Source organism: Engraulis encrasicolus, chromosome 22 (genome assembly GCF_034702125.1).
Source record: "Engraulis encrasicolus isolate BLACKSEA-1 chromosome 22, IST_EnEncr_1.0, whole genome shotgun sequence".
Taxonomy (NCBI): Eukaryota; Metazoa; Chordata; class Actinopteri; order Clupeiformes; family Engraulidae; genus Engraulis; species Engraulis encrasicolus.
In genome coordinates, this window is record NC_085878.1 from 18,892,013 (window position 1) to 19,036,191 (window position 144,179).

The 144,179-nt window shown below is 44.0% G+C and overlaps 4 protein-coding genes, 2 long non-coding RNA genes and 1 pseudogene across 13 annotated transcripts; 3 read left to right on the forward strand and 4 right to left on the reverse strand.

Moving 5' to 3' along the window:
* Positions 1-1,504: 1,504 nt before the first annotated feature.
* On the forward strand, positions 1,505-8,531 carry LOC134438768 (uncharacterized). 2 transcript variants are annotated; one of them, XM_063188416.1, is made up of 13 exons: positions 1,505-1,640; positions 2,710-2,915; positions 3,510-3,647; positions 3,781-3,892; positions 4,189-4,657; positions 4,740-4,881; positions 4,998-5,141; positions 5,338-5,399; positions 5,727-5,911; positions 5,997-6,397; positions 6,477-6,573; positions 6,668-6,872; positions 7,383-8,531. In XM_063188416.1, the coding sequence occupies exons 1-13, from the start codon at positions 1,518-1,520 to the stop codon at positions 7,523-7,525; spliced, it is 2,427 nt and encodes an 808-aa protein (XP_063044486.1). In that variant the 5' UTR covers positions 1,505-1,517; the 3' UTR covers positions 7,526-8,531. The 2 variants fall into 2 exon arrangements, with proteins under 2 accessions (XP_063044486.1, XP_063044487.1); XM_063188417.1 differs by lacking the exons at positions 6,477-6,573; positions 7,383-8,531 and having other exon boundaries at positions 6,668-6,831.
* Positions 8,532-18,356: 9,825 nt separating this feature from the next.
* On the forward strand, positions 18,357-82,655 carry ppfia1 (PTPRF interacting protein alpha 1). 4 transcript variants are annotated; one of them, XM_063189228.1, is made up of 30 exons: positions 18,363-18,453; positions 22,061-22,324; positions 41,400-41,501; positions 43,701-43,865; positions 44,524-44,598; positions 47,120-47,224; positions 50,332-50,547; positions 51,298-51,444; positions 54,051-54,185; positions 58,484-58,567; positions 58,941-59,072; positions 59,513-59,575; positions 59,692-59,771; positions 60,322-60,472; positions 62,065-62,288; positions 62,895-63,132; positions 67,337-67,461; positions 67,718-67,887; positions 68,317-68,407; positions 70,320-70,331; positions 71,586-71,667; positions 72,234-72,434; positions 74,219-74,245; positions 76,620-76,795; positions 77,267-77,364; positions 77,914-78,086; positions 78,394-78,462; positions 78,836-79,004; positions 79,363-79,458; positions 80,927-82,655. In XM_063189228.1, the coding sequence occupies exons 2-29, from the start codon at positions 22,061-22,063 to the stop codon at positions 79,407-79,409; spliced, it is 3,621 nt and encodes a 1,206-aa protein (XP_063045298.1). In that variant the 5' UTR covers positions 18,363-18,453; the 3' UTR covers positions 79,410-79,458; positions 80,927-82,655. The 4 variants fall into 4 exon arrangements, with proteins under 4 accessions (XP_063045300.1, XP_063045299.1, XP_063045302.1 ...); XM_063189230.1 differs by lacking the exon at positions 74,219-74,245 and having other exon boundaries at positions 18,357-19,295; XM_063189229.1 differs by lacking the exon at positions 70,320-70,331 and having other exon boundaries at positions 18,357-19,295.
* A 2,718-nt stretch (positions 82,656-85,373) lies between these two features.
* LOC134439325 (uncharacterized) lies at positions 85,374-87,366 on the reverse strand. The gene is made up of 4 exons (XR_010032734.1): positions 87,232-87,366; positions 86,276-86,394; positions 86,040-86,084; positions 85,374-85,733 (listed from the first exon to the last, which is right to left on the reverse strand). It is a non-coding gene; the product is annotated as an uncharacterized LOC134439325 (long non-coding RNA).
* Positions 87,367-91,766: 4,400 nt separating this feature from the next.
* Positions 91,767-93,947, reverse strand: LOC134439099 (Golgi-associated plant pathogenesis-related protein 1-like). Of its 2 annotated transcripts, XM_063188942.1 has the most exons (6): positions 93,845-93,947; positions 93,384-93,403; positions 92,990-93,217; positions 92,711-92,788; positions 92,341-92,490; positions 91,767-92,176 (listed from the first exon to the last, which is right to left on the reverse strand). In XM_063188942.1, the coding sequence occupies exons 2-6, from the start codon at positions 93,388-93,390 to the stop codon at positions 92,172-92,174; spliced, it is 468 nt and encodes a 155-aa protein (XP_063045012.1). In that variant the 5' UTR covers positions 93,391-93,403; positions 93,845-93,947; the 3' UTR covers positions 91,767-92,171. The 2 variants fall into 2 exon arrangements, with proteins under 2 accessions (XP_063045012.1, XP_063045013.1); XM_063188943.1 differs by lacking the exon at positions 93,845-93,947 and having other exon boundaries at positions 93,384-93,420.
* Positions 93,948-98,011: 4,064 nt separating this feature from the next.
* Positions 98,012-99,007, reverse strand: LOC134439331 (uncharacterized; annotated as a pseudogene).
* A 25,255-nt stretch (positions 99,008-124,262) lies between these two features.
* Positions 124,263-127,290, forward strand: LOC134439100 (uncharacterized). 3 transcript variants are annotated; one of them, XR_010032709.1, is made up of 5 exons: positions 124,263-124,414; positions 125,155-125,251; positions 125,768-126,295; positions 126,566-126,656; positions 126,889-127,290. It is a non-coding gene; the product is annotated as an uncharacterized LOC134439100 (long non-coding RNA). The 3 variants fall into 3 exon arrangements; XR_010032710.1 differs by having other exon boundaries at positions 125,771-126,295; XR_010032711.1 differs by lacking the exons at positions 124,263-124,414; positions 125,155-125,251 and having other exon boundaries at positions 125,834-125,866; positions 126,183-126,295.
* Positions 127,291-138,525: 11,235 nt separating this feature from the next.
* LOC134439332 (Golgi-associated plant pathogenesis-related protein 1-like) lies at positions 138,526-142,527 on the reverse strand. The gene is made up of 6 exons (XM_063189239.1): positions 142,331-142,527; positions 141,028-141,047; positions 139,635-139,892; positions 139,261-139,338; positions 138,812-138,961; positions 138,526-138,624 (listed from the first exon to the last, which is right to left on the reverse strand). The coding sequence occupies exons 1-6, from the start codon at positions 142,525-142,527 to the stop codon at positions 138,620-138,622; spliced, it is 708 nt and encodes a 235-aa protein (XP_063045309.1). The 3' UTR covers positions 138,526-138,619.
* Positions 142,528-144,179: the final 1,652 nt, after the last annotated feature.

Genomic DNA, 144,179 nt, shown 5'->3' on the forward strand with positions numbered 1-144,179 from the left:
AAGTGACATGTATTTTATTTTTTCACACATTGAATTCTATTCAATTGCATTCATGGCTCATTGTAACTCAATCACAGAAACATTCGGGTGAAACTCACTCTGGCCGTATTGCTCATCATTTGTCTGTTAACAGTGACCTCCAATGGTCTGAACATGAATCTCTCTCTCTCTCTCTCTCTCTCTCTCTCTCTCTCTCTCTCTCTCTCTCTCTCTCTCTCTCTCTCTCTCTCTCTCTCAAATGCATGTAGTAAAAACACTGAAAATGAATGAAGGCCATGAGTATGATTTTGTTTAGTTATCAAGCAATACAATTTTGGATAATTGTTGCCCAATGGTTTCTTATGTCATAACTGATAGTTCAACATAATATCATAATTCTCATAAATGATTTTAAGATGCGGTGGAATTGACGTGATTACTATTAATTGAAAGGAAATTATCTGATAAAATAAAATAAATATAATATGATATGATAGACTGACAAATTGTGATATGATAAACTAATGAATTAAATTAATTGTGTTAGTGTTAACATATTAAAATGTGAACATTTCTTTCTCAACCTTCACGGCACACGACACCACACACACATTATCTTTCAGTCGTGAAGTGAAAGAGAAACCTACATTTATTTTACACAACACAAGCAGACACACGTCTGAAAACAAAATGTGGAATTTTATAACATTATCAATGCCTTCTTTTCTTTGAACTCTCTTGGAGTTGAATTAACACTGCAGAGTTCATTGTGAAGGTAGAGAATTAAGTGTTTACATTTTAGAAATACACCACACTGTAGGGTATAGTCTAAAATTTGGGGAGGCACTGAAAACTTATCTTTCATTTGTGAAGTGAAAGTGAAACCTGTTCATTACACACAACATGCAGAGACATATTTTTGCACTTACTGTGGTTGTAAGTCTTTTCTTTGAACATGCCAAAGAGCCAGTATATCCAGTATACCTTTGAGGTATTGAGAGATGTTTTCACACGTCACAGGTCCACCCCGTTACATGCTATGAAATGTTTCCTCCAACCTGGCTGTTTAATATAAGTTTGGTTATACGTTTGAAACCACACAGTAACTACACAGTACATAATTCGGTGCTAATGTAAGGATGGGTACAGTGAAACCACTGCCCCTCGTGTTGTCAAGAATGGCTTCACTTAGGCCGACCTGATTGGTGTTTTATGGCATTAGAACATGGCCCATTGTCTATTCTTTATTTATTCCTGTGAACCAGTGATTTATTGGAAGCCCACAAGAGTCCATACGGTAAGTGTGCTAAACTATTGCTGAATGGATATCAGGTTTCAAAGAACCCATTCAATCTGAAACAAGTTCATCAGGTCTAAAGCGTCTCCAGCCTAATGAAGCTGTGGAATCTTATAGTACAAGTAAGTCTGCCTTAATAAGACTCAGTATTTAGCAATGCTACCACGCCTCCTCTGCTATGGAAAGACGTAAGCTACTGTAGAGAGATGCAGCAGGTTGAGAGTCTGCAACATCAGTCATCATGTCGTTGTGCAGAGCGCTGCTGCCTCTGGTCCTGCTGGTGTCGGCCGCCTCAGCCAGCCACTTCTGGGGAGGCACCATGTCCTTCCTCCCTAAAGGACGCAACCCAGACGGACCCTACAGGGTAAAATGTCCACAGTTTCTGTGATTGTAGTGTAGTGTTGGTTCTTTGTAAATGTCTGTCATATCATATAAAACCGTACAATTATGAGTAGCCCTAAATGATTTACAGTATTCTGGTTGGTCAATAAAATCAATGTGATATCCGTAAAATCTTACACTTGACTTGTACTTGACTGGTAATTATGTCGTTCATAATATAGTTTGAACAAAGATCCCTTACGAAAATCGAACCCGGGTCGGCCGAGTGGTAAACGTGTGCCCTACCATATCAGCCACGGTAGGGCCGATTTCATGTTTTTTTGAGCATGGTTCGGCACGGTTTTTGGTTTGACTAGGTTTAGCTATAAAATTATCATAAAAGTAAGAGTATGCACATCCCACCTCTCTGAGGCCAGGTGCAGGACAAAGGTGTGTCTAATAGTGGAAAGTACCTGAATAAATGTTCAAAGCGGAGCCACAGTGTGCGGACTTCTAGGCCTACTCTTTTCCACTTTTTAACTATAAAATTAACCATGGTTTTACCACGGTTTATAATTATTCATGAAATTACACTTAGCTGCCACTCTTTTTTATCCAAGGCACATATTGGTGACAGTCCTTAGAGCAATATGGGGTTAAGTGCCTTGCTCAAGGGCACTTCAGTCATGGATGGAGCTGTAGGGAGAGGTAAAGGGATTTGAACCTGCCAAATCATCAAGATCATCAGTTCAACTCCCTAACCATTACACCACAGCTGCGAACAAGTTTTCATGTTTTTTTGGGGTGACCATGAAACCCACAATTAATCATGGTTTTAACCATGCTAAAAAATATATGAAAACCTTGAATAACCATGATCCATGGTTAGTCAGGAACCACGGTTTTCATGGTTACCCAAAAAAACATGAATAAGCCATAGTAATACTATGGTTGGTTCAGAGTGCTTAGAGAAACCATGGTTACTAGGCCTACCTACATTTAACTTTACTCTAAATCCACATTTCCAGAAAGATTTCCAGAAAATAGGTCCAACATGAATGTTTGTCTTTCATAGCTGTAGCTTAGAAGTCATACAACTTTTTATATTTTAGGTGGACCTCCGCTACAAGGACACTTTCGATTCCTGCATACCAAGGCTGAATTGGGCTTGCGCTACCGGTAATTGCGGACGTCAGACTAACTTGGAAGCTGGCCAGATATATGACACCAATGGAAAGAACCAGAACAATTACAACTGGTGCCAAGAAGAAGGAGTCATAACTAGGCACCTTACAAGTGACAAGCCTTTTCGACTAAGGTAAGCTCAACCCTGTAAAGGATCAGGCAATTCCTGTGTAAAATAAACTGGACATAAATGATGCACAAGTTAGAAACATGTTTGCAAAAGCATTGTGAACCAGTGGTCAGAAAGGAAGCTTTAAGGTACTTCTGTTGTACAGCCATCAGCATTCAAAGTAGCTCCACATTTCCTTGGTGGGCTATAAAAAGAACATTACAAGAAGTGGTTTGACAGGTAGCCTACCTTACTGTTGTTTTTTGGAGCAACCATGATGAAAGCAAATATTTTCAAGACAAAAGGACTGGCATTCTTACATTGCACTCAAATGTCAAATCCAAAATGTTCTTAATAATAAGCATTCATTCACTATCATTACATAGATGCAAGCAGAGGTCAGAGGTCAAGTGTGCAGACGCTAAATTTGTTTCAAAGATTTCAGAAGCCATCGGATTGCTGCAAAATTGTTTTTGTTAGAAGTGGGTATAGATCATGCCATTCAATGGAATAAAACATCTCTCCAATGATACCCTCTGATTGCCCGCATCAATGCAGACACCCTATTACAACTGAGTAGATGTAATTTTACTACTACTCATACTCCTCCTTTTATAGTGCATCTGATTGCTGCTGGGTAGCCTTGGATTCTGGGGGCTCTTGGTGGAACCTTGAAGTCCTGGTGGATCTTGGACGTCGATCTGACACAAATGAACCAAATCATTCTCCACACACTACCATCATATCATTTGTCCGGTAAAGCATTATATTGCAACCTATTATTAATTAAATGCACTATTCTGTAACATTCATGATGTGAGACATACAGGTTGTGATGTTTCTATGGTATTCACTCCCATTAAAATGATCAAAAATACTGCTTGTACAGTGTTCCACAGAACTGTCCTCGTGCATACAACTTCATTGGTGGTGATTCAGATGGCGATGAGATACGATGTAAAGGCAGCATGGATCTACCCACAGGCTTCCAGCTTGACAAAGTATGATTAATACAGACGGACCTCACTGACATACTGCACATTACGGTGTATACACATTTTGTTCTTCTTTGTACATGGACACACAGTTCAGTTCAGATTATTTTGTACCTGCACAAGCACCCACACACACATGCACGCACACACACGCATGCACGCACACACACACACGCATGCACGCACACACACACACACACACACACACACACACACACACACACACACACACACACACACACACACACACACACACACACACACACACACAAACAATATCACTTAATATATTTCTGTTTTAGGATTCTTGTGCGGTACACTACAGTCCAAGTGGCATGCTTGGATCACATAGCATCCGGCTTATTGTTGAGGACTACCCCAAGACTAACATCACTCTCTCGTATGACGATGGAACCACATCTTACAAGGGCCCAATCCTGGCCGCCCATCAACAACGCTCTGTTGGGGGGTGGCTAGGGATTTCAACACCCACTCCATCCAGTCCTCCTACTCTTACTTCAACTGCTGCTGTTACTACAACACCTCCTACTACAACAAGGCCTACTACTACCACAAGTAGTAATAACCCTGCGGTTGTCGGGTCTACCATGGCTGCAGGAGTCAATACTCCAGCTTCCACCACAAGACCAACAATGGCCTCTACTTCAACCAGGTCAACAACACCAACTCCCTCTTGGCCGTATGCCAGTGCTTCACAAAGCATTTCAGCAGATTCATTAAGTGATCTTTCTCTACAGTTTGTCATTGTTGGTAAGAGTTTGAAATTAAATCCTTCTTTTTCTTTTTCCAAAATTCACAAACGTATCTACCATTAATAATCTGTTGGATTTAGTTGATTCCCCAGTGCCATCTTGCAGCGCGGGAGTGTACCTGCCCCAGTTCCTCCATCCAACCCCAGCTGACAGAGAACGGCTGCACGCTGCCATCAACCAGGAGTTGGAAATCAGAATTCGAGCTGCAGCTACTCAGTCCGTGTAAGTGCATTTACATTTAACACCAGAATACACAGTCTGCATGTCTGACATTGGGGAAACTCGATGAACTCTCACCAAATCCTTAATAATGACTCAACATTTGCCCTCTCTGAAAGGGTTCATGATGTTATCATGAGTGGACCTCTTAACATTGCAAAGGACAAGACCTCTGCTGGAGAGTATGTCCTTCGATGGACACCGAAGAGTGATGACCTTGGAGAACATTTTCCCATCTGTTTCATCGCGGAGAGCAAAGCCGGGTGAGCAGAGAATAATACTGTACTGATGTTTGATGTACTCCTGTCCATGTCCAACATGCCATGACATGAAAAGACAGTGAAACAACATTGTTAAACAACAGTTTTTTTTGTGTAGCTACTATGAAATGAATGACCAAAAATATAACACCTGTCCATTTGAAAATGTACCACTTATACTGTTATAATTTCATTTTAGGAGTATCTTTTACCAATCTGACATGAGATGTGTCATTGTGGAAGTTGTGGAACGTGAACAGGGTTTGTATTTGCATTATTTCAATCAACAGAAAATTTGTGTTTTGTTCAAAACGAAAGTTCGGGAGAAGTGCAATGAAATTTGACATTTGGCAGTGTTTCAGCACCACGGCCAGCGGTCTTTCCCAATAAACAGCGTAATCAAACTAATCTCAGTGAAGCACTTTCGGTGCACCGCATAGACAGCAGTTCTCCTGCAAGAACGAAGATGTATGCATAAATGCTTAATCCAAATTTCAGATAGTGAGCTCATGAAACATGTAATGTATAAGGTTACAATACATGCTCGTGTGACCTGACAGTATGGTGCTATTTGTCGTATTCTCACAGCTTTCGTAGGCAATGTCATTTGTTCTGAAAACTTCATGGTCATTGAAGTGAACAAAACACAATCGGATAAAATCAGAATACATGAAGACCACCTAAGACTCAACGACCCTTCCTGCACCCTCTACTCTAATGGCACACATGTCTTCGCCAACATGTCCCTGAACACCTGTGGGACAGTCATGGAGGTGAATCATCACTATCATCCCAAAAAATTGGATATAAAGAATATAAAGTGTCTCCCAAATATTCATATTTATTTTCATATTGTAGGAGGATGACGCCAATATCATTTTCAAGAATGAGATTGTGTCCGTTGACAACCCGAATGACATCATAACCAGGCACAAACAGGTGCAGCTACAGTTTTTCTGCAAGTATCCCAAAAAAGGCAGTGTGACCCTCGAGTTTGACGTCCACAGAAGCCCATTTGTATTCGTTCAAAAAGGATTCGGCACTTTCAGCTTCCAGTTTGAGTTCTTCAAGTCCAGCCAGTTTCAAAATCTACAGGACCCTAGCACCTATCCCCTCGAGTACGACCTTGGGGAAATGATGTACATGCAAATTGAAGCATCATCCCCTGTCAGCAACACTGAGCTCTTAGTGGAGTCTTGCCAGGCCAGTCCCAGTGATGACCCCAATTCCCACATCTCCTACTCGATCATCAGTAATGGGTAAGCTTGACACATGCTGTGGGTATCTGGCATACCGCTGTCATATTTGGTTAGCTAATGAGTTATGATCTCTACATAGATGCAAAGAAGATGAAACAGTGCAGTTTTACTCAAGTCGTGGCAATGTAGTCAAGTTTGGAATGAAGGCTTTCAAATTCATTGGATTGCATGATCAGGTAATATCTGATTGCAAAGCAACTCCCGTAATGACTAGTTCTCATTTACATCCAGCGTTTTCTGAATTGTTTAAATCATTGTTTTTTTTCAAAGGTGTTCATCACGTGTTCGGTCATCCTGTGTGAGGCTGACAATTCCAACACCAGGTGTTCCCAGGGCTGCATGAACACCACAGCTGCACCTGCAGCACACCACCACCACAGGAGAGAGGCTCCCATCCAGACCATCAGCCACTTCATCTCCCAGGGACCCGTGAGGCTCAGCAGGAGCGTCAACCTCAAGGATGCTGCAAGCACAGGTCAGCTTTCTGATCATCTTCCATCCTATACCTATACTGTTAAAGGCTTTTTATAATAAAATGTTATACGGTTGGCTGGGCCAACCAATACACCCTTTGAAGCCACATTTTGAGACCAAATCAGTTTGGCCAAGGTACCCATCTCCTCCATTTCAAATCCCAGCCAGATTGGTACAATGAAAATCGAGCATTTCTAGCTCTAGTTCTGTCATTGGCCCTGCTGGTAGCTCAATCAGAGTTCAGAGGAGAAAGAGAGGTCTGATTGATTGACCATTTGATAGACACAAGTTTAACCCACCATCTGAAAACTGAAATTACTGAAGCTTGGCCAAACCAAGGTTGCAGCTCAGCATAGCAGGCTAATAAGTATAATAATAAGTAGGTAAGTAGTAGCAGTATAACTTTAAAATGTGATAACAGATCTTTTGAGATTTCAAATGAAAATGTCCTTGGTCTACACACCATCTACAAAGTACATTCCAGTGACTTTTCCCCACCTTTTTCTTACAGTGACCTCCAATGGTTTGGACATGAATCTCGTGTTCATTGCTGGATGCTTGTTCTTGGCAGTGGGTATATTGTGTGGTTTTCTGATCCACACGAAACGACCCAAGGCATCGTATCAGCCCCTGCCGACTAATGACTATCAATGAAGTTGGCTTGTACCTTAGGTTTCTTATTCATGCTAAGTAGGTTAGAAATAAACATGCTATGCATACAAAAATAATTTATTCATGCAGGACCATGCATCATCCTCTATTGTACTTAGCATACAGCACACAACACTTTCAACAAAACTCTTCAACAACTACAGTACTCATGTTGAATATTCTCAAAAGTTAAGGCTTTTGCTCACACATCAAGGGTAATTCAATACATTTTCTTTCTTTACTTTTTTGTTGTGAGTCCACTGCATCATATTAAGTCCCTTAAGTGCGTTGTTATATGTAGGCCTATATTCTGTATATTGTGATATAATTGGTATATTTAGGCTATACATATTTTTTTGCTGTCCCGACAAATGATTGTTTTTCTGTTAAGTTTTATTGTGATTTCCGGCTTATTGAGTTCTTTCACAACATACATTCACAGTCTTCACTTGACATAAAGTGGTGCAAAGGACAAAATAAAATGGATAACATATATATAGCCTATGCCAAAGTGCCATGTACACATGAATTGTTGTAGGCTAGTATGCATGCATTTGTTTGTCTCATGTAATACACAGAAAATGTGATGTGTGTATTTACCTCTTGTTAATTGACTGTTAAAACTCACATTACATAGCCTAACTAGAATGGGCACTCGATAGAGCGCAAACCTTCGCCTACGCCACTTATTTTTTTCTGGCCATCTTCAGAGTGTGGGGCGTAACATTCTCCAAATTTTGGTGTTAGTTTCATTTAAATCGGACCAGAATATCGTAATATTACATATTTGGCCCAGTCTTGACCTCTTATTCAATTCCGCATGCACACGTTGTTCTGGCATATAGTGCTTGGCAAAGAAAAACGTTTTTGACCTTTTCGTGACCTTGACCTTGACCTTTGACCCAATCACTCCCAAAAAGTAATCGATTGTTCCTTGGGTCATGACCAATCATCCCAGTAAATTTCATAAAAATCGGCTGAATTTACGTTTTTGACCTTTTCGTGACCTTTGACCCAATCACTCCCAAAAAGTAATCGATTGTTCCTTGGGTCATGACCAATCATCCCAGTAAATTTCATAAAAATCGGCTCAATTTACGTTTTTGACCTTGACCTTGACCTTGACCTTTGACCTTTGACCCAATCACTCCCAAAAACTAATCGATTGTGCCTTGGGTCATGACCAATCATCCCACTAAATTTCATAAAAATCGGCTCAGTTCTGTCTGAGTTATACGAAGTACAAACAAACAAACAAACAAACATATTCACAAATAAATAAATAAATAAATAAACTAGAATGGGCACTCGGTAGAGCGCAAACCTTCGCCTACGCCACTTATTTTTTTCTGGCCATCTTCAGAGTGTGGGGCATAACATTCTCCAAATGTTGGTGTTAGTTTCATTTAAATCGGACCGGAATATCGTAATATTACATTTTTGGCCCAGTCTTGACCTCTTATTCAATTCAGCATGCACACGTTGTTCTGGCATATAGTGCTTGGCAAAGAAAAACGTTTTTGACCTTTTCGTGACCTTGACCTTTGACCCAATCACTCCCAAAAAGTAATCGATTGTTCCTTGGGTCATGACCAATCATCCCAGTAAATTTCATAAAAATCGGCTCAATTTACGTTTTTGACCTTTTCGTGACCTTGACCTTTGACCTTTGACCCAATCACTCCCAAAAAGTAATCGATTGTTCCTTGGGTCATGACCAATCATCCCACTAAATTTCATAAAAATCGGCTAAATTTACGTTTTTGACCTTTTCGTGACCTTGACCTTTGACCTTTGACCCAATCACTCCCAAAAAACAAATCGATTGTTCCTTGGGTCATGACCAATCATCCCACTAAATTTCATAAAAATCAGCTCAGTTCTGTCTGAGTTATACGAAGTACAAACAAACATTTTCACCTTGACCTTTGACCTTTGACCCAATCACTCCCAAAAACTAATCGATTGTTCCTTGGGTCATGACCAATCATCCCACTAAATTTCATAAAAATCGGCTCAGTTCTGACTGAGTTATACGAAGTACAAACAAACAAACAGACATATTGACAAATAAATACACGGTGGGCAAAACATAACCTTCTGGCGAAGGTAATAAATAAATAAATAAATACACAGCGGTCAAAACATAACCTTCGCCGACTTTGTCTTTGGCGAAGGTAATAATGGGCTGTCAGCTGGGCTGGCAGTTTGCTATGGGCCGATTCTGATCAGTCTGCTGTAATAATCAACGTAAAAAATCATTAAAAATCATTAGCCTTTCATGAGCCAAGTTGATAAACTTCCTCAGGTATTCAAAATGTGCACCCATGCCTGTCTGTGTCTGTTGTGAGAACACAGCATGTTTCTTGTGAGCATGTCTTAACAGAATCAACGCTGCATGTGGTTTGTCCTCTCACGCACCCTGTTTCTACTTACACAAAACACATATATAGACAGAATATAAATGTATTTATTGTTTGTTTAGCTGTGTGTATCAAGGTAAGCATAAACAAGACAGAGGCATTCTGAGGAAGGCAGAGCTTCTAATTTGCATTTTAAAGTACTGACCAAATGTGAGGCTTGATCATGTAGCCTGATTCATTGAGCCTTGTAAGAACATTTCCCTTTGTCTTTTCTGATTTTCGAAATGACCATGCATATAAAATAGGGTTTACGCAGCTATGAAACACTGTGAGAGTATTTGCAATGCCATGACCTGAATCTCAAAAGCTTTGAATTCGGTTTGATAGTAACGGGTTGCTTGCTTTAAGAGCGAGTCCAAGAATCCTCACTATGTTCAGCACGTGAGAAGGGATCCCCAGTATCAAAAAAGTGACGAGGATTGCCATCACTAATTTGGCCAGTCTAGGGTTGCTGAAGAATGGAGTCTCCTTGACCTTCTTGTGGAGGCAGAAGTAAAACATTGCCATAATGGAAAAAGGAAGGACAAATCCTAGCAGGGTCTCGCACAGAAGAATGCCCAAGGTATCTTCATCAGTGATTCGCTTACAGATGACATTTTGCTCCATTGTAAGTACTGCTTTCACTGCCTCTGGGCTGGAGAGAATCAGAGCGACCATCCAGAGAGAGATGAGAAGAAGCTTTTCTCCTTTGCTGCCCAGCTTGGACCACTGGCTCCGGTGCAGAACCACCACATATCTCTGAACACTCATCACAGTCACAATCAGCACACTGCAGTAGGTACAGGTGAAAACAAGGAGGAAGAGTAGCTTGCAGAAGACACGGCCTATTGTCCAGCCAAAGTTCAAATTGTACACCCACAGCGGTACAGAGACCAAACGCAAAATGTCTGATGCCGCAAGATTCAGCATGAGCTGACGGGTGAAGTTGTACTTCTTGAGGTGGCGAAGGAGGAAGACCATGACAGCAATGTTAGCAGGGACACCCAGTAGGAAACAAATGCCTAGCACCCCAGTACCGACCTGTTGCTTTAGAGAGGACCTGGTGATGTTTGAGTTGGACTGATTCAGATGATCCATATTCACACCGTGGAAGAGTTGAGCTTGAGCAGAGTACGGCATGCACAAACAGTGAAGCATCAAGCATCAAATGATTTATAACACAGTGGGTGAGACACACATCACTGCATTACCACATCCTGTTGCTAATATTGGGTCAAACAAGAGGCCAAACCCATGCGTTTTTAGTCTAAGTGGTGAGAGCACAGGTTGTTTCTTGTGAGCATCTCTTCACAGAATCAATGCCGATGTGGTTGGTCTTTGCAGGGTGTGAGCAAAAACCACATGTGTGTTGAAGACAGAAACTGGAGCACACTGCAGCTTAGGTGCAAACACGTATGCTTGCAAACACCTGTGTTACTAAAAAGCACAGTGTGTATGTGTGTGCGCGTGTGCGTGTGTGTGTGTGTGTGTGTGTGTGTGTGTGTGTGTGTGTGTGTGTGTCTTGCTAATGTCGTACCTTGCCACTACAAGTAACTTAGCCTGGATCTCACGCAGGCCCTTCCTGCATTTTCGCTCAACTTCGTGAGGATGAGAAACATCCATCTGTGTGAGAACCAGGCTACAAGTAACTAGCAAAGGATGGCAATAGCAGGGCTTGTAACAAGTTATTTTAGAACTGCAAGCAAATATGCCTACAGTACAATAGCACTGTATTGTCAATACAAATAAGTTCAATTGTTGTGTTTTTTTAATGTAAGTCTATTTTGTTTAAAGGATGTCAGCCTATAACATAACTTAAGCATTACGCATTAAGCATGTACAACATGATGATGGAGATGAGTTGAGTTCCATTGTTTTTCATACTGTTGCAACATACCCCGATAGGTATGCCTGTGTCATAAGCGGAACTATAATAGCCCATCTCACAACGCACATACAGAGATAATGTGGTAACACTTCACAATAACCTTCCGCATACATGGTTAACGGTTAGCTAATGGTTTGTTGTGCATCTACAGTATAATACAGTATAATACTACTAATAATACTACTATTAGCATTGATATATCATAATTAAATCAATTGTATAACACTAAGTAAACATTTGCTGATGACAATAATATATTAGGGCTGCACGATTATGGAAAAAAATATTATCACGACTATTTAGATCAAAAGCTTGATGTTTTTTTACACACTTAACAATTCTACATACTTCAAATTATGAAGATGTGCAGCAGAGTATTTGAAGAATCACTTTTGTATTTGAACAATCAGAAAATATTATAGATCAGGTCTGTTACATTCAGGGAAGCTGGCATGGGGGACAAAGGGGTCAGTTGTCCTGGGCTCAGGGAGAGGGGGGGGGGGCAAAATTGGGTTCTCATTACATAGCATGTGATGTGTGGGGTCCCTTTCAGATGATTTTGTCCTGGGACTGGCCAAAGCTATCAGCAGCCCTGGTTACGTTGCACGGAAACAGATCTGCCTTGCACAGTAAATGGTTCGGCTTTAGCTTCTGCTAGACACGCTCCAGCACTGGCACCTGTTTGCTTCCAGGACCCTCCAGCCTATATGCCTTCCCCCAACGACTGCAACATTGGCCTGTAGAGGGTCATGTCTCTTGTTTCATGTCTCACACTCCATTTACTGGAAATAAATTTCCTCAGTGGTATCGTGCCATGCCTCCCATGCCCAAATTGGAGCATTGACTAGGAGGTGGTGCGTTCGAGCCCAGAGTGGCAGAATACACAGGAACCCTTCAGTTACAATAACATAAACGTTTGCATATAATCATTGAAGACAAAGGCACTGTTCGATATTTGACACTTATTTCAGCATATTTTAGACTGAAAACGTTTCTCTGATATTAGAAATTAAAGAAAATTTTATACAGTAACACAGTGCTTCGTAATTCAGCGTAGGAAGCTCTGTGTGCTGCTCTAGCAGTAAGTAATATGGTAAATTTAAATAGTTTCTTAATTTTTTTATTAAATTGTATTACATTTTATTCCACAGGTTTTATCTATCTTTTATCCACACACACACACACACACACACACACACACACACACACACACACACACACACACACACACACACACACACACACACACACACAGACACACACACACACATTCTTTATTGTGTTGTGTGTTGGTCTTGTGTGTCCTTGTGCGTCCTTATGCCACCACCAAAGCAAATGTTCCATTTTATGTAAGTTTAATGGACAATAAAGAAGTCTAAGTCTAAGTCTAAGTCTAAGTCAACATTTTCTGAAGTCAATACCAATGATTAATGAAACAGTTGTAACATTGCATGGTCAAATGCTTGCACAACATGATGCTAAATGGTTATACTTGATATAAGCCATGGTTGTGTTCTCTGCTTTTGTTTGATGAAAATGGTGTGCCCTAACAGAGGTCATAAACTCAGGTCATGAATTACATGATGCACCACCTTTGTCTCAGGTTGCACCACAAGAGATTTGACGTCTTAGCATTATAGTGACTTGTAGGACCTGTTCAATAATTAAGCTGTTTTCAGCCACACCTATAGTTTAAATTTCCAGAAAAATTCCTCATGCATGATCATGTTTTCTTTGTATTGTTGTTGAGACACTTTGGCAGGTAGAAGGAAATGTCACATGTCATAACAGAGGTGCTGACATAAAGAGTAGTGAGTACTTTTTTTGCAAATATACGTGGCAAGCAGTTTTACATGAAGTATAATTTTTACACATCAGTATTCCAGCTGCAGACACCAATATCACTTTGGAGTTTTCAACAAAGTAGATGCATTGGTGTCAACAACAATCGATCCGGCAATGCATTGCAATGCGGGGCAGGACAATTCAATAATCGATAGGGCAAATGCCACAATCAATGCGGCATATTCTTTCAAGTTTCTTCCATGTGCTTTTCCGGAGCAATTTAGTTAAATAAAAGCACTTCAAAGCATAGAAAACAGCAGGACTGATTCACACAACAGCCAATAAAATGTTCAGTATTTGACTACTTGTAATGCCTCATGACTGGATAAAAATTTGCCTTGCTTTCAGTATAGACATATGATGCATTACAAATCATAGAATCATACTGAATCGATTCAAATCGAATCGTTACCTCCTGAATAGGGCAGTGCCAATGCACACCGCTGTGCACATTCCATCTTATAAGGCAGGTGCAGGACAAAAAAGCATAAATGATATTAAAAAGTAAATGTTTGCACACTGAAACTCCACCAGGGTCTTCTTCAGGCATGACTTTGAAGAAAGAAAAACAGATCAGTGATTCTCAAGCTATGGCCGAGGCCCGATAGGGCCATGAAGGTTCCAAATGGGCCTTGAAATAGTTTTGTAAAAATCAAAATAATATAAAATGCATGCATTGCTGTTGACTTTTTATTTCAGAGGTGGGCCCTGAATATTTGTGAAAAATTCAGGTGGGCTCAAAGTTGGAAAAAGTTGGGAACCCCTGTAATAGATGTCATGTATAGGCTCTGTTCCACTACGCTGAGCTGAGGTGAGTTAGTTGAATCAAACCGTCTCTGGATGAATTATCAGCTACGCCTGTGAACAACATAGACTTGTCTGCTCACATAACGACAGATCCATTCACACACAATATTAAGTATTATTGGGGTAGTAGATATTAGCTACTAGTGACTAGGGCTGGGTACCGCAGCCATGTTCCTGTATCGATTCGATTTCGATTCTTAGGGCTTTGAATCGATTAATCACGATTCAATTCAATTCGATTTGATTCCAAATCGATTCAATCCATTCCCTTCTTGGTGCCAGGATTTCCCCCAAAAGATGCTGTTGCCTATTTTTATATAAAAATGTCAAAGGGCTGTGGTTTGACAGTGTTAACAGATTGCTAATTTGTAATAAGTAGGCCTAGGTCTAATTCACTCATTCCTACTGGGTATTTTCCAAACAAAAAGAACAAAAAGAAAAAGAACCAACAAAAATCGATTAAATTTTAGATTATGTTCATCGATTATCGATTGAATCGATTATTTTACCCAGCTCTACTGACAAAGGGGCATACCCTGTATTACTTTGAAAACACCACATGTACTGTACCATAAACACCCATGAAAACATAAAAAAAAACAAATAATACAACAGAGGAAAAATATACCATGTAAATATTTGCGTGGAATTAGTTAAGCAGACACTGATACTTCTTTCACAATCAGACCAATTTTGACAGAAATGTAAGAAATTTCAAAGGTAGGCCTATACAAACTTTTTCCTTTGCCTGTATTTCAAGGCCTTCCAATCTACCAAGCTTCTCCTTGTCTACTAACATCATAAAACATTTGACAATGCTGTGATTTACCCCATGAATGAAGTCTGTTTGCAAGGCCTTCCCATCGAATCAACAAATGAAGTAGCATGTTCTTCTCACTTTGTTACAGTTGCAAGTTCACAAATTACGCCTGTACAAATAGGCCTACTGATTTGAAATACTATAACATCATGTGCAGAGGCTCTTAAACTATAATGATTTTTGTAATAAGAGAACTGTGAGATGTCAAAAGCAAACCCATCAAACAGCATCAAATTACACAGACATCACTTCCAAAACAGTAAGCGCATACGACTTCATTGCGAGCGTCGACGTTGCGCAAGGCACGTCAGCGAGAACTTGTTGTCACGATGTGGGTGGTATTAAATACAGCGCATTTGCAGTCGGCCACAAATATGAACGAGACGATGAGCTCGCACCGGTTTGCTCTACTAACACACCACGTGTGAGGAGTGGGGGGACAGGCAGTGAGGAGGAGCTGAAGTGGGGACCTGCGCAAACTTGTGTAGAGGTGTGAGACAAGACCCATATACACACGTGAGTGAGTTCTTGACCAACCAGTTCATGGGCGCGTGACCTCGGAGGCAGTCCGCCGACGAGCGTTGAAGGGGATAAGCAACTGCAGAGGTTGCAAGATCTGACTGCAGCCGCATGCATCCCGCGATAGTTTGACACCATGTGGCATGTCACCTCGTCAACGCAACGTCGACGAAATTTCGAAGTTTGACAGGAAATCTAACCGTCATGTAGCATTTTCCATCCAGGGTGCATTGCTGTCTAAATGCGCATGCATGCGTTAACACATCTCGATCGCACCTACTGGTGCAAAATGAAATTATAAGTACTCACCAGCAGATGGCGCTAAGCTCTTCTGCATAAGCAGCAATGTGATTTTGTTACAATGCCAAAAATTTACTTATTCTGTTTTAATTACATGGTCATGGATTTTTTGATTGGATATGAACTGTCACGCAGCTTTTTTCTTGCTATTTTTTTAGTTGATACACATTTGTGTTGTCAAATAAGCCTCCATATACAGTAGGTAATCCTTTCTAAAACCTTTTTGACTTCATGGCTCTGGAATAGATTTAGCCTATGTGCTGCATCTCAGCTCATTGACTAAGCAGACATTGTTTTAATTCTACATCTGTTTTCGGTACAGGCTCGTGAAGGCATTAGGTAGGCCTACGTTTTTCACAGTGGGGCCGTCTGACCTCTTGGACCTTGTGAAATTCCAGAGATTCCCAGCATTCCCTCTGTGTGGCCTACATACTCTCTACTGTGATTAAATGACCAGTTTAGAAACTGTAAATCTTTTATCCTTTAGTGGTGCACTGTAACTCCAATTCACGCTGTAATGTCTTTCAAGTATGAACAAAAACAAGTGGTAGGAACAACAACGGATATAGGAGGAAAGAAAGGGATCAGAGGAAAAAATGGAAATAGGAGCAGTTGTAGGCCTACAAAAACCCTCACCAGAGAGTATACAAGAAGAGGAAATCTATTGAGTCTTACTGTCTCTGCCCTTACCTATTTGTGTCTGTATTAACACTTTGGATTGGCAATTGCTTCATGTGTAATATTCATCTTCTTTACTGTGATGTAGGCTAAGTAGAATTATTCTGAACAATAGGCCTACTGGAAAGCTACTGTAAGTAATGACAAACGAGCTTAAAATAGTCTAGCAATAGCAAGTTGTAGCCTAGTCAACATATTAATCATCACTACTAAAACGCTTCCTGTACAACAAGACCATTCACACACGGGTCATTTCACATGAATAGAAATGAGAATGAAAGCACAGAAATCCCAAAGATTGAGTATTTCACTGTTTATGGCTCACTGACTTTCAAGTCCCATGTGACTTATGACTCACTTATGTATAGCGTCAACTTTTATCAGACTTCTCTTTCTTTGACTCTGATGTCACTCTCCCATCTCATGAAACAGCACACACAGACATGAGGTCGAACACATACATTGACAGGCCTGTGTGATGTCAATTTTGTTGATTGGGAGCAATAGGTCTACACTTGATTCAATTATTGAAAATGTTTCAAAACATGATGAGCAGTTGTTGATTTTGCTTTAGCCCTAAGCTATTTATAAGAAAAAATGGCAGACATTGTAAAATCCATTTGCCATTTCCCAGTCACTGGCCGCAGTAAGAGTGGTCTAATTTTAATTTCTGAAATGGGAACAAAAGTGAATGGGCAGGGGGGTTTAGGGTCAGAGGCCAGATGAGGTGACAGAGGAGACCAGACAGTGAGGCAGACGAAACCAGAGAGCATGAGAGAAGAGCAAGTGGGTCTGCCACTGTGTCAGACACCTCTAATTTTGTTGTATTTCAAGCTGGTGCAAATGTGCATGGAGGGAGAGAAATTGGTGAAATGGAACAGACAAATTGTGCGACAAAACAACAAGAAGAAACTCATTGCGTTCATTTCATTGTTTTGTTTTCATTGCATTCTTTCTCCACGCTGTAAAACGTGTGCTGAGGGATTTTGGACAGGATCTGTCTTTGCACGCGCGCTGTTGTGAAAAGCAGAGTAGAACGCACCGTCCGATCTGTCTGTGTCATCCCGTTGACTGTCAAAATTTGGCCATTAGAAAATTTCCCGGATTTTGGCTTAAACTATGTGAATTTTCCCGGATTTTGGGAGCTCAAAGTTGACAGGTATGGTGATTGGCAAATGTGGAAATAAAGGCTATAATTATTAGACCTAGAAGAAATAGTTACAACAATATCGCCCATTTGTAAATCCCAATTACACATGCAGAATTATTAGCCTATAGGCCTAAGGAAAAAATAAAATAGTAGGCATAGCCTCAAACTAATTAAGTAAGACATTCTATATAGCCTAGCATGTATTGGCCAATACCTAATAGGTTTGAAATTACCCCACACTGATAGAGGCTTTGTTTACATGGTCAGGTCAAATTTAGGTATTACGTGCATAATCATTCGTTCGATGCATGTAGAGCTAGTTCTGAACGGTGCGTGCGCTCCCCCTAGCCGAGCCACGTACCAACGTCACCCGCACGCATCAACTTTTCAGGATAGCAGGAAACGGCAGATAACACCACTGTCACTTCTCCACCGACCGGGAGAGGGACGGCTTCCAACAACCAGGGTTTCGGGAAAACCGAGATTCTGAGGCTGTCCTATGCTGGATTTTATCGTCGTAAAGTACGTGAAACCAACCTAATTGTGGATATCTACGGTTTTCTCGGCGGATCTGGGATTTAAGGAACAAATAACAAGTTTCTTGGTATCCGCGAGCTCCAAGGTTTCCCCTGGATCTAGCTGCATTTTTCTTTTGCTCCGCTGTAGTTGGTGACGCGGCTCAACAGCAAAATAAGTGATCTGGAAGAAATACCATTGGATGTTTCTTTTTCACAACGTTGCCTTAAGTATACATTAACTCTTTTTCTTGTGCACTGGACGCACTTTAAGGGCCTTACATATTTCAGCGCCGGGATTTTAAAGCGTTTTCTCTGGCCATCAAATGAGTTGGCTAATGTTAGCTTGCTAGCCTTGTTTAGCTTGGTTGCTAGCTGGCTTTTGCAAGTGAGCCTGTTTGATGGCCTGTAAGTTTTGATACATGGTTTCAGAGCTTTAATTATCATCACATTTCTTGAAATTGGTGCGTCATGATGATTTCAGTGATGGCTATTGATAGAAGTTAATAAATGTTGCTGCAAACAATTGCCAGCACAGCAAAACCATGCAACAGATCCAAGTACCCAGATAGCAAGCTAGCAGACTCCGATAATTGTCCAATGTTGGTCTGGTTTGTGAGGCCTCTGGATTTTTTCCTTCGTGTGGCGAACATTTCACAGACCCGTTTCTTTTTTCTGAGTTGGTGGATTTTATAATTTTTAATGGCTTTGAGGATTAGTGTAACTTTACCGTTATAACTGAGGCCAAAACAACAAAAGGATAACTGGTCTCAGATTACATTTCAGATAAAGAACTGTTCCTGAAAACAAAAGAAAAGTGGACTTGAACAACATCTAAGCAGTGCGAAGGTAAATCTACGTGTTGATATAAACTTATACAAGTCCCATGATCTATGCCTTTTCGACAGAATACGTTTCACACTTTTATTTTAACCATACAGTTAGCTTTTGAACTCAGCGGTCTGAATCATCTTCCCATAATTAGGCTTAATGACTTTTTTTTTTACTCAGATGTCATCCATAACCTCTGACTTTCTTCCTATGTGTATTAATGATGAAACGATGAGCGCAATGTACACCCGGGAGCCAATCCAGTTGGCTAGCGCTGGAATGAAATATTGCCCTATATGCACACCGGCTGTGTTCAAAGAGTATGTTTGTTTTATATCTACGTGAATAGGTATACTCCAGAGTTGTTGGTTGGACAAATAATATCACCCGGCAATGGTAGTTTGGTGTGCATTAGATGTCGTCTGAATTTACTTAAACACATTAACTTAGTTTACGTTTGAAATATTATCACCGCATAGTTTCTGTCAGGAAGAACGATTTTACCTGATCCTGTAAGGGACAAGGGTATTCTGATGCTCTCAACTAGAACTATTTTCCCCAGTCTTATCAGGTAAGTTTGTATGTCATCAAGATATGACATGATAAATGTGATGGCTGTTTTCCGGGTTTAAAAGAAATGAACATGCATACTGTATTTTTAACTTAACCATACAAGGGAGAAAAAGATTAAATCACTGTTGTTGATCCGATGTTAAGATGTCTAGGCTAACCGTGGTAGAGGCAGCCAGGTAGCGGAAGGGTATGACAGCAGCGGTCGGATTGCAGGCAAGGGAATAGAGAAGCATCCTCCTACTGCCATCTGTCAATCTGTCTCGTGCTGCTGAAAGTAAGCCCCTCCCCCCTCGGTTATCTTCATTGTGGTGCTTTCGTAGGTTGACCTCTTTATGAGCGCAGCAGCAGCAGAAGCCGAGTCCATTTGCCTAGTGAAATTAGGGTAACCCTTTCCCCCCCTCTAGGCTTGTGATATCCTAACTGCTTGTCTCGCAGGATTTGACAGGTTGCAATGGGGGTTGTGTTGATTCAGAGGTGTGTGTGTGTGTGTGTGTTTGGGGTGGGGGGTGGGGGGATGCATTGCTGCGGCCAGTGTAGTCACTCCAGGACACGCTGAATGGCTGATACTACAGCTGGGTTGCAAATGGCACCAAAGTGAAAACAATGGGCTTAGATCACTAGTGCCTTTGGGATTTACCCATTTTCCCCCTTTTACTCTTTAGAGCACTCATTCAGCTGTGGAAAAAGCGCTCATGCTGATTCGTTAAAAGTCTGTCAAGGTTTAGCCTCACAAGTCTTCTCACATGATTTCTGAATGTCTTGGTTAAGAGCCAGATGGACCAGACATCGGCGCCCCCCCTGATCTGTTTATGGGTCAGTGGGATATTTTCTAGACTCACCTTACATTTTCCCCACAAAGCCAATTCAGAGGTAGCCTCGCACACCATCCTACGTACTCCCGCCAAGAGACTTGGCTCCGCACTACGAATAAGAATACGAATGAATACGAAATGAAATGGTAGTATTATGGGATGGTCAGGACCAGGCTAATTCAGAGGTGTTGTTTGCATTCACTCGGGTTGCTGCTGGCAGAGGCCGGTCTTTGACGTGTGTGGAGACAGCAGGCAAGAGCTTTGGAATGTACTGTTTAGCTTTAGAACATGGCCAGCCTGTCCAAGCTTTGGCTATTGATTGCAGCCAGTTTTTCCCCCCAAGCTGGCCGACTAAGCTTGTGTGTGTGGTTCCGTTCATTATTTTAGAATTGATTGAAAACGTTTTTTGTTGCTACTACCGTATACTGAGTTCATGAGTTTGGGTAATTCGCCAGCTAGATGTAAGTTAGTTTGAATAAGCAGTGAGTAAGTGGTACATAATCATTTTTCCAACAATAATGAGGTTGTCTTATGTATTGGATCTGTTGGGTGTTAACTTGGACTTGTACTTCCACCCCAGACTGTGATGAATGATGCCTTGCTCTAATCCAGAAAACTAATTCCTATTAGTTTGATTATCGCTTCACTGTATGAGGCCACAGTACATTTAGCAGACACTTCACATCCAAAGCGCCATACAAAAGAGGAAGAGAACATCACCGTATGGGGAAATAGAGTATGCAGTAGCAAGGTTAGTGCCGGTCAGGACGGTTTTAAATGAGTAGGTTTACTTTTTGTTATGAGGGGAAGCTCTCTCAGAAGGGCTTGTCTGTAAGAGCTGTTTCTTCCCTGTTCAGTGATTGCACCATGTGTTTGTGTTGTCAACACTTGGGGGGTAGATGTACTTTCAGTGTGTAGAGAAAGGGAGAAGAGAAAGCAGTTGAAGCCAGTGTTGTTGCAGTTAACCCTAGCTTCAGGTTGACCTCAAGTGAAATTAAAATCCTGACTGAGCTTTATTTAAAAAAAAAGATCATGGAGTGCAATTATCCCACTTTAAAGTGTTTGTAATTGTACAGCCCTAATTGAATTCATGTTAATTCACAACCACATTTACCAGCTAATGGCATGATATCCTATTCACCAGGCCCTATAATAATTCTTACTTTGTGCAAAATACAGCATTTTGTAATATTATACCAACACGTGACCGTAGTGAATTTATATACCTTATTATTGAATGACCAACAACTACGTGTAATGGTACTCTCAATGGTACCATCACATCAGGGTGACAAGAATACTGAGAGTTCAATAGAATTTTGAGCTCTTTCCAATTTTCTAGAATGCTCAAAAACCCAGCCTTTATAACAGTGGTGTTGGGCCGTGTGCTCCCCCCAGATGATGTGCGAGGTGATGCCCACTATCAGCGAGGCTGAGGTGGGGCCGGGGAACGGCAACGGCAGGGGCTCGGGCTCCCCGCTGCAGTCGGACTCCGAGGGCCACTTCGAGTCGCTGATGGTGTCCATGCTGGAGGAGCGCGACCGGCTCCTGGAGACGCTGCGGGAGACGCAGGAGAACCTGGGCCTGACCCAGAGCAAGCTGCACGAGGTCAGCCACGAGAGGGACTCGCTGCAGAGGCAGCTCAACTCTGCTCTGCCACAGGTAAGCTCGTTACTTCTGTCTACTCGGAGCATCTGTCCATGACTACATGTTGGTGTCAGTACCTTACTGGAGCTTTCAGCAAAGGTCACTCCAGTCCTGAGTTGGTCCTGGTGATGTCAGGGTGGTGGTGCTCTGTTATGATTGAAGATGGAAGAAATTCTGTGTGTGCGTGTGCGTGCGCGCTTGTTGTGTCTGAAAGCAGCGGTCAATGGTTGAACATTTATTGGTGTCAGTAGCTTACTGTCTGGCCTAGATGTGTTTTTGTTTTTTGTTTTAAAAAACTGCCAGGTATATTCTCTGAAGAAAGAGCTTCCAGAACTGTGCATTTGTACTGCAAGTTTGTAAACAACTCCGAGTTGATTCTGGTGACTACTACAAGAATGATGACGCTTTGTTTTGGATGGGAGAGCTTCTTATATCGTAATGGGCTTGTAGAGCGAAAGTCTTAACTATAGTCATCATCAGCTCTTCTTGCTTTTTTGTGTATCATTGCTTTTGTCAGGTAAGCACAGCACAAGCTCTCTAGTTGGCCAGATCAAGCCCCCGAAAATCCTGGAAATCCATGATTCGGGAAACTGTCCCACATTAAAGGGCAGTTTGCTTATGTCACAAGTGTTTACGGGACATTGCATGCACCCTCAACTGTTGTTCCCCGCGGGTATGTTCGACGAAAAGATAAAGCCTGCTGCTCCAATATTTACTGTGGTCAGAGTTCAGAGCGGTGGGGGAAGAGGGAAAAGGGTGACGATGAGAGAGGGCGTGCGTCAGTGGTTGGATCAAAGGCAGTATTGAGGCCACCCTCCCTTGCAGATGGCCAAACTGATTTGAGACACAAGACCGAGAACCTTGTAAGTGGAGGGGATGCTTGGGTTTCAGTCGGTGGTTTTGGTGGTACAGGTCCCTTGGGGTCTAAAGTGAAGGCTTCTAAGGGTAGGAAGAGAAATGGGTTGCCCAGACGCAATAAAAGGGCAGATTTTGAGTCGTTTCTTTTACGTTTGCGCACAATAATGTTTTGGACAAGCTAGATCTCTTATCACCTCTCAATAATGTCTGAAATAAACTAATGGCACAAAGGATGTTTTATTACTGGTAGTTATTTACTTATTAACGACTGACAGAACAAGGACAATGACTTCAAAATCCACAAAATTGGATGGAATTGATACAATTCTTTGCTCAGCTGGTAGTCACGACAAAGGCAAAACATGACCGTTTTGCCCGTTTTATTTGTTTTACCTTGGCTAAAATTCGGCATTATTTTGGTTTCCACAACCACTTGTACTTTGCTATTTGAAGAGCACACCCACCGCACAGCCCTCCCACTCTCCATCACTGTTGTTTCAGCTTGCCTACTAGCAGTTAAACCTTCAAGAATAGCACAGAAAAAGTAAAACGATATCTAAGGCCAATCCAAGGATCTCCCTTGCACCCAAACAACAGAGGTTCAAGATGTCTCCCTGATCTCAGATGTTTTACTTTCATTGCAATGATGGCAAGTTACCTCAACATCTTGACACTTGACATAATTGTTATACTATCACTAGCTGAAAATTAATATTGCTTACTGCTAACATTATTTGCTGTACTCTCTGCATTCTGAACTCTATGTATATTAACATAGGCACTAGACAGACAGCCAAGTAGGCCTGGCTCCTCTTTACCACTCAACCCATGCAGTATACCAAAGTCAATACTTCTGTTGCCATTGTCACACTAGTTGCTTTTGGTGTGCTTGTTGCTTCTGAGCTCATGGAGACACTCAATCAAAATTCAGAATTGCCATTCACCATAAGCTAAGCCAAGGAACCACTGACATGATTTTGGAAACATTTAATTTAACAGTTGATACTTAAAACTACTTTGTTTTGCTTGAACTTACTCAAATGGGGACCTTTCTCTGCCTTGACTGACAAACACAATTGACCATACACGCATATTAAATTGAGAATGGAATCATTTTCATATTTCACTAGCTTTTGGTTGGTGGTTTGTTGTGCAAATTTTCATCTAATCACCTCACCAGTATCTGCTGTTCAAGCTTCACAAGTCTCTCAGTATCACCATAGACGTGGTGCTATCATTGTCTGAGTTTATTTTAAGAGCCAGTTACAGCATTAGTTTGGAGTGAGTGAGTGAGTGTAACCGTTTGGGTTTACTACAGGAAAAAGCCTCTAAAAGAAACCTGATGAGAATAGCACATGAACGCTAGCCCAACTCTTTGCGTGCACTCCTCTACGGGTATAACAGCGTCTGTTTATGTTTCCTGTGCGTGTGTGTTTCCTCTCCGACGTGTATATTTAGCCATTATGTCCAATCTGGATGCATTGAAACAGGGTTTCCTGTCCAGCCCATTTTGGACCTTTTTTTGTGTGAGCATGCATGCATGGCTTCTTTATGGGAGAGAGCGTAGTTGCTACTGTGATCCTCTCTTCAACAGTAAAGGTGAAATGATGGTCCGCAGCACAAGGAAGGAATGTGCCATGAAATGCTTTCATACTCCATTATGGCTTTACTTTGATCTGAGTGCCTAGGCGTGTGTATGTGTGCGTGTGTGCGTGCGCGTGTGCGCTTGAGAGAGGGAGCAAGCTGGAGAGGTAGACAGTTTTGTGGTCTCGAAGCCTTTGGTGTCTTTTAGCATGGAAAGTACTGCCTTTCATGCATGCTCGTCTGCACACCTGTTTGGAAGTGGTCTTGTTGTCACTGTAGCAAGCCCATGCTTGCTCTGTGTGTTTTCTTCCTGATAGCAAGGGGAAACTGACGGACTGCCATGAGGAACCTTCCTCTGCACTGTACCGCTCACTACAGGAGTCATCATGCATCCATCATAGTGTATTTATTTCTTGCAGAAGTGAAAGTTTGTCTATTCACTTTAGACATGACACATTGTAAATCGTTTTCCGGAACGATCCCTATTTTTGCACGTTGGGTTTTGAAGGATAGACTTTATGCTATTTTAAGGATTCACAAAAGTGTAGTGGCGCATGAAATGAGATTACACAGAGGTGAGGTAAAATGTTATGAATGGAAACGGAGATGGTACATTGGATACATTCTAAGAATAGGAGCGGATCAGTTGTGTGGTTGTTGACGATAAATTGCTCAGGGGAGGAAAGCTGCCTCTTTCTTGCTTCTTCGCCAGTTATTGAATTAGTGATGAATGTGTGCATACTTCTCTACAATTGCAGCAATGAAGTGCACAAACATCGAAAAGTTTTTTGTTATTTCGAAGCGTGTTTTCTCTGGACAAATCCCAAGGCAGAAGCAGTCTCCTGCTCCCCTTGTGCGTGTGTCTCTGGCTCTCTGGCTCTCTGGCTCTCTGGCTCTCTGGCTCTCTCGCTCTCTTTCTCCCCGTGCAAGGATGTTTTGGCCTTCACACAGACTAATAAATGACACCATGGTGAGAGAGGAGGGAGCAGGAATGCATGTGTGCTGAAGGCTGGTGTGGGTAGTGGACATGCTGGCATTCTGAGAGTGAGCTACCAGACTGGGGTAATAACTCTAGTGGGCCCCCATCTAACCACTCACATAGGTCCTATTGGAGATGATGAGACTGCTTTGTGAAAAATGCTTACTCTGCCACTGATTTTCAAAGCAAGGCTTTTCAGAGTGAGGTTGCTTAGAATGGAATCTTGTCAGTCAAGACATGGACTTTCTCAGACCCAAGGCTACTGTAGGCTAGTCAAGCAAGCTCTGGGAATCATGACTGCAGTAAATCAAATTAGCTGAGAAGAACTCTTAACTTTGTTGTTTTAGATTGAGGCTTTATAAAAATGTTGTTGTTGAACTTGTGAACATTTGACCTTTTTTAACAAATGCCCCCTTAACCTCATCATAAGCCTCCAAATACCCCCTTGACCTAATCATAAGCCTCCAAATGCCCACTTGACCTCATCATGAGCTTCCCAACGTCCCCTTGACCTCATCAGAAGCATCCCCCCCCTTAGTATAAAAAGAGAAAATTGGCTTATGCCCCCCATTTGCAGCTGAGTGCTCCCCTCTTGTCTGTCTCAATGTCAACGCTCCCCAAGGGCTCGCTAACACACCTTGCGGTGCTGTAGAGCCACCGTTGAGAAACACAGTCGAGTTTCCAGCTGAGAAACATCTCCGGACTGCGCCCTGCTCTGACCCAACATTCAACGGAAATACGGGTGAACAGTTTAGTAACATCTTGCCTTGACTAACAGGTATCCCAAGTAAGTTCACTCACTGATTTCAACTCGTCCTAAAATTCTGCAGCAGAAATCATCACCAGCACAAAGTCCTCCAAGTATGTTACCGGTACACCTTCACTGCGCCAATTACACTGGCTTCCAGTTACTCAAAGGAGTGACTTTATAATGCTTCTTTTGACTTTAAAAGCTCTCCACAACCTTGCCCCCTGCATGCATTGACCTATTGGAGTTCCTCACCATCACGCACGCAAATGCAGGATTAAGCTTACTTTCTCAACGAAAGACCACAATGGGAGCCAGGTCTTTTTCATATGTTGCTCCTAAATTATGACTTGCCACCTGAGGTATAATCACAAGATTCTGTTTCAAGATTCGAAAGAGTGCTGAAGATCCACCTGTTCAAAGCAGCATCTGGAATTAAATTCGTTTTTTCTTTGGGTGTTGTAAGAAATAAAAAAAAATATTGCTATTACTTAAGTTTGAAGTTAGATATTTTATTAGAGTTTGGCATTGTCTTTTTTAAGGCCCATATGTCCATAAGGAAAGACAGTGACTGTAGCAATAGCAAGCCTGACACCAACCCCTGTTGTGAAAACAGAGTGATGGGATGTAATGGTAGCCTACTGTACTGCAGTGCTACTAGCTCGAGGCAGCTACTTGGCCGCTCAGGTTTAGTGTGTGCGGTTGTGCTGTCACCTCACTTTTGAAACGGCAAGCCTTTTATGTGGTATTCTAGTAAAGTAGCCGGACGTGGTGAGCCCTAACCCCAAGGAGCGTGTGTGTGTGTGTGTGTGTGTGTGTGTTTCTCTATGTAGTAGAGGAGGGTGGTGAGAATGTGCCGTGCGTAAACTCCTCACATCCTACCTGTCCGGTCATGAGGGCCTTTTAAATGGGGCGCTCCTCTGCCTCTCTCCCTCTCTGTCTACCAGCCTTCCTGGTTCTCTCTTGGTCTGTCTCTGTCTCTGTGTCTCGCCATCTCTGTCTCCTGAACTTGGACTGTGGAGAGACAGCCTGTCGACCAGACAACCAGCTTTCAAATATATAAGCTACCTCAACACTCAATATACACACACACACACACACACACACACACACACACACACACACACACACACACACACACACACACACACACACACACACACACACACACACACACACACACACACACAGAGCCAGCAGGTCTCTGCCCCTCTCCTGGTCCCCTCCCTGTGCTCCGGAGAGTGTGGCCGGTCGCCTTGTGGAATGCAGCAGCGGGCATTCCGAGGCAGCGGGGTCATGTGCACAGTGTGAGAGTTGGAGGGTGCGACACCTCCAATCGCTACTTGGGGCCACTTTCAGAGAGTGTGCGCGTGCGTGCGTGCGTGCGTGAGGTCTGCGCTTGTCTGCACATTGAGAAGGAGGCAGTATGGTTGTCTAGACTAGGAGAGCTGTGGTGTGACAACTGACAAGGTCACCCGTATCTCCAGAGTTTGGTTGAAATGGGTTGCTTCGTTGAGCTACCGGTGGTATGGCATCTGTTGAACTAACATGAGCAATTTCCTATTCACTAAAGCCCAAATACAGTGCCACAAAGTCGCAATGTTTTCTATACAACATTGAAACTACCAACTTAACTTTGTACCGCTAATATTGTTACTAGGGATGCACCGATACCACTTTTTTGAAAACCGATACAAGTACGAGTACATTAATGTGTGTACTTGCCGATACCGAGTGCCGATACCGATACCTTTTAACACCAAAATACAATGAAAATAAATGCATGGCCTTGTTTTTTTCCACGTGTGATATTTTTATTGTCCATTTCCATGTAGATTTAAATGTTAATGTATGTAAATGTATGAGATGGCACTTTTTTCCCATGCTGCTTTCAAGTCCACAGAACGTGACAAGATTTTGCATTGTTTTGTGTAATAGCAGTATCGTTCCTGGTATCGGCAAGTGCTTGACGAGTACGAGTATAATGAGCAGTATCGGGTGCCAATACCGATACCAGTACATCCCTAATTGTTACCTGTTTAATTGCTAAAAATGGACAATAAAGTTTCAAGTTCCAGCAGCGCTCTCTGTAGCTCATCTTGATTGGTACCATTCACACACCCAAAACATCTGACCTGGGAGCAGGACAACCAAATGTCAAAATAAAGTTGAAAAAAAGTCTCCTCCGACCAGGATTTTTCCGTTCCCACTTAAAAATGTGTGATGTCTGAACTGAAGAAGGGTTTTCACTTAAAACGTTACGCAAACAAATAAAAGGTGGGAGCAGAAAAATCCTATTAGGCCATTTGGAAAGGACACGAGGAGCACTTGCTGTGAGAGCAGGTGGGAGCTCTGCTCTTCTCTCTGCTGGTGAGGAGCCGAGCTGAGCGGAGCTCCACAGAGGCCAGCGGGCGGCAGGTGGAGTCCCATGGGCCTGGAGTGCAGCTGAGGGAGGCGGGCGGCCCTCAATTGAAGTGCAGCTCTCTGTCTTTGATCAGGGCTAATTGTGCCGCCTTGCCAGCACGGGCTGTGGTGTGTGTGTGTTTGTGTGTGTGTGTGTGTGTGTGTGTGTGTGTGTGTGTGTGTGTGTGTGTGTGTGTGTGTGTGTGTGTGTGTTTGTGTGTGTGTGTGTGTGTGTGTGTGTGTGTGTGTGTGTTGGTTGTTGGTTGAAGTGGGGTCATAGGCAAACCCTTTGCCTTCCTCGTCTTTTTGAACTCATTTTCTCTCTCTCTCTCTCTCTCTCTCTCTCTCTCTCTCTCTCTCTCTCTCTCTCTCTCTCTCTGCTTGTCTATTTCTCTCTCTCTGCTTGTCTATTTCTGTTGTGCACTCTTGGTAGTCTGTGTCTAAGAGCACAGCGCTCTTTAAACTGATGGCACAGTGGTAGCTTTGTGCTGCTGGGAAAGCACAGCCCACATCTCTCTCTCTGTCTTCCCCTCCTCCTCCTCTCCCTTCTTTCTCTTTCTTTGGCCCTTTCTTTTCTCTCTCTCCCTCTCCCATCTTTTTTTGAAGTAATTGGGGATAGCCAGAATAAAGTGGAAGAGGATTTTAGGGTGTGTGTGAGAGAGTCTTAGAACTGACTGGGCTGCTCCTCACAGATCTTGTGATCCTGGTCCAGAGAAGGGGGAGGAAGGCTGAATCCGAGAGAGGAGTGGAAGTTAGGAGTGTGGGCGGGAGTGTCAAAAACAAAAGGAATAGAATGCTACACTGTCTCTTCTCTTTTTTTTTTCTTCCCTCTCCTCTCCTCCCCACACACTACATAGTTCCACCGTTTGCTCTGGCAGAGGCGTCTCCTCAACCTCTGAAGTCTAGCTTTCCAACATGCTTTAGCTTGGAGTGTGCTTTGTGCCCATTTAGAGAGGGGGGGGGGGGGGGGGGGCTTATTGATTTTCCTGCAGAAATCTAGTCGGCCGTGTTCTATGTATCCATGGAAAGTCTGACAGTGAAATTCCATTCACGATCGTGTGTGTGGCTGGCTGCGCTTGTGTGCGCGTGTGTGAGTGTGTTGAAGAGAGGGGGAAAGAGAATGAAGGAGAGAGGGAGCGAGTGAATGTTTTTTTTTTCTTCCATGCAGTGAAAATATGAGAGAGCAGTGCCAACCGTGGCTGCTTGGTCTGGCTGGGAAACCAAACTAGGACCGAGGCCTACACAGACTCAGCAAGACAGACTTCACTACTGCTAAGAGTCTTTGCCAGTCACTTAATGCTGCAGGGTATAGAACCAAGGCTTAAATCAGCAGGACATGATCTGTTTCTGTTAATATCCTCTCCATTCGTTTCCAGATTTGTGTTGCCCCATCATCTCTTTTTGTGTGTGCCACACTTATTGAGGAAAAGATTGAGCTTGTAAACGTAGGTAATTTGTTTGGCCTGGCCGGTTTAGCCTGGCTATTGTGTTGCGACTACAAAGGTCCTAACTTACTTTTAGATTTGGCAGAGGGTGGGCTTAAGCTTCAGATTCCCCTGTGTGCTACTGTTTAAAGATGAGATCATTAGCCCACCACTCTTTCCTCTGACTCAGTAAAAAACAGAAGGGCCAATGTCAGAATTAGTGCATCTTTGCCTGAACCCTTACCCTACCCCTTTGAGCCATTGGAAGTACTCAATTTACTCTGGCTACAAATTGGAGGGCGATTTGACTTTGAAGAGAGAGCCAGCTTTTCCACAAGAACTTGGTTGTGGAAATTTTGTGCAGCTTCACAGGAAATAGGGATGAGCCCAAGATGTTATAACAGGTTCCTCTGGGTGGATTCCAATATGCGGACTCCCGGCTTCCTCCCTTGCTCACTTGCCTGCTTGTGACCTCGTGATGACGTCACTGATGACAATGAGTCCTGATGATAATTCGATATCTTGCAAAAGCATAATTCTAATGTCATTTTCTCATTTGCAATCGGGATGGTGAATGGAGAACAGTCCCCCAAAAGCTGTTGTGGCTTGGCTGACAGCAGGAGAACTTAATTGTTTTCTCCACAGAGGCAGGGCGTCAGCAAAACGCGAGGCCACTTAAGCATAAGTGGAGTCTGCATATTGGAATGGACCCAATGTGTCACTGTGCCACACCTATTGAAGATGAGTAGTTGGGCAATGTTTTGAATGGGTTGATTGTCATGATGAAGTCATGACTGATGGGCACCCTGAGGTAGGTAGTGTCACACCTCTTGCTCATCGGACGAGCCTGCTTTGTCAGTTTGCTCAATACCCCACCAGTTCAACTTTGTTAGGCCTTTGTGTGTGAGTAAGACCTGGAATTTTTCTTGCTAATCCTGACAGCATTCAGCCATCAACTGTTTACAAGGTGCTGCTGTCAACCACCGCTGCACTGTCGAGAATGGCTGATGACTGTTGTGTCAACATGTATTTCTCTTTTTTTGGCTGTGTGTGTGCTTGGGAGATAAAGGCGTCAGTGTCTTACCGGTATCTTAATCCTAAATCTCTCGGAGAAGCAGTTCAGCGTAAGAGTGATGGAGGTGGTGGGGGGCCTACCAGGAGAGATAATCCCAGTGTTTTTTGGGATGGCTAGCTGGGCAAACAGGAGTTGGGTGTTTATTTTGTGCTGTGTTGTTGCACAGGAGTCTGATGTCAGACTGATTTTTTTTTGTGACCACACTCATACATCAGCCACATGATATAAAACATGGCCCTAATATCAGAAAGACCCAATAAAAAAGACAAGCCATTTTGGATCTATTATCCTAAAGAATAGTGACCCAGATTCAGTATTGTATTTTGGCTATTCTTAGCTCTTGGTTATATCGGCTATGCACTGCAATCAAATGCCTGGTTGATTGACTGGCTAAAGCTTTATATAAGGCGACATCAAATGTCTTTTGTGGCTGTTGGCTATTTTTTATTGTGTGTGTGTGTGTGTGTGAGCACGCGTTTCCCTCATTTTTTTCCACACGTGTGTATTAGGATGAGGGAAAAGGAAAAGCTACTTACAGCTGAGGCGGGTCTTTCTAAGGCCTGACTGACTGAATGGAGAAGAGAGAGCAGCAGAGTTGTTGCATATGCATACGGCACACAACACACGCACGCACGCACACACACACACAGACTCACACACTTGGAGCATCCAGCGCATTCCACAGCTTTGAGGCGTGTATTAAAAAAAAAATCCTCTCCATATATCTGCGGCCGTCCAGAAGAAGTAATTATGGCGGAATGCACAACGTTGTGTGACAAAGTGTGGCTTCAGAACCAAACATAGCTGGAGTGGGGGGAACGAGAAGCGATTTGCCAAGTGTGCTCCATTTATGTCCATGAATTGTTCAGCAGCGTTATTTTGTATAATTTCTATGATGTGAATGGAGGAGCTCACTGCAGTGTTGTGATGACATTAACAAGAGGGGGGGGGGGGAGAGAGACTGACACAGTGAGTGAGTGAGTGAAAAAAGAATAGAAAGAAAGAGGAGGGAGAAAAGAAAACAGAACAGGAGACCCAGACGGTAAGAGAAGGAGTGAGTGAATGGGTGAATGAGTGAGAGAGAGAGAGGCAGACAAAGGCTGAGTTGTTCCAAGCGCCGGTTACTTCACTTTGCCAAGGCGGCCTCGATGCCAGATGTGAGTTTAAATAGCTGGCTTAAAGAGACCCCGCGTAGGGCAGCGCGCCGCACGCATGCTGGAGCTACATAGGGCAGCAGCGGCACAACCAACCAAACCAGCCCAGGAGCAGAGCAGGAGAGGAGATGGCCACAGGCCCAGCTTAACTCAGCCCAGACACACATGCGTGAGCGTACACACACACACACACACACACACACACTCACACTCACACTCACACTCACTCACACTCACACTCACACTCACACTCACACACACACTCACACTCACACTCACACTCACACTCACACACACTCTCGCTCGCTCGCTCGCTCGCTCGCTCGCTCGCTGGTACTGTGTCTCTCGCTCTCTCTCCCACACAAACTGTCCTTTCCTCTCTTACACACACACACCACACCCCAACCAGCCCCCTCTCTGGGCCTCTTCAGAGTACAGTACACACACACACACACACACACACACACACACACACACACACACACACACACACACACACACACACACACACACACACACACACACACACACACACACACACACTCACAGCCTGAGGCCTCTTCCAGCCTCAACAAAGTCAAAGGGCCGCCTGCTCCAAAGGAAAGTCAGGGGCGTCAGGGAGTTATACAAGAAGAAAGGTAGAGCCCAGTCCACACTGGAGCAGAAGGGAAAGCTTGCAGCCCTGCACCCTCCCTGGCTCCAACCCACCCATCACCCACCTCCGGACACGGGCAGGGAGGGAGGGAGTGCATGCTAGCTGCTTGGGCACCCCTTTGGTTGTAAACGGAGTGATTTAAGATCTGGGAGGGAAGCTGGATGTCAAAAGGGGTGGAGCAAAGCCCTCTCTCTGCTCTGCTAGAGAAGGGGGAATGAGTTTCTTTGCTGACGAGAGCTGATGTCTGTTCTTTTTTTTTTTTTAAACGGCAAAACAAAACAGCTTGTGTGTTTTAAGGAAAATAATAAACAAACCTGCGAAACAGCAGCCCTTGATTCCCAGGGAGAGCATTTTGACGGCCACATGATGGGCTACTTACAAAGGATGACATTTCAAAACTATAGTGAACCGCAGGCACCACTTCACCACCACACAGCTTTTGGCTCTTTTTTGCTCTCCCCTGTGAGTTCATATTTGGATGTGGGTTCTCTCTCTCTCTGTCTCTCTCTCTGTCTCTCTCTCTCTCTCTGTCTCTCTCTCTCTCTCTGTCTCTCTCTGTCTCTCTCTCTCTCTGTCTCTCTCTGTCTCTCTCTGTCTCTCTGTCTCTCTCTCTCTCTGTCTCTCTTTCTCTGTCTCTCTTTCTCTCTCTCTCTCTCTCTCTTTCTCTGTCCCTGTCTGCCGTGTGTGTTGTGTGCATGCGTGCGTGCAGCGTGAACCCTGGGCAGAAAGGGTCGGCGTGATAGACAAGCTGCTGTTCTGTAACCTCATCCCTCCCCCATGTTGGACATTTACCTGCTGCATAACATCTGCCTAGCGGGGAACCAGCGAGAGCCCCGAGCACCAAGCGCCTCTCATCAGCGCCAGCTCAGCACCTCACCGTACATATTTCATGAGTAGTTAAGGATAAGTGTTTGTGTTTGTGTGTGTGTGTATTTACGTGTGTGCCTGTCTGCGTGTGTGTACAGTTTGCATACATGTGCATGTGTGCTTGCCTGCATGTGTGTACATAATGTCTGAAATGCCTCCTTAGCAACTACAAGCACATGAGGTGTCATCTTTAAAGCCTTTGTTTGCATCCACTACCATACCATCACCATTTTGTTTGCTTCTTGTTGTCCTTCACTTTGGGTCCTAAAGATAAATCCCTCCCCCTATAGCCTGATGTGCTGTAGGAAGACCCTGCAAAAGACTCTCATGCCGTTTGGGTGGGTTTGCGGCAGCCAGTTGTAAGCTCGGGCCTGTTACATTCCCATCTGCCAGCATGGTCAAATATCCCGCGGCGCAGCCACCTACCCCCACCCCCTCAACAGTCTGGTCTGTCGCAGTAGTCTCCTCCTCTCTTCCTCACACCCCCTCGGGCCTTGAAAATGATCCGAGTTGGCCACAGGGGAAATGGGAGAAGCACCCCCAGTATCGGCTGCCAGCAGCCGCCATGACGCCCAGCCTAGCCTCCCCTACCCTGGCTCTGCCCAGCCCGAGTGGCCCTTCCTAGCCTCCCCTACCCTGGCTCTGCCCAGCCTGAGTGGCCCTTCCTAGCCTCCCCTACCCTGGCTCTGCCCAGCCTGAGTGGCCCTTCCTAGCCTCCCTTACCCTGGCTCTGCCCAGCCCAGCATTGGCCCTTCCTAGCCTCCCCTACCCTGGCTCTGCCCAGCCTGAGTGGCCCTTCCTAGCCTCCCTTACCCTGGCTCTGCCCAGCCCAGCATTGGCCCTTCCTCCCTTCTTCCAGCCCTCCTTTCCTTCCTTTCATTACAGCCCTGCAAAAACAACAGAGAGAGATGGCAAGGACACTTTGAGCACAGTTTGAGAAACCGAAACCGAGATCGAGAGTGGGGGAAAGGGGGAACAAAAGGGACTGAGGGAGAGAAAGAGGGGGGGGGGGCAGTGGAGTTATGCTTGTATTCAAAACCAGTCAGCACTGGAAAGGAATGTCCCGTCAGGGTTGAGCTGAGCTGTTTGAATATCAAGTCATGTGCGCCCCAAAAATACTTCCTGCGAGGAAGACGGAAGGCTGCGCTGCATGACCCGTGCTGTTTGAACTCAGTCACATCTGGTGCCGGTGAGCGGAGAAATGGGCCACAAAATCGCAGACAGATGAGCGTGTCCCTGACGGTGCACATTGCCATGCACTCATTCCGGTGAGTTGGTGTACAATAGGTTAGTAAATGAAATAAGCACATTTTAACTCGGGTAGATGACGTTGCACTTCCAAATGTAATTACCGTAACCAGTTTAAGATCTTAATTCATTGAGCAACTACAATGTTACACCTGAAGTCCTATCCATTGAGCGCAAGATTATATTTAGTCCTATATAATGGCACAAAGTTACTCCAATAACAGTCCCAAAAGCTAATCAGTTTTAAGTTGCTCTGATTTTTTGTGTTTAATGGAAGGGAAAAAAAATGCATGCTGACAGAAAACCTAACCTCCATGGTGGAGGTAAGTGTTAATGGCATGCGTTTTGACAGGCATGCCAGAGCCAACCATGTACTTTCCTCTACATAGTTCTGCTTCCTGCACTGTTCATGCTTGGCCTCTTAGCTTTGCTGCCATGTATGCACGTACTTCATAAACTGTTGTAGCGAATGAATGTGTAAGTACCACGTAAATTGTTGTAGAGAATGAGCAGATTTGTATACGTCAATGTAGAAAGCTTGTCTGGGGACTACCCATAACTGAAGAATCTGAGAAACTGTGGTTGTTTCGAGTGGTCTAGAGCCTAGCATGAAAAGCTAGCTTTTCAACAATTTCCCCCTTCTAATATTGCCTCATACTAGGGGCGGGTATGAGTTAAAAACAACGAAACAAGCCACGAGGCTTGTGTTTTGGGAATAACAAATACCGTAGCAAAGATGGAAAAAAAATATTGAAGCTTCAATTGCATTCCCATTAAAATTGGTCAAAGGGTGAGGGGTGTCTACAAAACCGAAGCTTCAATTACTTTAACACACAGAATTGGTAAATTTTTACGCCAGCCCCAGTAATTGGTCCACTGTTGTCAGCATGAGCAAAAGGGCAGAACGATTCTGAAAAACCTGAAAGGGAAATGAAACACTGAGGAGTTTCCTCCCTCTAGGCTTTTGTCATTCCCCTCTTTGCTATTGGAGCAGGTCATTGATTTCTTCTTTCAGCACTGACTATAACCTTGTGCGTCACAAACGTCACATTCCTGTTCATTCCGATCCGATTGTTCACTGAGCTTAATTACCAGCAGCACGACCTGAAACTTCGTGTGTGTGTGTGTGTGTGTGTGTGTGTGTGTGTGTGTGTGTGTGTGTGTGTGTGTGTGTGTGTGTGTGTGTGTGTGTGTGTGTGTGTGTGTGTGTGTGTGTGTGTGTGTGTGTGTGTGTGTATGTGTATGTGTATGTGTGTTTGTGTGTGTGCGAACACCTTTGTGTGTGTGTGTGCATGCTGTGGTAAGATAAGCCTTTGTGGGTAAATAGTTATTTTAATGAACGGGCTCCCAGCTTGCGCTCTGTCTTTGTTGCGTCAAAAAGCCACCCAGGAAGGAGGATGAGTCACACATGATGATGGTGTAACACTAAGTGGTCCTCTCTCCGTTTACCGTGCCGCGTTTGAACAAACAGACGCCACGCCACCTGTTTTTCCATGACTGATATTTGTCTGCTGCTGTTCTGATTGCATGTCCTCTTCTCTGTTGGTCGGTGTTATTCCCTCTTTCCATTTGGCTGTCGTTCTTTCCCTCTCTTTTTCATGCCCCCCCCCTTTCCACCCCAGCTCACTCGTTGGCTGTTAAATGGACACGGGTGTGTGAACTTTATTGCATTCTTGGAGTTCTTTGTTTTGTTTTGTTTTGTTTTGCTGACCCCTGTTGAAGTTTTACCCGTTTGGAAAATGACAGCGCCCTGTTTGTGTGGAACCTCCAGCGGGGTTCCACTTCCTCTCCTGTCGCTGCTGCTGCTGTCGTCCCGCACCCCCCGCCTGCCTCATCCCATTTCAGGAGCACCGTCTGCCCATGCAGTGAAGAGCACACAGAGACAGAGACAGACACAGAGAGACAGACACAGAGAGACAGACACAGAGAGACAGACACAGAGAGACAGACACAGAGAGACAGACAGAGAGAGACAGACACACACAGACACACAGACAGACAGACAGACAGACAGACAGACAGACAGACAGACAGACAGACAGACAGACAGAGACACACACACACACACAGACAGACAGACAGACAGACAGACAGAGAGACACACACACACACACACAGACAGACAGACAGAGACACACACACACACACACACAGACAGAAAGAGACACACACACACACACAGACAGACAGACAGAGAGAGACACACACACACAGACACACACACACAGACACACAGACACACACACAGACAGACACACAGACACACAGACACACACACACAGAGAGACAGACAGACACACACACACAGACAGAGAGACAGACACACACACAGAGACAGACGGAGAGACAGAGACAGACGGAGAGACAGAGACAGAGACAGAGACACACACACACACACACAGACACACACACACACACAGACAGAGACACACACACAGACAGAGACACACACACAGACAGAGACACACACACAGACAGAGACACAGACAGAGACCCACACACACAGAGACAGAGACACTCACACTCACTCACACACACACACAGAGACAGAGACACTCACACTCACTCACACACACACACACAGACAGAGACACTCACACTCACACACAGACACAGACAGAGACGCACACACTCACACACACACATACAGACACACACACACACACACACAGACAGAGACACACACACACACACAGACAGAGACACACACACACACACACACACAGACAGAGACACACACACACACACACACACACAGACAGAGACACACACACACACACACACACACACACACACACACAGACAGACACACACACACACAGACAGACACACACACACACAGACAGACACACACACACACACAGACAGACACACACACACACAGACAGACACACACACACACAGACAGACACACACACACACAGACAGACAGACACACACACAGACAGACACACACACAGACAGACACACACACAGACAGACACACACACACACAGACAGACACACACACAGACAGACACACACACAGACAGAGACACACACACACAGAGACAGAGACAGACACACACAGAGACAGAGACAGACACACACACACACACACACACACACACAGACAGACACACACAAACACACACACACTCACACAGACGGACAGACACACTCAAACACACACAGACACACGATCTCTCTCGCTTGCTCTAACCCACTATCTCTCTCTTGCTCTCTCTCTCACACACACACACTCGGACGTACACACACCCACTCCAAACACTGCTGACGTGAATGGGAGCCATTGTCTTGGCCGCAATTAATTTCTCCGGGGCCACTCGCAGCTGGCCAGGCTCCTGGGGGCAGGGAGATACCTGTTGCGCCAGGCAAAAACCGGTGTCTGATTTCAGTAGTGTGGTTTCGCTTTGGCAGGAAACTGCACACGCCTTCCCCTGACCCTATAAACGCAGAGGGTAGCCATGTCTGCTGGAGTGGAGCTGGGAGGTGGACTATAGGAAGGAAGGAAAGTGGTAGGGATGCCAGTCATGTGGTGTGGTGTGGTGTGGTGCTGCTGCTGCTGGTTTTGTCCCTTTAAGGATTTGGCACAAATACATTTTGTGCCTTTAATGTTTGGATTGAAGATTAACTCCCTATCAGAGCCCACTTCAAAATCCCAGTGTGGGATAGTGGGATGGTGTGGGATGTGTGCGCATATGTGCACTTTCTGCGATCCAACTTCTTCACCATCTGTAATTGTTCAGATTTACAGCGGAGCAAAATGAAATATCCAGTCACCAGGCTGGCAGACTGTTTTGAAACGGACAGACGACCTCACCTTACTGGTCGTCTGTATAAACTCAAGTCTGCAGACGCCGCCGTGTTGCATTTCATGAGCATGCAAACATACCATCTGTAGCCACCCCACTGGTATCAAGTGTTGTTGTGCACAGATGACGTGGAGTCGCTAGGCTATATGACCTCATTCTGACACGGCAAAGTCTTCGCTAGACTGCAGCGGCGGTTTTATAGGTCATAGCGCGGCATCTTGGAGCGACCACCCCCCTCTCCCAACCCCCCCTCCCCCTTGCCTCGCCCCTATCCAATTTCATGTCATCTCCTTGCCGGAAGCAGCCCCCGATACCCACAGGAGGAAGTGCATTCTCGTCAGCGGGTCGCTCCTTGCTGCCGCGATGAAACGGTAGGGACACATAGGAGGCGAAGCAAGGCGAAGCGAAGAGAGGCGAAATCCAACCGTCATCAGGTCGTCGCGGCGAATCAAATGGAATGGAACAGTTATGTTGTTGATTTGATTGGGCCGTGGCAGGCGAATTCGCTCCTCATTTGCATAACATTAAACTTTCTTTAATAATTTCGCTTCGCTTCGCTCCTGTTCGCTTGCTGTCGCTTGCCATCGCTTGCCTTCGCCTCTCTCATAGGAATGAATGGCAAGTTCGCAAATTCGCGTGTATGTGTCCCTACCGAAAGGCTTGTTTGCCCCAGTGCTTGATGGTCACTGTTTACGCTTGTCTGAGCGCACAGGGCCCGCCTCAGCAAGACGACAGGGCTGCTTATTTATTTGGGCCATGCAAGGCAAAGATTGTTCAGCCACACGTGTTGTGTGTGGGATGGAAGATGCTGATGTGCTGTATTACACACGGCCTGTGTCCATGCCTTTGCTTTTTTTTTTTCCTTTTCTATGCCGATAAGTTTGTTTGACGACCTCAACAAGCTGCGCAAAGTTGGCCATCTTCCTTTCGTTTAATTGAAAAGACGTGAAGTTAGTTATTTTTTTTCTTCTGTTGGAATTTAAAGACCTGTATCACCTTTAATGACCTTTTTCTTTACATTCTGTAAACATCTAAGACTTTTATAGAATGTAGATCTCAGAAATGCATAGGTTAGGCATCCTTGGTTCAACTCCCCCATGTGACCCGTCTTCTCGTTTGTTTGGAGGTTTGTCCTTGGGGCTAAAACGTGAGTCACACACATTCTTCCTGAGCAGCCATGTATGAAATCTGCTCAAGCATATGCAGCAAGGCAACTGTATTACACTCACGAGGAAGCACCTTGTGTGCACAATAACACTGATTTGTGGTTGGCACAATCCTACAGTTTATACTGTATGTCAAATGAAGGGATTGTAGGCAGTAAAATGAATGCCCATTTTGAATTTGCAAATCTGTGCACCATACAGCTTGTGTTTGGACAAATCCTAATAGTTTGATGTAGTGATTTACAGCACATCACTGAATTTCTTGTGTAAAATGTACCAGTAATTCCATACACACCTTTTAGCATCCATGACGAAGGGTTTTGTGTGTGCCTGCCTGCATGCATGCATGTTTTCAGACCTTTCACAGGTAATAAACAATATTGCATTTATCGTCACATTTTTGAATTAACAGCTCAAATGCGGTTTTGATTTTTGAAAGTACAGACACCGCAACATGCCCATCAAAGTGTTGATGTTTTGAGCTTTCTCAACTCAAGCTCAAAACATCTCACTTTAAATAAACTGTTAAAACTATACCAGCTATGCCAAAAGGGTTAGGAAATCAAGTGCCCACCAGGTGAAACCAGGTTATTTAATAGGGAAAAAGCAGAAGGCAGACCAATGGAAGCCAGTAAAAGACTTGGTAGAGACCCGGCCTGACGGACACCTTCTGTGTTTGAAATGAGCATTTTATGGGGCCAATGCTGAGGCCTAGCGGAGTGTTACTGTTGCCTTATGTTTGCAGGAGATGTTGTGGTAGGACTGCTGAGACGCTAAGGTGTGGTGCTGTGTTGTTGATGTGTGCAGGAGATGTGGTGATAGGACTGCTGAGATATTTAGGCGGGGTATTGTGTTTTTTATGTGTAAAAATGGTGTGTGCAGGACATGAGTTGTTTGTTTTGGACTGCTGAGATCTTAAAGTGTGGTGCCAGGTTATATACAGGATATGTGGTGGAAGGACTTCTGAGGCGTAATGGTTGAGTGTGGTGTTGTGTGCAGAAGATGTTATTCAAGGACTGCAGAGACGCTAAGGTGTGGTGCTGTGGCGTTTTGATGGGTAGTGGTTGGACTGCTGAGATCTGATGGTGTGCTACTGTGTTCCCTCTGTGTGCAGGAGTTTGCAGCGCTGACCAAGGAAGTGAACATGTGCCGCGAGCAGCTTCTGGAGCGAGAGGAGGAGATCGCAGAGCTCAAGGCAGAGCGCAACAACACACGGGTAAGGACACTCACAATCACTCTCTCCCACACTCTTGTACATTCAGGCATGTACACAGGCTGTACGATATGTGAAAAATGCAGCACACATTGCCAACGATGGCTTAACTGAAAATGCAGAAACACATTTAGACATAATTGGACTAATCACTGACAGGGTAAACGTTAGCATGAAGCTGAAAGAAATTGCCATTGTGCATCAGTGAATGTATTTATCAGCCCTGATGTTGTGACTTTCAACGTCATTGCATATAATATGCAGTCAAGCCGCCTTTCTGAACGCACAGACACACATATGCACACGCCCTCACACATTGAGCACATATCACTCTTATTTGATTTTGAAACCCCCTCTTATGATCTAAGAGGGGTTGGTTTTCCAGTCTGTACTGTTATATTTTATACAGATATTCTGGCCTTGTTGAAGTGCTAAATGTTAAATGGCTGCACTATTGTATCAGTAATATGGTCCAGTTGAAATCTCCATTTATGTGACAACTCGCCTTGTCGCACCAAAGTTTTCTTTATATCAGTGTGATCGGAAATCCAAATAAAGTGCCTCTCTTCTGTCAGTGGCAATGGTTTTATACCACTATAACACTGGAAATCTGGCTAAGCGCCTGTTCAAAATCTGCCTTGCCTTTTGTTGATTCCGAGGCGTTGGTTGATGGTGCTTTTTGTTAAGTGAGTGTGAGCATGGCTGTTGCCCCCCTCTGGTATTTGTTATGTGGACAAGGGGTGATGGAGCATACCACAGCCGGGTCACGAACATGGACCACCCATCCCCTCAACGCATCGTCCAACCAGCACACAAGAGGTGGATCAGTCGGTCTCTCACACCTGATAGCCCATTAGCCAAGTTCCCCTGCCACTCAAACTATAAGGACCAGGAGGGCGTGCTATTGGCTAACAGCCCTGTCACTCACAAGGGGAAGGCCCATGTGTGCAAGTGGAGGGGGGGGGCTTAATCCAAGGGTGGCTTGCTGCTGCCTGACACACTTGGCATGGGACCAGCTCAGCAGTGTAGTGAGAGAGAAAGAGAGAGAGAGATGGAGAGAGAGAGAAAGGGAGGGAGGTAGAGAGGGACCGGAGAGATAGATGGAGGGATTAGAGAGAGCCACAGAGGGGATGAGTTCAGGCTTTGTCATCCTAACGTCCCTGATGGGACCCCGCTGTGTGCTGCACAGCACGACAGAGTGACATGATTTCGTGTGTGTGAGCGAGTGAGTTATTACTCGCCGCATTCCAGAGTTGTGGACCGGAGCCAGAATATTGTATTTGTATGCTTTAATTGGTTTTCAGGCACGCACGCACGCACGCACGCACGCGCACACACATCCAACTGTCACAGTCATACTCACACACTGACATACAGCCATTTACTGTATGCATTCCAGTGGCGAAGGGCATCCAATGGTGTGGGTGCAGTAAATGAGCTGGTGAATGGCCTGGCCTGTTTATTTGTTTGCAGTGCTGCAAACACCATTATCTATGCCAGCAAGGCCTTGCATTCATCAAGAGATATACAGTCATGCAGTACATGCAAACTTACTGACTTGTGCAAACTCTCTCACGCTCACTCTTTCAGAGGATGAGTTCAACTCATTCTCACTTTTTCTCTCTCTCCCTGCTGTCACTCCCTCCATTTTCAAAAAAATATACCGGTAATTAACAAGATGTCATGTAAATTTTATGGAGAAGCAAATGAAAAACAAACACAATGCGTCCTGCTGAGGACCTCTCTTCAAACCATTTACCACTTGCCACAACTATTGACCGCGATTGCTTAAATGCCTAAAGTCACACAGCCAGCGTAATGAAGAATTTCTCTCTCAATCTGTAGTTGCTGCCGGAAAAGCAAATAAGACAAACACAATTATAACATACCAACGACTTGTCCTCCTCCCTCTCCTATGTGTAGTTGCTGCTGAAATGGTGATGAAAGTTTTTTTTTTTTTACCAGAGCTGCTCCATAGGTGTCCCGCTATAGGGAAATAAAACACACCTTGTCAGCCAATCAGAACATTTTATTTCTGTTCACCGAACTATGATAAGGACTATGTTTCTCCCTCTCCTATGTGTAGTTGCTCCATAGGTGTCCCACTACAGAGGAATAGAAGACACCCTGTCAGCCCATCGGAACATTTTATTTCTGCTCACCTGATGATAATGACTTTTTTCCTCCCTCTCCTATGTGCAGTTGCTGCTGGAGCACCTGGAGTGCCTGGTGTCTCGGCACGAGCGGTCCCTGAGGATGACGGTGGTGAAGCGGCAGGCCCAGTCTCCAGCCGGCGTGTCCAGCGAGGTGGAGGTGCTCAAGGCCCTCAAGTCCCTCTTCGAGCACCACAAAGCCCTGGACGAGAAGGTTGGGCAGCAACACTTCATTTGACTTTATTTTACTTAATGTTTTAGTATCTGTAGTTTATTATATTTAGTGCATTTATTACATGCTGTCTAGTGTATGTAATAACATGTGACATGTGCATGACAACATGTAATAATTGTATCACACCATACTCTACATATGGTACACAGTGGCGGAACAATTGCACATAGAGGCCCTGGGCAAAACACTGATAGGGCCCCCCATACAGCCTGCCAAGGTCATAATAGGGCCCCCACTATCTATACAGGTGGGCCCTGGGCCCAGGTGCAAATGCCCTACTTGCCCCCCCCATATATCCGCCCCTGATGGTACGTGCGACTACATACTTCGTTTAACTGTAACATGACTGATGTAACATGGACCTTTAAAATAATGTGAAGGCAATGAGGCAAGCAGGCCAAAACACACAACACACCCTCGTAAAATATTTTTACTTGTTTGTGACGGAGATATATTCTATGGGTGTTTATAGACCCCTTTTGAAGTCATGCACTTTAACCGAAGTCCCATTGAAGAACTTCCATAGAAGACAAGAACCAGATTGACGAGACTGTCGCGGAACAAAATTGCCAAACAATGTGTAATTAACATGGTTTCAGCTGTGATGACAGGCTGTGTGTTTTTGTGTGTCTTCCAGGTGAGGGAGAGGCTCCGGGTAGCACTCGAGCGGTGTAGTGCCTTGGAGGAACAGCTGACAAACACTAACAAGGAGGTATGAGAAACGCCACACACACACACACACGCACACACACACACACACACACACACACACACACACACACACACACACACACACACACACACACACACACACACACACACACACACACACACACACACACAGAGTCTCCAAACAGTGTTGAATATTTCCCTGCCCCGGGGGTTTGCAGCGTTTACTGTTTAAGCCAGTCTTTTGGCACACAGCCTCCACCAGTGGAATGTGGAGTGCGGGTGTGTAAATCTGGGCTGCGTGCACCTGCACTGCACTGCACTGCACTGCCTCCACCAAGGAGTTGAATCCCTCAAGGAAGCAGCTCAAATTTGAAACGCTGAAATTGTTGAATGTACTCTGAAGTTAAAAGTCTTAAATTCTTTTGTACGGGACATCAAGCCAGCACTTTTCTTCCTCCTTCAGGGTTAAAATGTTAGTCTTGGCATTTTTATGAAATTCAGTGAATTCACGTTTTTTTTAGAGCTGAGAAGCTCCGGCGAATCTCCTTTCCTTAAGCTTGCCTTAGTCCTCTCCCATTGATGCATTAAGATAGTGAACCACAGACCCGCGGAGGAAATGTTTTTTGTTTCTTACGTATTCAATTCCTCACTCAGTCACAGAACAGGCAGGTAGACCCATCTCTGGACTGACTGGTTCAGAAGTGAAAAATCATCGGCGATGACTCACTGTCTCGCTCACAAAGCTGCTTTGGACGGCTCTGTGTTATCTCTCGCCAACACGGCTCTCTCATCATCAATGGTGAGCTTATGAATTACTCAGAAATCGCAGGCAGGAACGTCTGTCTGTCTGCCACAACTTTCAAGGTTTCTCAGGAAGTGTCAACACTCGGCGTCACTTTTCTAAAGACTCTTTTCCCTGCAGTGTTTTCAGTTTGAATTCAGCTGACTGAATGAAATGTTATGCAGGTTAAAATGCATTCTGGGTATGCATAGTAAATATTGAACATATTGTGCACTGACTGTTTTTGAGACCAAAATCAGTTTCCAATCATTCACCATTAGCTTCTGTTTTTGCACATTGCTTCAAAGTGCATTAGAGTGTGTTAGTTTTTCAATCCAAAAAGCAGGTTCTACTGCCTCTCATAGCTTCTGTTTTGCACATGGTACAGTAAACAGAGTAGATACTGAAAATATGTGTGTTGGGTTTTTGTTTTTCCAGACCAAAGAGGTGGTTCCTTCCACACGCTTCTCCATTAGCTTGATCTGTTTTGCACATTGCTCAGTTTTACACCTCTTTCCCCTCTCTCTGTGCCCCTGGCTCACGGTCACTCTCCCTTGCCTGCCTGCGTGAGCTCGTGATGAGATTAAGATTGACAAAAGGGAGCAGGGAGCATGATGGGAGGGCTGGCCTAGATATTTTTTTTCTTGGTTGTGGGTGTGTGTGGGTGTGTGGGTGTGGGTGTGTGGGTGTGTGGAATGGTTGTGTGGAAAGGTTGTGTGTGGCTGGGTGGGATGGTTGTGTGCGTATGCCCGTGCCAGTGCAACCACCCACCCCCCACACCCGCCCATGCTTTTGTGTATGCGCATGCATTTCTATTGAAAATATGGCAGAGGTGAATTACTCAACCAGAAATGACACTGACCCACTCTGGAGGACTTGACTGTTGGCACGCACACATGCACAAGGAGACACATGCGCAATGCTTGCGTGCGCACACACACACACACACACACACACACACACACACACACACACACACACACACACACACACACACACACACACACACACACACACACACACACACACACACACACACGTGCGCATGTGCACTGCAGCCGGTCACATGTGCTATTGTGCATGCCTGTAGAGCGGTCACAAAAAGTCACTGGTGCATGCAAAACTGAACCGTGCATAATTGTGTGCATGGTTGTTCACACCCATACCATCCCATTCACACACGTGTTTGCACACAGTGACTTGCAATCACTCAAACACACCTACGTTGTATGTGGACACAGCCACAATGTCTTGTACTTGAAAGTGTGTATAACATAGGACAACATGTACAGAAGTACACATACACCAATGAAAGCAGCTGATTTGAAAATATTCCTTGAACTGCTCATGTAGTTTGTCCTCAGCAGGACGTGTTTGAAGCCTGGACACGAATGCACGCACGCACGCACGCACGCACGCATACACACACACACACACACACACACACACACTAGTGTAGAGCTGCAGGTGGTCCGCTGTTGATCTCAACATATTTCTGCACTTGGCAAAAATAAATAAAAAAAATCTCCAAGCACATGCATGCCATCTGCTCCACGCTCATGGACTCCATAGTGCTCCTTTCTGTGAATGTATGAATTGAGTCTCTCTCTCTCTCTCTCTCTCTCTCTCTCTCTCTCTCTCTCTCTCTCTCTCTCCCTCTCTCTCTCTCTCTCTCTCTCTCTCTCTCTCTCTCTCTCTCTCTCTCTCTCTCTCTCTCTCTCTCTCTCTCTCTCTCTCTCTCTCTCTCTCTCTCTCTCTCTCTCCCCCTCCCTCTCTCTAGATCAACTATCTCCGCGACCAGAACAATCAGAAGAAGGTGCTCATTGACGGCGGCACGCCAGAAATCAACCACAACTCGGAAAGCCTGCCCAGCACCAACGGCAAGGTACGCTCGCCACCACCCTCCCTCCACTGCCCACCCCGTCCAAATGCCCCTTGGCCCACAGACTTGTATCTGCGTCAGTGGTGAGCGGGGCACGGCAGATGGTGAAACCCTGCTGTCCCCCCGACTCCACCATTCTGTCCACCCGCTCTGCCATTGCCTGTGCATGTGGAGAGGATAGCGAGCCACACAGCCCGGGCCTATGGTGACGCCTGAGTCTCTCTCCCTCCCTCTCATTCTCGTGCGCTCTCTCTCTCTCTCTCTCTCTCTCTCGCTCTCTCTCTCTCGTGCTCTCTCTGTCCCTCTCTCTCATGCGGTCTCTCGTGCTCTCTCTCGTGTTCTCTCTTGTGCTCTCTCTCTCTCTGTCTCTCTTCTATTCTCTCTTACTTCTGTTCTCTTACACTCAGTTTCTCAGTCTCTCAGTCTCTCAGTCTCTTAGTCTCTCTCTCTCTCTCTCTCTCTCTCTCTCTCTCTCTCTCTCTCTCTCTCTCTCTCTCGTGCTCTCTCTCTCTCTCTCTCCCCCCCTCTCCCGCCCTTCCTCCATCCTTCTCACGACATCATCAGTGCCTGCCCGTGATTAGGAACTCCATTTGCTCTGTGTGCCATTGTGCCTGTCCAAAGCTGGCTATTTAAATGAATAAATGATGTCTAGCCAGATCAGATGGTGATGGTAATGGCAGTCATATGAGTGGGGCTTGAGCAGGCGCTGGGGCTTATTTGATTAGATGAAGCAGAGGGGTTAATTGCTGCCTGCTCTGCCCTGCTCTGTTCTTCTTTGCTCTGCTCTGCGCTACGCTACGCTGGGCCCAGTTGGGTGTTGCAGCAAAGCCTCTGCTCAGTGGGAGGATGCTGCCGACTTTAAAAAATTACATTAGAGGAACTCCTCCTAACATTTAAGGCCAGCGAAGCATAAGTTGTCCCTGCAGGACCCCTCTCTGTTGACAAACTTAAGTGGTGGCCCGGCACTCATGTGCATAGGCGGTGGCTTTTTTATTCCTTTGGTAACATCTTATGAAACAGTCAAGAAGAGTTTTTTTTTTTAACTAACTTAAAGTGATAGTTCGGAGTAGATTCACCCTAATGCCATTTGAACCGTGACATCTATCTAGTAGTCCGCCCGTAGTGTTTTCTGGCTTGGGCGAACATCAGCAGAGCTGCCGAGTTATTTATGGTTATTTCGAATAATTTGCTGGTGCATTGGCAGCATCTCCAAACTTTACCCCACAAAAATGACATGTCATGACACCAAACTTCTACAGTAGTACAAATATGGTCTCTACTCACAAAACAAAGCATTTAGAAGTTTTTGAAATAGTCTAGGAGTTTGTTATTATCCACTCAAGCCGAATGTATTCTGTCTTTCTAAAGCAGCAGCGTCGTTACTTCTGTAAGCCCGTAAAAGTCCTCAACAAAGTTTCAGACGAGAATACCGTATTAAAAAACGGTTTCATTGAATTGTGATTAGGGCTTGTTATTAGGGCTCAAGGCAACACTTACAAGATATTGCAAATGTTAACCAAGTGGCCATAAGATGCCATCTTGAGAAAGATAATAACTTTCCCATTGTCATTGTATTCTTCATAACACAAAATGGGAATGTGGTACAAACCTAACCCTACTATGAATCAGGGCTGCACGATATTAGAAATAAACGATATTACTCGCGATATTTAATATATACATGCATTTTCCACTCTCTACTTGCCATTCTACACTTTATCATGTGTGAAACAACTGAGAGCAATGTTTTATTTCCAACATTATTTTTATTCGGGAAAAAGCATGGCTAATATACAGCATCAACTTAAAATGTCAGCCTTATAAATACCTTTTTAACCTTTTCACCAAATTGGCTGTTATTAAAAATTAAAAAGTAGGTATCACGATATAACCAACCTTTGCAGTGTGTATTGCAGGCCATGATATCGCGATATCGATACATTTTCGATATATCGTGCAGCCCTATTATGAACCACTTGTGCGTACTCTGCTCCCATAGTCCCGTGATGCATACTCCCATGATATATGAGGTGTATGTGTATACTATAAGGCCTTGCTGCCATAATGCTGATGTGTGACCGTGAGTGTGTGTGCTGTGCAGCCCTTGCCGTGACATCAGCGTCATTCTCTGTGTTTGTGGAATATACCATGTTTCTGTGTATGTAATATGCCGCCCTGTTCCTAATGAAGAGTGTGTGTTGTGTGTGCAATGGTTGTATATCAGCTCTGAAGATGACGTGGGGAGATGCGTGTGTGTACAGTGGTGCTCATATGTTTACATACCCCAGCAGAATATACGCTTTCTTGGCAATTTCTCACAAAATATGAATGATTACACCAAACCTTTTTTTTCACTCATTGTAGTGACTGGCTTAAGATATTTATTAGCAATATTCTGTGTTTACTCTTTCAAAAGCATGATCACAACCCAAACTACCCAAATGACCCTGTTCAAAAGTTTACATACCCTAGTTTCTGATGCTGAATATGGCCCTGTTTAACATCAAGGACCGCTCTAAATTGTTTGTGGTAGTTGTGGATAAGGCTCTTAATTTTCTCAGATGACAAAACGGCACATTCTTCCTGGCAGAATGGTTGTTTCCTATAATATCTTTGGGTGTCTTGCTGGAACCTCACATTTGAGGTTTACCCTGAGTGTTTTAAAAGAGTAAATACAGAATACTGCTACATACATATCTTAAGCCAGTCACTAGCAATGAGTGAAAAAAAAGGTTTTGTGTAATCCTTCATATTTTGTGAGAAATTGCCAAGAAAGCGTATATTCTGCTGGGGTATGTAAACATATGAGCACCACTGTATTTGTGTGTGCGCGTCGCTGGACAGCTCTGAGTGTGTGTGTAGTTGTCTGTGCAGTGGTCGTCTGACAGCTCTGAGGAGGGTGCGTGCGTGCGTGTGTGTGTGTGTGTGCGTGCGTGCGTAACCCTGCTCCTGACTGTGTGTGTTTGTGTGTGTGTGATGTGCAGCGGTCGTCTGACGGCTCAGAGGAAGACGCGGGGCGGTGCGTGTATAACCCTGCTACTGTTTGTGTGTATTTGTTGTGTGTATAACTCTGCTCTTAACTGTGTGTTTGTGTGTGTTGTGATGTGCAGCGGTCGTCGGACGGCTCGGAGGAGGATGCGGGGCGGTGCGTGTCGGACCTGCAGGAGCTGCTGGAGCGCCAGAGCAAGGAGGTGGTGCAGATGAAGGAGCGGCTGGTCTGCCTGACGGGCCGCGTGGCCGAGCTGGAGGAGGACCTGGACACCGCACGCAAGGACCTCATCAAGTCCGAGGACATGAACACGCGCCTGCAGAGGGACATCCGCGAGGTGAGGGGGATGCATGCTGACATGGGTGGGGGGGGACAAAGGGGTCAGTTGTCCCGGACGGAGATGGCCCAGAATTGGGTTCTCGTTACATTTCAGATGATGTTGTCCTGGGCCCGGCCAAAGCTGTCAGCGGCCCTGCTGTGGGGGATGGAAGGGCGCGGGGGCTCAGGGAGGCTGTCTGGGTGGGAAGCGGCGCTGCAGCATTTCTGTCAACATGGATCATTTCAATAAATGAACGTGGATAAAGTCACGAAGGTCGAGAATTATTCCACATGGCCAACTGTTCTGCCAATGATGAATACATTGAGTGGGGATTAAATGTCGCTCAACATACAGTTTCAGTACTCATTTTTGGTTTATCTTTAGTTGGGGTCATAGATGCAAATACAGCGCATGCCAATCTCTGACATTCAGGTTTTGTAATTTCTGAATGTCTTGATCTGTAGCTCTCCATATCCATGTGCGTCTATGTTTGAACTTAAAGTGGGTGGTCTTTATGTATGCCGGTAAATGATTGCAATAAAATATGAATACTAATATTACACACACACCGCTCTTCCTTTTTCGTCTGTGTGTCTCTGAAGTAGTCAGACAATATAAGGAATAGAGCGCACTCAGTTTCTTCTTTTTTTTCTCCCTTTATTCACTCACTGTCGGGTTAGACAATCGTTTTGTCTACAAGAGCCTTCATCAGTGTAATAAAGTATGAATAATAAAAAAGTACCTCTTGCTGTGTTGTCTCCGTGGCAGTCGATGGCCCAGAAGGAGGACATGGAGGAGCGCATCACCACACTGGAGAAGCGCTACCTGGCCGCTCAGAGGGAGGCCACCTCGGTACACGACCTCAACGACAAGCTGGAGACCGAGATCGCCAACAAGGAGTCCCTCTTCCGACAGGTCAGGGGAACCGCTTCTTTTTTTTTTTTTTGGGGGGGGCGGCAATGATGGGACAGGGTTTGTGATGGGACGGTAGAGCGAAGGCAGTAAATGGTTGGGAGAGAGAGATTCAAATCTGGATCCCCATGTGCATTGTATCCATACATAGTTCAGGGTATTATCGATTTAAGCTATTTTTATGAATGTAAACATTCTCTTGGTTTCCGTTTTTGGATTGTTGGGATGATGGTTGGTTGTTGAGGCTTGAGTATGCGGCGCGTGCCATGTTTCTCATCCATACTGAGATGTGTATTTTATGTGGTCCTGCTGCTCAGTTGGCCTCTTCCTCCTCTGCTACCTCGTGCTGGTGTCCTTGAGAGACATATGGAGGGTATACTGTGAAAGCCAAAAAGAGCCAAGTGTATGTGAACAGACAAGCTGACGTAGAACCAGTGCCCTTGTGCAGTTTTTTCCATTAGTTGCAAAATGGCAGTTTTCGGTCCATATGGAGTATAACGTTTGAAGCCTTTGACAAAAATGCCAGCATGCATGGCCTTGTCCGCCCCTGGATGCCAGAGGGACTGGGTGCGTGCGCGCGTGCGTGCGTGCGTGTGTGCGTGCGTGCATGCGGGCGTGCGTGCGGGTGTGCGGGCGTGCGTGATGTGTGCATGCGTGAGTGTTTGTGTATTTGTGGGTGCGTGCGTATGCGTTGGTGCGTTTGTGTGTGGGTTCTTTCCTATATGCCGACTCCTGTCCTCGGCCTGTGCTTGTGGCGTTTCGCTGACGCCCCGCCTCTGTGGAGAAAATGATAGTTTCCCAGCGGCCAGCCGAGCCACAACAACTATTCTTCATTTGCTATCCCGATGGCAAATGAGAAAATGCTTTTGCAAGATATTGAAACACACTTCTGTCGCCACAAGGCCACAAGGAGGCAAGCAGCGAGTGTCAGGATATTCGAAGAGCCCCTTGTGTACCATGTGGCTGCTGTTTCAGCGGTGATGCTGTATGTCTCAGCTGGCCCTGCCATCATGGTGGTCCGGCAGCAGCACGCACGTCACATTCAGCCGGCTACAGTATTTGTAGGTAGCAAAGGCAACACTTCCTATACCCCATCCCTGCCTCCCCCCCTCTCTCTCTCTCTTCACTTATCTGCCTTTCTCTTCTCCTCCCTTCCTGTCCCCCAGCCACTGCCTTTGTCCCTCTGTTCCTCTCTGTAGGCCAGTGGAGGCAGAGAGAGGGAAGGGAGAGAAGGAGAGTGAGAGAGAGAAGGAGAGTGAGCGAGAGAGAGGGAGAGATGTTTGCATGCTCTTTACGCATGTGTGTGGTTGTGATGGCCACTCTTTTGGACGGCAGGAAGGGCCTGCGGTGCTGGCAGCATGAGGACCCCCCCCCTCTCGTCTCTCGCTGCATTCACAGGCCACTCACTGAAAAGGACGCCCACCAGTCATGTTAGTTTACGCAGATGCTCTCCAAAGAGCCAGGGACAGTGCTGCAACGCCAGGGGGATGCAAGCATACATGTACACACACACACAGACACACACAGACACAGACGCGCGCACTTGCATACTCTGCTTTTTTCACTCTGTTTTTGCTTGCTCTTCTCTCTGAGAGAGTGCAGAGAGAGGGTGAATTACACTCTGTCTGTATTTCTTTTTCTCTCCATCACTTGGTCTCTTGGTCCTTCTCTCTCTCTCTCTCTCTCTCTCTCTCTCTCCCCCTATGCTCCCTTTATTGCACATTCCCTCTATCCGTTTTGCTGGCATTATGTGCCCTGCTTGTTCTTTTCCTCTTTCACTTCCCCTGTCTCCTTTTTTAGTCGGAGCTGACACACTTAAAAAAAACAACAACATTGGCTGTAGCGGCGCTCCATTGCTAACGGAGAAAGAGGCTGTAGATGTAGCAGCTCTGCACCCCCGCAGGGCCAGGGGAAGGAAAACATGAAGAGGCCCCTTGTCCTCCGATACAGGGCTGATAAGCGGCCCCTTTGCTCAGGCTGCTGTTTGTATGCGTTGCCAGTGGCCGCTGTTGGACAAGTCCAGAGCCGGCCAGTTCAGGAGAGGGAAAAAAAAAATCTTCTGAATGTCTTTGGCAGCTGATGCTTCTCAGTATCTGTCCCCACTGGCAAACAATTCAGTCTATTTTCATGAACAAGCAGTGCTAACCTAAAGACATACATGGAGAGCTGAAAAATGCACATCACCCCTTCATTTTTGAATAACCCATTCCTTAGATGCAGGTTCAATCCCCAACTCCTTCCTTTCTGCATGGCTGAAGTGCCCTTGAGCATGGCACCTGACTTATCCCCGCACACTGCTCCAGGGACTGTAACCAATACCCCTAATAGCACTTAGTGTCTTTGGATAGAAGCGTCAGCTTAGCTTAATGCAGTTTAATGTAATGAAATGTTTGTTTTGTGCGGCCTGAATCAGCAGCTGTAGGAGCGTCTGAAATACCTCCATGATACTGTGCGTGCGAGTGGGTGGGCGGGCGCACATGTTTTGTGTGGCCCGGTAGGGGGAGGATAAGAACCACCAGCTGCCGGAGTCTCTGAATATACAATACCTCCATGACATAACCATGATCTTATGTGTGTGCGTGTGCGTGCGTGTGTGTGTGGCCCGGTAGACGGAGGATAAGAACCGTCAGCTGCAGGAGCGTCTGGAGCTGGCGGAGCAGAAGTTGCAGCAGACCATCAGGAAGGCGGAGACACTGCCAGAGGTGGAGGCCGAGCTCGCACAGAGAGTCGCCGCCCTCACCAAGGTAAACCACACCCACCCACACCGCAACGATGCAATAGAGAACCATACCCACACCGAAATGCTACTGAAGATAACCTACTGTAAGCACCGCCTCTTCAGTTAGAGCCCATGGGACCTCAGATCGTGATTGGGGGAAAATGACGTTAATATATGCGTTGATTCTCATTTGTTGATTTTATTTTTTTTTCAATCCGCGGTCCCATGTGCCCTACTGCAGTGGGGTGTGACTGATGGTCTCTGTTCACTGCCCTTCTTTCCAGAATAGGAAGGCTGCGTTTGTCATCCCTGAGTCCCGAATGTCACATACACTATGTGTCAGACACACACACACACACACACACACACACACACACACACACACACACACACACACACACACACACACACACACACACACACAGAGACTGTCAGCACAGAAACCATGATGACTGTGCCTTTTGTTATCTACTCTGCAAAGCAGAAGTTTTATTTTGTCATGAAATGATTCAAATTCATTCTATTTTGCATGTGTATGCATAAATTCAGCAATGCATGAGATGTGGAGCCACTTGATGCAGAATGACGTCGTTTCAGCCAGTGCAGTTGCAAGAGATCACTGAAGAATACTGCTGTCATGGTATTGGACTGCATTAATGGCACACAATGTACCCGGAGGGATTGCTTGTAGACCTGACCACATTTCTCACGCTATGACTGGTTTGCCAAGCAAAACTGATCGTTTCGTTTTTGATTTCCTTCACAAATGTACTGGTGTGTGCTATTGTGCTAGTATCTCTACAGTGACTGCTCTGAATATCTTAAGAGATTGCAAAGAGTTTTTTTTTCTAGACCCTCATATCCTCTTTCTAAGCCTGCTGCTGTTCTCTGTTCAGTTTTTGTTTTGGTTCATTTTAGTCTAATTGATTTGGGTAAGATCCCTCTGCAATGAGGAAAACCCTCCACTGCTGTGTGCTCGTCAGACTGGTCAAAGCCAACACAATGAATGGCACTCGGTCTGTTGGGATTCCCAGTTCCCACGTCTATTGTTTAGGAGCAACGGTATTCTAAATTAAGGCCTTGAGCTATTTTGAACAGTCTGGTAATCTTGTATATAGAACACAGCTGGATGCCTGAGACCAGGACGTCATTCCGACAAATAGAAGCAAACATAGTCAGGACACTGGTTCTCCACTGGTCTCTAGACCTGTGTGTTTACAGTGGTGCTTACTTTTAAAACATACAAACATCAGAACCATTATGTGAGCCATTTTAATGCAGCGTAGGCTGAATCTTCATTGCGGGGTGGTTTTTTTTTGCCCCTGGGTAATAAAACGTCATGTCAGATAGAGAGGGAGGGAGAGAGAGAGAGAGAGAGAGAGAGAGAGAGAGAGGAGAGAGAGGAGAGAGAGAAGAGAGGGAGAGGGGAGAGAGGAGATAGGGGAGAGAGAGAGAGAGAGAGAGAGAGAGAGAGAGAGAGAGAGGAGAGAGAGGAGAGAGAGAGGAGAGGAGAGAGAGAGGAGAGAGAGAGAGAGAGAGAGAGAGAGAGGAGAGAGAGAGAGAGAGGAGAGAGAGAGAGAGAGAGAGAGAGAGAGAGAGAGAGAGAGAGAGAGAGAGAGAGAGAGAGAGAGAGAGAGAGAGAGAGAGAGAGAGAGGGAGAGAGAAAAGACTGCTGTCTCAGCCCCTGGCAAGGACATTCTCTGACTAATTACTGTTAGCAGTATTGCCCCTCCCTCCCCCTCAGCTAAGGCCTGTCTATGTGTATGTTGCTCTCACTCGACACCTCTGCACCCCCTCAAGGCACAGTTTTAGGGCTCTGCATTGTGTGGTGTTATTGTCAGTTATGGAGCATAATTGTCGTTGACACAGACAGGAACACATGCTGTTGCTTCAGTCAAGAAAATGTACTTAAAGGTGCACTGTGTAGGAAGTGGCCAGAAAAGGTATTGCAACTACCGTGCTCATTGAAAATATTACGCAGTGCACCTTTTAAATGTGTTTTGTGCATGGTGATAATCCATGCCCAGTCATTTGGATAATTATGTGTTTTTGTTATACGTTTTTATTTGCTTGTTTGTTTGCTTTAAACATGTAGAAGCTGGGTTGTTCAAAGTTTGCTGAGATTTCCATGTGCTTTAAAGTTGCTGCTACTGACCGTAACATTTCCCCAGTGCATCTAACATGATGGACTTCTCCTCATTCGACAAGAAACAGCCTCTGCTCTTCTGCTCTTGATCAATGTTTTTCCTCTCAACAAAGCGGTGCATTATGTTATCTACACAAGTTCAGTTTGCCTTTGTATGGATGCATTCCTCGCTCCACTGCTTCTCTTTAGAGCATGCTATATTTGGTCAGGCGCGGATTATCCCTATCTATATCGGCACTACTATCTCTCATACTCCTCCCCCATGTCATGTATCAGCAGCACTGTCTCTCTCTACACTTCCCCCCATGTCATCAGAAAGAAGGATGCGTCTGCAGTGTGTAGAGAAGCAGAGACACAACAAACTCTGTCTGCGCTGCTTGTGGTCCGTGAAGTGTTTTGAAGTTCTCTCCTGTTGTTTGCCCCTGTGCTCTGCCCTCTTCTTGCTTCCTGGCTAGTGTGTTTCAGTTCTCTATGTCCTGTTCTCTCCCCCTCTCTCCATCTCTTGTGCTTTCTCTCTTCTTGTGCGCTCTCTCTCTCCCTCCCTCCCTCTCTCTCCCTCTCCCTCTCTCTCTCTCTCTCTCTCTCTCTCTCTCTCTCTCTCTCTCTCTCTCTCTCTCTTTCTCTCTCTCTCTCTCGTACTCATACTTAAATCTTTCCTTCCTGAGCTTGTACTAAACCTCCCTTCCTTGCCACTCAATATCTCTCTCTTTTCTCCATTACTCTTTCTATCTCTCCTTCCTCTCCTCTCCTCTTCTCTCTGTCTGTGTCACTCCTCCTCCCTGCTGTCCCTGGCTGTGTGTAGTCTGTCTCTGTGGACTCAAAGGACAATAGAGCTCTGAGGAAGGTACACCACTGTCCCCACTGCCTTTTACCCCTTATCAAACCCTCTTTCCAACTCCTCTAAAACTTCCCTAACATCTCCAGCTAGCTCCATGCCTGTCCTCTGCCTGCCTCCTTCTCAGCCTCAGCCTGTTCTCCTTCGTGTTGAGATTTTTTCCTTTTCCTCTATCCTCCCCCGTTATCTTTTTTTTCTCCCTCCTCCCATCATCCCCCCTTTCCAGACCCCCTCCCTTCCTCTCCTCCTCTCCTCTGCTGCCTCTAAAGTGCTGCAATCTAACCATAACAGGAAGTTGTGCCAGCTCAGTGGCGCAGGGCAGGAGGCTGCAGGAAAGGCCCCAGTGCCGCCCACGTCAGGGGGCCACAGGGGTGGGTGGGGACTGGGGAGGGTGGCTGCCCTAGAGGCGCTGCTGGGGCACCTCCATCTCCCTGCACACCCCAGGGCACGGCGGCGGCCTTCTCTACCGTTTTGCAGGGCCAACTCTTCAAAGGTTCTCCTGGCCGTCCTGTCATAGGATGGGAGAAGAGAAAAATCTACTTTTGAAATGAAAATGAATTAATTCTCAAATTAAAACAACAAATGAGCACATCTCATATTTGAATGTAGTTCTTGTGCCAGATGTTGAACCACTTGAAACCAAAAGAAAAATAATCCAGCAAAATCCCTTTGTGAACTGGCCCACCAAAACCAGCTTCCAGGTTTACTGGTTCATTATTCGTTGCCCTTGTTTTGCTCATGTGTGAGTTTTAAAGTGCAACAGTGGAACATAACGGCCCTCTTGGGTTGGGTGGGTCCGTCAGGGATGTTTTACTGTTGGCCCACGTCCTGCCTCCCAACTCTTTGGAGTTCCTGTAAAACCCGACAGGAATTTTATCTTCACTAACCTCTGTTTGTGTTTGGTGTTGCTGCCGCTCTAACCCACGTGGTTGTCTGCCCAGTTAACCCAGGAAGTGCGCTCAGCTTTCTGTGTATATGTGTTTGTGTTTTGTTTGGGTGCATCTGCTGGGTCTGTTCAGTGTGTACTGACTGTCTGTGCTGTACCCGCTGACTAGCCTAGCCTAGCCTGGCTCTGTGCTGTTCTTTACGCTTCCTGGAGCATGAAGTGTACGTGTGCGTCTGTCAGCTGGCTAGCTTTTTGTCAGCCTTTTGTCTGCATCCGTCATGTTCCCTATTGGATTCATTGGGGCAGGCCTACTTTTTTTTCTGTGCCATTTATAAATGTAATTTATAATTTTGATATTTTTCCCCCTTCCCCCTGCCCTCATTTATGTCTTTGTTTAGTCTGTTCCTCTCTTTTTCATTGGTGTCTTTTTTTGTTGTTGTTCAACCGTCCAATCAGGCGGAGGAGCGCCATGGCAACGTGGAGGAGCGGCTGAAGCAGTTGGAGGCCCAGCTGGAGGAGAAGAACCAGGAGCTGCTCAGGGTGAGGGGTCAAGGGGCAACACTAACGTGTCACTTCCTGTCAATCATGTTATCACATTCAGGGCCAGAGGTCCTGACTGTAAACATACATAGACACAGACCATGACTATACATATGGATATGTAAAGATATGTTTGACATGTAAACACGTCTGTGGCCCTGGCAACGTATGCTGGCATCTCAACTTTTCTTCCCGTTTCCAGTGTTTTGCACATGCATAGTATAACTAGCCTGTTGTCTATGACCCTTTGTAGGGAGTCGTCTCTGCCTCGTCTTTCACCCGGGGCGCGGGGGGGGGAGGATAGTTGTACGTAAATATTTGTGTGCCTGTCAATCTTGATTTGTCTGTGTTGACGTCCTCTGTCTGCCAAAAGGCCCGGCAGCGAGAGAAGATGAACGAGGAGCACAACAAACGTCTGTCGGAGACGGTGGACAAGCTGCTGTCGGAGTCCAACGAGAGGCTCCAGCTCCACCTGAAGGAGAGGATGTCGGCCCTGGAGGAGAAGGTACCGTTGGAGCTCTGACTCGGGTCGGGTCGGATCAGGCAGGCTCTGCTCTGTTCTGGTCTCAGTTGACGTCAGTGATGGGTAACCTGGATCCATTAGTTTATAATCCAGTGCCACATGTTCCAAATTACTGGTCCAATTCAAACAGATGATCATTCAAACAGGCATTCATCTGGCTGAATTTGACGGGCAAAGTGACCTCATTAGTTTTACAATCCAGTGTCAACTTTTCCAAAAGACCTGATTTTGCCCATCACTGAATGAAACCCTCTCCTAGCATGTTAGCACACTGTTGTGAGTGATGATGAAGCTATGCAGCTCAGTGCATGGGATGCGTCATTCACCCAAGCAACCATTTTTCATAATGCGTTTTAGTTTACTCTGTGTGAGCGAATGTGTGATGTTAAACCATGTGTGTTGTCTTTTTTTCCCGTCATTAGAACACGCTCATTCGTGATCTCGAGCACACTAAGAAGCTGATCGAAGAGGCTCACCATGAAAAGGTCTGTGGATGTAAATTATGCTTATTTCCTTGAATCTTACTACTAGTGTTGGACATGTTTAATTAATTCATTAATTGAATGCAATCAATTTGTTGTTGTTTATTTTCCACTCCCAGGAGCAGCTGCTAATCCAGATTGAGACCATGAGGGCTGAGAATGAGCAGGGCCGGAGCAGGAGTAACTCAATGCTGCACGGGTGAGTGTGTACGGAGCCACTCGCATGCCGTTGTTGGTGTGCGTGTCTCTGACCTTAAGAAATTTTCATGATGAGCTCCCAAAATAAAACAGTTTTTTTAAAGAGCATATTATTATCAATGATGAGCAACCTCAATTGAGAAGGTTACATTCTAGTGCCACATATTCAAAATGACCTGATTTTACCTGACCAAATGCCCTAATTGGACAGGTACTGTAAAACAGGGTAATTTGGAATATGTGGCACTGCGTGCATTCTAGCTTCTGAATCCATGTTGTCCATCACTGATTGTTATATAACGGTAGAAAACTCTTTCTGAGCAAAGGCCACTCACTGACTGCAATGCAGTGTAATGTTGTATAGCATGGCTGTTTTGTGTTGGCAGACTTAATTTTATGCCACTGCCACTTTCCTGTATAACGTTGTCCCTGGCTTGCACCCAAATGAATCACCTTTGGGATTCATGGGCACACTGCTGTTGTTTTTAAAATGTACTACACAATTGACTGTGACTTAATGGATTCATTTTCTCCTGCTTCTTTGTTTGCAGGCGCTCGCATTTGGGCAGCACCCCGGACTTCAGGTACCCGGTGTCGGCGTCCTCCATGATGGACAGCCACTCGGAACACTACAACAGCGCCCTGGTGCTGCGGAGGCCACAGAAGGGCCGTGTCGCCGCCCTCAGGGACGAGCCCTCCAAGGTGAGACCGGGCGGAGGTGACAGTAGAGCCCTCCGCTTAGCTAGCCCTGGGCTGTGTTGGTGGAAGACACAGATTTTACTCCCATATTTTACATATGCATACTGTAAGTGCCCATGTCCCTGGCAGTAACCTGGGTCTGCCGTAGTGTTTTTTTCCCACCTTTGGGTAAATATTTGGCGGCTGGCCGTCTCCTTCATGGGTATATTCTACATTATAGTATGATTACATTCAGATTAGACACCAGGTCGATAACACAGTGGTAGAGGGCAATCACACAGCAGAAACAAGCCTAATCATTGCCAGATATTCATAAACTGCTCTGCCGACTCCCATCATGTCATCCATATTTCTTTACCACAGCTCACTGTCCTCAAGTGTACATACAGCCATTCACCACATGGTAAAATGTGTATCACATAAGGTATTACAATAAACAACAAGGAACGGAAGGCTGTCGAACAGTGTATGAAATATTGAGATCATTGTTTTTCAGTCTTACAGCAAGTCAGTATTTACTGAAATATTTAAGATTTTTCCATAGACTATAATGTCTTGCTTAACCTTTTCATGTTAAACCGACTGTGATGTGTGCACACTTTACCACTTTCTGTGCGCTATTCACATCGACTCTCCAGTGCCCAATCTCTAATGTGTTCTGATTACTCTCCCCCACCCCACCCACATTGACCTGATTTCATTTTAAATGGTGAGCCTTTGTGTTTGTGTGTGTGAGTCAATATTGTATCAAGTTAGGATTCACCATGTTCACATGTCTCTTCTCCTTCCTCTTCTCTTCTCCTCTGTTTCTTTTATCTGCTTCTTCTTTGGACTACAGAGGCATGTAAGTGGTGTGGTGTTCCTGGCTTTTCTACCCTTTTTCCTGTAGCTAGTGTCCCCCTGTTGTCTGAAGTTGTGTCCCCAGTTGCTTTGCCGCAGCGGTTGCATGGTTTGGCTCTTGAGGGTCTTGCCATTTAAAGCAAATGCTTCGCTGCACTTTTACGGCCCCTTTTACTCTCTCTGCACCATGAAATACACTCAAGTCTCTACATCAATGTAGAATTATGCTCTTGCGCTGTGTTGTAAGGGTTGGATTAGGCTTAGGGTTGCTAATTTTGGAAACTGTGCAGTATAAGTACATAATATGACACTTTTAGGAGTGCTCAATGAATGTGCTGGGTAAATCCTAAATTGCCTTTTCATAATTCATCAGGATTAGTTTTAGACTTCCCCAAGTGATCTGTATTTTTTTAAAGTAATTTTGCTGCAAAACGCACTTGACTTTGGTCAGAAGAATAATTATTAGTTTATTATTTTGTATATATTGATGAAAAGATCTAATTTTGCATGAGAAGCATACATTTTGGGATTGCACATTGGACCATTATATCAGAAATCAGGAGTACTCAATGAATGTTGTTTGCAGATGCCCTCTCATCTGGTGTGGGAGATGAAAATTATGTATTGGACAAGTGTCTGTGCTCCTAAATGGCTAGTTCATAATTCCTCTGGACTGCATTTTAGATTTTCTTTGACTGAAAATGAAATGATTAACCCTTTGCCGTTTGGGTCGCCTCCCCCACCCCACCCGGCAGGTGCAGACGCTAAACGAGCAGGAGTGGGAGCGCGTGCAGCAGGCCAACGTTCTGGCCAACGTGGCGCACGCCTTCGAGAGCGACATGGACGTGTCGGACCTGGAGGACGACCGCGAGACCATCTTCAGCTCGGTGGACCTGCTGTCCCCCGCCGGCCAGGCCGACGCCCAGACCCTCGCACTCATGCTGCAGGAACAGCTCGACGCCATCAACAACGAGATCAGGTGCGCCGTGCTTTTCGTGCATGTGTCTGTCATTGATGTTTTGACTCAGTCAGTCACGGGATGGTTGGCTATGCAAAATGAGAAGTAAATCACCATATACTGCGCAGTTCAATTGCCATTATTGGAAGATACCGTATAGGAAGGAGAAGGACGAGTCTGCACTGTAGATACCGCTTTTGTTTCCTTATTCACATTTAATTTGGTGACCTCACTTGCCACTGTTGGCTCTGCTGCATTGTTCAGGTTTTGACTGTTGACTCGGCGGCTTTCTGTTTACAATCCACCTTGCGTTTGACTGATAATTTGGTTTCGATCAGACCCAAGGCGGATTTCGTAAAAAGTCAGTCGTTGTCGATAAAGAAACCTGGACATCTTGAAATCCGCCTGTGAAGTGGGTTTTACGCCTCAAGTTGAACTTTTTTCTACTCAATCCGCCTGGAGCGGACAGTCTGAAAATCTGCTTTCCGCCTTGTGCTGGTAGTCAATGCAGAATACCCTCACATTGATCAACGAACAGTAGAAGGAAAAAAAATCCTCCTGATACTGTGAAATCCCCTTTTGGTGCGCTGGCAAGCCTTAAACACCTGTTGATGTTGTCGTCCGCAGGATGATCCAGGAGGAGAAGGAGAGCACGGCGATTCGTGCGGAGGAGATCGAGTCGCGGGTGGGCAGCGGCGACAGCCTGGGCGGGCGCTTCCGCTCCATGAGCTCGTTGCCGCCCACCCTGCTGCCCCCGGGCCACGCCGACTCCGGCTCCTCCCCGCCCGGCTCTGGGAACTCCACCCCCCGCCGGGCCACACGCAGCCCCAACCGAGAGGTGGACCGCATGGGGGTCATGACGCTGGTAAGGCCTCCACTGTCCACCGCCCGCACTACTACCCTCATCTGGAATAGACATTCGCATTAATCATCACAGCCATAATGCTGAGTAATGTTCGTGAAAATCCATCATCCAGGTCACATGAAAACTCATTCATCCTGGTCATATTGGTCAAAGATGTTAAGGGGTCCAGTTGCTGACCCCTTACCTCCTTTGGCTACTAGCTTATGAAGAAGGCTTGTAGATTTTAGACATTAAGTAATTATATCCTCTTGCCATTAGTTAGTGCAGTGTATCAATATCATGAAGTGCAGTCTAACAAAATCTGCTACACCTAACCCTCAATGTGCTTTAACTGTACCTTGGAGTTAGGGTTGTGGTTAGTATTGGGTACAGTGTGAGCACATAAGATTAAAGGTATTTACATTGCATTGCAATATAAAGGGACTGCTAAAATAAACTATTATAACAGGCTTTATCTTTCCATTAGTGCCACTCTGCCACTGATTGACCATCAACTTTGCTCTGTTTGTTGGTCTGACCAATCACATAATCCTAGACTCTTGTGTGAAACATCCATTCACTACACAATGCACTGAAGTGATTGCGTCAACATGTCACTAAGAGCCTGTTAAAACAATCACTGTTACTATCATTTCATGGTCATGGTGCTCGTGCATGTACCATCCAGTTCCAAAGCTTAATTTCAATTTTTTGATCACAAAATGAATGCTGACTGCATGCTGAAACGGACCTCATCCCTATTTTGTGTATAATCCATTATATTGTCACGCCATCCCTCTGTTGTCTTCTGTGATTGTGTTGGTCCATGTCGCCGAGCATCGTGTGTCGTCATCATCATTAGAGTTGTGACCGTTTCCCCATCCCATGTTGTTGTGTTGCCCGGCAGTACTGCTATGACCCATACGTCATCCAGAGCTCTCTCTCGCACCACCAGACTGTAGCTTACCTGCCCTACCCCACTAACACTCCACGCTACAGCTACCCCTGCTTCTTCCAGGTACCACACCCCCACAGGCTCATCCTCCGGCAACCTGTGTGTGTGTCTCTGAGTGTGTGTGTGTGTGTGTGTGTGTGTTCCTGTGTTACTCTGTCACGGCTCTAAACTTGAATTCCTACTGGCTTAACTGCCAGGGATTGGAGTCGCACACTCTCTTATCTCTGCACTTTGGAAGTTACTTAGCTCATCTTTAAAGACCTTCATCTTTAAAGAGCCATCTTCCAGGCCCTGCTGCTCAAAATGTTTTCAGCATATATTTTTTTCAGAGGGAGGTCCTGAAAAGAGTCTTTTGTAAACCTCTGAGCCCCCCCCTCCTCCTCAGCTTTTCCTAATCTTTCTTCCTGTCTGACGGATCTGTGCTTAAACTTTTTTTCAACCTCTCTCTACCTCTCCTTTTCCCCTCTTCTCGCTCTCGCTCTCGCTCTCGCTCTCTCTTTCTTTTTCTTTTTCTTTCTCTCTCTCTCTCTCTCTCTCTCTCTCTCTCTCTCTCTCTCTCTCTCTGGGATCAAAGGAGGAAATGAGTGATTAGGGCTGCCCGAGGCAAGGACAGGAGGAGCTGTAGCAAGGCGGCGTTTATCCTGGAAATGCCAGAGGTGAAAGGCATGCAGGAAAGGAGGGGAAATATCGTAATAATAATAATAGAATGAAAGTACGCCCCCTCAACCAGTTGCAATGAGCAGAGCGGAGTATGAGAGTTAGTGTTCATTTGTCCAGCCAGGTGTATGTGGCGTATGGCCAAAGCCTGACCTGTCATGATCCTGTTTCGGCTCAGTATAGAGAAAGAAACGGACATCGAGATACAGAAAGAAACCGAGAGAGAGCGATAAAGAGAGAAACGCAGAGTATGACTGCAACAGGGCCCTGAGGATGAGCCAAGCTTCCCCCAAACCCTCCACTCTGACGTGCCTGTCTGTCTGCCTGCCTGCCTGCGTGCATGCCTGAATTCTCTGGGTCTGCTCTGCCTCACCCCTCTGCATGATTCACTGACCGCCCACCGTGTGTGTGTGCGCGTGTGTGCATGTGTGTTTGCATAGTTTTGTTATCAGTGAGTATTTATATGTGCCTGTGAGAACAAGTATGTGTGTCAGCCCAGTGTTCAGTTGTGAGTGTCTTAATGGGTGTGTGTGTGTGTACCACAGATGTATCTGTCTATATAGAGTTTATCCAGTTCTAAAAACTGTCTGTCTGTGTGTCTTTGCTGAGATTTTTCTGCCTTTATCTCCCTCTGGTGTGCCGCTCCCTCCTTTCTCTCGTTTTCTCTCGCCCCCTCGTTCTTTCTCTCCATTCTATCCTTCTGGCCCCCTTAGTCTCTCTCTCTCTCTCTCTCTCTCTCTCTCTCTCTCTCTCTCTCTCTCTCTCTCTCTCTCTCTCTCTCTCTCTTCCTTCGGCCCTTTCCCCTCCCTCTCGTTGGTGTTCCTCTGCTTTTCACGCTCGCCGTGCCACTAATTTGCTTTTTTGTCTCCTCTCCTCTGCCTCTCATGCTTCCGACAGCCTAGCGACTTGCGGAAGCACCGCAGGAAGGTAATTTAGTGGGAACGCTCTCGGGGCCCCAAGCCCGCCCTGACTTAATCAGCCACACGCCCCCACACTCACTCACACATGGACTTGCAAACTTGTAACTATGTCACACATTTACTACACACACACACACACACACACACACACACACACACACACACACACACACACACACACACACACACACACACACACACACACACACACACACACACACACACTACTATGTATAGGGCTTATCTTAAATGGTTTATATACAGTGGGGGTATTTTTCAAAGATTGCCTTTGCTTGGGCTTTTCTTATTATCTGCTTTGTTCTTTGGTGATCTGGATCTGTTTCTATATAGGACTACTTTGTGTTCATTTGGTTTTATTAGGTAACTGTACAAATTGCATTTTTCTGTCTGCCCTTTACGATGTGACATGAAGAGAAACCAATCGAGTTAACAGGGCTGCCATCCATATGGAGTTCCAAATTGAACCTGAGGTTGCCAGCTGTTCCATAGCAGCTTTTTCTTGTTCATAGCATTTGTTACTGATTTATATTAAAAGTCTGTGGCTACTTTTGATGCTTCACCACGACCCTGCTGTACTTGTTCTGCCTTCTAAATTGGGCTGTTACATCCATATTGCTGTCATCACTCCCGATCCCTGCTTAAACTGCCAGCTGGCCATTGAGAGACGTAAAGTCTCTACAAAGATAACTTTTACTCAACGTAAATCGTTGTAACTCCATGGTGCCGTTCACATACAGGTCCTTCTAAAAAAAAATAGCATATTGTGATGAAGTTCATTCTTTTCCATAATGTAATGATAAAAATTTTACTTTCATATATTTTAGATTCATTACACACCAACCGAAATATTTCAGGTCTTGTATTGTTTTAATACTGATGATTTTGGCCTTCAGCTCACCAAAATTCCTATCTCAAGAAATTAGCATATCATGAAAAGGTTCTGTAAACGAGCTATTAACCTAATAATCTGAATCAACAAATTAACTCTAAGCACCTGCAAAAGATTCCCGAAGCTTTTAAAAACTCCAGCCTGGTTCATTACTCAAAACCGCAATCATGGGTAAGACTGCCGACCTGACTGCGTTTAACATTGAAGTCAATGGCAGTGGCATTGCATGACAGTTATGGAAGCCCAGATATCCTTGATGCTTTGCTGTCAGCTGTTTTTTGTTTTTTTGAATCTGGTGATCCACACTTCCTTCTTCATTATACCTCATAGATTTCCATACCAAGTTTTGGTGCTTTGGTGTTATGGGCATTCTGTGTAATGAATCTAAAATATATGAAAGTTTAATTTTTATCATTACATTATGGAAAAGAATAAACTTTATCACAATATGCTATTTTTTTTTAGAAGGACCTGCATCAAGTAAAATGACAAAATAGGATCACTTTGAGCGATCTGATTCACAATGAGAACAATGTCAGGCAATCAAGAGTTCATAAGAATGTGTAGACGTGACACACTCTGCTTGCTTAAGTTGACGAGAAGTTGATGTTTTTGTTGGTCATTTAACAAAAATCTTGTTGTATTATGCTACTTTTACAGTTGTTATACTAGATGTGAACTACCCTATGAGGTATTTTTCATCTCTGTTTCTCTTCGGCTATAGTTGTCATAGATGTGAACTACCCTTTAAGACTATTTTTTTATCTCTGTCTTGGGGTGCAGTCTGAGCAGGATGACAAGGCCACCATCCGGTGTGAGACGTCGCCGCCCTCCACCCCGCGCTCCATGCGCCTCAACAAGGGTGCCATCCACGCTGCCAGTCACGAGGACATCCGGGACATCCGAGGGTGAGTGACGCAGGGTGAAAGGTCACTTATTTACGGCGCTCCTCGAACAGTGGTGTACATTATTTGCATATTTATTTGTGCATCTCTCTTCATTTTTGTCTCCTCATTTCAATAACTTGTGTGTGTGTGTGTGTCTGTCTGTCTGTCTGTCTGTCTGTCTGTCTGTCTGTCTGTCTGTCTGTCTGTCTGTCTGTCTGTCTGTCTGTCTGTCTGTCTGTCTGTCTGTCTGTTTTGACCCCATTCCTCCCCGCTGTAGTATCGCCGCCCTGCAGGACGGCCAGGGCAGCAACCCCAGCAGCAGCAACAGCAGCCAGGACTCCCTGAACAAGGCGGCCAAGAAGAAGAGCATCAAGTCCTCCATCGGCCGCCTCTTTGGCAAGAAGGAGAAGGGACGGCCGAGTCCCCCAAGCAAAGACTCCAGCCTGGGTAAGTAGCGTCCTGCACTGCCCTCGCCTCTGCTGCCTGGCTCTGGTTGGGTTGAGAATTGCCCCATCCGGGCTTCAACCCAGGCCTCAAGGGTTTCAAATGAGGCTTCTGACTGCTACACCAGTGCCAGGCTGTTTGGCGTGACTGCCAGTGCCTACACACACTCCTAGAGATGGTCAGACCATCTCAAAAGCTTTTAGGGTCTATGAGCCACAAAAACGCCAACAAATTCGGATGTTTAAGATTATCCGACAGTTGGAAGACATTTCATTCCAAGCAACATAATGCGGATCATGCCATTGAAATATCACTCCTCAGCGTAGGCAGGCACACGTATTGCTGTTATTGGCACTAGGTGTGTGTCTGTGTCTGTGTGTGTGTGTCATTGTGGTGTTAAGGACCGTGTACATGTGTTCTGTCTTCCCACAGCCGGCACCCCTGAGTCGGAGAGCTCTCCAGACGCCCTGGCCCTCGGCAAGCTGGGCGGCCCCTCAGACAAGAACAGGAAGCTGCAGAAGAAGTAGGTGTTCCACTTCCACAGGTCTGAGGGCGATTACAGTCACAGTAGGGAGTTGGGTCTCTGTGAGTGCATTCCAATATGCGACCTTGCGTCCTCCACTTGTGCTTGTGGCCGCACGTTTTGCTGAAGACCCGCCTCCGTGGAGAAAACAATTAAGTTTGCCCGCTGTCAGCCTAGCCTCAAAAATTTTTGGGGGACTATTCTTCATTCACCATCCAGTTTGCAAATGGGAAAATGACTTTCTACAGTAATTGAGCTTTTGCGAGATATTGAAATATAATGCAATTCTCAGTGATATCATCACGACATATTACTTCCTCGTACAAGGCCACAAGCACAAGTGGAGGATGCAAGGTCACATATTGGAACACACACTATGTGTCTCCCTCCCTCTCAGGATCTCCTCACATACACACATTCATGGAAACTTACTAGCTCCACTTCTGCATTGTGGCGTCCCAAACACACAAAGTCCTTAATTTGGGATATATGGAAATGTGGTCACTCAGGGCCACAGGGTGACGAGGGAGGTGTGCGTGTGTGCGTGTGCGCGTGCATGTGCGCGTGCGTGCGCGTGCGCGTGTGTGTGTGTGTGTGTGTGTTGCAGCGTGTGTGTGTGTGTTGCAGCGTGTGTGTGTGTGTGTGTGTGTGTGTGTTGCAGCGTGTGTGTGTGTGTTGCAGCGTGTGTGTGTGTGTTGCAGTGTGTGTGTGTTTGTTGCAGTGTGTGTGTGCGCGTGCGCGCGTGCGTGCGTGCGCGCGTGTGTGTGTGCGTGTGTGTGTGTGTGTGTGTGTGTGTGTGTGTGTGTGTGTGTGTTGCAGTGTGTGTGTGTTTGTTGCAGTGTGTGTGTGCGCGCGTGTGTGTGTGTGTGTTTGTTGCAGTGTGTGTGTGTGTGTGTTGCGGTGTGGTTACAGGGTGAGTCTGTTGCTAATTTGATGAGATGAGCTGCAGAAGCAGAGAGACTGATGTGTGACAACAACCTCCTCCCAACACCACACCTCCTAGTGCCTCACCAACCCAATGCCCTTTCTCCCCCCCTTTTCTTGTCTCCTCTCTCTCTGTCTTTGTTTCTCTGTCTCTCCGTCTCTCTGTCTCTCTCTCTCTCTCTCTCTCTCTCTCTCTCTCTCTCTCTCTCTCTCTCTCTCTCTCTCTGTTTTGACTCTCTTGCCCTCTGATTGTCTATAAATGTATCAGTCTTTCTATTCTCTCTCTCTCTCTCTCTCTCTCTCTCTCTCTCTCTCTCTCTCTCTCTCTCTCTCTCTCTCTCTCTCTCTCTCTCTCTCTCTCTCTCTCTCTCTCTCTCCCTCCCTCCCCCAGTTCTCAGTTCCTCATGTGTGGTCCATGGGGTTTTACTTAAAGCTGTGCAGCAGACAAGGTTTCTTTGCACTTGACAGCCAAGTGATAAAATGAGCCTTTTCTAAAAAAAAATGTATATCCATCTTGTCAAATGCGATCATTCATGCAGTGTTGAATCATGGGGAGTAGCCACCCTGCATTGGCTGCTGACAGTGCCGTCGCCTAGAACCTTCTCTGACCCGTCAGCTCCTTATTCACAGCGCCGTGTCATCTGTGTTGCAGCTCTGCACCGCCATTTCACTGTCTGAGCGCGTCCGCTCCATTCACGCAGTTCATTTGACGACTTCTCATTTCTGCTTAACCATCAGCGTGTGTGTGTGTGCCCATTAAAATAGCAGCTTAGCCAGCCTTTGTAAAAAATAAAAATGCTTTTCATTTGTGTGTCTGTGTGCTCTAATTTGTGACTAGATGTTGCCTCATCATTTTGCTTCAGATCACATGCTGTTTTTTATGGTCACCATTTGTTTGTTTGTGTGTTTGCTGATTCTGGATTATTCCCTCTCTTATTCCATCCTGTGTGTGTGTGTACGTGTGTCTGTGTGTCATGTAAATGTGTAGTCCCAAAACAGGGTAAGTTGCACCATTTTTGCTTTGGCTTTGTCGGATACTTTTTTTTTTCTCTCTCTCTTGTTCTTTTCCTAAACGTCTGCTTCAGAGTGTGGTTGGCATGGCTTCTCCTCCTGAATAACTCCCAACGGCTGTCCTCCCTGATGCCTGAAAATACTCTCTATTATGCACACACAGTGCATTCCTCCCTCCCCAAAACTACTAATTCCAGTGTGCCTTAACCTCAACTACTGTATTGGTGAAAGTGTTTTTGTTTTTGTCTTTTCGTTAAGAAAGTGTGTGAAGTTGGTTACTCTTATGGCAATAATATCCATTTTGCCATGACCGTGTGCCTCTGTCTCGGCTGGCTGGCCCAGAGACAACAAGACTATGTTACAGTATTGCACAAAATTCTTTCACCATGACATTTTTCCGTGGCTGTGTACAGTAGACGTTAAATATAGATGTGGTGCAGTGCCCTCTTGTGGAGCAGTCAGCACAGTGCGACAGTAGAATGTCAAGGGGATTGGGTTTTTCATGGGTTTGTATACAACACTTCCAGCATGCTCCGTGAACAAGTAAACCTTTTTTGTTCCCTGCATTTATTTACTCTTCAGAGTAATGTTTAGTGAATGTGCCCGTTGACTAACCCCAGTATTGTTATGCCTGCTCATGATTATAAGTTCTCTCCCCTGTGTTCTCCTCTCTCATTACTGCTGTTTGGTTACCACATCAGCCACAGACATGTCTTAGATATATTTTTTTTTGTTATGCAATAATCATACGATGATTCCCCTAAATTCCCAAAGCTCTCCACTGAGATGTTGGGTAATTGACAGATTCTTGAATCGGGGTGCTTGTAGTCATAATTTTACGATAATGTTCTGTGCAGGGCCGTTTGTTGTTTTTTTGTTGTTTTTTTTTTTCTTTAACTTTTAGTGCTGGCTGTAAAAGGATCTCTGTGTGTGATATTATTATGGTTACATTTGGACTGCTCCCGTGTGCCTTGCCCTTTCCTCCTGCGAGGGTTTGAGAATGAGAGGTGATGTGTTTTGGTATCCGTCTGTCGGCGAGTGTTTCTGTCTTTTTGTTTGCCTCCGGTGTCTTTCCTCCTCCTCCAGCCTGGGACTAACTCTTGTTATGCTGGACTGCAGGCATGACCTCCTGGGTGAAGTGTGTGCTATTGGGGGTGTGAGTGTTTGGTTTTGTGTGTGTATGTGTGTGTGTGTCAAGCAACAGAGGTGTGACCAGGGCTTTGTGTGTGTGTGTTTTTCTCAGGCATGAGCTGCTGGAGGAGGCTCGGCGGCTGGGTCTGCCCTTCGCCCAGTGGGACGGCCCCACGGTCGTGGTCTGGCTTGAGGTAGGAGCTCCCCACCCCTTTCTCTCTTACACAAACTTCACCTTTGACCCTTAACCTTTTACGTAAACACATGTCGTGTAATTGATTTCATGGATATACTGCAGCTCCTACGGCAAACATTATGCTTTTTGGGTGTTGTGAAACCGCACACCGTACCACGACACCAGTCGACATTTAAACAGCACAACCTATCAGATTTTTGTGAGGCAACTGTTCATTGTTGACAATTTTAATGTGGTATTGTGGTATTTGCAGTGGGGGTCAGAGATTGTGGGAGATGGCTCTAAAATACTCTGTAATTCTGGTAAAAACTTGGAATGATTGCAGCTATGGTAACTATATGCAGACAACCTCTGTTGCTCTGCATGGGTTTTAATTAAATATCCAAAACTATGCAAGAATGTAATGAAATTAAACAATTTGTTACCCTGTGGTCTCTCTGTCTCGCTCTTTCTTCAACACCCCCTCCCCCCTGCATCTCTCTCTCTTGTCATGTCTCTCTCTCTCTCTCTCTCTCTCTCTCTCTCTCTCTCTCTCTCTCTCTCTCTCCCCCCGACCTCCTCCAGTTGTGGGTAGGGATGCCCGCCTGGTACGTGGCGGCGTGTCGTGCCAACGTCAAGAGCGGCGCCATCATGTCGGCGCTGTCGGACACGGAGATCCAGCGGGAGATCGGCATCAGCAACCCGCTGCACCGCCTCAAGCTGCGGCTAGCTATACAGGAGATCATGTCCCTCACCAGCCCCTCCGCACCGCCCACCTCCAGAACGGTACACACACACACACACACACACACACCATCCAGGAGATCATGTTCCTTAGGAGCACCACCCACACACGTGGCTGTTGCCATGACGATCAGTCTCATTTTCTTTGTTAATATATTACACATTGATGAACGTGCTGTTCTTCATATCATATGTTTACATAATAATACTTTGTGTGTGCCAAAGTGGATAGAAATAAATTGCATTATAGCCTGCGCCAGATGCTGTGGTGCTGCTCTGCAGTGCAACAGGCACTCCCCAGTCACTTTTCACACTAGCCATCGAAAATCCAGATCACGGAATGAAGGCGTTCAGTGCAGGAGTTTGCCAAGCCAGCGGCTCGCCCGCTCACTCCCTCGTCGAGCCGGCCGGCCGGCCGGCCGTCTGAATGAGCTCATTAGTGTGACCCAGAGGCAGACGGAGAGGGGTCGGCCAGGGACAGGCCAGCAGCAGCAGCAGCAGCAGCAGCAGCACAGATCACAACTTGGGGATCAGCTGGCTCTGGCTGGGACCTGACCCGGCCGGCCTGCTTGGCATTATGACACTCTGGGGTTTATTCTGTTGTTCTCTTTCCCCGTAAGCGCTTAAGGGGCACACGGTGACACACACGTGCGGTGTTAATCAGGGGTATCTAGGTCAGAAGAAGGGGAACCGCTTCTATGAAGTCTTACAAGTCAAGACGCAACAAATTAGTGAATGTATTTTTTTATATATATATATTTCAGATCAAGAAGTGATTATGCTGTGAGTTTGTTTTAAAGCTGTATCTATAATGGCATCAGAATCACTAACATAATGTATTATGATACTTCTCTATAATTTGACTGCTCATTGCAGTGATTTTGTTGGCGGATCAATCTAACATTTGTTTTTAGTCCATCAGTGATTTCTATAAATATTATCAGCTGATGTCTCATGATTGGGGCATGACTCTCTGCTCTCTCACTAACACTCCTGGCCAGCACCAGTCTGACTGCACGATGTACACCATGGTGTGGTGTTAACCCAATGACTTTTTTCAATGTATTTCTTGTTTTGATTTGATAATTGTTTTCTAATATGCCTGATGCTCATTAACATTCTTGTGCTGTGATTGTTCTTCCCTTCTCCTCTTCCTCTTCCTCCTCATCTCTCTGACTTCCTCACCTTTTCCTCTCCTCCACCTCATCTCTCTCTGTCTATCTCACAACGCTCTATCTCACTCTCTGGACTGTGCTTGTCACTCACTTTGGGGGGTCACTCAATTTGGGGGTGGTGGCTGCGGCGGTCGCTGCGCTGCACTGCGTCTTGTCCCGGGTGGTCACGTGACTCGATTAGTCCACGGGAAACGTATGGGTGACTCACGAAGAGATGGAGAGCCTGGCGGCCACGCCTCCTACGGTTAGTTGGCCCCCTCTCATTGGCCAGATGTTTGTGGTCGGCCGAGTGGGCCTCAAGGCCGCCACACCCGAACCTCACAGAGGGGCGTGTAGTAGTATGAGTGGTGGTGTGGGCAACCCCAGCACACATGTGAATGTCTCCTAGAGTACATCAGTATAGTCGGTAGAATGCATCCTTTTTTAACTTGAATGTAGAAGTGTGTGTGCGTAACTGTGCATGCGTGTGTTTGTTTGTGTGTGGATGCAAGTGTGTGCGTATGTACGTATGCGTGTGTGTAACTGTGTGTTTTCTAGAGTGACACTCGTGTAGAGCATGTGGTGGCTAATTGGTAGCTGCCCTAACAGATGCTTTTCTAACAACCCTCTTCTGCTCTCTTTCACGCTAACGCTAACCCCGCTAACCCTCAGGAGGATGACGAGGGCACCTGGGCGCAGGTTTGCACTTGTCTCTCTGTGTGTCTCTCAAATCTTGTCTGTGAATTACTGTCCTGTTGCCTCTCACCTGCTAGCATTGCACTCAATGCTACGTTTTTTTTCTGGGTGCCTAGAATTTTAACATTTTATTTTACTTGGCGGACTGTTTTGTCCCAAGCACTAGCGAGCAAAGAGAGCTACATTTATGCAGAAAAAGGTAGAGTTAAAGGTACAGTCAATCCGGTTAGTATTCACAGAGCTTCACTTTTTTCACATTTTATTATCTTACAGCCTTATTCCAAATGCTACAAATGAATCTCTGTTGTCAAAATCCTACACAAATTATTCCATTATGACCATGTGAAAAACAAATTGTCTTGACAGTTTTGAAAATGTATAAAAATAAAAAACAAAGAAATAATATTTACAAAAGTAGTCACTGCCTTTGCTTAATACTTTGTAGAACCATCTTTGGCAGCAACTACATTCCTTTCTTCATTTCGAAATGAAAAGGGATTTAAAGGGAGGTCATCGGTCTGTGTTTCAACCTTTCAGTACATTGAAATTGTACATTTTGAGTCTGCACCTGGCTAAAATAGATGGGTGTGAGTTTTGAAATGAAATCCTATGGAGAGTATCATGATCTGCTTCTCTAGTCACAGTGCATGTTGACATGCATGCTTCTTTAGGTGTAATTCAGATTTCCAATGTTGACGGCATTCATACATCCCCAAACGATGTCAGTCCCACTACCATGCTTGACTAGCCAGATGATACACTTTTTTGGTAAAATTCACTTGTTTACCACCACATATGCTTAACACCCTCTAAAGCATATTTGTTTATCTTTGTCTCATCAGACCACACGACATGGTTCCAGTGATCCATATCCTTGGTCTGTTCATCTCTCTTGAGACCAAGATAAACAAATTTGCTTTAGATGGCGTCAAGCATGTGTGGTGGTTAAACAAGTGAGTTTTACATAAAAAGTGCATCATCTGGCTAGTCATGCATGGTTGTGGGACTGACATGGTTTGGCGATGTGAAATCTGAATTACACCTAAAGAAGCATGCATGTCAACATGCACTGTGACTACAGACGCAGATCATGATACTCTCCATAGGATTTCATTCAAAACTCACACCCATTTATTTTAAATAGGTGCAGACTCAAAATGTACAATTTCAATGTACTGAAAGGTTGAAACACACACCGATGACCTCCCTTTTAATCCCTTTTCATTTCGAAACGAAAAAAGGAATGTAGTTGCTGCCAAAGGTGGTTCTACAAAGTATTAAGCAAAGGCTGTGAATACTTTTGTAAATATGATTTCTTAGTTTTGAAAATGTATAAAAATAAAAAACAGTCAAGACAACTTGTTTTTCACATGGTCATAATGGAATAATTTGTGTAGGATTTTGACAACAGAGATTCATTTGTAGCATTTGGAATAGAGGCTGTAAGATAATAAAATGTGAAAAAAGTGAAGAGTTGTGAATACTTTCCGAATTGACTGTATACAGGCAATCAGTCAGTTAGACAGTCTTTGTCTACAATGGCATCGCTGCCTGGTGTATGAAGCCAGAGCAGTTGAAAAGTTCACTGTCGTAGGATGTTTGGGGTTACTGGGTCTGGAGGAAAACGGGCACTTACTGTGTCTATTAATAAATCTCTCCCTATAACACACATACACATACCCATACGGTATTTCTTTTTGCCAGCTTTGTCATTCATTCAGACAGGGAAGATGCTAAAAAAAGGCCACTCTGCCATTATTGTGGTTGAGCAAACCACTTAAAAGTAGCCACGGATGAAAGGTTTTGCTTGTGGCGTGACAGAAGTATCACTTCACAAGTACTCTCAACACTCAGACTCTTCGTTCAGACACTCCGTTGTAGTAAGAGTTGTGCCTTAGAATAACAGACAGGGTGTTACTTACTAACTCCTTCTGTGCGGCACCGAGCAAGTTACTCGAAAGGTTATTGTGAAGCCCCTCTAAAATTAGGTATTTATAACAGAATAAATATCAAGCAGTATAGCTAGTTATTTCACATTAACCATTTTAGTGTTCAGTTTACTATGTCTTTAGCTTTCAAGCACTCCACTGTCTCTAGGTGCTTGTCTTTAGTAGACATAGTGGGTAGGAATGATATGAGTGGCATGTATAAAGGGGGCTCTCTTCTCATCAGCAGTAGTACTGACTAGCAGTAGTAGTTCTAGTTGCCCAATTTAAGATTAAATTCAAAGATTCGAAAAGCTTTATTTATTTAACATGTTTCTATGACATAATATTGCCTTTTATTGAAGACTTAATTGTGTGCGAGTCTGTGTAATAGTCTAAACCTCTGCGGCTCGACCGGCGCCTGACTTGGTGTGTTGCGCATCTCCATCTAGACTTTGGCATATGGCGACATGAACCACGAGTGGATCGGTAACGAGTGGCTGCCCAGCCTGGGCCTGCCTCAGTACCGCAGCTACTTCATGGAGTCGCTGGTGGACGCACGCATGCTGGACCACCTGACCAAGAAGGACCTCCGCGGACAGCTCAAGATGGTGGACAGCTTCCACAGGTCAGTTTAGGCCCCCTCTTGGCCCTGATTTGCTCTGCATTGCAGCTTTTTTGGCAACTGGTCCCCCGGGGGTTGGAGGAGTATGAATCTGAGTGTGGCTACTGTATGCGATCTTTATAGTAGCTTTTTTGCTTTGATGATAAATGAATTAATTGGACAGCTTCCCCAAGTTGGTTCTTCGACTTTGGTTTGACTTCAACCGGGAGCTGTATATAAGCAAGTGGTTATTGGATATGTTTGTGTCATGTTCATTTTAATTTTCTATTCCATGTCACTGCCTGTACCTTACTAGCTCTGTGATGATCCACCTGCTTTGCATCTTTTGGCCTGATCCACCTGCTTTGCATCTTTTGGCCTGATACAAATGTTAACCCACTTATCTCTGTGACACAGGAATTAAACCTCTGAAGTGGCCTTTGCTGTTTACTCAATGGCGCCCTCTGGTGTGTGTGTGTGTGTGTTCATTTACAGGAACAGCTTCCAGTGTGGGGTGATGTGCTTGAGGCGTCTCAACTACGATCGCAAAGAGTTGGAGAGGCGACGAGAGGAATCGCAAATGGACATGAAAGGTAGAGCTTTAATCATTTGAAACCGGCAGAGTAAGTGGTGAGGTGGACCTACAACTGATGTCAAAATACCCCTCTTTGTAGTAGTGGTGTTTAGCCAATTGAGCAGCAGCTCCTGTCTTGCAGAGTGGCTCTTTTTTTATTCTGAGCAATCACTTCTTGCCATTTGATCTGCCTGCGCTGTGAAATCAGACATAATGTATGCTTGTGAGTGATGCACAGCTCTGTCCCGATGAGTTAGGTTAGGGAGTTGGTCTTGATGGGCGAAGTGCACCTAAACTTATGGTACATTGTCCCAGGGACTATAACCAATAATGAGGTTTTTTACTGTATACTGTATGATGTAACTGTAATATACTGTAAGTGTCTAAAAGGCATCTGTTATGTGTAGAGAAGTGTACTGTAAATGTTGTGTAATGTATATGTTGTGTTTTGGGCAAGATGGTGTAGAGTGACAATCCATCTCCAGGGACTGTAACCAATGCCCAGGCATAATGAATGTTAAATGCGTGAAGATAATGTGTGTGTTGTGTTTGTGTGTGTGTGTTTCAGACGTGCTGGTGTGGAGTAACGAGCGTGTGATCAGCTGGGTGCAGGCCATCGGGCTGAAGGAGTACGCCAACAACCTCGCGGAGAACGGCATCCACGGAGCCCTCATCGCCCTCGACGAGACCTTCGACCACAACACCATGGCTCTGCTGCTGCAGATACCACAAAACACACAGGTACATACACACCACAAAACACCCAAACGCACACACAGACACACACACAGATGCGCCCACACACACCACCATGGCCTTGGTGCTGCAGATCCCACAGGACACAATTACTCACACGCACAGACTGACAATCACGCACAGGATCCCTATGTGCAACACATAACACAGCAGCTGCAACCTTTCTCCCAGCATTCCGTTCCCCCACCACACACACACACACAGACAGACACACACACTTCACTGTCTTCAGCTTTAACAACTTAATTTAGGATGTATCCATGGATAAGAGTCTGTGTGTCTTTCTGTGCAGGCTCGAGCTATACTGGAGCGCGAGTACAACAGTCTGTTGAACCTGGGCACCGAGAGGAAGATGGAGGAGGTGAGCCTTTTTTGAAATCATTAGTTAGGTCATGATATATTTTTTTGTAAGTATTTCTTGGGGCTTTTTGGCATTTATTATTATAGGACGGTGTGAGAGTAAACAGGAAATGATTGGGAGAGAGAGACGGGGCAGGGCCGGGAAATGACCTTGGCCAGACTTGAACCGGGGTCCCCGTGGGCAATGTAAGCCCAAATGTGGGGGGCTTGGCGCTCTGCGCCACAGCGCCCCCCTAAGGTCATGATCTTACTGAGCAACCCCTCATTTTTCTAACAGTGGCAGCACACCACTCCCAAGAGACAATTGGGGAAATTTTGCCCAGCACTAAAGCATGTCTGTCTTTGTCACCCACGCCCCCACACACCATTCTCAGGACGACGATAAAAACTTCAGGCGAGCGCCCTCTTGGAGAAAGAAGTTCCGTCCGAAAGACGTGCGGGGCATGAACATCGGCGCGGCCGACACGCTGCCCGCCAACTTCCGGATGACCAACAGCACCGCCTCCTCCCCCGCCATGCAGCCAAAGAAACTCCAGATGGACGGTAGGCTACGACTGGGCCAGGGACGAGCACTGGGTGGGGGGTGGATTCATGGTGCACTAGCAGTGCATTGGGGGGAAAAAAAGTGACATTTCTGTTGCAGATGCTATTTGCTTTGTATACTGTACTAACCGAATGTGTGCTCATTGCAAGTGCCATGCCTGGTCTATGCTTGTGTGTGTGTGTGTATGGGTGGATCTGATGCTGTCATGTATGTTTGCTGTGCTGATTGCGAGCGTGTGTAATGCGTGTGTGGCCTAACTGTTTTTTGCCGTGTGACTAACTTAACTGCACGTCCTGTCCTGTCCTGTCCTGTCCTGTGCTGTCCTGCTGCATGTGGTCTTCCTGATGGCCCCCGCAGGAGCGCAGAGGCTGGACTCTGCCACGGTCCGGACCTACTCTTGCTAACCCGGCCTACGGGCCCAGCGCAGCCCCGCACTGACTGACTGGCACCATGGTGAGTTGTGAGCCTCGGCCAGCGCCCCTCCCTTCCCCCGACCCCCTAACCAAAAGTGTCCCGGCCATAGAGATATTTAAAGGATAACTTCTGCCAATTTCGACATGCAGCTGTAATGCTCACACCACCCTGGACTTGTCAGTACCTTTTCTGAGATCCTTGGCATTGTAATGGGGGCAGAGCTAACAGCGATACCCTTTGGGGTAATATTTGGAGTAGGCCTTACGTTAAGAAGGTTTTTAATATAAACAAAGTCTGCCCCCATTAGAATAGCTCAGATTTCGTAAAGGGCTGAGCTGAAAGATGCAACATCAACGGGTACTGACAAGTCAAGGGTAGCGTGAGCAATACAATAGCATACTGAAATTGGCAAAGTGCTCCTTTAACCCTAACTGAAGTGTCCCACTTGGGAGAGAGGAAGTTAAACTCTAACTACCTGTCCTAGCGAGGGATGTTAAACTCTATCCAAAGTGTACTGCGTTAAAAAACAGCGTTCAATCCTAATCCTGTTCCAGAGACCCTAGTTAAAGTATCTTGGCAACTTTTTCGAGAAATTGTCTTGCTAGGTGGCTTAAAGATTACTTTCCACCCCAGATTCTCCCCTCAGAAAGCTTTTTTAAGAGCTCCTCCTTAATATGACCGTCTATCGTAGGATCGTCATTTACTTCTAGGTAAACGGTGGTGCAAAATTGTGTAGGACTTGTAGTTCTAGTTAATTTTCTTTGGAACGTCTCTTTTGTAGCTGTCGTTTAATGATTAAAGCACAAATAACCTTGCTAGGATAACGACTGTCTTCTAAGTTAGACTGACATATTTTGCAGAGCCATGGTAATGTGCATGAGTGACGTGTGTGTGTGTGTGTGTGTGTGTGTGTGTGTGTGTGTGTGTGTGTTTGTGTGTGTGTGTGTGTGTGTGTTTGTGTGTGTGTGTGTGTGTGTGTGTGTGTGTGTGTGTGTGTGTGTGTGTGTGTGTGTGTGTGTGTGTGTGTGTGTGTGTGTGTGTGTGTGTGTGTGTGTGTGTGTGTGTGTATGTTGCCCTGGTGCTATGCTTGTATGTGAGTGGTAGTAAAAGCTGTCAAAGTGCCATGTCAGCAGGAATGACCTGACCAATGAACATGAATCCTCCGCTAGGCTTACATTTTAGATGGCTGATTGTTGGGCTGAAGAATTCTTGGCAGTAATGCATCTCTGTCCTCTGCTTCTCTCTCACGCTCTTTCTCTCTATCTTCCTTTCTCACTTCTTCTGTCCCTCACCTCACCTCCATCTCCTTTCCCATCCCATACCTTCTTTCACCGTCTGTTTCTCTTCCTCTTTGAATATTGGTCTGTCGTTCTGTCTCCATGGCTTACCCTCTCCTCCTCCTCACCCTGGCTCTCTCCATCCATCATTCTTCCTTTTCATCCATCATTCCCTGCCATGTCTCCCTCTTCTCTCTCTCTCTGTCTGTCTATCTGTCTCTCTCTCTCAGTTTATGCTCATTATCTCTATAGGTGATGACTTTGCTGAAGAGGTGGACCTCTCACCGAGCTGAGCTCTAGACTGACGAGGACGAGGATGAGGAAGAGGATCTCATTTGCAAATCTCCCCTCCCCCCCGATAGCCTCGAGAACAGATTTTAGATGTAATGATTATTATATTTATCTGAAATACCAATGGGACATTTCATTTTATGTAGTTCTGTTATGTCTGTATGTAAAATTTATATTTTTGTTTGCCCCCTTGCCCCCGCACCACCTCTCCCAACATGGAGACATGATTTTGTCTTTGTTACTTGTCTTTTATCATGCTTAACTGTCAGATGTAACTGAATGTATCATGACTCTGAAGTTTGTATATTTATCTTACAAACATTATCTAATCTTTTTACTCTCACCCTGTTATCGACCAGATGTACTTTTTTTTCTTTCCTCTCTGCCCTGTTTTGTTTGTTGTTAATCAAAACTTAAGCTCAAGTGACTTTATTGTGTGATTTTTAACTTAATTTTTTGTTGTCCTTTTTAGTCTTTTTTTTTAATGCAGCTCTTTAGGTCAACTGTATTATGTGAATATCAGTACAGGTGCAAAACCGTAAAGACTGAAACTTCTCCTCAAACTGATGAAACATGGATGCTTGGCAGTGGTGCATGACCCACCCACACCTTTTCCCCTCTTCACCCCGACCGCCACCACCTGTTTTTGGGGACCCTTGTGTGAAGTGACTGGTCCCCCTCTCCTGCTTAACCAAAACGGAACTCTTGAATAAGCCATAAATGGTAGCGTCAACGAGGGCTACTTTTTTCAGAGGCTTTTCTTTTCTTTTTCTTTTAATAGACAGAGGTGTTTCCCACCGAAAAACCAGGTTGTCCGGTGATCCTCACGTGCTGAAACTCTCCATTCCTTTTTTTCTCACCCTCTGCACAAGAGACACGTGCAAAAGCAAATGCTTCTGTATGACTGTGCGTGTGTTGAGTGAGGTTGTGTGTGTGTGACTGTGTGTGTGACTGTGTGTGTGTGTGTGTGTGTGTGTGTGTGTGTGTGTGTGTGTGTGTGTGTGTGTGTGTGTGTGTGTGTGTGTGTGTGTGCGTGTGTGTTGCGCTGAATGCTTCTCTCACAGGACCAATCCCACTGTGGCCTCAACACTAACCACATGCCAGCCTCACCAGATGGGGGGTGCGGCATGATCCCACCAACTTTACACAGCTTGACTCATCCCTTTATCAAGCCTTAAGCTTCTCTTTCTCTTTCTCCTTCTCCTCTTGTTTGTGTGCATTGTTTTTATTTCTATGTACTCTCTCCATTCTTTTTGTGTATCCTTTCATCATCGTATAGGCCTACTTAGAAGTTGCCACTTGTTTTGCCCTTTTCTCTTTTGAATCATCTTCAAGGCTGGATGATTTTTTTTCTGTCAAGGACAATAATATTGTGATCAGGTCCCTATGAACTTTCACGAGCAAATAATATAGAGGAACTGAAGGTGTACCCCCTTATCCTCCCAGAAAGTGCTGACATGTTGGTAGTTTGTCATTGTTATTTGTGCGATAGGACTTTATGCACATTTCAAAATCATGTTTTGATGTCCTGTTTTGAAATGGTCTCCCATATCACGGTTTAAAACTCTCCTGATCTTGTAACAGAAATGATGTACAGTCTGAGTACTTATGAACTATTTTTATCACAGTATTATTTATTGCTTCCTTTCAATAAAATACTGAAACTTATTTTCCACTGCCAATAAAAAGACTAAGTCTTTGTGTTAAAAACAACCCTGGTTGTGTTAGCTTTTATTCCACCTGGACATTTAGCTAAAGGAAAAAGGGGGTAAGCCTTTCAGATGTTTACTTCTGGAATTCGTGCTGCCTATTCACAAATGTTCTCTTCATGCTTACCACCGCCATCAATTTCTAAGTACCGGTATTCATTATGACCTGGAGGTTTCTTTTTATATGAGTGCTGTGATTGCCTTTTTGAATTCAGTCCTACACGTCTTTGTTCTACATGTTCTTTGGTCAGACCAGTAAATCATAGTAGTAAACGTTCTTGAAAAATCAAATTTGTGAATGGGCAGCATACAGTTGTTAATTTAGAAATTAAGGTCCAGCATCCTACATCTCTTCCCCTACCAAATTGATGCAATAATGCTGATCTTATAATTGTTTGGCTACTAGGAAATGACTGCTACAAGTTGTTACTTAATACCTTGAACCATTTGAAAGGTGTTCTATTCACAAATTGCTGTTCCTAGGGTCGTAATAGCCTGAACTTGCCATCTGTGAATAGCCACTTCATTTGCATCTTTGGAAACTCAAACATTTTCTGTTCAAACTTGGCCTAATATGACCCGCCCATCATACTTCAGTATTATGGGCCGGTCATACCAGGCTAGTACAAACTAATACATTCTTGAAAATGTAAAGTACTTGGATGAATTGTATAGCCTGGTAAACCAGCACCACCCGCTGGACGCCGAAGTTTTTCAACTAGCAAGAGTAAATTACTCCGGTCTCACACTTAAGGCTCAGTTATGCTTCCTACTTGTGCCACAGAGTGAGCTTGACGCAGCCATGATGCAGTTAATTCTTGTTTATGCCCTGTTTTGAAGCACGGTCTGCGCGATGTCATTCCACGCTGAAACTGCCTTCAATACAAAGAGTAAACTAGACGTGTCGGTTGTTTTTTAGCATCACAGACTCGACGAGAATGAAAATGAAACATTAAATCTTTATATCACGTGCATGTTTGATCGCACTGGCAGCCACAGAAGTAGTTTGGAACAAAGAAGTGGCTCATTTGTCGAGGACGAAGCGGAATGTTTCCTCGACCTCGGAACCACTGTTCAACTGTCCAAATAACTTCAGCGTCGTAACTTGCAAGCGCATGTGTTGTCTTCGGTTCGTGTAAATAAATCAAACAACAAAGCACGGGCAACTTATTTAATGAAGAGCTCACAGTCCGTAGACCGACGAAGGTTAGAACAAGGAAGTAGCGCTTGTTCTCGACTCGAGGACAGAGCAGGCTGGTCGAGAGGACCAATCAGAGACCTATTTTCGCCCTTTCACGCCGTCGCTCCCTGCGTCGAGACACAATTTTGGGGAGGTGCCCCAGAGTACCTGCGTGATGGGGGGGCTTCACTACGTTAACTGCGCGGCTCACTGCATCATGATGCAGTGACGCTGATCTCGAGGCATAAACCACCCTGTAGGCTGGTTTATCAGGCTATGCATTGTATAGTTTGTGAAGGCTTCCCAGAAACAAATGCACATTTTTTTTGGTTATGCAAGTTTTCTGCTAAATTCTGGAAAGACCTGTTGCCATCACTATGTGCAAAAAAAAGTTTGTCCAAATCTTGAATTCTCTCAAACATGTTTTATTTGGTTTCCATGAGTTTAGTACAGAACAGCAGCCCGTTTTACATAAATCTTTTTTCCTTCTTGCTAAATACTTAATACACAAATGTAAATACAGCAAAGCCTCTTGGACATGTTTTAAACTCATTCAAAAAACTAACTTCAGTTTAATCAACTTAACCCCAAAGCCATAAAGACTGCACTCCTACTGGGATCCTTCCACCTTTTAGATTATAGCCATAGACTCCTCTTGAACTCCCACATTTTAGCAAGATCAGTTCTCTTCTTCCCCCCCCCCCCTACTATTTTTCTTAATTTTATCCTGTGTTGTGTAATTGTTTATGTACCTTGAACATACTTCTAATTGTTAAAAAAAATCTTGAAAATGCAAATTTGCTGAGCACCCTAAACTAAGATATTGTTGCATAACCATGGTTTCAGATAACAGCTTCGCATCTGTGGTGCATGGAGTCGACCAAAGTCTGGGTCTACGGGTATCACAGCCCAGGTGAGTAGAGTAACTTTATTGCTCCCGGGGGGGGAAATCGAGGTGTCAAGCAGCTTACATAAATACACAATGCCTACACAGACATTTCAAGATACACATCACAGGTAATAGTCAGGGAGGGAAAATAAGAAATACAGAAAAACAGGCAAGGGAAACCATTTGCTGACCTCATTATGGCCCAGCTCATTTAGGGATGCAACACAAAGTAGACACAACAACAAAATTGCACTGAAATAGCATTTTATTGAAAAACATACAAAACCCAAATGTATAGGGGGGAAATAGGTGCATGTGACTGATGTGGGTGCAATGTGGAGTCAGTATCACCATGTTAGCCATCAATCAATAAATGATCAATGTAGGGATGCACCGATACCGATATCGGTATCGGCTCCCGATACTGCTCATTATACTCGTACTCGTCAAGCACTTGCCGATACCAGCTATGAGTACTACTATTACTCAAAACAATGCAAAATCTTGTCATGTTCTGTGGACTTGAAATCAGCATGGAAAAAAGTGCCACCTCATACATTTACTAACATTTAAATCTACATGGAAATGGACAATAAAAACATCACAGGTGGAAAAAAACAAGGCCATGCATTTATTTTCATTGTATTTTGGTGGTAAAAGGTATCGGTACTCGGTATCGGTAAGCACACATATTAATGTACTCGTACTTGTATCGGTTTTCAAAAAAGTGGTATCGGTGCATCCCTAGATCAATGGAAGGAGGGCAGAAGGCAACATTACCAGTGTTGAGAATAAGACTAGAGAAAGGCAATTCCTTTCTCCACAGAGGCGAGACAATAGCCCAAAAACTAAAGAAAAGGCAGGGAGATACCACTTTGACTTGGACACAATCAAGTAATTTACCTTAGCACGCCTAGCCATGCACTGACAAGACATGGCCTGGAGAGGGCATCGGGGGGCATCTCAACCTGTGAAGACCAAAAGCAGTGGTTGGTACCCATGGCATTTATTTCAACCACTTCTTTATTTTAGAACTATGGATGATATTCAGAGTTATTAGTGACATCAGATGCTCAGAGAGAGAGTTCAAAAGGTTTCATCATAATCATCCAACACAGAGGTACTGAGCTTATACTGAGGCATTGTTCCACACATTAAGATAGAGAAAACTTTTCAACATTGGTAGGTAGGCTTTATCATGTGAAACCAAATATTGAAGTGTTGGTGTGTACAACACACAGTTTCATCATAGTTTCCCAGCACACTGAACTTACACAATTTCCTTGTTTCCTTGTCCACAGTCCATCACAGTCCCATCCCTGTTAGAAATATGGGCAGACATGTAAATACCTTCCACACCAAACCTTTATGTACATGTTGCAAAAACACAGATGAGGTCAGAATTTGTTATTGCATCAACAATTCAGAGAGAGAGTTCAAATGGGTATCGTCACACCTCATCGTGAAGGACGGTAGGCTATTAAAAACAGCAATTCCAATATCTACTTACCCAATAGGGCTATGGGTTGTGTTTCTCCACCAGCAGAAGCCAAGCCTTGGAGACCACCGGATAAACCAAGGGAGATTGGACTTCCACTCATGTGGCCAAATCGCACCAGTCATCCCATTCTGAAAGAGAGGGAAAATATATGGTCAACCTGAAAGCTTTAAAAAGGTACACTGTGCCAGATTTATAGTTGTTAATTTCCAGAATTCATCCTACCCATTCACTAATGCTACCTTTTTCATGAATACTTACTTACCACCACCACCAATTTCTAAGTATTCATTATCACTGGGAAAATTGCATTTTTCATACATTAAAAGGGGGGATCCTCTCCATGGTCCGCCATTTTGAAATTCCAGAAAGACATTTTTAGCAGCAAAAATGGGCCATACTTTAAGTCTATTGCCGTAGTAAACTTTTATGGAAAGATACAATTTGGCGATAGGCAACCCAGTTTCAATAAGCACCATAATTGCAGTACCTTTTTTGACCATTTCCTGCAGTGTACCTTTATTCTTTTAATATTTTTAAGAGGGAAAGCCAGGCAAACATTAGCTCAGATAAAGGAGAGTTTTGGTATACATCATGCCCAGCATGTTAAGGTAGGAGGTGGAAACCATTGAAAACCAACAGAATGATTCCAGTCTACCTGCCACGTGCCACTTGCAGTCCTCCTATCCGACCAAACAGTGGGTGAGTTAAGTTAAAACTACAATCGGCCTTTTGATGGTTATTGCAAAGTGCCCCGCCATATCGGCTGGCGTATTATTACAGCGTAGAACACAAACACAAATATTATATTCCTGACACAAGTTTCTTACAAGTCATGCTGCTCAAGAAGCTAACATGCCAACATGCCTTGCCAACCAAGACGACTGTTACCGCAAAGGAGCGAATCACACCGCTGGTGCACTGATTTCCGTGTTCAAATAATGACTTTGCAGCAACAATGAAATTACCGAGTGCGTCGAAAAGGGGATGATTGAAAATCATCACAGCCATGTAGAATTTCATTTCAGGCCCTTGGCGAATGTCTTGTGGGGCAGTCAAAAGATTCGCGAAGTTGCTGCATGTGGTGTGTGTCGTCGTCGACTGTCGACGGCGCGCGCATGTGCATTTTGTGCGATCCAAATTCAGATGCGCATGCGCTGTAAAGACTTATTTAAATAAAAATAAATAAATAAAAAAAACTAGGCGAACATACGCCATCTACTGGGCTGGTGTGTGATCTTCGGAAGGGAGGGACAATTATTATTTTGGACTGAGGGAAGGTAAGTTTTATAGGTTGTCATTGAATGTGCAATCAAAGTTCTTTTCCGGTATATATATATAAGAAAACGTTCTCTGTGTGCAATTGTCCTGGAACAATGATATTTATGTATTTAAATCAGCAAAGTATCTTTACTTTGCCTAAATCCTACTCAAGTAAAAGTTAAAGTACCTATCTAAAAATCTACTCAAGTAAAAGTAAAAAGTACATCACTTAAAATGTAATTTGAGTAAAAGTATGTAGTTACTTAGCTTTCCACGTGAGAATTTAATGTTTCTTTTTCTTGAATATCGTCCTCCTCCATAACCTTTATCTCTTGCTTGGCCCCAGACATCCTCTAATACATTGATCCAAGAGTAAAATAGTCGAAATGCTGTGTGCCATCCTGCATAATCTTTCCTTTCCGGCAGATTGTAGCATTATTTTGCATGACATTTTGTCTCTTAATCTATTTTTTTTACTCAGTACTCAGGCCAGGTTCCAGTGTCATTGAGTAAAGTACTTGGGTGAAAATGTGCAGGTACTCAAGTAGCCTACAAGTAAAAGTATTAAAACTACTTAAAATGTACTATAAAAAGCTACTCAAGTATAATACTTGACTAATTGTAATTAGTTACTGCCTGTTACATAGATTTTTGACAATAAAGTAGTAGCCTACCCTTGACTTGAAGATGAAGCAGAAGGCCAATTGTCTTTTAGGCTATAAGATATGAGTAAGACAACCAGATTTCCAGAGTCTGGGACACTTTCAGTGTGTGGATGTGATGCACCACACCCCTGCATTTCTAATAAATGTCTATTCACTTTTTGAAAGAGTTTTGTGATTGATTCTAGTGTGTACTATGGGATACAGACGGGTTCTATATGGTTTGATGCACTGCCCTCGGCCACATCACGAGAACATTTAGACAGTTGTGTAGTCACGATAGCCAGTCTATCAGCAAAGAAGTGAAAACCAACACTATATCCTCATTCAAAGAAGGTGGGTGCTCTCTCCACAGCGACCACTCTAAATGATAGGCTGTGCTGCCTCACAAGCAGGTGCTCTCACGGTCTCATGTGTAGCCAGCAGATGGCGCCACTGCCCCTTTTACAAGCAGGCGTACTGGATGATGCACAATGAATACAGTGTGCCGAGTCACACAGCTCTCCTCATTCTTGTTGTATGTAGGATGCCCTTGGACGATGGTGACCTTATAGTGCAAATGTATGGTGGGGATGGTTTGACAGGTATAGGTCTTTGTCTGTGCTAGTATTTATTCATTCAGCATTGGCACAACAACATGGGCTGCAGCCCATGCACCCTTCCTCTTTGGGAAAGATAGCTTGCATGCATGAAGCTGTTTTGTCCAGGTTAGACCTGATGCCCTCAGAGCCCCCCTGCATCGCTTCCCTGCTCTCTCCCAGATGAAGCTGTGCCTACAGCAGGGTGTCCCCAACCTTTCTGGGTCAGAGGGCTACCAAGGGCTATCCCCGGGCTACTGATGGCTACCCCCGGGCTACTTGTTGTTCAGAATCCTCTACCAATGTCTTGGCATTGTTCTCAAATCACACTATGATGAATGATTATTTGCTGATAGGTTATAAAGAAGTATTCTTTATAGGTTATAAAGGAAAAAACTCATATTTAAATGAAGAAAAACATTAACTGTGACTAAAATCTTGTGGTCGTAACATGCTTGGTGGGCACCTCAGAAGCCCCTGGAGGGCTACCTGGCGCCCGTGGGCACCAGGTTGGTGACGCCTGCCCTATAGGTATAGGCCTTTGTTGTCCCACCAAGGTATGTTGGCAGCATATTGGCACCATGCAGCTAGGGGGGAGGGGAGCGATTGTAAGTCGCTTTGGTTAAAAAAAACATCTGCCAAATGCAATGTAATGTAATGTGGATGGTCACTAGAGTGCTGTGTGTTTGTTTGTCTATTGTTATCCAATTCTATTGGCATAGAGGACCTACCACAACCATGCTGCATGGATCAGGCAGATTGACCATGTGGTTTTCAAAACATAATACAGCATCCATGCTCTAAAATGGATAAATCTGAAGTATCAATTGTATAATTCTTTGAATGAATGAAGGCTGTCATTCATTACTGTTTTTCTCTCCACACCACTGCCATCACTCTAGCAATTAACAATAATCTCTAATGCGACCTCATTACAACATTTTGACAAACAGGCCCATTATTTTCTTTATTGCTGACAGGAAAATATGATAAATACAGTTCTGGGGACTTTGTACAACAGCAAATCAACAACATCCACATTACAAAGGCTGCACAGCTGGCAGTGGCAACAACACACACACACACACACACACACACACACACACACACACACACACACACACACACACACACACACACACACACACACACACACACACACACACACACACACACACACACACACACACATGCACGGACACTCTGCACGCATGCACTGACGCACACTATACACACCCAATCACACACATAGCTCAGCAAGTGTCTGGGCTGTTACGGTTAACAGGGGATAAAATTGTCTAAAAGAAACACTTAATCTTTGACACGTGTGCTGCAAACAAATGTTTTCAATGACAAAGCCCTTGTTTGTATCATTTAACATCAGACCTTGAAATTGACATTAATGAAGTTGTCATTTCTCTCATCTCTTCATTGCTGGGATCAGCATTCTGTTGGTTGCTGACAACATGTAACAGAGGCCAACTAGCAGAATGTGGCATGGCAAAGCTCTGTCCCAATGCCACATACAGTAGTGTTGGGCTATCAGTCTGGTCCTTTAGCACAGTGGTATCGTGCTGTGCCTTCCATACCCGAATCGATGTGTTAAAGGATCAGTTCAGTCAATTTCAACATGCAGTTGTAATGCTCACACTACCCTGGACTTGTCAGTACCTGAGATTTTTTTTCTGCTTCTTCAGCCTTTTCCGAGATCCTGGTCATTGTAATGGGGGCAGGGCTTTGTTTACATTTCAAAAAAAGCATTTTTATTCATTCCCAAAAACATCCAAAATGTTATACAACATCAGCAGACAACTAGCAAACAGCGATACCTTTTGGGAAAATATTTGGAGTAGGCCTATGTTCTTTTTTTTTTTAAATGTACACAAACGCTGCCCCCATTAGAATAGCTCATATCTCGGAAAGGGCTGAGCCGAAAAATGTGGCATCACCGGGTACTGAGAAGTCAAGGGCAACGTGAGCAATACAGCAGCATATTGAGATTGACTGAACTGGTCCTTGGAGGTGGCGAGTTTGTGGCCCCGAGGGGGACGAACTGCATGGGAACACCTCGGTTACAAACCCACACTGTGTGATGTTATGTAATGTCAGGTACCTCAGCATTCATCAAGTAAAATGCCTTTCCAAATTACCACACATGCTACTTGACCTTGCACTGCATGTGCACTGGGAATATATATATTTTTAATATATTGACATATTAAATAAAATGCTGTTAGTTTTGATGTAGAGATATTGCATTATTGACATTATCATCTTGTCCCTCCAATGAATAGGCAGCCCTTAAGATGAAAACGAATCATATCCTTACTTTTGAACACGGGTGTTATTTCTTTTAAGTTTAACCCATTGATACTGGATGTTGCGTTGCGCAACATTGGCCCTGGCACCTGGAGCTGCTTTACGCAACATTCAGGCTCATGAGATTTGAGACAACTTTATTAAAAATCTCTGTTTGTTTGAGATGAATGAACACATTCTAATGAAAGATGAGGGTCTTAGCGTGTAAATGCAACGTATTGCATGTTTTTATGCGCTTCAGAGGATGAGATATTTATGTTTTCATAGGCTGAGGGCAGCTTTTCTTAGAAAGGGCTCAGGTATTCAGCACCCTTTTTTGCAGGTGCCTTAGGTGTCAATGGGTTAATCCCCTTAAATATTGCAGTATTTTCCCCCAATGGCCATATCCTGTCCTTGCATGGTTATTTTGATCATGTGAGGGAGTTTGGAGATTTGGAGTCTGGTTTTGAAAGGTAATGACACGGCACAGACAACAGTAATTAACATGTGCAGTGCACTCTGCCTTCTACTAAAAGCTAGGGTTTAGGGTTACAGGTTATTTTTCTCTATTTAGAAGAAACCATAACATTCCGTAAGATGATGCTTTATTTAAGTGCATTGCACTGCATTGATGAACCAAGGTTTGGTCAAAGTTTTATTCATTTATTTTTTTGAATTCACAAAACATAACAATGTTCCCAAACAGTGAAAGTGGATCCTGAAAACTGGCATAGAAAAATAGTTTACATACTGTGTATCAGTGCCTGTTCATTGCAGTTGTTATAGGTTTTTTTTTACAATACAAACATTCAACGCCAATTTCTCACACTCAAACACTCACATTTTGATATATCTAATGCACCTGTCCTTGATGTTTATGTTGCTATCTTTAGTCCATCAAAGCACTTAATCCTTGATGATTCTGTTACTGAAGTAGAACAGCACTGATCATTGTGTAGTATAGTATTTAATACTTCCTAGCAGTGATATATTTTGTCTGCAGAGTAGGCTATAGCTTCAAAATGTTCAGTGTTGTCCAACATTGGTGTCTTCCAATGTATAGCTGATGTAGCAGAGTACAGGGAGGTATGTTGTTCCTCAACATGTTTATGCTGAAAGGCAAGCACAAAACGAAAAAAAGTCATTGAAAACGAGTTATCAACACACAGACTAGCATAATATTATTTGCTTTATGAAGCATGCCTTATGAATAAATTATGTCAACACATGTTATGGAACTCATGCATAGCAATGGTATTTGTGTACAGGTCCTTACCCAAAGGCAGCACATTCTTCTCAAAATAGCCCTCATTGCTGATGTTGCCTGCAGGACTGTACTGGCCCACCACAAAGACAGCATTTCCAACCATAGCGATACCCACACCAACCTCTGTTGAAGCCTTCCACACAACCTGGGTGAAGTGGCCTTGGGAGAGGTACAAGAATAGTTTCACATGAAGGCCTAACACACTGGAGTTGAACAGAAACCTGCATTCATCTAAAATACTGTTCTATCAAACACCAGGCCTGTGTCATTTTCTTCACAGTGGTATGAAACATCCTTACATTACATCTCATGATCAAACAAGTGTTTCGGAAGTGTAATATGTATTTAGAGTAGAGGCTGAAACCTCATAATTCATTACCTGTGTTGGATCCAAAACCAGGGTTGCTGAAGTTATAATCCTTAATCTCACTGTACCAGTTGTCAACCGCTTCTTTTCCTGAGAAGTCATACAGTTGAAAGAGCAAAAATAAGACACATAAATTAGAAGTAAAAAATGTCACAGAGGTACCCAACTTGTATTGTAGCCTACATTATACATTCACATACACTACTCTACACTTTATAGTTTTTCTTTTCTTTTCTACACTGAAAAGCCTCCGCTCTTTTAATGAGGAGTTCAGGTGCAGAGGTAGCCTACCTGTGAGTTTGATGGGTGCGGAGCTGGAGGAGAAGAAGAGGTTCTCTCCGTTCTTGGTGTCACTGTGCTGCAGCGACATGCAGCTCGAGTTCTTGTTGATGCTCTCAAGATGGTCAGCCCATGCCTGAGCAGACTGACACAGATCGTCACTCATGGTCATGGGTGGCGCCCCGTGCTTAGCGCGCAGCTCATTGTGGGTGCGAAGGAACTCTGCCTTGAAGCTAGCGTCTGTCAGAGGAAGGGCATGATGGTTAGACTGACTGAATTTTGGTGGTTGCTAGAGGGAACACAAACAGGCTTCACAGGATTCTAAGATGCCCACAACTATTTTGGCAGAGCAAAACAATTAGATGCAGACGACAGCAAGAATTAGGAAAAGGAAACAAACACCCACCTGCCATTGTGTTGTTTTGGCTGGAAATGGAGCAATGGGAAGGATTAACAAAACAAAAAATATTAGTAAGAAATATGAGAAGTTCAAGCTGGAATCAAATGGAATTATAAAAAATATATTCATATATATTTGTGATCATAAATCATAAACCTCCTAAAAGAATGTAAACAGTGTCCAATGACTATTAACAATGACATTAAAGTTCAGATGTTGAACCTCAGACTGTTATAACTACTGTTATAAGTAATTGCCATTGAAATGTTTTGAGCATTTCTAAAACCTCCTAAAGTAATATGTACTTTTTCACTTTTGACACCCTTACTGCATTTAGATTCAGATGTGGAATATCAGACTGGCCATATTTCTACATTTCTAGGTATGGCTATGGAGAATGAAGAACAATTGCACTGATGTTTAAGAAATAGATAATAGAAAATTAGAATTAGAATTAAGAGACTCACCTTGCAGTGGGATGTGTTGGCGAGCTGTCTTACAGTAATTGGCTTGGCCTCCAGTTGCTGTCCAGTGTGTCAACATCCTTCCTCTCACAGCTGCTTTTATGTACGGTACGTGTCGTGGTCCTCCCCCTTCCACGCAGGCTATAGTGTTACACATGGCTCTCACAACCCAAAACACAGACATGCCTTTTTAGGGCCGGCAGGTATGTCTACATGGATGGAGAAGTGTAAAAATGTGTGTCTTCCAATGTGTCGTGTGCATGCTAGTATGCAGGTTTGTGTTTGTGCTCACATCAGTGTTTATGGGTGTGTGTTAAATGCCAGGATGCAGTCAGGGAAATTGAGTGTGTGCGTGCATGTGTGTGGGGGGGCACCCATATGTTAGGTCAATGAATGTGCCGTTTTTTTGATCAATTCTTTTGATCATGTCCATAATTGAGTTTAGTCATTCGAGAACCATTCATCAAGCATAAAAGACTAAGTAAAGTTTTAATTACAATCTGCCTCACAGCCCGATTCCATGCATTGTGCACCCAAACCTGTTCTGGTGCCTTTAAACACCTTAAAAGATTTTTATGGCCTGACCCTATTGGAAGGAGCTGAGTGGTGGCCTGTATAGTAGGCTTCTGCAATGGCCGCATTCTTTGTCCATTGCGGTCCCTCCCAGCATTTAAACACAGCTTGCGTAAATTTGGCCACGACACTGCGAAAGCTGGTCGCCCAATTACATAACATGGAAGCAATAAAGCGACACAGGAATTCCTCAGGTGCACAAAGTCTTCACTGTTGTTCACATAAATCAGGGACATATGGGCCTGTAGCGGGAGAGCAAACAACCCTTCAGTTTTTAAAAGATTAAATAATGTTCTCTTTGTGGTTTTGCCAATTCTGTACTTCCAGACACCTTCCAGAGACAAGTCAATTGTGGTGTTGTAACTCATCAGAAATACAATTTGTTTTTGTTGTTGTTGCATTTCTTAAGAATTATTATAGATTACTTGTGAGGGCCAAGCACACCTTGGAAGTAGCTAGACAAATTTCAACTTTCTGCATTTCGATTTGCCTAGCACATGAAGCAATAGGATAGATTACATCTGCCCACACTCAACTAGTGTTAAGTTGCGTTACTTTAAGTTAAGTGTTGACAAGTCCCAAATATGAAGCCCCAGGCAATGCCACCATTCTGGTTAAAAAAATGTCTGTGCCGCCCACCACATCTCTTGAGAACGCCCTTGGGGTTGTCATTGACGTATGGTTGCGTGTTTGTTGTGCCTACTACTATGTTTACAGCCTCTCTCGGTGCAACAGCAGCTTGCAACATCCACCTGTTGAGGTTGTTTAGCCTAAGTTTTTAAATCTTTGTTAAGTAGTCTGAAGCCATACCCAAGTCACTTCAGACAAACAAAGTATTTTGTCTGACACGCTAACATCAAGTCATTGATTGGGCACAAATATTCGACCACTGCTCATAGGATATTGTACTGAGTGTTGTGACTTGTTTAGAACACACATAATACAGTTCTAGATCTGCACCCAACCAACATGCCTAAGATTACATTTTGGTACAAGGTTTTTGTTATTTCTGGAAATATCTGATATATTGTGATTGGAAACACATTCATCTGTCAAAGAATAATGCTGGATACCTGATGTCTAAACAGGATGTTTTGACAGAGGAAACATGGCAATGCACGCAATGACTACAGGTGCTGAAATAAAATCTTTTGTGGGGCATTTGAGCACTAATGCACATTTTCAATAGGTGGAATTCAGACTCCCAGGGCTGTAGACTTCTGTCAGGACTGTCTCAGTTTCTAAACAATGGATTAGAATGGTCCATTATTGCCTCAAGGCAGCACTTTGAAAGTTGAGTCAAGCTGCAATAGATACATGTGTTTCCAGAATCAAAAGCCTTTACATATGGAAAAATGGCATATAAGAAAGCTGATGTTTGTTCTCAGACATAGGCAATGCAGCATTATACTTTGGAAATGTTCTTATGTCACATTTCTGAACGTTGTCCATAAAAGTATGTTCTCTATCAGAGCACACAGCTGGAGAGGAAGAATAATGAAATCAGAGTACGGGATTGGAGCCCCCAACATGTTTTTTCCATTTGTGTTGCTGCTTGAGAGTCTTTTCAAAATAATTGTGGCGCTTCTGGCATCCAGACGGAGCAGTCATTAACACGAGTGCTCTGGAGACACGTTGGCCCGTAAAAAAGGCTGCTACCTCTGTTATGGCATCTCATAAAAGCCTTCTGTGATCTGGGGACCTGCGATCGGGGGGGAGGGTGGGGACCTGCGATCGGGGGGACCTGAAGCCCTTTAAGATGCATAAGCACCACATATAAGTATGATCCATGGTACCATTTTCTTTGTACTGTTGGTTTGAATCAAAGTTTAATCAGTTTGATTAATGTGTGAATCGCAGTCTACTTCTGCTTTTTTTCTAAACTCTTTGTTAGTTTCACACTCCTGTTTGGTAGATGATTGATGCTCATGCTTATGTAATGATTGGTGTTCATTTTCCAAGCAATATAGTCTGGGAATGCTCAAAATCAGTGCTTGCTGTCATCATACAACAAAAGAAATTTGGTAAAAATCCGTCATGGATATATGCAAAACAAAGACAGGTTTGGGCACAACCTCTTTTGCATACAGCATGTCTCTTTTGTCGACCTACATGGAATGTGACACCAGCCACTATGAAAGAAGGGGCCTCTCCTCTCAGCTCTGTAATTATGGGCTCTTGGCCGCAAGGGCCCTTGAGTGAACAGGTACGACCCTTCTCAGGTGCGCTTCATTATATCCACTGCAAGCTTATCTCGCGTTTTTACAGTCAGCAACAGGTATGTAAAATGTCAAAGAATAAGGAGCACATAAACTGTTGAAAACACATTTTTCAATGAATTGATGAAAAATAAGAAATCTGCACACAACATTTTCCTTACTTCACTCCACTGCTATAATAGTTCCCATTATCCCACAGCAAAGGAATCACCTGAAAGGATGCCTGAAGTAGCCTATTGTTGCCTCTATTGTAATGGAGAAATGGAAAGATGAAGCCATCAAAAATATATGTAGTTTGAAAAGGAGCAGAAAGAGGGGTAAACCATGTATGACAAACCACATGCAAGTAAGCGTACATGCACACACATGTAGTATGTACAGAGGTATTTGGTTGCGTGAATGTGTTAGCTGTGTGTGGGTGCATTCATGACCTTGACCTTTTGACCTTCTGTCCATCTGCGGTCACCAATTACCAGAGGGAAGGATGTGCATGGGAGGTCTGAATGCATTAAGTCTTCGATAACAGATACTTTATCTTCAGTTTGTTTGTTAATCACCATGGACAGAGAATACAAAACCAAATACTGGCAATACTGGCCATTGTGGAAGGACAAGGACCTGCCCCAATGGGCCCTCAGGCTATAGAGACATACCAAACTGAGTCTGTCTGAAGACCTAAGGCTGACAAATTGTAGGCTACTTTCACCTTAGTTGCACCAAAAAGCAGTGTCTAAAATGACTATTAGGAATGCAAACACAACCACCTGCTTCCTTAAACCTGTCCAACATGTTCTTCAAACTTTAACTTAATCCTTTCTCAATAAAGTCTCAGTAGGAAAGTCCCATTGTCATTGTAACACAGCTCACCACAGCACACATTGCACACAATAAGATTGCATTTTTGTCAGGTACATTACAGTGAAGAAACACGAGAAGAAATTTTGAAAGCAATTTTTTTTATTGAACAGATATTAGATTTGGCGGTATGGGTCTTTTCAGAGGAGTCCTCTGGTTCTCTTTTGGTGGACTTATTTCGACATCTCCTGTGGGAATAGCTCCCTCGGGGACATTTACAGAAGGTGGCTTTCTAATCACACCACCAGGCCAATGAGCTGCGCAACTCCAGGGCTTGCCCAGGGGTATATAAGCGGGGATGCGGACGCTCAGTCCTCATTTGCAATCTTCTTCGCCCGTACAATGCCAGAAGTTTCGCTGCGGTTTAACTGTCCAGCCAAAACCTTGCCCAGCACAGCAGGGCAAGGTTGCAGAACTCTAAAATGATGTCATCCATGTCACAGTTCGTCAGCACCTCTGGCGGTATACCATCCGGACCAGCACTCTTTCCTACTCTTATGGTGGTTTTTGCCCTGACGAGTTGTTAGAGCGTGAGGGGGCTGTCATGGATGTTCAGGTTTGGGAGGACTGATGGTACTTCTTCCTCAGCTGTTTCTGCTGGTTCACCCTGTAGCCTTTGGAAGTGGGTGGTCCAGGTTGACACCCTCTCCTCTGGGCTCTGTCCCTCCACCTGTCCCTCCTTGGTCCTCTTCCTCCCCATCCAGGCCTCCCAATACTGCTGTTCGCCTTGCGCCTCGTGCACCCTCCGCACTCTCTCCATCAGTTCCTCCCCTTTGATGGTGTCATACGTTCTGAAAAGAAACTGTTTGGTCTGAGACCACTGAACTAAAAGTACTGTACAGTATGGCTCAGCATTCATGACGATTTCCTCCACTTCTACCGCACTAAGATGTAATCTAGTTGCCGTAGCATTCCTGTGGCACGGTATCGGAAGGTCCACCTCTTTCCTGCTCTCTTCTGGAAGATGGTATTTGCCGCCAGGAGCTTGTGCTCCGTGAGGAAGGCAGTGAGGTAGCTGCCATTGCGGTTGGTAGAGTCGTGGTAGGGGAAGGGTACGTCCTCTGGTCCTAGCCTTGCATTGAAGTCCCCAAGGATTGCCATGAAGTTGTGCAATGGTACGCTACGGGTCGCTGTTACACGGTCCTCCAAGAACTTCTCCACCACGTGAGATGGTGCCACGTTGGTGGGTGAGTACACGACTGGTCTGCCCGAGAACTCTGCGATCAGAATCCTGTCTGTGTGGTGGTAAACCCGACGGCGAGCCTTATGCCCGGAATCCCACCATTAACCCAACACCGGCTGTTGCGGCCTGGGCCTCGTTCCTCCAAGCAGATGCCAAGATGAACATGCATCTTTCCACTCTGCGGTAGACGATCGGGTCATCAGTGTGCACTCTCTTGTGTTTTTGGATTTCCACTCCCCGCTGCTCAGCACAGTGTGCTAGCACTATCAACCTCATCTATTCTCTCGCTGTGCATGCATTGGAGGTTCCCATAACAAATGGTCTCCGACAGCGCATGAGTGTGATCGGACAGGACCCTCCCTGGGACAGTCCCAGGGTTTAAGGTCCTGTCGTCATGGTGTCCTCCAGAAGGAGGACCAGCACCACCATCCACCGCGATGTTCCTGTGGACTCCCGCCATTAGGATTTGGGATGACTGCACTCCATGGTTGGCTTTACTATGCTGTTAGTGAACAGTGTGGTGCAACTCCTCACAGTCCCTGTTTTAGATCAGAGTGTACTTCTCCTAGATGGGTTGCCATCCAAGGCTAGGCCCCATCTGCCCATGCTATTTGACCCATAGCTGGAACAGTGGTTGGCAGACGCCAGGGCGTGTTCCACACGCCAGGTGGTGTGTGGGCCTGCACGCCTTGCCTCTGGGGCCCACTGCCGCTCCGAGATCCCCTACAGATCCCCTACAGGGCTAGCCGGTGGGAGTAGCTAAAAACGGAGAGTAGCAAACAGGAGCAACATGCAACACAAAACATGCACTAACTACAGGCACTTCTACACACTACTGCACTGACACGTCACACACGCCCTGTGCGTAAGCACACACTGCGTGTGTGTGTGTGTGTGTGTGTGTGTGTGTGTGTGTGTGTGTGTGTGTGTGTGTGTGTGTGTGTGTGTGTGTGTGTGTGTGTGTGTGTGTGTGTGTGTATTCAGGTGTGTATACAGGTGTGTGTGTGAGAGAGAGAGGGAGAGAGAGAGAGAGAGAGAGAGAGAGAGAGAGAGAGAGAGAGAGAGAAAGAGAGAGAGAGAGAGAGAGAGAGAGAGAGAGAGAGAGAGAGAGAGAGAGGGGGGGGGGGGGTCTGTTGGACAGGGGTGTCCATCTATAATGAGACATGGTATGGACAGAGGGACAGTTGCTTGGCACGTGCCTACCTTGTAAGAGTTTTGGATGGGATGGGGGATGCAGGGATGGAGATGGCCTTTCTCCACTGCTCCTTTCCTCCTTTGCTTGTGCCAAGACACGCTATTCTTCTAGACTGAACTGATATGCATCTGTTGAGCAGTTTACGCAATACACCAAAGACAGACCTGCTGCGTTGTTTATTTCTCAACACTTTTCTTGCAACAGTTGGTCAACATATATACATAATAACATAATATAGGCATATAGATAGAGATAGAGATAGAGGAGTCAACAAGTAACTGACAAAGAGAAAGGGAGATGAAAAGAGAGAAATAAAGAAAAGTACAGTAAAGGGCGTCAGTGCAAAGGGGGTATATACAAACCCCAACTCCGATGAAGTTGGGACGTTTGGTAAACAGTGAATACAATCAAAATGCTATCATTTTCAAAACATTCAATCTATTCATTAGATGGAGAACAGTGAAAAGACAACATATTAAGTGTTAAAACCGAGAAAAAATATTGTTTTGGGGGACATATGTACTCATTTCTAATTTGATAAATCCAACACGTCTCAAAAGAGTTGGGACGGGGATCAGTGAAATTTAGTAAACATCCAAATAAGATAAAACAACAAAGAAGAACATTTCAAAATGAATTGTACTGACGGACAATATAGGTGTCCAGGTATAAGATCATCACAGATAGGCTGAGTCACTCAGAATTAAAGATGCAAAGGGAATAATTACCATAGTTATTACATACATTTTTGAATTCCCTTTGATTTAGCACGATTGAGTGTATATAAGACATATTTTTGTTAATAAAATCATTGTATAGGTTCATGACATCATGAAATATATATTGGCTGTAGTCTCACTCTAATTCCTGGAGTGCTAGAGCTATTGAAACTTGACCATATTAAGAATGCTTAATGCGTGCAAATGATACAGGGGTGTAACATTCTCCTAAGCACCTGAGCTCACTTGAAATGAACCCAGAAGACATGGGAAACTGACCTTTTCTTACAGAAGTCAGCAGACGTTGTAGAAGTCCATTCTTTTTGACAATAATAGAGCATTGCACATCCTGTGCTACAGTGAAAATGGACCATCCAACTTGTGTTAGTGCTAGCTTCAAAAGTCAGCCTCCATGATGGCATGCGGGTGCAGTAGTGCATTGGTTAAGATGTTCTCACTCATCTGTAGAGTTAAATACAGTGCTGAATGGTATAAATGGGTTTTAAACAGCATGAAAAGCCACTCATGCATTACATTTTGAAGGGAGATCTTCGATTACTGCCACATAGTAAGGTCAAATTGCATTCTCTACTATGTTTAACAGTTTGGCTCCATCATAAGGACCAGCAGGTGATAAAATGGTGGGTTTTTGGTCAAGACCTGTCACACTGTAAGCACTACAGAAAGGAAAACATTGCAAAACATGACAAGGAATACACCCACCATTTAAGCTGGTGAAATCATGTCCAAGATAGGAATTAACACTGTTTTTTATATAAAATCATCTCATCGGTTAATGTATTTAACTATTAAGTGTTGTCTTTTGTTTTGTTTGTAGTCTTCCTCGACATTTGCTGCCATTTATTGTCCCCGTCCCAACTCTTTTGAGACGTGTTGGATTTATCAAATTAGAAATGAGTACATATGTCCCCCAAAACAATCTTTTTTCTCAGTTTGAACACTTAATATGTTGTCTTTTCACTATTCTCCATCTAATGAATAGATTGAATGTTTTGAAAATGATAGCATTTTGATTTTATTCACTGTTTACCAAACGTCCCAACTTCATCGGAGTTGGGGTTTGTATGTTCTCCTGATTAACCAGAGGCATTGTCACAGTTGTCTTATAGGCTAGGTCTTTATAATTCCCTCCATTTGTGCTAGACTTCAGTGAATAACTGTCCATGTGACACAGGGAGATTACTGTAAGAACCGTGTTTCCACAGAACATTCGTTAGTCAAGGTGTGTCAGGGTTAGCTGCAGAGACATCAACATTGGAACAGCTATGATCTGCAGTTTCATATGATATAAGTTTTTTTTAAGCCATCCTTTTTCAACTCTCTGTTTGACTGTTATAATATGTTGAGGAGATGATTTTAACAGCCTGCATTCTCGCTTTATTACTGAGTTCAACAGCCGCATCCTCAACAGCCTTACCTCGACCACTCATCGAGCTATATCGTTGCAGAATTCCACACACGTGTTTTCCCATTTTACAAATGACTCCCAATAAAGCTTGGGACATTCTGATGCATCTCTCCTTGCTGTGCTTCGTCCACATCAATCAAGCATAATGTGCAAAGGATGAGGTGTGGTGAGAGGTCCCTTTATAGAAAAGATCTTAAAAACGGTGGTGGTGAAAGATTCAAAGCTGAAATCACAATGTTTTGCTTGCATGTCACCACAATGCAAAGCCCTGCCATCATCACTGACGTTGATAGAAGGGTTGTACAGTAGTTTCTCCCTCCTCTGATGGACTCCTGGCTGTTTTCCAATTGCACAGCCACAAATATGAAAATACAATACATAAAATCTGCTATGTAAGTGATAAAGCCTTCATTTTGTGCTTTAAGGAGGGCCTGTAGTAAAGTTGAACCCTAGAATTTCCAGCCTGTAATTAAACATGTGTCTATATTATACAGCCTCAGCTCAAAATAGGGGCTCCTCACACAGTTGCAAGCACCAACTCATGGCAACTATGCCATTTCGTAGAGCCATCCTCTCTGCACGCAAGGGTTATAGTCATATGGTAAACATTTAACCCTCTCAACAACACTCCAAGCTCCTTTTTCTGTGTCGGCTTCTTGTGGTCCTATAAAACAAAGCTGCATCCTGTTTTCCCGATGCCCACCAAGATCTGCAACTTTCATTTTTTTAGCCCCTGGGCTAAAACGGGTTTATTTGGAAAGAAACACATTTTCTGCAGAAGTTATTGTTTATATATGATATCAGTTGGGCTCATTTGGCCTATCAAACTCAGTTAATGAGCTTAACCACATCAATCCCATGAGCTAAAATTAGATTTTAAAAAAATCTCTTACGCATATAATGTATGTGTCAAACATGAGCATCTATTATTCTTGACATTATTTATCTACATGCCATCTTTTCCAATCACTAAGAAAAGAACAATGTTTACAGAAAAATCTGTACATCGCTCTGCTGTTTGCCATACTGTATTACATGAGATGAACTACAAGAACCGGCAAGACAGACTCCTGACATTTTTGCTCCAGCAAAACCTCCAAAGAATGTAACAGACATTAGGACCTGCCCAGACAGGGAGACTGCGGACTGCAGCATCATGACCATCCCATTCCTTTGGTTACGTTTAGTCTTACCCCCAGGCCAGGCTCTGCCTCCTTTTGTTCGGGTTGTCACACTGACTTTGTCCATGACATTGAACAGAGGCACAGAGAAATTGAAGCAACTATAGGTTTGTCACACTGGCAGTACCCTTCTGCAAAACAATTATAGACCTCTATCTATGCTCCAATATGGTATCATAAAGGATCTTTCCGGTACCCTTTTAGATCCAAAAATCTGGGGGAAAGGATTTTGTGCCTGAAGATACAATATTGTACACCTCAAATAATACCGCACTGTACCTAGTGTTGCTATTTCTAGTGTCATTGCTTATAAGAAAAGGGGTAATTGGGTTGGGTTGTCAAAGGTTTTTTTTGCCAGATGTAGGTGGCAATTCTGATTTTACCTTAGGCAGAACATTATTTTAAAGTTCTGCAATACGGTTCTGCTGGTGCGACAAATTTAGGTACACAGTACCTCTCTGCTGTATGTGCTGTGCACAGCGGAAACATGTGGAAGTGGATTACTTTTATGGAAAGCCCTATCAGGACCAGGGCCAGGGCACCATAGATCCCAATGGCAGGAAAAACTTAACACTCCAATGCCAGGGGCCACACATTGCTGAATATGGTATGTGTTATGTACAGTATGTCCATTTTGGGGCCCACAATAATTTGCCTGGGGCCACTTCATTCCTTAATCCGTTCTTGTCAACATGCCCCCATTATAGGGGATTTTGTACTGCACACACTACCCTTGACTTGACAGTACCTGAAGACGTGTCATTTTTTGTTCAACCCTTTCCGAGATTTTGGCAAGGCATGGCCTCGGGAACTGCAACCTATTACTTGTGGGGCAGATGCTACTGGATCTGTTTGACTGTCCTCGAGTTTATGGAGTCACTGGCGAATATGCCTGAATGTGGGATAGTGAGCTATGCAATATGTGAATGTTTTTCCCTCTCTGTTTTTGTTCCTCTGTTTTAATTATTTTGTTTTTATTGTGTCGTGATGTATTTTATATGTGATGTGATCCCCCTGGGTCTGAAATAAAGAATTGAACTGAACTGAACTGAATTCAATTGAATTGAACTGAACTGAACTGAACTGAACTGAACTGAACTGAACTGAACTGAATTGATCGGCCTGGGTTGATCCATTAAGCATTTTTTCATTTATCCAATCACACTGAATTGTCGTTGGCTGTCAGTCACCCCAAGGCCCACTTACTGGTGGTGACGACTATAATTCTCCTGACATCAGTGTTGCCGGATTGGGGTGTTTCCCGCATTTAGCAGAAAAACACGGCCAATTTTTGCCATAGAAATCGATAGAATTGGGCAGGATTTTGTGCTTCTAGGTGGGTTTTAAGCATTTTTTGGGCTGGAAATCATCAGCCTCATCTGGCAACCCTGCACATAATTGCTCCTTGTCTTTTCTTGCTTTGCTTACACCATCTAGGAGTGCCCAATTTGATTCTAACTGTTTTGCTTCATATGTCACATTTGTACCAAGATTGAAGACATCCCCACGGCAAGGGGGATCAGCACCGTAGATGCCTGGAGTGTCTCGGACGGGAACTCGCCAAAGCTGCTCTCCTCGAGGAGGATGACCCATGCTGCATGTGTTCCTGTTTTCCGCTCGCTAGGGTGTGGAAGCGCCTCAGCCACTGGACTAATCTGGTCGCAGACTCCACTGAACCGACTTGCCAGAGTCGGTGCTGGTGCACATCTGGGGCATAGGTAAACAACAGGGGAACTGCCATGAACAAGTTCGAGTCAAGCTCACGGTTTATGTCAAGTCCCAATTTATGTAGGCACTGGCTGATCCCGGGGGCGCCTGCAGACTTGACCTGTGTGAAGTTGGCACCCCATATGTTGAAAATCTGAATAAAAGCATTTTGGTTTGTTTGTGCATTGTTTGTGCATGATTTTTGCAGGCAAAATGAGTGTGCACAAACCCTCTTTAAGATATTTACATTTTAAGAGGTTGGTGACCTTAAGTCACTCAGCACCCCATCAACATCCAATTGACTCAAAAATGGTTGGAATCATTTGTGCTTAATTTGTGCATGTTTGTGCACGCAAAATTAACGTTTGTGCACAAACCATTTTAAAGATATTTAACTTTTAATTTTTTGAAAGTAGGTCACTCAGCACCCCGTCAACATCCAAATGACTCGAAAATGGTTGGAATCGTTTAATTCGCTTACGCACGCTGGGCTCTGTTTCGAGTTCTTTGCATGGTCCGTAATTATACCAAGCAGTACAAAAATATCACTGTAGAAGAAATCAAGTTTTCAGTTTCAATAAGCCATGTTACAAATATGCGTTCCGTGGCACAAATGTATGCCTTCCATAACACACAAAAACAGTCTCTCGCGGCCAAAAGTCACTGAGCTCACCTGATGCTTCTGTTCCCGTTTCCATTGTATTGACATGAAGTTTAAACTTTGTAATGATTCACGGTGTAATCCAAAAAGTCAGAGAATGTGCGTGCCCAAAGGGAAAAGGTCCTCAACACTGTTTGATGATTCATGGTGGACATGATACATTTTTGGGAGCATCAAACAGTGTTGCCGACTTTTACTTTCCTCATACGCCGATGTAACCATCTGCGTGAGAATGATGCAATGCTTCGTTTGCACACCTTCTCTTGCTGTTTCTTGGCTCGCAGTGGCTGTGTCGAAGACAAAGTTTGAATTCTTTGCCGTCTACAAACGCTAGAAATAGGCTACTCTTCTCGGTAAGCCTACACAAATTAAAGATGGGCTGACTAGTTTCTCTCGTAACAGCGTTAGTATCCACAGATGATTTGACCACCTGTTTAAAAGGGGGTTGTAGCCTGCCAGCAGTCTCTGCAAGCCCGAATGTGATCACAATTAATGTTGCCAGATTTTTTTAATGATAAATAAGCGACTGCCGTTCTGACTGCGTTAACGTTCTGGGGTTTTAAATGCGAAATGATAACTGACGTGATGAACATATGGGAACCGAAACGTGGAACTGACAAACAAGGCACGTTTCGATGCCAAGTAGAACCTTAGCCTTTCGGTACCCAGTCCTATACAGCATAGAAATGTATACGCCCCTAGTGGCCGCAAATTCCACAATAACAAAAGGCACGGTGGCGCCAGGCAAAACTGCAAGTGCTGTTTCGGAGCAGGACCACCAGATGGTGATGGAAATACAGTATTGCCATTTTCGCCATAACGGGTCAGTCAAGCAAAACCTTGAGTTCCAAGCCATTTCATGACAATGAAAAAGTTGCATAGTGTTTCTTTAAAAGTTAAATATCTTAAAAATGGTTTGTACACAAACTTTAATTTTGCATGCACAAACGTGCACAAACGATTCCAACCATTTTTGAGACATTTGGATGTTGACGGGGTGCTGAGTGACCTACTTTCAAAAAATTAAAAGTTAAATAACATAAAAAGTTTGTGCGTTTGTGCACAAACATGAATTTTGCCAGCACAAACATGGACAAACGATCCCAACCATTTTTGAGTCATTTGGATGTTAATGGGGTGCTGAGTGACATAAGGTCACCAACCTCTTAAAATGTAAATATCTTAAAGAGGGTTTGCGCACAAACACTCATTTTGCCTGCACAATCATGCACAAACGATGCACAAACTAACAAAAATGCTTTTATTCATATTTTTAACATATGGGGTGCCAACCTCACACAGGTGTACCACCATGGTACGCGCGCTTCGCTCCAGGATTGAGTTTTCTCTGCGCCACCTCTGATCAGACTGGCACTGCCACCCCTATAACCTTTAATGTTCACCGGGAGCTGACCAAATTCTGGGAAAACCCCTACTTGGATCGGTCCCCTGTCTAGGGCCTTGATGCTTTCCTGGATGTGGAATGAGCTAAGCTACCTTGCTTTCCCACCCATGGAGGATGCGGTCACGGGATACCTAGACCCAAACCTCAGGTTGGGAGAGAAATTGTCACTGCTGCTGCACACAGAAACAGCTGGCAACGGTAATGAGAAGCCTTACTCCGCGGCCAGGCACCCCACATGCGCAATCAACACTCAGGCTATCATCAAACGCTACCGAGTGCTGCTGTCAGCAGAGCTAATGGAGTTGAGGAGGGGTGAATCCGACCTGATCACAGAACTACATAAAACTGCAGATCTAGCTCTTCACCTCAGCCACCGCTCTGCTCTGACCATTGGATGCAACATGGGGGCATTGATGGTCTCCCAGAGGTGCCAATGGCTCTCCCTCTCCTATCTCTCCAAAGCAGAAAAACGGCCACTGCAGTGAGAGTGCTCTTCGGTGACACCATCTCCATCATGACTTCCAAGCTCAAGACAGAAAGAAGGACCGTAAGGCAATACAGCTGTGTATTCCCAGGCCATCATGGGCACAGCCTCTGCATCCCTTCAACCAATCCGAGGGCCCGAAGCAGATGGCCAAGAGAGGAGGAGGGCTGCCGTCACAGCCCAGGGGTTAGAACTGGCACTCATTCTGGGCTCCACACGCCCCCTCACCTCAGCAGCAGCCACCGAGGAGGAGGGACAACAGCCCCGTCCCCAGCAGGCTGCTATGGTGACGCAGCCCTAGGATGCCCATATTTGAAACCCTCTCATCAGTAAACATCAAGCCACTTTCACAACGCTCAAAACAGCACTGTTGGTGGCATGGGCCTCAGCCAAACACTTCAGTGAAATACACACGCTTTCTGTACAGTTTACACCTGTCCTGCATGCGCTTCTTCTCCGGTGGTAATAGAGTACTTCGACCAAACGCTGACTCGCTGGATAGCACGAGGGGGTTTAGAAGCTGCAATCACCTATTTGTATGTTATGGAGCGGCTTCAAAGGGCAAGTCCCTTTCAATGGATAGACTAGCACATTGGATTGAGGAGGCCATCGAGTTGTCCAATAGACCCCTTTACTGTTTGTACACAAATGTGACGTCATTGCGCATTGTTGGAGCAGAATCGACCAGTACTGCACCTTTGTAAAGCAACTAGCCAGGGGTTTTCACAGAAATAATGATGGTCACAATAACTTCAGATATGAGGTGGGCAACACAGACAAGGGCATTCCCGATGGTGTCCAGTCGGTACGTTTAATTTCTTGTAACAACAAACATCTCCTATGCTTCTGGAACAGCCTATTCCCTTTTGGAGTTCCACAATAAGTGTACGTTTAGGATTTCTAATTTTTGCAAACGTACACGCTTCAGGATGGCAGGTCTTCTCTCTTTAGGCTCTGCATTGTCTTTTTGTGTATATGTGTGTTTGAGACAACAAAGCGCACACAGCCAGTGATGACGTAGCTTCTAAACGAGTCAATGGAGCCGCTTCGAGGGGCAAGGCCCTTTCAATGGGTAGACTAGTACATTGGATTGTGGAGGCCATCGAGTTGTCCATATAAGCCATCAGTTAGAGCCCCCAGATGGACTGCGTGCAAACTCCACAGAGGTGTGTCTGTGAGTGAGATTTGAACTCTGTAATTGCACAGATACCTATGGCTCCCAACGTGTATCAGGGTTACTATTAGAGCTGAACAATTAATCGAAAAGAATCGAAAATCGTGATATATTGTGATATCGAAATCGTGATTGCAATCATGATTTAATCGTGGCAATAGCGACCTACCTTCGAGAGCGTCCTTGAAGCCAGAACATACTGACAGGCTGGTGTTTCTGGCCATAAATCTGTTCACCTCCTAAGTTTCATGCATATACACGTACATACACGTATGAAAGCTTACTTCTTGATGTGTTCTTGACAGTAATCTGACTTGGTTGGCCTTTAGGGTAGTATTACTGAGATGTTACTGTGCAGTGCAGGAAAAGACATGGGAAGAAAAAAGATGTGCTAAATGTATTCTTCAGGGTCTAAACTTTCCAATGATATGCATTGTTCCTGGGTTTATTACACCACCTGGATTATGAACAATTGCGGAATGAAGATCAAGTTGAAGTTCAAAGTCATCCGGGTTGATACAGGGTCGCCTTATAGTAAGGGGGTCAACATCTGATCTGACCTATTCAACAAAGAGTGTCCACTATAATGCAGTTTATCATGAAAGGGGATGAAAAACAACTGCCTGACTCATCTCTGTTGTAGGCCTATGCACCTGTTGTTAAGCAGAGTAAAATCTTCGACACTGCAAGTTTGATGTCGCTTGCCACAATGTTGATTACCAAAGCAGTGGTTTGGCAATGTTTGTTTCATCCTGGTGACTGCTAAATTATAATCTCACACAAACATTAGCACATGTTGATGGCAGCCAGCTCTGATTATATGGGGTAGGCCTATATATTTTGTCATTCCAGATGTCTTTAATTCGCTTCTAGTGTGGTGTCGAGAGAAATGAACCTATGCATCAAAAAGTTCTGCATGTCATCTTTTTTGATGCCATATTTAGATCCCAAGATAGAAGCATTTAAATGTGACCTGTGTTTACCCTCTGTTGGCAATATTTGGTGCACTGACTCACGCTGTCCTTGTGTCACCTCACCTGACTGACTCACTGCGGGTATTGTGGCATGTTCGATGACTCATCCATGTCATGTTTACTGTGTCTTTTGACTGTTGTAAAGATAGAGTTTGAAGACTGAAGATTTTGAAGACATTTTTGAAAAGCTGTTTGTATACACACCAACACACATTCTTTTATTTCCCGATTTGTTGCATTTCATGTTGATATAATTTGACTTTTATTTCATTTTACTTTTACTACTACTACTATCTTTGCTATGGCTGTTTTATAATGCTTTGAGTATGAGGTTGAGTATGGAGCTATTTTAAGGTCTAAAGTCTTACAGCTCCACAAAACGCATTTCAAATGTGTAAGCTGCATCTTGTACTTGCAGGGTTATTTTCACATCTGTAGGGTGAACTAAGGTAATTTGGGACATCAGCCAAATTGGGACAAATAAGGTTTTGGGTTGTTTTCTTTCTAAATATTAGCAGCCAATTGCAAAATGGGATGTAATCTTGTTACTGCAACTGTCATGTATAAGGAACAATAATTTTATTTGGTGTTAAGTATCATAAAAGGAATGAGCAAAGGTTTGAAGTGACAGTGGATCCAACACCTGTCAGTTGAGCTAGCTGACATGTCGATTATGCTATCAGATCATAAGGATATTATGACTGAATTAGTGATTATATGGTACAAAATATGATTGAAATACATGTTGTTTTACTAAAGGTTTAACTCAATATCAAAACATTTAGACATCTGTCTTTACTTAATTAAGGAGACATAATTTTAGTAAGTAAAGTGGAGTGAGCTAATTTGGGACAATATTTTAAGCTAAAATGGGACAGTTTTCTCATAGCAACAGAATGGGCTTCTGTTAGCTGTTAGCATAGCATATTAGCTCGCCATAGGCCTATATTGTAATATGCATCCCACATGCTAATGGACATGGCCACAGTCACACATGCCTTACTCCTTCAATATTCTCTTGAAATGGAAATGTTTCAGGGATGTTATATCATTTTTTAAATAGTTAAGATCCTAGTCTACTGTTAACAAGAGAAAAATTGTATTATTATTTCAGTTTGCGCAAAAATAATGATAATCAAACAGACTGTCCCATTTTACATTAAAGGGTGTCCCAAATTACCATAACATTTTCTCATACCGAAGTTGGTGTCTCACTGTCTTTAAATGTTAATATATTATAAAATATTATACTTTAAAAACTAATTCCTACATGGAAATGTACCCAAGACCCATATGAAGACATACAATTACTAAATGTTGGTGTATTTTAAACTTAAAGTGGGGTTTTTTTGCGATCTACCAAAAGTGTCCCAATTTACCATAGTTCACCCTACATTTGTTTTGTGACTGTGTGGTTTTTTTTTGCACATGTGTGTGGGGGAAAACGTATGTGTAAAATATTAAAATGTATGTGTAGAAATGTTTTGAAGTTGTGGCAAGAGAAGTGCGTACGGCTTGTGCCATGCTTTACCAACTTCTTCCTGTTCGGAGCTGCGAGCACACGGCTGTGAAACTTTTTTCACAGATGTACGAATTTTGAGCCGGTTTTCACGTGGGGGTGGGGTCACAGGGTGAGAGCCAATCAAAACATCGCTTATTGCTAAGCCATCGATTTGTCGGTGTGCGTTTACATCCCAGTGCAGTAGGTGGCGATAATGAATATTCACCTCTAAACATCACTTGCAACGCGCCAAATGAATACAGAAACCTAGAAGAAGAACCTGACTGTGCAGATCGATGTAGATTCTTCCCACGACCAGCAGTGAGAACCAGCAGACTGAAAATGACGGTGAGTGGTTGAAGTGTTTCTTGTGAGGCATAACTTGCAGAAACCAATATTTGTCCTCGGATTATAGATTGTCTTCCTATTTGAGTATTCATGATGCATGTGAATAGGTTTGCTTTAGCGAGCAGCATAGAACTAGTATCATTGGTGGGTTGTTTACATTAGGGCACATGTGAGCATGAAGCCTCAAGCAAGTTTAGCCAACGTTTTGGCAGTAGCACTCCGACTGACGAAACTTGTATGCAAAGTTTTTAAGCAGTCGGTTGAAGTATGTTCTTTCTAGTGATACGTAACTTGCAGAAACCAATATTTGCCCTTAGATTATAGATTACCCTCCAATTTGAGTATTCATGATGCATGTGAATAGGTTTGCTTTAGCGAGCAGCATGGTGGGTTGTTTACATTATGGCACATGTGTGAGCATGAAGCCTCAAGCAAGGTTAGCCAACGTTTTGGCCGTAGCACTGACGAAACTTGTATGCAAAGTTTTTAAGCAGTCGGTTGAAATGTGTTCTTTCTAGTGATCCGTAACTTGCAGAAACCAATATTTGTCCTCGGATTATAGATTATCCTCCTATTTGAGTATTCATGATGCATGTGAATAAGTTTGCTTTAGCGAGCAGCATGGTGGGTTGTTTACATTATCTCTGCTAGCGTGGCTGTTGAGCCAGAGAAAAAAGATTCTTCACTCTCAGACAGGGTCTGATTCGCACTCTCAATGGTCTGACTAAGGTGCCAGGTTGACATTTTAGTAGAATTAGACTAATAACTAACTCTAGTATCCACGAGTTCTTCTTAACTTGGGTTGTATGATCGCTGTCATTCAATATGACATGTTCTCTGTGTGTTAGCTAGCTTCGATGACGGATACCTTATTTGTTAGCTAGGTAGCCATTTAATGTTAGCTAGTGTTAACCAGACAGATGGGTATTCTTATCTCTAATTTTGTGTCTTGTGTGCGAAGAAACGTGAGTAAACTTAATTATTTGATGTCTGCATGTGTTAGGCTACGGTGTATTATTTGGCAGGAGTTGTTTAAACTTTGTGTAATTTCAATCGCAGTGGTAGGTAGGCAGGCCTATTTTGTTTACCCCAAAGTGTGTTACCGTTTTATCTGCAGCTATTTTATCTGGATGGTTATTATTGTATCAGCCTATTTGTATTCATAATGCGTTAATATATGTGTATAATGGATGGTTTTTTTTATCATTATTTAGTCGATAATGAGGGAAACCTTGCCGTTTTGGTTGGCTATTCTGAACTTGTAATGGGGCATTTGGTATCTAGCTATTAAGTCAGGCTAAATGCATATTTCTCTGAGCGGTGTTGCCGCACGTCCAATTTTTCCCGGAGGTTTTTTGTCTCTGTTTTTTTATGGTCTGTTCGGGAAAATGGAATAACCTACCCGTGAGGTTTTGTACTTCCTCACATTGTCTCCCGTTGTGTAAGTCAATTGGTCTCCAAACCATTCACAAAAGCTGTTTTATTATTTTGATTAACCTGAGGGAGATCAAACATTAGCGCGAAAGACAGTACAACAATGCCAGCCATTATCAATCAAAATGATTAAATGACGTGGTTAGTTTGCCAGGAGGAAAGTTATTTGTCATCTTTGCAACCTCCATCAATGTAGGTGAGTCATGACGATGTGATCATCAAACACTTGGGTTTGATAATGTTGTAGTGCTAGTGCACGTCTGTGGGCACGCACCATTGCTACGTCAACCTGTCCCTTCAGAAAATTTAAGAGTAGCTGATGTCCGGAAAAGACCGTGTTTCCAATGTGCTTGTTCCAAAATTGTTGTTCTGCCTTCCATATAACTCCATGCCCGAGTTTAGTTTCTCCCACGTAAATCTTATGGTGAATACCGCCACCTAGTGGACTTTCTCGCGGTACTGCGCCTTCAGCGCAAATCTACTTCCTGGTTAGTTTCCAGTGTTTTCAAGTGTTTTCTGTCGTTAAGACACAGACTTCATCTCTCCCGCAATTTATATATTTTCACACTTGAGCCTTGGACAATATTAGTCTGTAAGTAATCATTTTGTGATGGATGTTGTTTGTAACGAAATTGCATTGATATTTTGATGTATATTTCTATCTATTTGCCTCAAGAAGTGATGTTCACTTTCCTGTAAAGTTTGGCTAGTCAGATTCTACTTAGCTAAAATAGGTCACGTTGTGTTGACTGAAAATAGATCGCTGGGTTGCTTGTAGATTTGTGTGTCGTGCAAATGTTGAAGTAAGTGTTCGTTTTCTGTTAACAGTTTTACAGTAAAGAGAAGTGTTAAGAGATGTATTGAGATTGGAAGTGCAAGTGTACAAAGTGAAAGTGCAAGAGAAAAGTCAGTAAGGAAATGAAAGAAAGAAAATAAAAGGACAAAATTACACTTCAGCTTGCCTTCTCTTGAACTGTTCTAGCTGTCTAGTTCTGCACCAGTAACGCAGACCGAGGGCAGCATAGTTGTCTATATTAGTTCTTGCTTTTCTCCCGATTTGCTTATGGGTTAGCAAGTCAGGCATTATGCCTACTGCGGTGGTGTCACATGCAGACCAACACATTTCAAGAATATGTTGTCAGGACATGTCAACTTGCCAGGTGCATAACTGATTAAGTTGGATGATATATACACATTTTATAGCGTGTCCATTCGAATTTCGTGTGTAGGCCGAGAAAGTGTTCTATGGTGGTCAACACACTCATTTGAGGGGGCAGCTCTGAATACAAGATTGCCCCATTCGCTGCTGAAACCTGGCCGAGGCGGAGTAGATGCTAGTAGGCCTACTTCTAGTATTTTGATGTGTTGCTCTCGAACTGAATGACTCGAATTGACTTTTTTGTGTTTGCGCATGGTGCACCAGCAGTACCAAAAATATATACTATAGTGGACCTCCATGTCATCACTCCTTTTTTGCACTTTGTTAACACACACAAAAGACACAAGGCATCTGTGATGTGCGTGTCCGCAGCGATGTGAACAGTGAGAGGATACTGCTGTTCTGCACCAGGACCAGGAACTGGTGTGTGAGCAGTGTGTGAGAGAGGAGCACGAAGATCATGTCACCTGCTCCACAAAGGAGGCCGCGGAGGACCGTAATGAGAGAGAGAGAGAGAGAGAGAGAGAGAGAGAGAGAGAGAGAGAGAGAGAGAGAGAGAGAGAGAGAGAGAGAGAGAGAGAGAGAGAGAGAGAGAGAGAGAGAGAGAGAGAGAGAGAGAGAGAGAGAGAGAGAGAGAGAGAGAGAGAGAGAATGTTTTTTTATATACTTATGAACATTATAATTTTGAACCATCTGCCTTCACGTTAAAGCTGGTTGGTTTTAATGAAATATCAGGAAGACATCAAAGTGTACAGCTGTCGTCTTCTCAATGTTGACCATTTCCAAGACAGCGCTTCAGTTTTGAGTCTACACTGTATCACTGTATGTTTTCTCATGATGATGATGCGTGGTTTTTTTTTACTGAGGTCCTTCAAGGATAAGCTGAGGGCTTTAAATGATGAGAGAGTTAGGTTCTTTGTAATGGAAAGACACAGCGTCAAATCATGCATTAAGTTATACATTCTACTGACATGAATGAGTTAAAAAAAATAAACATAGGGTTTCTCGTGCACACCAGAAACTTTCTTATGCTCGCCTGAAAATGTTCTGGTTCACACGTGCGCGTCACTTTCCCCTGCGCACCTGAGATTGTAGTTTCTGGTAGGCACGACGTTTCTGGTGTGCATGAGAAACTTTCTGGTAAGGTATTTTTTAAAGGCTTTGTTACATTGTCATTGTACACTACATGCACAAGTATTCCCAGTATTTGTGAAGTCACAAGTATATGAATATGTCAACTACTAAGATGATTGTGTAAAATCATGTGTCTTGTGTGAGCAGAAGCAGTCCTAGCACGCGGAGCGTCTGGTGAAAGCGGAGTTTGAGAAGATCCACCAGTTCCTATGTGATCGTCCTGAAGGAGTAGGAGGACCAGAAAAGCCGCAAGATGAAGGACACCGTGGACAAACTGTCTAGTGACATGGCCTCCCTAATGAACGCCATCAGCACCATAGAGGAGGCCATGGATGCGGATGACATGCTGTTTCTGAAGGTAGGGACAGTGTGTGTATTATTGCATTCCATTATACTGTATCACTATTGGCAGACATTTTTGTCCAGGAAAATGTTACAAACCCTGGAGCAATGTGAAGTTAGGTGCCTTGCTCAAGGGCACTTCAGCCATGGTGAGATGTGATTGACGCTAGATCATGCTAGAATTCTTACTGGCCGGACAAGTGGCCGGCTGCATTGCAGAATACCGGACATTTAGAATATCTAACGGACCTTCCCTCATATAGCCAAACACACACTCCCTAATAGGTCAAAGTGGCTAGTAAATTGGTCTTTTCTACCAGCAAAACTTAAAATTCATTTGCATTGGGCCAGTTGGCTGGTGTTAAAGAGCTAGCTGCTTGTATGCATGGGGAGCAAAAGCGCGCTGTCTTTCATGAAACGGTTTTGCAAGCGCAATGCCCTTTGTGTTTACTGTTAAAATACAAAAAAAAACCCTGAATTGTTCCTTGACATCAGCCAGCTGTGTGAGTCAAGTGAAAGGGAAGCAACTTGATTGGGGAGAACGCCGTGGGGGACGAGAGCGCAAGCAACACTATTGCGTGATGTTTAGACTATTACACGTTCATTTACATAGGCTATTTTCGTCTTTGTTCAGTTTCATATCACTGGTGTTTTGTGTAACATTCAGTGTTTAAAATGAGCTAATATTATTTACTGATTAATTTTATTCATTTTTTTGTCTGACATTTTGGCCGGTCACATTTTATTTTGCCGGACATTCATGATGCAAAACGGCCAATGTCCGGCCACAGCCGGCTAACGTGAACCCTGCCTACGACAATCTGATTCTACAAGGGGTGTCACGATAACCGGTAATCAGCCACGTTAAAAAGTGCTGACAATAATCATTACAGCTTGAAAAAAAAAAAACTGTACCGTACCGGATAACCATACTGTACACCATGACACTGTGAGCTTTTTTGACCTCTCCAAGTCTGCTGATGTTGCCACAGAGGCACACTTTGTTGCCTAACACCTAATTTCAAAGCTGTAGTCAAAGTGAATTGCTGAACCAATAACATGTAATTACATACTGTGATAATTTCCTCCTCATAACTTCAGAATGACAAGCAATTCATGTATTGTGCCTTAAAACATGGGGGTTTTCAGTTTGTGTAGGACTATCAATGCTTTATGTTCAACTAAATTTTTCAAAATTGCAACATAAGCAAGGCGAGCAATGGAAGTAATTGGCTTTGTATTGAGTCGAAGTTGTATTGAGACAAAAGCGAGGCTAGAGGCAATTAGCGTGACGAGAGCGACAGTTTGTAGTTGAACTCATAGGAATATTATTGCCAGTCCGGTAAAGATAGCTGAGTATGTCGGGTAAACTTCACTGCGAGTTTTACCTCCTGTAAGATGGTCCGGAAAAATTACCTCTTTAAAGTTTCAGCTCATGTTAATCACCCACCCCTTGCCGTCTACGGAGGGTCCTGTCGTGCATGTGGTTATGTTTGACTGAATATAGCATTGCCCTATCATGCTCATCCCCTGCCAATCGTTTCCCTTGACGACAGGCCCCGATGACCTTTGGCCGCAACACGGCAGGTGGCTGCATGGCGGTGTCGGACGACCTGCTGACCGCGCACTACACAGAGGACTACCAGGAGCAGCAGCTGCCCGACAACCCCGAGCGACTACAGGTATGGAGGGGTGTCACGATAACCAATATACCGTAGCCCGTACACCATACTTGGATCCATGCTAATTTCACATTCAGTATTTAGGAGTCATTCTTCCTTTATGTCATTTCTGTTTCACTTTCATAAAACCACACACATGCATATAGATTACATGTAATTACTGATTTTTTATTATAATAAATCCCCAAGAACCACTTGAACATCTTCAAGTGTGCATTCTTACCGTTACCCCTCAGTGGCCACAACTTTCCGCAAATAACTTATTCATCATATCAAGTTATATGTATTTGTAAACTCCCTGACAAGAGAAACATTCATCCCCAGCAAATGACTGCTGTATGTTTTCTGTGTACCCAGTAAATGGTGATGATGGTGCAGCTCCTGTGTGGACATGCTCTGTTACAACAACACAACACCGAGCAAGAAGACGAAGCCGTAACATAAGCAGCAGGTAAGTAATACACGTGATGGCAATATACATTCATTAACTTCACCACTATGTGTTTGTGTTGGGTTATGGGTTCCGAATAACATTTAGAAACACATTTTTCACAATCGTGTGTGAATGCAGCCACCTCTAATTCTAGTTGTATAGCATTTGTAGGGACCTCAGTAAATGTATAGCCTATTTAGCCATCCCATTCGTGTAAAGGGAGTCAGATAAAGTAAAGCAATTCAATCCGCTGTATCTTGTCCTGATCATCACTATTATTCTTACTCTACATGTTCTAAACAGGCTGCAAGTTGCCTTTCCTTCCCTGTTGAAGCACATTACGGGCGGCTATAAGCAGTGTGCACAACGCATTCCAAATAAGAACACATTTGACATAGAAACCATAGACTAATCTGCTGTTATCAGAAGTGGTGCCAAAGTATTCTATTGAAATTAACCAAATGCTCAGCAAAATAAAATTAATTATTGCCATTAACATAGCACAGCACGTTTAAAGGACCAGTTCAGTATTTTTTTTTAACATGCAGTTGTAATGCTCACACTACCTTGGACTTGTCAGTACCTGAGGGTTTTTTTTCTTCTTCCGAAATCTTGGTCATTGTAATGGGGGCAGTGCTTTGTTTACATGTCAAAAAAACATTTTTATTTATTCCCAACACCCAAAAACATCCGAAAGGTTATACAACATCAGCAGACAACTAGCAAACAGCGGTACCTTTCGGGGAAATGTTTGGAGTAGTCCTATGCAAAAACATTTTTTTAAATGTAAACAAACGCTGCCCCCATTAGAAAAGCTCATCTCGGATAATAATCATATCTCGTGGCATCACCGAGTACTGACAAGTCAAGGGTAGCGTGAGCAATACAACAGCATATTGAAATTGACTGAACTGGTCCTTTAAGCCTACTTGCCCAAGAATATGGCAATAAGAGTACTTTCATCTGTGTGACAGTGACCTATACATATTCTAGATATTGTGCTATCCTGCAGTTATGTTATGCCCATTCACTTTCATTTGATTTTTAAGTGAAAACGAAAGGATGTACGTGGTCTACACTTCTGTACACAGACTCATGTGCACAAACAAATCTCAAGACAACCGATCACAAGTTATCTGTAATTGCCAAAAGCGTCTTGGGAAAGACAGCGGGCAGAAGTGATCGTCTGTTTTTAAATACAGCTGATATAAACTCTCCTGACCTTAACCTTAACGGAGCACAGTGGAAGTTGTCTAAACTATATTTCTCAACCTAACCTTTAACTGTCAGTTGCTTTGGTTAAAAGCGTCAGTAAATGTAATGTAATGTAATGTAATCTCTCCCCCACTTTCAGTTGCTGTTGAATGACCGTGCTGACCTCCAAGCTGAGCTATGGCAAGGCAGTGAACACATCAGTGGTAAGCTTCTCCATACACCTTCATTGTCTTTGTCCTCACCCATCGAAATTGTCAAGCTGTTTGCTCATTATTCAGTCCCTCCAGTTTTTCGCGATTCAGCAATCGCGTGGATTCATGCAAATTCAACGATATTCCGCATAATTTCACGATGCCGCGTAATTCCTGTAAAGCCGCATTTTTCCCGCAAAATTTCAACATTCTGTGGAGTTTATTGATTTATATTATCGTCAAAAAAATAAAAAATGTGACTACAATAGGCCTACCACCGGAGACGAAAACCAATACGAAGCATTTTTGTTAATATGTCACTGAAACATTGAAAAATAATTGCCTGCTATTTCGGAAGTCGCGACCCTCATCTCAGCTGTTCCGCGTCTCTCCTCCCCTCCCTCACAAATACACGCAGGCGTCAGTGCTGCACACTCATGACCTTTTTTTAACAGCAGTAGCCTACTTTTCAGTGCAATCCTGGGTGGAAAAAGTATTGTTGACCATTTATCCATGACGAAGAAGTGTATGCAGTCATGAAATAGTGGCGGTACTGTCGCACAGTAGCAAACATCTTACGTTAGGCTACATGTTTGCGGAACTTCTCCACGCTCCCCTGTCGCTTTCATGAGCATGCTACCCGACGGTCGTTGTCTGATCTTTTTTCAATGTTCGCTAATGTTTGTAATTTAAGGGTCTATGTCTATGCGTAGGCACAAGCCTTCTGATAACAATCACTGTAGCGCCGATCGCAAAGGTTTCGGAAGTGTGGAGTTTTGCAACTTGTTTCAGTCAAGGACACCGAGATAGGAAGTGAACGGCCCTTCCACGCTTTCACTGTGTTATTGCAATAAAGTCTTGCGAATCCATGCAACCATGCACACAACCATGTCAACAAGAGCGTGTATGCCATCACAACTTTGCATCAAGCAAATAATAGCCTATGCAACAGCTTGCAATACGAGCACGAGAGAGAGAGAGAGAGAGAGAGAGAGAGAGAGAGAGAGAGAGAGAGAGAGAGAGAGAGAGAGAGAGAGAGAGAGAGAGAGAGAGAGAGAAGAGAGAGAGAGGAGAGAGAGAAGAGAGAGAGAGAGAGAGAGAGAGAGAGAGAGAGAGAGAGAGAGAGAGAGAGAGAGACGCGTCTTCCAACAGGTGACATTGTAACGCTTGCATACAGCCTGGCTAGCCTACTGTACCCCGCGACGCTCTTCATTAGGCCTAGTGGTAGGCTATACCCACAAGTATTTTTTCATAACGCGCTGTCCCATTTTCCCCCGAAGTCGTTCTAAAATATCGACAGAGATTTATGAGTGTCGCGGCCATGTTTTTTTTTACACATTGGACGCACTGGCTAATAAGACGCTCTGACAGCTTTTGACAATATTTTATTATTCTATTATATAGGAAGTGTGTTTCTGAATCTCTCTCTCTTTTGTCTTAAGCCTGCTTAGACTGATTGTGGTTTTCAGTTAGGCCTACCAAAAAAACCCAGAAAGGGATGCAAAATCTTTGCAAAAAATGAGAAAATGCCGCAAAATCTTTGCAAAAAATGAGAAAATGCCGCCACAAAATCAGGCATTTTGACCGCAAAAATCACAAAATCCCAGTGCAAAATCCTGGAGGGACTGATTATTGCTGAGCATTGTATATTCCTCATAACTCATCGAGACGTGTTAATGCCAAAGCCCTTTTGAAAAGTAACATTTTGAAAAATACTTCAATAAACACAAAATATATCTCCACAATATGCACAGACTATGTTTAATGCAATATCTGTTTAACAGACAACATAAAACTAAGTTCTATATTAAAACTTTTATATTTTATATATTTCTAACTGTTCATTGTCAGAAATGTCTGATCTGCCAATGACACGGTTGCAACTCTGTGAATTTAGGCAAGTACACATAGTTGAGATCACCTGAGTTCAAACCGAGCATGAGAATGGGGAAGAAAAATTATTTAAATTACTTCCAACATGACATGGCTGTTGGTGCCAGAGGGTCTTGGTTGGGGTATTTCAGAAACAACTGATCTACTGGAATATTGAAGTTATTGTGATACACATAACTTACTAAAATCTTATTCTGTTCTCCAGGTTTTGGACCAACCAGCTCTCCAGCTGCATCACTGAATCGGTGGAACTGCACAAACTACAAGTCTGCTGTGCCTCATGCATACTCCCGGCCGACCACAGTGCAAGATTTAACTACTTATAACAAGGGACAACATGGCATCCCCCACATCCTTTCCCATGGTGTTGTCTCAATGTTTTTGAAGTATCTGGTTTGTGTGTGTGTTTAAGTTACTACTTCTGACCACGTACTATCAATAGGTGTCTTAACACTTCAGAGTAACAAGAAAAAATACATATCAGAGCAGGCCAAATTATAAGTAAAGTTCATAAAGGTTAGAGCAGGCTTCACCCAACATTTTTTCTCTTCTTTTAAGGGTGCTGACTAAAATATTGTAAAACTGAAAAATGAAAAAAGGTTGCATCATGCATAGGTTTCTTTATTACACAGACGCGTTTCGGCATTCTGCCTTCCTCATTGTAATAAAGAAACCTATGCATGGTGCAACCTTTTTTCATTTTTCAAATTATAAGTAGCACATTTACACCCTACTATAGTATCACAAGGGATTGGTGACTTTGGTGAATAAAATAGGAAGTAAGTATATTTCAGCCCTTAAGACTCAGAGAGAGAGGAATTAGTTAAATGCGATTTAATGAGAAGATAATTGACTATGCATTTAACAGAAGGTACACAGTCTTTGGCGTAGGTCCAATCATCAGCCCGGGTCTTCTTGCGCCAGTAGAGCCTGATGAAGCTGTGCAGCAGGAAGCGGACCTTTAACCCCGCAGACAGGTAGACTGGACCAACCTGGTGGTGGTGGGGATGGAGGAGGAGATTTTTAACCACCTGAACCTGCAACAGCAAGAGTTAGACATGTCACTATAAAGGGAAGTGGTGGTTGCTGCTTGGCTCTGCAAAATGCACATGTGGCATTCGAATCTTACTAGCAGAACTAGCGCTGGCTACTCTCCTCTAAATCAACACAAAATATCAAGTTATTGTGTGCCTTAATAAAGCAACATGTGCAAATGTTCAAGATGCCTTGCCTTGCATTTATTTTAATAACATGACTTTTCAAATCACAATTTTATGCAACAGTATGTATACATTTTATTTTTAAATGATTGAATGAATGAATGATAGCTTGAGTTGTGACTCCTTGCATTTTGTTTTAAAAACAATTAATTCTGTTAAACATTCTTACGCAAAGGACTTTTCCCTATTTGAATGTCATACAAAACTGAAATTAAACATTGAGTGTTTGCTCCTTATTTTTTGTTTTGTTTTGTTTTGTTTTAACTCAGCACGAGCCATTTGTTAAAGGTCTCACGGTTTCCCCTCTTTGAATGGTATACATTGTATAGTAGCAGTAGGATAACATTATCTGTAAGTTTTGACTGATACGCCCAACCCAAGAACAACGTGGACTGGAGCTAAGGTGGGTCGTCCAAAAAACAGAGTTCATGGTGTTAAAGAAAAAAGCAGAGGTTCATCAATTGGCTCAGATTTTTTTTCCCCATTGTTTTCATGGTCCTCTATAAACACATACGTGGGGGAGGGGAATGTGTTGTAGTTAGGGGATTGACACTATTTCACCTCTGAGCGCACTGTTTGATGAACTGCAGTCACTATATAGCAGGGGCGGGGAACTTTTTTTTCATTCAAAGGGCCGTTGAAGTCCTCCAAGGGCCTCATTATGAACACGAACCAGGATTTCCCCCGACCCCACCTTCTCTAAGACCGCCCCTTATATATAACTGAACTCTATTGCAAACATAATTGGTAAGAGTCCTTTACAAAATGTGTTATATTTCATGTGAAGCGGCATAACATTAAACTCATGTCGGTGGCTGGATAAAACAGACACAGGTTCCCCACCCCTGCTGAAGGCTACAGAATGTATTGAACAAGCTTGCTATTGAAAATTAGAAATTAAAATGTTGGCTGAGCATGGAGCAGCAAACTAGGCTGTGCAATTTGCCACAAGCCATGACGTGAATTCCATTGCCATAGTAGGCTACTGAGTACTGAACATTGTTTTTTGTTGTTGTTGTTGTTTAACAGTGGTTCCTTCCAGAAGCTGCATGACATTTGGTAGGGCCTATGGCTTGACCAACTCGGCAATGCAATACATGCTATTATCTATGGAAGTGCTAGCTGAAGCAATTGTAGCCTCCCCCCATGTCAGTATCAATGACGTCTGGGGGTCTCTTCTATGACTAGTCCGGTAAGGGCACTGGACCACCTTCTTGCCCATATGAGCAAGTAACAAGAATGAAATGCCGACATGGCACCCACACCTCCCTTGACATTGCTATTATAATGGAGCAGCAAACTAGCGGCGCAGCAGCCTCCGGTGTGTAGGTATTATTACTATTAATGTCACCCGGGGGCTGTTTTATGCGCTCAAAGGCGTTGAGCTTGTTTGAAAAATAGCCGATTTAACACACTACTTTCACAACATACAGTTAAAAGGTGCATGGACACACAGGAGCAGGGCTCTAAATTAACTTTTTTCATCACTAGCCAAATGGCTATGTTAATCTTACTAGCCAAACATACACTGAATAATGGGTCAAAGTGACTAGTAAGTTGGTCATTTCTACCAGCCAAACCGAATTTTCACCAGCATTTGGCTGGTTGGCTGGTGTTAATTTAGAGCCCAGCACAGGAGACATGCAGGACGCTGTTGCTGGCTATGTGTGTGACAGACATGATACCATTTGAGAAACTCACGATAAAAGTAGGCTACCAGACGTCCCCTATCTGTAAAAACCACAGACCGTATTGGATTAAACTATCAAATGTTGAACTTTATACTGAGCACTCAAAGGGACAGGAGGTAAAACCGTTCGGCTAAACGCACCTGATTATGTGACTCCATTTCAATCCTGCCATGAAACTGTCAGAAAACGCGTTCTGTGAGGAGGGGGGGGGGGGGGTGGCCAATCAGAAGTGCGTAGTTTCCAGACTCTGGTGGTTTCCATCGAAGTCCTCGCGAAACACTGATTGGCTTGGCAATAAGCGATGTTTTGATTGGCTCTCGCCATATGACCCCACCCCCACGTGAAAACCGGCTCAAAATTCGTACATCTGTGAAAAAAGTTTCACAGCCGTGTGCTCGCAGCTCCGAACCAGAGTCATGAATAGGAAAGAGTTGTGTATATCCCATTGGCATACGTGGGCAAGGGGCGGGGTCTATTTTCCGTGTCATGGCTCCTCCCTGTAGACTTCAAGAAGTTCCATATCCGGAAGTGGGCTCCGTAGACTTTCGTTTGACTGTCGACACCTTTCTCGGTAAGTTGATAAATGGGAGAACAAATCGAAATGTTTTCTGTGTTTCAGTATCCGTTGTCTAAAGTATAGCCTTCAATTATGTAATTGCATGTGGTTTGCATGAAAATTGCGATGTCGATGTTAAAGACGAACGCTGTTTAGGAATGAATAACCACTTCTGGTAGCTTAAGTTAGCATAGCGGCTTGGCTCCTGTCCAACTTCACAAGTGGCTACGTTACAATCCTATACAATGCGCTACTATCTGTATCATAAACGACTGTGTTTTCTACCTCCCACATTCATATAACGCCATATTACCCGTGTACATTCGTGGTTTGATATTCCCAGCTATTTGAATGCATGTAGCTGCATGTGGTTAGCGTAGCGAGTAAGCATTTACGTGTGGATGTGTTGGCTAGCTACAAAAAATACAATTGAGTCCCGAATATTAAAGTACTGAAGTTGATGACCCCAGGTATTTCAGAAACCGAGAAATATATATTTCTGTTGAGTAAACCATGGATGTTTGCTGAACAGTTTGCTGAACAGTTTTGAAGTTGGCTAGTCGAACTACTATGCACAGTCCGTAGCCAGATGTGCACCGCATTGACAATGCGCCGTATACCTGTATTTCTCCTTTTAGCTCTGTGAAATCAAATAGTTTCTGATTGATTTGAATGGGTGGTGGATTAATGTCTATTTTTTTTGTCTGCCAGTCTATCACTCCTCTATCACTCATCTGTTTTGTGTGTTTGATTAGGGACTTTGGTTCGGCATACACTGCTGGCTGTACCTATTGTTGTCATTACTACCATGTGGGACACAGTAAGATGCGTAAGATGCCTTGTGAATCTAAGGTAATTATTGTATTGAAATTGACACGACATATATACCAGTATATGTGAATAGTCTGGTACTATATGTTTGTAGTTCATATGTGTAGGTCCAAACTCCATGACAGCTGATGAGGTATTGAAGGCACAACTGTAATATTTATTTCAAAGCAATTGAGGTTCAAGTAATATGTAATGTAGTAATGTAGGGAAGTGTGAAGGCATATTTGGCATTAATTTATAGGCAGGTGTTTAAATGGAACAGAGAAAGTAACCATTGAATTGCATTGTAGGACATTCCTAAATATCAATCATAACCGAATCGTTGCTGAAGAAATCGTTTTTCAAATCAAATCGGCATGAATGCTCTGATTTATACCCCTAGTCATGACTAGAAGAAAATAAAGACAAAAACACATTGACAATTTGTCAACGGTTTATTCTCCCTGTTTGACATGTTCATGCTGTGTCTTGAGGTTTTTTGTGTGTTTGTTTTTTGTTTTTTTTTGTTTTTTGCTATTGGTGGGGACTGCTATTGAGGAGGCTGCCGTGGCTGGAGGATGCTGTCGAAGGTGTAGGAGACTGCCGTGGCTGGAGGAGGCTGGAGGAGGCTGCCGAAGGTGGAGGAGGCTGCCGAAGGTGGAGGAGGCTGCCGTGGCTGGAGGTGGAGGTGGAGGAGGCTGCCGAAGGTGGAGGAGGCTGCCGAAGGAAGAAGCTTCCGTAGGTGGAGGAGGCTGCCGTGGCTGGAGGAGGAGGAGGCTGCCGAGGCTGGAGGAGGCTGCTGTAGCTGGCGGAGGCTGGAGGAGGAGGAGGCTGCCGTAGGTGGAGGAGGAGAAGGAGGCTGCCGTAGGTGTAGCTGGAGGAGGCTGCCGTAGCTGGAGGAGGCTGCCGTAGCTGGAGGAGGCTGCCGAAGGTGGAGGAGGCCGTGGCTGGAGGAGGCTGGAGGCTGCCGAAGGTGGAGGAGGCTGCCGAAGGTGGAGAAGGCTGCTGAAGGAAGAGGCTTCTGTAGGTGGAGGAGGCTGCTGAAGGTGTAGGCAGAGACTTCTTCGCTTGGCTTTTGCTGCCCAGGTAAGCTTTATTGCTCAGCTGCTTTTCACTGAGGCACTTGCCCGCAATTCGTAGCCTCAGCCTAATGTATCTTCTCACCAACTTCCTCTTCACATCATGGCATGATGGTAGGCTGCTCCTTGTAGCCATGGCCTCCTCCTCCAACTGTTGCACAGTGCAGCTTGGTGTGTTGTTATTATTACTATGTGATTCTTTACTTCACTGATGACCCCTGAACAGATTGTCAGTGCCCTTCCTAACTTCATGTGTTTCTTTATTTCATTGCTCCAGCTGTGTCATATTCACTCATCATTGACTGATGACCCCTGAACAGATTTCCGGCCCTTCTTCATACACCTTGTCTTCCACCTTCACAGTCATGGTGTGTATATTGTTATTACAATGTGATTCTTCATTTCATTGCTCGTCTTCATACAGCTTGTCTCCCACCTTCATCTGGTTCTTCACTTAATTGCTCCAGGTGTACCATATTCACTGATAATGATATTTGTTGTTCATATACAGAAGCATAGACCCCTTTTACAGTTTTAATTTTCTGTCTATTTCAATGTTACACGTTGAGTATGACCGCTGCATGTCTGTGTTGTTGACAGGCACAACACTCAGGAGTGCTGTGAGTTGCATGACACCTGCAGAGGCTCCATACTACAGACTACTTCTACTCGGTACTACAGAAACCGGATCACTTGACAAGCCTGTGTCCTGTTTTGGCCTTCCACACTCTGTAGGATTGCATAGGCTCCATTTCTTCTCCCACATCACCATTCCAAAACAACTCCAGATGTTTCGTTTGTATTATGGCCAGTTTCTTTACATCTGTTACACTACCTGTGTTTTGCACCCAAAACTGGACTGCTCTATCTGTTTCTTGTTTTTTATCATTATCACTTGCATTGCTGTAAATATGTTCCATTAGCTCAGTTTTGCAACTATGAAGTGTACAGTTTTGTTGTTGTATTACTGTTACGCTGAGCAAAAAGAAACCTCAAACCTTACTCTTAAGCCTATGTGAATTCTTCATGCGTGTCGTGCTCTGTCAACAGTTTGATGCTTACAAAGCATTCCAAGTGTCTGTATGATGTTCTACCATTATGCTATGCCTTCACACAGTTAATAACAAAAGGTATACAGTATTAAAAATGCATATTCACACTAGGTTATTGTCTAACTTGGCACCATAGCAGTGAGCATCCAGTGTATTTCTGTGTTCAAAACATACATAAATACATTTTTTTTAAAAAAATTAATTGACCCACTCAAGTACTGGTTATACAGTTGTTGTCTTTTTTTAATTATAATTTATTTAGTCCACATGACAGATCCATGGCCCTGCTCCATGCCACTGATTCAGAGTCGTGTGTAGGGACTACACGTCTCTGCCCTGATCCTCTTCACTCTGCCTGCATGCAACGATGCATGTTTTTGGCAGGTCTGATGCAGCCTCATAAAGGCTAAAGCTGGCCTGCGTCTCACTGCTAGAGATCTATAGACATACAAGTGTATGTGATTAGTTTTTAACGAATTAATATTTGTAGTGTAAATAATGAACACAACGCTTTTGCGATTACAGTCAAAAGCTACCAAGAAAGTTAGCATCTCATAGGTAAGTGGCGGGCTCCTGGCTAAGCTAATGGTGATTTCCCTCAAAACGTGATAAAAACACACCAGTTCTACGACAGTAGCGTGTAAACAACACAGTATTTTATATCACCTAGATGTACTAGACGAATTACCTAAAAAAATGGGATGGATCCCGTTTGTGTGCATATTTATTCAATGCTTGCCGTAGAAAGGCTTATTCTGCTCAGTAGAAGTCAATGACGGCTCTCTGTTTGTTTAGAACTTTAGCGTGTCTACACATGACTCTGACAGCCACTAGGTGACTTTCCCGCCGAGATCAAAGGTAGGCGTAACTCTGTTTATCAATGGCTCTGCTCCGAACAGGAAGACGTTGGTAAAGCATGGCACAAGCCGTACGCACTTCTCTTGCCACAACTTCAAAACATTTCTACACATACATTTTAATATTTTACACATACGTTTTCCCCCACACACATGTGCAAAAAAAACCCACACAGTTACAAAACAAATGTACAGATGTGAAAATAACCCTGCAAGTACAAGATGCAGCTTACACATTTGAAATGCGTTTTGTGGAGCTGTAAGACTTTAGACCTTAAAATAGCTCCATAGTTGTGCCCTTACATTTAACACAGTACACATCCATCCTGTGGAGTATACAGTTAGAGCCAACTATTTAATTCAGTCTTTTCAGAAAATTCTTCAATACCGTAAGTCTTACTAAAGTCCCAACAGTGAGTGTCTTTTTATGTGTCATGCTGTAATTGTTCTGTTTTTGTTGGAACACTTCAGACAGTGTGTGCGTATAGTATACTGTATGTGTGTGTGTGCGCGCACATGCATGCCTGCCTGTCTGTGTGCCTGCCTGTGTGTGTGTATAGGCGCACACACACACACACACACACACACACACACACACACACACACACACACACACACACACACACACACACACACACACATACAATGTTCTTCAATTACATTTACTTCATCTGCAAGTACATTTTCATGGACGTTTACTACACAACTACACGTATTTGCATTTCTATGTTCAGACAACCATACACAGATGCCGTAGTAATTCATTTCATCTTTATGGAAGGAAGGGATTAATACTTACTATTGATATGATTAATACATTTGTGTACCTTTGGTTCATGTGCACCACATGATACTGTGCAGCCTGGTCGTACCTGCAGGAAACTGATGATTGAGCAGAAGCTTGTCTTACTTCATCGCCAGGTTATGATGATGAGTAAATTCATTTTTGTCACAGTAGCACAGGGAGGCCCGGGGTCCACATTCAGCCCATCTCCTCATTCAGTGCATCCCCTAGATAAAACAATACTTTGACCCGTCTTTTTAAAATATATATTTTTATTGAATACTGAATCAATTCATTCTAATTATATGATTGGCTTTCCACACAACATGGGCTGTTAGTGAGCATCCAACTGCACTTCAAACTCTGTCAGTTGGAGTCAAATCCATGGTCATGTGGCCCTCCGATGGTGGCCATGAAAAAACATGGTCCTCGTTACCATAAAAGTTGCCCATCACTGTAGTAGAACAGCAAACATTCCACAGAACCACCCAAGCATTCATAAACCATGTTGGCATAAAGCCAAGAAGTCTCTCACATAGGCTATCAGTCCAACACAAAGTTGAGTTTGATCTAGTATGAAGCATCTTGTAGAACACCAATATCAAAGAATGGCTATATGCGTGCGTGCGTGCATACATCGTGCATGTGTGTGTATTACACTGTAGTATATATCACCACACACCATTGGCCTGAGGAAAATGGGCGTAGCTGGTGTGTAAATTCCTTTTCGGTCACATATTCAGCAATTCAGAAGAACAGCAATATGAAAGGTCAAATAAAATCATATAGTTCCTACATGTAACATGTAAATCAACACGTCAAATCATCAGGACGCTGCATTCCTTTCCTATTTTATCTTCCATTTCCTTGTCTCCATGTTGGCTTTGACATTTAGTCAAGTCAAGTCAAGTTTATTGTCAATTTCTTTACATGCACTGGTCATACAAAGAATTTGAAATTGCGTTTCTTGCTCTCCCATGCAGACATAGACTAATCTAGGTAAGGACATAGACAGTATAGACATAGACAGTACTCATACATGGACATAGACAGTATGGACGTAGACATTGCTCATACAGACATTTAAAGTGCAAGACTGGACAACAGAAGACTTGTAGAGAACATACATTAAGAGGAGGTATTTTGTTGTGCTTTTTCTAAAAATCCTTTATAGCGTTCTGACATAGTAATAGTAGCATTTGAAGAAATAAATAATTTAAAAAGGTTTTTTATTAAATATGTGTGTGTGTGTGTGTGTGTGTGTTTGTATGTGTTTTGTGTGCGTGTGTGTGTGTGTGTGTGTGTGTGTGTGTGTGTGTGTGTGTGTGTTTAGTGCAGGTAGAAAGTGCGGTGTGCGTCTGTGTGTGTGTGTACCTGTGTATGTGTGTGTGTGTGTGTGTATGTGTGTGAGTATGAGTTGTGTGTCAGTGTGTGTATGTTTGGTTTTAGTGCAGAAAGTGCAGTGTGCTTGTGTGTGTGTGTGTGTGTGTGTGTGTGTGTGTGTGTGTGTGTGTGTGTGTGTGTGTGTGTGTGTGTGTGTGTGTGTGTGTGTGTGTGTGCATGTGTATGTTTTGAGTTAGTGCAGGTTGAAAGTTCAGTCACAGATGTAGTAGTGCAGGTGGAATGTTCAGTCGCAGATATGGTGGTGGGGATGAGGGGGGGGAGCGTTGTCAGTGGCCTGACTGGCTAGAGGCTGACAGTGAAGGGAGAGTGGGTTGAGTGTTCAGTATCTTGATTGCTTGATGCATCGTGCTGCTTGCAAGCCTGGTGGTACGGGAACGGAGGCGCCTGTACCTCTTTCCAGAGGGCAGGAGGCTGAACAGTTTGTGTGCAGGGTGGCTTGTGTCTTTGATGATCATCAGTGCTTTTCGGGTGAGGCGTGCGGTGTAAATGTCCTGCAGGGAGGGGAGTGGTACTCCAATGATCTTCTTCGCTGTGTTCACAACACGCTGGAGTGTCTTCCTGTTTTTCTCCGTGCAGCTTCCTCCCCACACTGTGATGCAGCTGGACACGACGCTCTCTATGGTTCCTCTGTAGAATGTTGTCATGATGGAGGGTGTAGCACTTGCCTTCTTTAGTTTGCGCAAGAAGTAGAGACGCTGATGGGCCTTCTTCGCCAGTGATGTAGTGTTGGTGGTCCAAAGAGAGGTCGTCGCTGATGTGCACTCCAAGGAACTTGGTGCTGCTCACTCTCTCCACAGCATCACCTTCGATGGTCAGTGGTGGCAGTTGTTTTTGGACCCTCTGAAAGTTGACAACAATCTCCTTGGTCTTGTTGACATTCAGCAGGAGGTTGTTGTCTTTGCACCATCTGGCCAGCAGGTCTACTTCTTCTCTGTAGTGGGTCTCATCGCCCTTAGTGATGAGGCCCACCAGTGTTGTATCATCCGCAAACTTCACTAGATGGTTAGTGCTGTGGGTCGTTGTGCAGTCATGTGTCAGCAGCGTGAACAGCAGGGGGCTGAGAACACAACCTTGCGGAGCCCCCGTGCTCAGGGTCAGGGTGCTTGAGGTGTTATTCCCTACCCGTACTGCTTGTGGTCTCTGCATCAGGAAGTCCAGCAGCCAGTTGCAGAGGGAGGTGCTGAAACCTAGTTTGTCCAGTTTTCTGATGAGTTGTTGTGGTATTATGGTATTGAATGCTGAACTGAAGTCAATGAACAGCATTCTCACATATGAGTCTTTATTGTCCAAGTGGGTGAGGGCTGGATGGAGGGCAGAGCAGATTGCATCCTCCGTGGATCGCTTGGCTCGGTATGCGAACTGGTAGGGGTCCAGGGTGGGGGGTAGGGTGGCTTTGATGTGTGACAGGACTAGCCGTTCGAAGCACTTCATGATTATGGGCGTCAGTGCTACAGGACGGTAGTCATTGAGGCATGATGGTGATGATTTCTTCGGCACGGGTATGATGGTAGCAGCTTTGAAAAGTGATGGGATGACTGCTTGCTCCAGAGAGATGTTAAAGATGTCTGTGAAGACATCCTTCAGCTCTTCTGCACAATCCTTCAACACTCGGCCAGGTATGTTGTCTGGGCCAGCTGCTTTGCGTGGGTTGATGGTGGCCAGTGTCCTCTTCACACTGGCAGAGGACAGGTACAGGGGTTGATCATGGGGGGGAGTTTTCTGTGGATGAGTGTCATTTTGTGCTTCAAAACGGGCAAAGAAACTGTTCAGGTCGTTTAGCAGAGAGGTGTTGTTGTCACAGCTTCGTGGTGCGGGCTCATAGTCCGTGATGGCCTGTATGGCCTGCCACAGGCTCTGTGCATCTCTGCTGTCTTTGAAGTGTGTTGTTATTTTGTCCGAGTATTCCTTTTATGCTTTCCTGATGCCCTGGGACAGGTTTGCCCTTGCTGCTTTTAGGCCAGCTACGTCTCCTGCTCTGAAGGCTTTGTCTCTGGCCCTCAGCAGTCTGTGAACGTCTCCTGTGAACCATGGCTTCTGGTTGGCCCTGGTGGTGATGCGTTTTATTTCTGTAACATCATCAATGCATTTTGTGATGTAGGAGGTCACGGTGTCTGTGTACTCCTCAATGTCAATGTGGTTGCTGTGGGTGGCAGCTGTTTTGAACATGTCCCAATCTGTGGTTTCAAAGCAGTCTTGTAGTCGTGACACGGCTCCCTCTGGCCATTTTCTCACCTCCTTCAGAGCTGGTTTGGTGAGTTTTACCTTTTGTCTGTAGGCTGGCAGTAGCAGAATCGTTAGGTGGTCTGATAGGCCGATGTGGGGGATGGGCTTTGCCTTGTATGCTCCTTGTTTTGGGGTATAAACAAAGTCCAGGGTGTTTTGTCCTCTTGTTGGAAAGTTAACATGTTGGTGAAATTTTGGAAGTACTGTTTTGAGATTTCCGTGGTTGAAATCTCCCATGACCACTGTGAAGGCATCTGGGTGTGCATCTTGTTGTTCACTGATTCCCCGATGCAGCTCGTTCAGTGCCTCGCTTCTGACGCTGTTGGTGTTGCTAGGAGCGAGGTAAACTGCGACCAGTAGAATGGCGGATATTTCTCTTGGTAAATAGAAGGGTCGGCACTTGATGATCATGAACTCCACTAGTGGAGAGCAGTGTCTCTGTACCACCGTAGCATTTTTGCACCAAGCATCATGTGTGTAAACACATATTCCTCCCCCTCGTTTTTTCTCTGCAAGGGCTCTGTCCGCTCGGTAGCACGTAAGTTGCTCCAGTTGTAAAGCCGAGTCGGGTATGCCGTCGTTCAGCCAGGATTCTGTAAACACGGTCACACAGCAGTTCCTCACAGTTTTGTTCGCTGATCTTAGTAGCCGTATGTCATCCATCTTATTGTCCATAGATCTTACGTTTGCCAAGAGAATTGATGGTATTGCTGGACGAGTTGGGTTGGCTGCAAGCCGTGTTTCGACGGCACCTCGTTTGCCTCTCTTCCTAATTCTGGAGCACCTCTTTCGCCGTCTCCATGTAGGCGAGGCAGACGGGTCCGATGTAGTCCTATGCCGCCGTAGTATCCCCAGTTCCTCCAGTGTCTCTGTTGGTATATCCAATACATCGCTTAAGTTGTCCATTCTTATCTGCAACAGCTGTTGCCGACTGTACATGCGTTCCGACATAGTTTCCGACGATAGACATTTCGAATGACACATTATAACACAAATAAACACTGCGGGTTGGGAGAGTAAGGAGTCGCTGCAGCTAAATTTAGTTTTAATACCCCATTCCACCCCCTCACACCTCCACACGCACGCATGCACCCACGCACCCATGCACACACAGACACACACAGACACAAATACACACAGACACACACAGACACACACACACACACACACACACACACACACACACACACACACACCCGTACACACACACACACACACACACACACACACACACACACACACACACACACACACACACACACACACACACACACGTCTTGGTTTCTCCTCTCTTGTCATACAGTACAATGGCATACTGTTATATGAAGGAGCATATTGATAGAAGTTGTAATGATTATCAGAATAGCTTTTAAAAAATGTTTTATTGGGGAGAAATAGGACCCAGGGGCACTTTGGGCTTAAAGGGGCCCCACACCCTTGTGGGCTCCTATTTTCAGAAATGTAATTAAAAAAAAAAAAATTCTGAAAATAGGGGCCCCACGAGGGTGTGGGGCCCACCGGGAAATGCCCGCTATGCCAGATGTCCAGTCCAGCCTTGCCTGTAAATTATCGGATGTTTAATCATCTTGCTGTAAGCTGTGGATTTCAGCTGTTCAACATGGTTTATGATGTAAAGCCGTTACACTGTTTGTCTTTTGATCCATTATTGTTGAGGATCATACATTTTAAAGAGCAAATGGGGAATTTATTTACATTTGCCGTTAGTGAGGGACGGGAGGAGCATTTACTCTGACCACCACAAGAGAGGGATGTTGTCCAGGTTTTCTATAACGACCACCTCTATCAAGGCAGTGGAGAACAATGTACAACGGAGTAAATAACACTTGGTGATTAATAACACTTGGTCAATGTCAACTGATTTACCACAGAAGTAGTTTATCATATGGGGCTACCACAACCAGTTGCAACATTTTGTGAGACCACAAAAAAGGTATCGTGCAACTTGAAGAGGATTCTGTGTCGTCTGTCTGCAAGTCCTGTGGGTTGGTCTGAACAGTATCACCTGAGGCTATATGTCAAGGCCAGAGAGGAGGTGATCGACTGAGGTGCCTTCACAGCCACAGAGGTAAGGGGCTGGAGGATTACAGGAACCTAGGGGCAGGGGCACACCATCAAATTCTGGTCTATTGCCTCTTTTTTAAGTCAGCCATGGAAAGCAGCATTAGGCTGCAGACAGACAAAGCAGCAAAGCAAACAAGAAACAGACATGCCACCAAGGACATCATACATACAAAAAGCAAACACATAATATGTAGGCCTACCTATGTACTGTATCTGTTTGAATGTCTTGTGTGACATTGCTTGTGTGACATTATACACACTTGTGTTACATTACTATTTTAATAGATGTAGGCTAATACAAAACATGTGTCTTTTTTCTGACACTGATGATATTTTAGTTCAGACTTATAAACAGGCATTGACTTGTTGGGCAGTATAAAACGGGTGACATAATTCTGGATAGTTCTTTATGTATGTGCAACTCAGTGAGTAGCTCAATAATACAGTATTCATTTCCAGTTGGATCTGGCAATAGTTTGGGGATTTTACTCCCTCTGGTGGTAGTTATGAGCGATGAGACTACCATCACTTTCTTCTTGATGAACCTACTGCCTGTACTATTCAACATATAATGTGATGGTAAGGACTTGTTGTAATGTTTACCATGTGATGACAGAATTACTATATAGGCACTTGGCACTAAAGGATATTACTTGTTCAAGTTGTGCTCACTCAGAAACAATCAAGTAAGTTTTTTTAGTGTTGATTCTGACAACTAAATGAAGCAGCATAAGTAACTTGGTGAACATGACTATACAAAGTACTCTTCTGATCAGATATTGTTTTGCAGTAGGACCATGTTTGACTATGAAAAAATGTAATATCACTGTATGTAAATCTAAGCAGCATGGTGTTTGGGCCCTGATTGCAAGTCATTATGCCTGATCCCTAACTGTGTGTGTATGTTGACAGTGGGCTGTCCTAAAAGAAAGTACACACAAGGTCGTTGTTTGATTGACCCGTGCTGTCACTCATGGTTCTCTGGGTGATTTGATGATTAATTAGATGTCGGTGTCGGAGCCAGAAAATGAATCAGTGAGCCAGCGAGGGTTCCCCAGCTTGACGCCTCATCGCCAGCTGTCCCCACCAAGGCCTCCCGCCTGATTGCTCTCCAAAGCCCAGGCTGCTTGATGGGCCTGTCACTGGCCAGCCATTCCAATCCCCACAGAAGCAGCTCACAAATCTCTTACACGGTGTAAGTGCAAAAACACCGGTTTAATTCAACATTATGTGGTAAACGGCAAACTTCAAAAAAGGTGTTAGTGCACTGCCATGCAATAACTCTGACCACTTCACACATGCCACTTTATATAGCCTTTTATTTTATATCAGTACAGGAATATCGCCAAATCCATCCAGTGTTTTTGGCTGATGAGATTAGTTGATATTTACAGAGCAAAGTGTATAGGGCATTCATTCTTTGTTGTGAAAAATTGCAACTACTCAACCTCAAAGTATACATGAACTTAATGTCTGATACTGTAAGCAACATTTGCTTCTTAAAAGGCATGATTACCAAGACAGGTTTAAACCATATTCTTGAAATATTAAGTATAACAGTGGGAATGGTTGCCCCCTTGCACTTGTTTTGCACTTTCCCTGGAGAGCAGCTTAATATAGGTTGCAATGCAATGGTGAGCCTAAGTGCTACCAATTATACTTATTATTCCTGTCAGGTGTGTGTGTGTGTGTGTGTGTGTGTGTGTGTGTGTGTGTGTGTGTGTGTGTGTGTGAGGTGGGGGGGTGCATGTGCGTGTGTGTGTTTGTGTGCGCGCATGTGTGTGTGTGTGGGGGGGGGGGCTGTGTGTGTGTGTACATGTTGTTTGTGCATGTGTGTGTGCACGTGCGTGTTTGTGTGTGTGTGTTGTGTCTGTGTGTGTGTGTGTGTGTGTGTGTGTGTGTGTGTGTGTGTGCGTGCGTGCGCCCGAGTCGGTGTGGGTGTACCACAGGGCACTTCGGCCACAGTTTGCCTGAGGAGATTCAGGCATACGACAGGGGGCAGTGGCCTCCATCAAATAACTGCAGCTATCTGAGGACAGGCACAACTTTTGCCCTTTGGCATTTTCACTTGGTAATCTATACCTGGATGTGTATGGGGTGCCATCCCTCTCTAATCTCCCCGGCATGCCTGAGGGGATACCCTGCTCCGTCTTTCTACTCCTGTGTGGAAATGATTACAGGAGCAACACTGTCCAGCTCAAATTTTATGAGCCACGTGGTGTGGTGCTTCACAAACAACTGTAGTAGGCTTTAATCAGAAGAGCAAGCGTTGTCATACGTGGGTGATTCACCAACAAATAAGTCAGAGTCCAATAGAGTGCAAAAATCAATAACTGTCTCCACCGTAAGCAATTTCAGCTTTTGCTTTTCTCAGCAAAAAAGGCACTGGAGTTAAATCTCGTAAATTACTTGTCAGTTTGAGTCAGTGTAAATTTATAGCTGCTTTTAGGAGTCTCTCCTGAAGGATCTCAAAGTTTCACATGAAACAAATCTATTTTGTGTATTGTTGCATATTTTTTATGCTCAAATTGAGCAACACAAAAATAACAGAACTAGACTTGTTTTCAATTAAGCCCACTCCTCCCTTTCACCCACGGTACACGTATGCACACATGCATGCATTCACACATGCACGCACACAACACACACCTGCATCAATAGATCCATAGCAATCTCCCAATAAAATGCACCTTTCGCATCAAAATTGCACGACGTCCAGAGAATGGGCATTGGGCAGCACTGTCCCGTTGGGACTAGGCACCTAGCCTGGGCCTGCCCGTACATCTTTTGACACGGCACTAAATTTCCTGGCCAAGTTAGTCGGGCCAAGCTGGCAATCTCTTTAATTCTCTCCCTTGAAAGGTAGCCAAAGAAAATCTACAATTTTACTTTGGCAGAGACAGACGGACAGACAGGTGGACAGATAGACATGACACAGACAGACAGATGTTATAATCAGACTGTGATCATACATACCATAATCACCAATAGTTCAGTCTGTTGAGTTACAGCAACTGCTCCTCCATGGAAAAACTTGAATTTGATTTTGAGGTTTCTTAGTCATAAAGATAATGATTTATGAGAGTAAATCAATAGCCACATATACATTGTCAGCCCTCAGTGAGTGATGAGAGGAAAGCCAATTGTTTCCTTATACATCTTAACCTTTGAGAATAATTTGTAACTTTATCTGTTGTCAGATATGCAGTTCCACAAAGCTCCGCTGTGGAGCCCATGGAGCTCCCATGGCAGAGCAGTGTTGATTTGGAAATAGTCAGGATATACATATTTCAGTACAATATTTCTGATCCCCTCGATGTCCCCATCTTGTAGTGATCATGTGAGGGAATCTGGTGTGGTGTGGAAGGGTAATGATACAGCACACACTGATGAATAAAACAGTATACACTGTCCACTCTGCCATCTACTCTGCTGAAATACAAAGCATGATATGGGGTCAAATGTCATTTTCTTTGTCCAGAGGATACCATAGCATACACTAAGACAATGTTTTATTTATTCTTATTGAATATTGAAGAACTCAGGGTTTGGGGATAGAGTTGTGGTTTATTCTGTTTAAGTCTATACAGTATATTTTTGTTAAAAACATAAAAAAAATTCACAAAACATGACCATGGTCAACACTGACATTGAATTGTGAAAACTGTCATAGAAAAAATAGTTTACAGTACATATAGGTCTACGTATGTCAGTGCCGGTAAAATTCGGGGCCAATTTCTCACACTCAAAATACCTACATTTTGAGATATCAAATGCACTGATCATATTGATATTTATTTTGTCCCATGTACTCTATGACGTAATTCGTAATTATTTTGTAGTACTTTCTAGCTGTGACATAATTATTTTTTAGTCAACCATACACTTGTCCAACACTGTGACGCTGATCAGAGCACAGAGAGATCTGTTTATGCTGAAAAACAAGAACAAAATGAAAAATAAATTTAAAACAAAAATAATAAACATTGTAAGCATACAGCAATTTCATTTGAAGAACAGATTAGAATAGCTTGTTTGAGATGAAGAAATTGTTGTTATATCAACTCATTGCAGCATTGAGATAGACTTTTGGTCTTTGTGTAAGCCCTACAGATGCTTACCGGCAGGGAGGACATTCTTTTCAAAATAGCCCTCATTCATGAAGTTCCCTGCAGGGTTGTACTGGCCCACCACAAAGGTAGCGTTTCCAACCTTAGAGACACCCACACCAAGCTCAGTTGTAGACTTCCACACAACCTGGGTGAAGTGGCCTTAGAAGGAGCAAGAATAAGTTCATAAGAGGGGAAAACAAGAATTACAAACCTCTATTAATCCAAAACAGTAGTTACAGGGGTTGGCTGAGTCTCCCAATCAGAATGGGTTTGGTGAATGCATGTATGAAACATGTTGCATTCAGTATCTCCTACTGTATAAGTGTCCAAATGCACTTATAAAGGCCCCATGCATTGGCAGACATCTTTACAGTATTGCTATCAAACATCAATCATAGAATCTAAGAGCCTTTTTGAACGATATGTGTCTGTTTTAATACAGAAACATCATAGATTACCTGTGTTACCAGCGAAACCAGGGTCACTGAAGTCGTAGTCCTTAATCTCATTGTACCAGCTTTGCACCGCTTCTTTACCTAAGAATTAATTCAAAGAACACACCTCCATTAATAATAATAGAAGAACAAAGGAACAATATGATATGATTAAAATTTTTCAGCATTTATAACATGTTATGACATTTTACAATATTCTATTCTATTATATTCTATTCTATTCTATTCTATTATATTCTATTCTATTCTGTGCTATTCTATTCTGAAAAGCCTCTGCTTATATTCCGTAGTTAGTCCGTATATATGTATATATTATATTCCGTAGGTATTCCGCATAGGTAGACATTATATTCCATAGGTATTCCCAGGTACTGTACCTGTGAGGCTGTAGGCTCTGGAGCTGGAGTAGTAGTAGAGGTTCTCTCCGTTCTTGCTGTCGCTGTGCTTCAGCGTCATCCTGGTGTTGTTCTTGTTGATGTTCTCCAGGTAGTCTGCCCATTCTTGTGCAGATTTATTTAGCTCGTTGGTCAGGGTGAGGGGTGGTGCTCCGTGCTTAGCACGCAGCTCATTGTGGGTGCGGAGGAACTCTGCCTTGAAGCTAGCATCTGTCAGAGGCAGGGCATGATGGTTAGACTCTGTGTCCCATTACTCCCAACATGTTCAGAGTCCACATAGTGGGGGCTCCAAAGGGGAGATCGAAAGAATTTGAAGCACTTCTCCTCACTTTTTACCCCTTAGCACAGAGCCTGTTATAACCTTACTGTCACCAAAATTGCAATTACTACAGGTATGTCTTAATATGTTACTTAAAGGGCAACTGCAGTATTTTCAACATTAAGCCTCTTTTCTGGGTTGTCTGCAATGTTTTGAGTCCCCCACACCATTTTTTGTTGTTTGCTGCTGTTTCTGTGAATTTGCTACTATAGATTTTGTCTCAATTGGCTTTACAATGGCCGTTTATGGGCATGTCCCATTATGTTTTCAAAACCACCTTAAACACTTGTTTTCAAGACTGTGCAACTTACCAAGTGTTCAGGGGTATTCACTGATAATCCACAAAAAGTTTGAAAGCCAAATATGGCTTCTGTCGTTTTTTATTAGCCATTTTGCGAATTAAGGAAAAAAAGGGTATTTACAAAATGCTACATAAAACACAACAGAAGCCATGTTTCGCAACAAAAATTGTTATGGAATATCAGTGAATACCCCTGAACACTTGGTAAATTGCACAGTCTTGAAAACAAATGTTTAGGGTGGTTTTGAAAACATAGTTGGACATGCCCATAGACGGCCATTATAAAGCCAATTGAGACCAAATCTGTAGTAGCCAATTAACGGAGACAGCAGTAAACAACAAAAAAACGGTGAGGGGGACTCTAAAACATTGCAGGCAACCCAGAAAAGAGGCTTAATGTTGAAAATACTGCAGGTGCCCTTTAAGTACAGTACTTCGGTACTGCCATAGTAATGTTGTTATGATGTAGTTGAGTATTTTCAGCACATAGCGAAAAGGCCCGCCGGCGACCCCTAAGAGGCTACAGTAGGGGGCCACACAATACTTTCACATGCATCCTCCTTTCACAAAAACGATTGTTATAGGCGAAAACTAGAAGTAGTGGTGGTAATGGCATGGGCCTAGACTCTTAGGCCTCACAAGACAGGTGTGCTAGATTCTAGATTTGCTCTGCCAAAATCCAGTAGTTATAGGTGTCTCCTAACAATTACGTGCATACGACAACAAGACTGAAGAAAAGGAAAACAAACACTCACCTGCCATTGCGTTGTTTTGACTGGAAATGGAACAATATGTGCAAGACACAAAAAAAGACATTAGTTATTGAAAAAAGATTGAAATGTAAAACAAAAATCTTTAAATAGCATACAAGTGTATAAATCCAACTTGACTACTAACCCCCTGACTGCAAGCATTCAGATGTCAGATTACTGTATGTATCAGAATGAAGTGATGACTGCTACTGGATAATAGCTAACATTTACTGTCAATGAAGAATGAACATTTGCACCGATCTAAGACAAGTAAAGCCCCCTCACATTAAGGGTTGAGTGGCTCACCTTGAAGCAGGATGTGTTAGCGAGTTGGCTTGATTGGCTTGGCGTCTACAGGTAGTCGTTGTCCGGTGTGCCACATTATGTGATGTTTGTGGTCCTCCCATTTTCCCTGAAGCTATATGGTGACACATGGGCACGGCCTTAACAAAACAGAAAATGCAGACATACATGTAGGGCCTGCAGGTGTGTCTACATTTGTGGAGAAGTGGGGAGATACTCAACACACTGTCACATCCCATTTTGGAGATATAAATATAAATGACTAAATTGTCATTGTGTACACACACATTACTACAAGCCCTAATTCCATTGGAGTTGGAGTTCTGGACTAATCCCCATGTAATGTATGGATTGCATGTTTTGAAAAAAGAAAATAATACAAATAATGAGGAAGAATAAGGAAATTGAATCATGGATTCCTTTGCACTTTTCTCAGGTAATACCAAAAAATATATTGATGATGTTGAGTGGGAGATGTTTGATCACCTCACCTTTAATCCAGCACAATTTCTGAACAAGGAAGGCACAATTGTGAAAACTCTTAATCGCTTAGTACCTTTAAACATAACAGTCTCCATCCTCTCAGAAACAAATGCATAATTAAAGCGAAAGGCTTTGTTAACTCAATTTGTGCTATGGAGCACTTTGGGTCAACTGCTATTGTTTTTAAATGGGCAGTACATGTCTTGACTTGAAATGATATTGATACAGACTAGTGTGTCTTCACACACAGTAGGCCCATTGGTTCCACATAATTACACATTTTCTCATATTCATGTACAGTCATACTCTACTCATGCCACAGAGCTCACAAAATTGATTTCCCTCAGTTTTCCCATGGTGAAAACTTGATTGGTGTAATTGAGAAAACAGTATGATGGAATTTTGAGTGAAAACTCCCAACGATGGTCAGTTTAATGGTCAATAACATGCCCCCCCGGTGGCCCTCTGACAGACTGCTGCCTCATCATGACCCATAAATTACCATCTCAAATGAACGTGCCAGTGCAGCAGCTTGGCTCCAGGGACTTGGAGCTGAGGCGTAATTGCCATCGCAGGTTGACCATCTGCGACCTTTATAGCCTCGCGTCTCCAGCCTGTCAGTTGGCAACCGGCTGGGAGGTCGCCCACCTCGCTGCCGTCCAATAAAACATCACAGTCAGATGGCTTTGCCACCCAGCGGGAGTGTATACTCTCCATCTCGCGTGCCCTGGCCAGGAGCAGAGCCCTTTTGCCCGTCTGTCTGCCAAAGCCAGCAGCTCTAAATGAAGTCACACAGGAGAGTGAGGGCCCTGCTAATGTGGAGTTTGTACTGATGTCGTGATGTGGCTGTGAGGCTGTGTTTGGCCTCAGTGTGTACTGTACGACAACGCGAATGCCACAGAGCAACTGCTACGCAGGGCAGCATGAGATGCTGACATACTGTACTGTACGTGTGAATGAAAGTAAGTGTGAATGAAGCAGACAACAGTTTTAGTCTTTCTGCTCATGAAAGGTAGGTTTATGACTTAACTAAGAAAAGTAGTTCAAGATGGTACATGGACCACCCTTCATGCCCATAAAAAGGAAAGACTGTCAACACAAAATGGCATATATGACAGTACTCCACGTATTCCTCTACATCAAATGTATGATATAGGCCTACTGTAATTTATCTTGTTTGTATTCTTTGTAATTTGGACGAAAGCATCTGCTACATGTCAGGTCATTGAATACATTATTTCAGACTGTCAGACTTCAAAATAGGATAACAGGAATGACTTAATATCCACAGATTCAGGAGGATATTGCTTTGCTTTTTAGTTAGGGCTGGATGATAGCTATCGTAGAAAAGTTAGTTACAGTAGATGTACTGTATAGTATGTGACAAACACATAACGTGTGAGACTTACAGTTGGGCTGGTTGCCAAAGGCATATTCCAAAGATCACTTGTCGATCAACTGTCAAACAAGACATTGGCCTGACAACATAACACTTGTGACAAAGTAAATGATATCCATTACTAAACTCATAAAGTCTCATTAGTTAGCCACGCCAACACCTGAGGGTCTCAATGTTCATACCACACAAGCAGCCAGGGGTGCCGCCTGTGTCTGGATTAAGATGATTCCAATGGCCTGGCACTTACAAGAGGCCTTCTGAGCAACTGTATGATGCCATACGATACGCAACGATACGATACTACAGTATATGATACGAAACGATACGGTATATCTTCATTGTCAGTTTCTGAAATTCATTTTGCATCCCTGACAAGACTCGTTTAAAGAGGGACAAGACATACAACATCAAAGGACTATTGCACACATTGGTGCCATGCATGCACCATCAGACAAACAAAACATGGAGCCTGGGAACAGAATAACTCATAGCCATGATCACAGATAATGGCAAGACAGGGGACATAGACCTACGTACAGGCATACTGTACATGGGTCAATGACGTTCTGGCAGTGGCTAGCACACGCCAGGGTGGAACAACCACAGCCAATGTCACCATTGTATGGATCAAAGGACTCTTTTTTGTTGCTAGTGGACTATCCAAGAACTGTCTTCACTGCAGCACATGAATTACCAATTACTAATCAATTAATGGGCATCAGTCGTGGCTGCACCACCTGACGCTTGAGCCCAAGAAAAACGGCATCAACCCACATAGTAGGCTACTGTACATATATACTGTACGTAGGGCTCACACAACACGATGACAAGTATCATCATACTAGTACTCCTTGCTATTAATATCTTTAATGGAACCAATGGAATCTAGCTGTGCTCTTGCCGCACAAGTTACATGTATAGATTTTCCCTAGAGGCAATTCTATGTGACAGTTACAGACCATTTTTGTGT

Excerpts from the sequence above, each read along its gene's own strand:
- LOC134438768 (XM_063188416.1), top strand. The coding sequence starts at position 1,518 with ATGTCGTTGTGCAGAGCGCTGCTGCCTCTGGTCCTGCTGGTGTCGGCC. Across the intron at positions 2,916-3,509 it reads GACAAGCCTTTTCGACTAAG|TGCATCTGATTGCTGCTGGG; the intron begins GTAAGCTCAACC and ends CTCCTTTTATAG. Across the intron at positions 4,882-4,997 it reads GCTGCAGCTACTCAGTCCGT|GGTTCATGATGTTATCATGA; the intron begins GTAAGTGCATTT and ends CCTCTCTGAAAG.
- ppfia1 (XM_063189228.1), top strand. The coding sequence starts at position 22,061 with ATGATGTGCGAGGTGATGCCCACTATCAGCGAGGCTGAGGTGGGGCCG. Across the intron at positions 47,225-50,331 it reads TGCCCAGCACCAACGGCAAG|CGGTCGTCGGACGGCTCGGA; the intron begins GTACGCTCGCCA and ends TGTGATGTGCAG. Across the intron at positions 58,568-58,940 it reads AGAACCAGGAGCTGCTCAGG|GCCCGGCAGCGAGAGAAGAT; the intron begins GTGAGGGGTCAA and ends GTCTGCCAAAAG.
- LOC134439099 (XM_063188942.1), bottom strand. Across the intron at positions 92,789-92,989 it reads CGCACCCATCAAACTCACAG|GAAAAGAAGCGGTTGACAAC; the intron begins GTAGGCTACCTC and ends ATGACTTCTCAG. Across the intron at positions 92,491-92,710 it reads TGGTTTTGGATCCAACACAG|GCCACTTCACCCAGGTTGTG; the intron begins GTAATGAATTAT and ends ACCTCTCCCAAG.
- LOC134439332 (XM_063189239.1), bottom strand. The coding sequence starts at position 142,527 with ATGGAGAGTATACACTCCCGCTGGGTGGCAAAGCCATCTGACTGTGAT. Across the intron at positions 141,048-142,330 it reads GGAGCCAAGCTGCTGCACTG|TCAAAACAACGCAATGGCAG; the intron begins GCACGTTCATTT and ends TTCCATTTCCAG. Across the intron at positions 138,962-139,260 it reads TGGTTTCGCTGGTAACACAG|GCCACTTCACCCAGGTTGTG; the intron begins GTAATCTATGAT and ends GCTCCTTCTAAG.